This window comes from Mercenaria mercenaria, chromosome 1, assembly GCF_021730395.1.
Source record: "Mercenaria mercenaria strain notata chromosome 1, MADL_Memer_1, whole genome shotgun sequence".
Classification (NCBI taxonomy): Eukaryota; Metazoa; Mollusca; class Bivalvia; order Venerida; family Veneridae; genus Mercenaria; species Mercenaria mercenaria.
In genome coordinates this window covers 99,124,204-99,268,382 of record NC_069361.1, presented here as the reverse complement: position 1 = coordinate 99,268,382, position 144,179 = coordinate 99,124,204, and the positions used below count along the sequence as shown (strand labels likewise).

The 144,179-nt window shown below is 35.7% G+C and overlaps 14 protein-coding genes across 17 annotated transcripts in view; 11 read left to right on the top strand and 3 right to left on the bottom strand.

The window, feature by feature from the left end:
- The window catches only part of LOC123529048 (uncharacterized), a 13,253-nt gene extending 11,587 nt beyond the window's left edge, over positions 1–1,666 (top strand). For both annotated transcript variants that reach the window (XM_053518410.1, XM_053518411.1), the window contains one exon: positions 1–1,666. This exon is cut by the window's left edge and continues 635 nt beyond it. The gene's annotated coding sequence lies outside the window, so the exon portion shown is untranslated.
- A 1,743-nt stretch (positions 1,667–3,409) lies between these two features.
- On the top strand, positions 3,410–8,187 carry LOC123545369 (solute carrier family 46 member 3-like). The gene is made up of 4 exons (XM_045331693.2): positions 3,410–5,731; positions 5,953–6,036; positions 7,097–7,253; positions 7,669–8,187. The coding sequence occupies exons 1-4, from the start codon at positions 4,507–4,509 to the stop codon at positions 7,754–7,756; spliced, it is 1,554 nt and encodes a 517-aa protein (XP_045187628.2). The 5' UTR covers positions 3,410–4,506; the 3' UTR covers positions 7,757–8,187.
- Positions 8,188–15,222: 7,035 nt separating this feature from the next.
- On the top strand, positions 15,223–21,497 carry LOC123529061 (solute carrier family 46 member 3-like). 2 transcript variants are annotated; one of them, XR_006682075.2, is made up of 4 exons: positions 15,223–16,739; positions 17,594–17,702; positions 20,328–20,484; positions 20,751–21,497. XR_006682075.2 is itself a non-coding variant. In XM_045309260.2 (4 exons), exons 1-4 carry the CDS (start codon positions 15,521–15,523, stop codon positions 20,854–20,856), a joined length of 1,566 nt encoding a protein of 521 aa, XP_045165195.2. In that variant the 5' UTR covers positions 15,223–15,520; the 3' UTR covers positions 20,857–21,497. The 2 variants fall into 2 exon arrangements, 1 of the variants encoding a protein (XP_045165195.2); XM_045309260.2 differs by having other exon boundaries at positions 17,619–17,702.
- Positions 21,498–30,150: 8,653 nt separating this feature from the next.
- Positions 30,151–35,960, top strand: LOC123564065 (uncharacterized). The gene is made up of 3 exons (XM_045357341.2): positions 30,151–30,882; positions 32,769–32,925; positions 33,758–35,960. The coding sequence occupies exons 1-3, from the start codon at positions 30,707–30,709 to the stop codon at positions 33,920–33,922; spliced, it is 498 nt and encodes a 165-aa protein (XP_045213276.2). The 5' UTR covers positions 30,151–30,706; the 3' UTR covers positions 33,923–35,960.
- A 13,872-nt stretch (positions 35,961–49,832) lies between these two features.
- On the bottom strand, positions 49,833–51,829 carry LOC123545370 (cerebellin-2-like). Its single transcript, XM_045331694.2, has 3 exons — positions 51,483–51,829; positions 50,739–51,068; positions 49,833–50,019 (listed from the first exon to the last, which is right to left on the bottom strand). The coding sequence occupies exons 1-3, from the start codon at positions 51,757–51,759 to the stop codon at positions 49,901–49,903; spliced, it is 726 nt and encodes a 241-aa protein (XP_045187629.2). The 5' UTR covers positions 51,760–51,829; the 3' UTR covers positions 49,833–49,900.
- A 4,184-nt stretch (positions 51,830–56,013) lies between these two features.
- On the top strand, positions 56,014–59,376 carry LOC128546970 (cerebellin-4-like). Its single transcript, XM_053518400.1, has 3 exons — positions 56,014–56,391; positions 58,332–58,658; positions 59,224–59,376. The coding sequence occupies exons 1-3, from the start codon at positions 56,097–56,099 to the stop codon at positions 59,340–59,342; spliced, it is 741 nt and encodes a 246-aa protein (XP_053374375.1). The 5' UTR covers positions 56,014–56,096; the 3' UTR covers positions 59,343–59,376.
- A 2,131-nt stretch (positions 59,377–61,507) lies between these two features.
- Positions 61,508–65,202, top strand: LOC128549198 (uncharacterized). Its single transcript, XM_053525731.1, has 3 exons — positions 61,508–61,533; positions 62,773–62,848; positions 64,648–65,202. The coding sequence occupies exons 1-3, from the start codon at positions 61,508–61,510 to the stop codon at positions 65,200–65,202; spliced, it is 657 nt and encodes a 218-aa protein (XP_053381706.1).
- A 1,099-nt stretch (positions 65,203–66,301) lies between these two features.
- Positions 66,302–69,228, top strand: LOC123529081 (cerebellin-2-like). The gene is made up of 3 exons (XM_053525690.1): positions 66,302–66,578; positions 68,593–68,919; positions 69,110–69,228. The coding sequence occupies exons 1-3, from the start codon at positions 66,302–66,304 to the stop codon at positions 69,226–69,228; spliced, it is 723 nt and encodes a 240-aa protein (XP_053381665.1).
- Positions 67,676–73,279, bottom strand: LOC123529072 (uncharacterized). The gene is made up of 3 exons (XM_045309277.2): positions 72,439–73,279; positions 71,425–71,581; positions 67,676–70,244 (listed from the first exon to the last, which is right to left on the bottom strand). The coding sequence occupies exons 1-3, from the start codon at positions 72,603–72,605 to the stop codon at positions 70,080–70,082; spliced, it is 489 nt and encodes a 162-aa protein (XP_045165212.2). The 5' UTR covers positions 72,606–73,279; the 3' UTR covers positions 67,676–70,079.
- Positions 73,280–74,662: 1,383 nt separating this feature from the next.
- On the top strand, positions 74,663–77,715 carry LOC123529107 (uncharacterized). The gene is made up of 3 exons (XM_045309317.2): positions 74,663–75,484; positions 76,450–76,606; positions 77,137–77,715. The coding sequence occupies exons 1-3, from the start codon at positions 75,309–75,311 to the stop codon at positions 77,299–77,301; spliced, it is 498 nt and encodes a 165-aa protein (XP_045165252.1). The 5' UTR covers positions 74,663–75,308; the 3' UTR covers positions 77,302–77,715.
- Positions 77,716–78,210: 495 nt separating this feature from the next.
- On the bottom strand, positions 78,211–101,881 carry LOC123529090 (trichohyalin-like). 2 transcript variants are annotated; one of them, XM_053518387.1, is made up of 15 exons: positions 101,738–101,881; positions 98,941–99,047; positions 98,057–98,296; positions 97,522–97,620; positions 96,966–97,061; positions 95,372–95,467; positions 94,078–94,173; positions 93,687–93,779; positions 87,606–87,710; positions 87,130–87,192; positions 86,759–86,842; positions 86,516–86,584; positions 82,479–82,571; positions 78,596–79,630; positions 78,211–78,368 (listed from the first exon to the last, which is right to left on the bottom strand). In XM_053518387.1, the coding sequence occupies exons 2-15, from the start codon at positions 98,981–98,983 to the stop codon at positions 78,226–78,228; spliced, it is 2,355 nt and encodes a 784-aa protein (XP_053374362.1). In that variant the 5' UTR covers positions 98,984–99,047; positions 101,738–101,881; the 3' UTR covers positions 78,211–78,225. The 2 variants fall into 2 exon arrangements, with proteins under 2 accessions (XP_053374362.1, XP_053374367.1); XM_053518392.1 differs by having other exon boundaries at positions 93,735–93,779.
- Positions 101,882–107,640: 5,759 nt separating this feature from the next.
- LOC123544631 (uncharacterized) lies at positions 107,641–127,236 on the top strand. Its single transcript, XM_053525614.1, has 6 exons — positions 107,641–108,877; positions 110,429–110,609; positions 115,387–115,502; positions 115,989–116,285; positions 118,394–118,409; positions 126,407–127,236. Exons 1-6 carry the CDS (start codon positions 107,942–107,944, stop codon positions 127,234–127,236), a joined length of 2,376 nt encoding a protein of 791 aa, XP_053381589.1. The 5' UTR covers positions 107,641–107,941.
- On the top strand, positions 124,330–129,492 carry LOC123529128 (uncharacterized). Its single transcript, XM_045309348.2, has 2 exons — positions 124,330–124,789; positions 126,407–129,492. Exon 2 carries the CDS (start codon positions 127,312–127,314, stop codon positions 128,236–128,238), a length of 927 nt encoding a protein of 308 aa, XP_045165283.2. The 5' UTR covers positions 124,330–124,789; positions 126,407–127,311; the 3' UTR covers positions 128,239–129,492.
- A 10,288-nt stretch (positions 129,493–139,780) lies between these two features.
- Positions 139,781–143,947, top strand: LOC123529138 (elastase-like). Its single transcript, XM_053518372.1, has 3 exons — positions 139,781–139,947; positions 140,606–140,749; positions 141,636–143,947. Exons 1-3 carry the CDS (start codon positions 139,920–139,922, stop codon positions 143,519–143,521), a joined length of 2,058 nt encoding a protein of 685 aa, XP_053374347.1. The 5' UTR covers positions 139,781–139,919; the 3' UTR covers positions 143,522–143,947.
- The last annotated feature ends 232 nt before the right edge of the window (positions 143,948–144,179 follow it).

Below are 144,179 nucleotides of genomic sequence, written 5' to 3'. Positions count from 1 at the left end.
CAAAACACGAACGTTTTCCAAACGCTATTTCAGGGAGGTGTTAAACCAGGGAGAGTAATACTTGTTTTTTTCATATATTTTTCAACATGCAGAGGGTTTTACTGTTGGAATTCTATTTGTCGGTTTTCATTTTAGTCATGTCCGTTAAGCCAATTGTTACTGTTTCTATTTTAAAATTTATAAAGTACCACCAGTGTACTAATTTATCAGGGGCGTGGTTTGTGATTATAGATTTTGATCTTTATTTCAGTCTCTTCAATGTAGATCACATATCATATATACATCATTAAAATGAAATACATTGCCATTCAAATCAATGAATTATAAGAGACTATGCACAATTAGATTTATTTGTTAGCGTTCACGGTTATTGTATCAAAGGATTCAATAGGTTTTTTTTTTAGTAACAACGTATACATTCGCAGTAGGAATTAGGGACACGCATCTTTCAAGGGAAGAAAACGTTATAAGCCCAACTTTTGTGTTACCGTTGTATTTCATAGTTCATTAAAAGGCACCAGCATTGTTTCATATCTTGTGATACAGTATTGTTTTTGTTTTCGTATTTCTGTGTAAATATCTACTGATATATGAGCCGTGCCATGAGAAAACCAACATAGTGGGTATGCGACCAGCAAGGATCCAGACCAGCCTGCGCATCCGCGCAGTCTGGTCAGGATCCATGCTGTTCGCTAACGGGTTCTCTAATTGTAATAGGCTTTGAAAGCGAACAGCATGGATCCTGACCAGACTGCGCGGATGCGCAGGCTGGTCTGGATCCTTGCTGGTCGCATACCCACTATGTTGGTTTTCTCATGGCACGGCTCATATATGTTTTTTTTTGTTTTAAACAATTTCCACAACATCATGCTATTCAAGTTACATAATTATACACATTCATGTTTTTGTTTCACGATTATAAATGTCAGTCATAAAATGATGAACCATTCGTGCAAGTTCATTAAAGAAACGTGTTTATATACTGAAGTATACTGAAGCGCAGCAGATGAAGCAATAAGATAATATGAGCCGCACCATAAGAAAACCAACATAGTGCATTTGCGACCAGCATGGATCCAGACCAGCCTGCGCATGCGCGTAGTCTGGTCAGGATCCATGCTGTTCGCTTTCAAAGTCTGTTGCAATTAGAGAAACCGTTAGCGATCGGCATGGATCCTGACCAGACTGCGCGGATGCCCAGGCTGGTCTGGATCCGTGCTGGTCGCAAATGCACTATGTTGGTGTTCATCTGGCGCGGCTCATATTAATTTGGCGACACTCGACCGTGAATAATGCTGTCAGTTTAAGATGTGAATAATAATGACGTGAAGTTTTTGTTTACAACTGTTTGCAGCATAAACAGCGGAAATCACGTCATAACGAAATGTCAGAGGGTCCATATGCTAATTCTTTTTATGATTTATGTGTAATACATTTTCATTTCTTTGCACATTGAACCTTCATATCTTTTAAATGTTGGGGAAATATAGACTAGCTCCTAGACTGTGACATATTTTTAACCATATTTTCCCTATGGAATGAAGCCAGTCTATAACTCTGTATCATAACTACTTCCAGTATCCAGCATGGTAATTTAACAGTTATTTCTCTGAGAAAATTTCCAGAAATAACAGACCTATTACATTAAAATAAAAGTTCAAAATAATGTTTTTCGTAATATATTTTCATCCTCGATCGAGTGGCCAGTCTAGGAATTAGTTTGTACTTTTAACTGAAATAATAAAACTCAAATTTGATATGAGCCGCACCATGAGAAAACCAACATAGTGCGTTTGCGACCAGCATGGATCCAGACCTGCCTGCGCAGGATCCATGCTGTTCGCTTTCAAAGCCAATTGCAATTAGAGAAAGCATTAGCGAACAGCATCGATCCTGACCAGACTGCGCGGATGCGCAGGCTGGTCTGGATCCATGCTGGTCGCAAACGCACTGTGTTGGTTTTCTCATGGTGCGGCTCAATATTATATAGAGCGAGGCTCATTTACTTAAGAATGATGTCCTGATGATAACAGGGTTGGCTTGAAATAAAGCAGTATATAGGCCAGCTTTACATTTTTTGTTTATTTACTCTTGGTAATACATTATAATCCTATCGGGTTATTATACACCTATAGTGATGTGGGTCACATGAAGAAATTCTTGGCAACAGATATTTTAGCCAAGTATCATGGAGTTCAGGACGAAATGTGACGGATTTGGGAAGAATAATTTTGATTCCTGCAAAAAAAAACAATCTTACGGTTATAGGAAAATTGCATCCGCTTTGATTTATTTGGTTTTGAAACGTGAATTTCCATAAACACAGCTAGTGAGCTAATTTCATCTGTCAGCAGCATCTTTCAGTCAAACATTTTAGAAAGTATTAACAGTTAGACAAAAATGCCATGTTCTTCTTTGATTCAGATTTCACCTATTGTAATAAGAGAATATGTATAAAAGAACATAGTAATGTATAGTACTGACGTTACAGCTTTATGTTTCAGGGCAAAATGTCGACCATTATTTTAATGTAACAGATTTATGACCATATATGAGCCGCGCCATGGGAAAACCAATATAGTGGGTTTGCGACCAGCATGGATCCAGACCAGCCTGAGCATCCGCGCAGTCTGGTCAGGCTCGATGCTGTTCGCTTTTAAAACCTATTGGAATTGGAGAAACTGTTAGCGAACAGCATGGATCCTGACCAGACTGCACGGATGCGCAGGCTGGTCTGGATCCATGCTGGTCGCACACCCACTATGTTGGTTTTCCCATGGCACGGCTCATATGTACATATTAATTAAACATATGACGATATGCAAATATTGTCATTGCATCAAAATGGTCGATTTTAAGATAGCAGTTAATGTTTTTTGAGGTCAGTTTTGGGCTTAATTGATGTCAAATAAAAAAAAAATTCTAAGTCTTAAAAGGGACTACCCCACACATTAAGGCGAAAAATAAATTCTCTCAAAAATCCATAAAAAGTGAGTACTCTAATGTGACTAGTGGTACAAACGTACTGACATAATACACAAAAATTTGTATCTTGTACAGATAACAACAGTACGAGTCCTGATCAACGACAAAAAGCTACAGGAAAATTTTGTGTATTTAGTAATATTTGCAAGTTATTCTTATAAATGACCAAAAATATTGTGCAGGATGTTGTAAAGCATTGCAACACTTCTGAAATAATGCAGGAAATTTGCATTCTTCTTGCATTTTTACTAATATCTAACTTTTATTTTCACCCACTTTATCACTTTTCAGTGTCATATATTTTATGCTGAATTTGGCATAACATGTTTACGTATGTTACATTTTGTTTTCAGAAAAGCGGTAATAGGCTTTTTTGAAATGTGTTATATCGTAGTTGTGTACAATCTCTTGTTTATTAACCTTTAGTCTGCTGCCGGCAAGTGATTATGCCTTTGCGACCAGTGTAGACCAAGATGTGCACACAGCTTCGAATAATAAATGGCATTTCCCAAATTGAATGATGGACCAGTCCATTATAGAAATTTAGCAGGGTAAAGGTTAATAAACAAAAGATTTCACACGAAACACGAGTATGGCTATTTCTACCAATATTTGAGCCCGAAAAAAAAAAGAATAAGTACTAAATACACACAATTTTCAAAAGCTTTTTGTCGTCGATCAGGACTCGTACTGTTGTCATCTTTACTAGATACAAAAATTGAAGATATAATTATTTCCCCTTTCACAATTCTTATTATTTCAAATACAGATGTAAAATGATATCCTGACGACTTACAACGAAAAAAGATAAAGTTGTTTTACGATTCAATTTGTATTCTAATATGAACAATCATGTTTATTTCCATTTAAACACGGAACATGACGCAAACTGAACCTACTATTTGGCGTTATACTTGTGCCAAGATATTGTGCTACCGTATTTCCTCCTCATGTTTAATATTAAAGACGAAATCGGAAAAATATATAACAAAACCGTGTTTTGATACATTTAAACACTCAGAAGACGTTATGCGCCGCGTGGAATGATTCGCTCGATTTTCGTAGGCGTATAAACACTTAGTCAGGTTTAAATGTATCAAACTATGGTCCTGCTACATATTATTTCTTCAGTAAAACAACTTCACTGAACATAATTTAGTACACTTCCAATGGTTTAAGCATTTTGTCTAATGTCCTGTACATTATTGACATTTTCATTTGTAGTGTATATAGTGGTCAAATATCACCTGGTTGAGACGCTATCGGGTATAAGGTCACGTTCTAATTTTATGATAAAAGAAACAATGGAATATTTAAATGTTACGTATTAGAATAAAGGGGATTTACCTAAACACACATCAGATTTGGATTTTACGACATAAAATGTGCAGGCAGTGAAATATGGCTATCAGTTTGTTGAAGGAATATAATAGTTTCATTTTCTATTGTTTGAATATATATTTAATTCTCATTTAATAAGCTGGATACAAAAAATATCGTCAGAAAGTTTATGAATAAAAAATGGAAGGAAGTGATTCTCCGTTTTCGGGACCTACCCCGGCAAAAACAGTCGATGTAAGACATGAAAGCGATGCTAATGATGAAAATAAACCTTTACTTACAAATAACCATGAAAATGGTGATGACCTAGGTTACCGGAAATTCCGCGGACTGGAAATAGATACAACATGGCTGCATTGGCTAATAGGACCTATAATTTTTGCGTATATGTTCGCTATGTTATGCTCCTATTATGCGCTGGTCGAGTATACAAATCAGTATTTTATGAAGAGTGAATACACGAAAGCAAACTTGTCTTTGGACAATACGACTGATGCATTTTGCGAAGTGGACAAGAATAATATTGTGTATCAAACAGAAGTGAGGGCGACTTCCGAAGCTTCTACATGGAACGTTTATTATGCCGTAGCTGCCGGTGTTCCCGCCGTACTCTCCAACATGGTGCTTGGTTCATACACTGATGCGATTGGTCGAAAGTTCCTATTAGCGGTGGGGATAATTGGTACATGCCTTCGACTAAGTATAGCGGCGGTCACTATTTATCTAGAAGCAGATATCATATATTTGTTGATTGCATGTTTCGTAGAAGGATGCACGGGCCAGTATGCAACAACTTTACAAGTTGGCCTTGCCTACATTGCTGATATTACAAAACCCGGGAGAGCTAGAATCCTCGGCATTATATTCGTAGAGTTTGTAATAGGTGTAGGTTTGTCAGGAGCTAGTTTGGCGGAAGGATATATGGTAGAATGGAAAGGTTATATGTTTACATTTGCTTCGATGGCGGCAGTTCTTGTATTAACACTTCTCTTCATGATCTTCCTACTTCCGGAAACACTGACAAAAGAACACCGTCACAGAGACAAATCGTGTGTAGGTTTACTCAAAATCAGCCTATCCTTCTTTGTGGACAATGACTCAGAGAACAGACGCTGGAAATATCAGTTAGTCCTGTTGATCCACGCACTTTGTAATATTAGTTTTCTCTCACGATTACCTACTGAGACACTATACCAACTTGCCTCACCCTTCTGTTGGTCCCCAACTAAAATTGGCATATACGCTGCCATTAGAACTTTAGTTATTATGTTTGTGGGATTGGGGTCAGTGCATCTGTTCTCGAGATTCATTGATGAGATCTGGATTTGTATGATAGGGACAGTTTCCTACGGCGCTGCGTTTTTCTGGACGGCTTTCGTTGACAACGACTTGGAATACTATATAAGTAAGTTAAATATTTAAGTTTTTCTTTTAGCGGAAATAAAGTTTTCAAATTGTTCTACACCAAAATTACAGTCCAAATATAAAACACATTGTCTTATTAATAAGTATGTTTATTGTAAAAGATAGTATTCAGATTAATGTTTTAGGCACGTATAGCTTGATTTGAAAATCGTTTGTTGAAAAACTGTAAAATATGCTATAGATGTGATTTGCATTTTTCAGTTATAGCGGTAGGATGTTTCGGTCCATTGTCAACCACCATGCAGCGCAGCATTCTTTCTCATTTGACACCTCCAGAAAGACAAGGTATGATTGTCATATCTTTCTTCAGAACATTGTTATGGCATAGAGATACTTTAACTATTTCGAAGGAATATCTGAAACATCTGTATGTGATTTATTCGGATGTGACTTATGATTAATCATGTTAATAAATCATGATTATATCTATGAAGATATAGGACTACTGCGTCACTGGTATTATCATTACATAGTTACATTGTTTAACGGTGCAAGGTAGGTCAAACTATACGAATAAATAAATGACCACACTTAAATCGTATTTTGATGAATAAAATTATGGGAAGTTGAACCACAAATCACACTATTCGCAGTCCAAACTTGATAGATTACATCAGCTTAAACAGATCAATTCAATTACAAGACTGAACTTTAAGGCAAAGCCCTTTATAATAGCACATCGCTCGATTGCATGCGCCGGCAACGATAAGAGGTACTCTTATCCAACACACGAATACAATCTATGAGAAAATCCTTTGGACGCATAGAGCGCAACCAAGCAAAGTGATATCAGACTCGGTTTGAGTGAGTTTGTTGAAACGTTTAACCCCCGGCGTTACCTCACCTTGCTAGTTAGTAACAGCTTAAGCGGAACTCTGTTATATATCACATTGAATGAACTCCATGATCCCAAAGGCCCATAAAATACAACACCGAGTACAAGTCCAAAAACTCACAATTCAAAAGTATACGCAAGACTAAATACCTAGTACTTCATAGCACTGAATATGGAAACCTCACTGTAAATTTAATTACTGCAGGTTTGATTAATTTACAATAGCTTTGTTTGTAAATTGCGTAGACGCACTGGCATTTTGTACCCCAAAGAAAACTACGAGACCACAATTACTTTAAACATAATTTATTCCCAGTAATACATGTACACATTTAATACATACATCATAGTTTGAACAAGATAAGTAGGAATTTTCAAAGGATAAGAATGAAAAACACATAGTCTTATAGAATTCTTCTCCACGATTAGATAGATTCTAATTATCTAGTCATCCATCGTTCCGCCTTCTATGGTTTTTATTACTTACAAGAGGTACATTTTCTGTTGCAGGAGCAATATTCAGTGCTGTAGGCACGCTTGAAGTTGTGACATCACTGCTGGCAAATGTCATGACAAGTTGGATTTACGCAGCCACCGTTTCATACATGCGAGGCTTGGTTTTTCTTACAGTTGGTGGTTTTGATGCCATCTGCATTGTATTGTTGATGTAAGCACGTCCTTTTAATGTATAATATGAATAACGCAAAATTTTAAAGCAAAGTCAGTGAAAAATGATTATGAGTGTATATCAGGTTTAGACTTGTGAAGTCAAGCAGTGTTTCACACTGAAAATCTTAAGACTCTCTACATTCACTTATCGGGTTCAGCTGACCATTCTACCATAGGGTAGAATGTAAAGCTAATTTAGTTACTCCCACCTACAAGAATCTTTCAGTTTTGATAACAACAATACTATGAAGTGGCATTCTCGCCTACATTTTTATCTTTCCCTCTGCTTTGCTGTCCATCAGATCGTTAATCCAAAATCTTTAAGTGCAAATGCACACGTGATGTTTAAAATACATGTAAAACGAAACTGGGCAAAGAATGGAAATACAAATCTCCATACTTTTTTCTTTCAGTGTATTGAAGATAGGATGGCACGTTGAGAAGAGAAGAAATAAATATAAACAGCTACCACAGGCTGAGATAATTGTTCCAGAATCATAGCGGCTTAATGGATTTCCATGCTGAAAATAATTCAGTCCTACTTTATGCAGGAATTTCATTTGATTATGTTGTATTTTTAATGAATCGTTTCTAGTTTCTCTAGTACTGGGTAACACATTGAATAAAGAAAAAAATAGTTCTGATTAGTTTCAATTTGAAAAAGTAACTGCTCCGTCAACTTGGTGTTGCAGTGATCCACTTAGAAAATTACGATAACAGTGATCAACTTGCAAAAAATGACCCTTTTTTACAACTCAGAGAGTCTCGAAATTAGTTTTCAAATTACATATATCATCATGATATACAAAACAATTTGGTTCGTTTAATATTTGAACAGACATTGAATCGGCATCAAGTCTATATCAACATCGGCTTCAGCTGACAATATTACATGAGTAGTGAAACATTTGTATTTAGTACACTTGACCTTGCTATTGTGAAAGATTAGTGAAAGGTATACTCGTTCGGACAAGATGTCTTTGACAACCTAATGTGCAATAAAAATTTATGAATAAAATAACAAAATATAATAGCGTTGATATATATGTACTGTTTGCATCCCTTGTTAGTGTTACAAAATGATCAAAGGTGAACAAAAATTGCTTAGCTGTTCTTGAATGAAAGTCTTTAAATGTCTCTTGATATAGTTTTGATTCAACTTCTGTTAAGCTACCATGTAATAGAGCAACACTAAAACATAGTCAGTGTAGGAAGTAAGCTGACTGGCTGTTTAAGGCTTAAGGCAAGTGGCTCCTAAGTACAGACGGTCTCTTAGGAAGGTTCAACTGTATATCAAGAAGTAGTGCTTACCATTCGTAACAATGGGCAATCTAAATAACAACGTTTGTTACATGTAATTAAATTATTGTTTTTTTTCTGTTCTCTCATTTAACACAATTTGTTATAAAAATATTGCCCCCTTTTCTCCGACTCAGTTTAACAAAAAAAAAAATATGAATACTGGCCATTTTACTATGACGTGGCATCTCAAGTGCTAATTAGGCAAAATAAAAAATAACTTGTTTGACGGGGTCAGAATAATATAAATAAAAAATGTAACTTTGTACCATGGCTTTATTTTTATACATATAAAAAATGTGTACTTTCTTAACAGCTTTGGGACAGTTCCTTTCATGAAAATCGTCATAAAGGTCATTGTTTGAACTGGTTCACGTGGAGGTATCACAGCCTGGTCAGTAGCTCTAGGTGGACGTGCCACTCAATGGAGGTGCCACAGGGACTGGTCTTGCAGCTACATTTTGATCTTCAAGTTGCCGTCCAGCCTAGTCCACTGCCTGTGCTTGTCTAGGTTGTGCACGATTTACGAGTCTACGCTCCTGGGCACGAATTAGTCCCACTTCTTGCTTGAAATATATCAGTTTGAAAATTATTTATGATAAATGTTTTTGAACGTTCATTTATAATGTCCCAGTAGGGATATCACGATCACGTGGTGATAACCATGTATCGATCACCAATAGGCAGACCAGATCACGAGTCGAAGTTATATCCAGTGTGGTACCGTGGTACCGGGAAAAGGAACAACCAAATGGTTGCGTCCTTCCAAAGTAAAAAGAAAACTTTTAAAGTATTTATTGTAGAGATGAAAAATCTAAAAATGACGTTTATTTAAGCCTATAATTTTTTTAAAAACTTTTTTTATAGTATAATACAGTGAAATAATATTCATCAATGTCAGTATTCCAATAAACATGAAAAAGCAGAACAAAAGATTTGCATCATGTATTTGCTGCTGGAAAATGATAATATGAATAAAAGTATGGTTTTCTGTTAAAAGTCCATAATGCTTTAATTTTTAATCTTAAACAGAAAAAAACAGCTTTCCAAATAGATGTTATGCGTACTTAATGGTTAGAAAATCACTACTTATAATATCGCACACGAAGTGTTATAGTTCGAGCCATAAAATGACTTGTCATCATTATTTCGTCCTTTCTACTGGCGATGCATCGGGTTCAATATTAATAACACGATGGCACAGACAGTATCATAATAAAGTTAGTTGGAACAACGATTTTTGTACTCATTATATATGATATAATAATATGATTTTATCAAATATTTTTTATTTTTTAATATTTTTCCCGGTATCTTGGTCTTCTATGTTCTCTCATGCTGCAATCAATTGACATCCTGTCCCTGTGTTGTTTAATTGAACCCATCCTATATAATTCCGGAGCCGATCATTGTCAACAACATCTGTTCATCCCTATCAAGAGGTTTCCAATATAACAATGTAAGGCCTGACATCCAGATTCAACGACAACAAACAGAAATTCTTGCATAAAAACTACTTTTTTCACTGGATCCGCCCATGTATTAACGGGAGAAAAATCGTGTGCAAACAAGGCAATTCACGTGCTGTTAATACCCGATTTTTATTTTTGAAATGCTTTGCCAGGGATATATGTATGTATTTTTACGCACACTGATATTTGGCATCTGCGTCTTGTTTCTTCCTTAACAACCTCATCTTGTAGCATTATAAATACAATGTAATCCATAGTATGTTTAGCTGTATCTGTTTCCAACCCCAATCGTACTGCCCCCATCAATGTACGCCCTAGCTTCTCTTAGAGTTCACTCCCTTTACAAAGCGTCTGTTCAGTTATTGTAAATAACTGTGAATAAATAAGTATCGCGTGTAACTTGTGCTATTGTTCGTTTTTAGGTATTATATTTATGATTTTGGTAAGTATCAGTCGGTATGTTTTTATCTAATTTCTCTAAGAATTTATATAAACAGCTTGGAAACTTGACACTACGTTCGTACTTATCCGTACTCCAACTGCGTGTCCGTACTCAATATAACTCGAATGCAAAGTTATTATTCTTGAAATTGTGATCGAGTCCACCAAATTGTGAAATGATATGAACAATTATTGGTAATTTTATGTTTGTAATAATGAGAGATAAAAACTCGCTTAAAAACCTTCAGGAGGTGCTTTTGATAGCGTTGTTTATTTCCGGGCCCTGGATACGGATATTTAAAACATGTTTACCGTTTCCAAGAACAACTGGAATGGTAAATAAAAAATGTACCGGAATCGTCAAGTCATCACGTATGAAAACAATACATAAATCGCCGTGAAATATATTTTTATGCAAGAATAGCGACAATACACGTTTGTTTTGTGTATTAACATCTGCAGAAGCCCTTGGGATATGTTTGTGACCTCGACCTTCGGTCTCGGTCACAAACAATCCCGCGGGCTTCTGCAGACGTTAATACACAAAAAAACGTGTATTATCCCTACAAAAATTCTTTTCCAGATATTAGAAAATTATTGCTTTACTTCTTAAAACGGCTTTGAAACTTAGTTACTGACATTTTATATGTTACGGAAATACATAAGAATTAGTTGTTTTTACTAATTTTTCCATTCAAAATTGAAAAGAGTTTGTTGGTCAAGAACGCAGGGAAACTTTTATTGCCGCAGCGGCCCGGGTTCCATTCCGGACTCGTACATAATTTTTCTCTTGATTTAGAACTTTTAAGATAGTTTAGAAACAAAAAATCATGTTCTAATTTCATAATATGACCAAACTACAATTCTAAAAAAAATCATTTTTAGCCCAAATCTGGAGGTCAATGCCTCAAATAGTTACACAATTTTTCCCTTCAAGTATATTTGTACAATTTAGTTTATATATGAAATACCTTAACCGGTATGTCTGTGGTTTGTTGACAAGGTTAAGTTTGTGTACCTTAAACGGATACACTCACCATCGCGTGATGTTGCTGACCAGGTCAAGATGGTATGCTATCAAACTTTATACACAATATGTACTCAGACGGTCAAGTAAGGTGACGCTAATTATATCGATGTACCCATGTCTGGGCCGTTTCAAAGACACACATATCATATAAAATAAACCTTATCGCAGCGTTGTGACGCGCACTATTTTGTTAGATACCTGTACGTAATGTTAATACGTTAACTTGTGTCAGGGTGTGCTTTACTTTATCACTGTTCAATCGTTAACACTTTGTGCAACATAATATATACATATTTAGCGAAAGAGGCTCGTGCTTATTTTACTATAACATTTAATAAAGGAACTTGTTAGAATAAAATCTGACTGTGTTGTAATTTTCAACCCCTTCTTGAATCACCAATGGACCTTAGTTACCGTCAAGACACAAGGTGAAGAACTGTATTGATTAGAAGTTTAGAAGTTTAGAAGTTTATTTTGAAAAGTCAAGGTCATTTAGAGCATCTGACATAACAATGAAATGCAGCATTAATAACATAACATAATAATACAAAATAATAGATAATGATTGACAAATTTAATGGAGAATGAGATATTAATAAACATATTTTACTGTAGTTATTTAAATGTGGACATTATGTTTTTACAGAATATGGTTAATTTTAACAAGGTAGATTTATCATCAATGTAGGGATAATACACGTTTTTTTGTGTATTAACGTCTGCAGAAGCCCGCGGGATTGTTTGTGACCGAGACCGAAGGCCGAGGTCACAAACATATCCCAAGGGCTTCTGCAGGCGTTAATACACAAAACAAACGTGTATTGTCGCTATTCTTGCATAAAAAACATTACACGACGACTAAATGCATTGTTTTCATATGTGATGACTTGACGATTCCGGTACATTTTTTATTTACCATTCTTGTTGTTCTTGGAAACGGTAAACATGTTTTAAATATCCATAACCGGGGCACACATAACAACAACACTACTAAAAGCGTGATTTGAAGGTTTTTGAGCATCTTATTTTTATTTTTAGTTATTACAAACGTTACATTACACATAATTTTGCATATAACTAAAAAATTTGATAAACAGGAACACAATTATTTTGAGTACGAACAAACAGAGTACGGATGAGTACGAATTAAGCTAGTGACTAGCTTTCGAGGTTTATTATATGAATTCTGCGAACAATCAGGTAAAAACAAACCGACTGATACTAACAAAAATCATTAATATAATGCCTAAAAACGGGCAATAGCACAAGTTACACGCGATACTTATTTATTCACAGTTATTTTCAATAACTGAACAGACGCTTTGTAAAGGGAGTAAACTCTAAGAGAAGCTAGAGCGTACATTGATGGGGGCAGTACGTTTGGGGTTGGAAACTGATACAGCTAAACATACTATGGATTACATTGTATCTATAATGCTACAAGAAGAGGTTATTATGGAAGAAACAAGATGCAGATGCCAAATATCAGTCTGCGCAGAAATACATACATACGTCCCTGGCAAAGCATTTCAAAAATAAAAATCATGTATTAACAGCACGTGAATTGCCTTGTTTGCACACGATTTTCTCCCGTTTATACATGGGCGGATCCAGTGAAAAAAGTAGTTTTTATGCAAGAATGTTCATTAACTGACAATATTTAACAGTATTAGGATTTGTATAATAATACTGATCAACACATTTCTTTCTATCTAACTACATACATAATTACATTAGTGAAATTAGTCAGATATTTCGGTGAAAAAATCATCGTAATTTAATTGTTAGTAGATCTATTTGCTATTTGTATTTACATAAAGTCATGTACAGCATATTATGTTTTATATATTTGTATTTTTACCAGTATTCATTATTTTCATGAACCGGGAAAGCTATCTAGGGGCAAGTTATGTATTTCAATGCGCACTTTATAAATCAAAAATAGCTTACAGTGTCGTGGCCAATGATAACTATGTTATGAAGGGGGCTTTGAACATACAGAACATAATTATTAAAGATCTCAAAACTAATTTGATGATCAGTGTCATTTGCCGCCTTCTCCAAACACAAATTTGCGTTTTAGACAGTTTGCCGAAGATGACAATTTAAAAGAAGGAACGCGGGGACCAATTTTACCAGTTTATTCTCGATACACCAGAAACTCAAAGCCTGATTTTATTTCAGCCTGGTCGTGACCATTTACTCTCAATATCAGTAAGACACAGAATGCTTATGTTCATGATTTGGATGAGAACATATCCAACATACCTTTTGTTGGCTACCATGTTTGGTATTAGTGTGCTTACTGTGAGTGCTGAAATCAGAAATCTGATCCGCATTTTCTATGACAAGTTACTGCATTTTGTTGAAATGTCGACAGTGGCTGAATAGAGGTCTATGAAGGATGGTTAGGCTAAACTTCCTGTGGCTGTAGGTGCTGTAGATGGAAGATCCAGTCAATTATGTAGGCCAAAACTAGAACAACAGTAACAATTCTAATTAGGGCACAGTTGTGTTCACTCTATCCATACACAGGTAGTTGTTGACGTACACGACTCTATAAGCCATATCGAGAGTGGATATTCCGGACATTTGAACGGTGCTCAGCAATATGGGCTTACGCAGCAGATAGGTGACTCACGTACCATTTCCGGACAAGTTACTGCTCTCAAGGAAATTTACCCAAATAGGGACCAAATTTACATTTACAGCAAATATATAGCAATACTGCACTATAAAGATTTCAAGATTGTGTATGAGGTTTCCATTATGCAATGCAGTACCTTGTTATACAATCGACTTATATTTCTTTGACCTGACGAGTTTCCATGCACATATTTAAACAATTTAAAAGTTGCTGTTCAATAACATCCGACATATTGCACCCCTCATAGTGCCAGGCTGAATTAGTTCCTGCAGACACTAGACACAATCTGGCATTAACTGGATGAGATTAGAAGATTTGTTTGTTTGTTTGTTTTGGGTCTAACGCCGTTTTCAACAGTATTTCAGTCATGTAACGGCGGGCAGTTAACCTAACCAGTGTTCCTGGATTCTGTACCAGTACAAACCTGTTCTCCGCAAGTAACTGCCAACTTCCCCACATGAATCATCAGAGGTGGAGGACTAATGATTTCAGACACAATACTTTATATCAAGTCTATTATTACATGTTATAGAACATATAGTTTGAAGTTCCTTTATAATCAAATTTCAGTTAATATGAAATTTCAGTTACTGACTTTTCGACTTTCGAATGTACATTTGGAAAATGATATTTCATTGCACTTTTAACCTTTAGCCTGCTGACGAGAAATGATATTGTCTTTCGGCCAGTGCCTGCACATCTGTGCAGGCTGATCATGGTCTGCACTGTTCGCTATACAGTCTGTAAATTTTCAGTGCACATCCCTTCAAATATTAAATGGTACTTCCCAAAATGAATGACAGACCAGTCCATTTTAGAAATTTAGCAGGGTAATGGTTAAGTTCGAATGGAAGGCATTTACAGTATATGCCTCTTCAAAGTAGCTGCACCACTAAAGTCGTATAAAAAGTTTTTGATATTGATAATCGTTAAAACATTTTCTGTCACGTGTCTCATATCAGTTAACGGGTGGGATAAATGTAACTTCACTCTTAATCAAAATATTTCAGATATCTGTCGTTAAAGATTACCGTTGTTAGAGTAGATACCCTACACTTTAATGTCAACATGTAGTGCATCGAGTCCCAGATAAAATGCAATGTTAATATACTCATTATTACATTTAAATCATGTTCTAATATTCGACTTTTTTTCTATAGATGACGGAACTGGGACGATTCGAAAGGAGTATTGGTTTACTTTAAATGTTTTTACAGCCGGGTATGTAAAGATTAGGAAAAATGCGTCCTGCTTTATAACCACAATGGCACATAAGTAGTCACCCTTTACTATTCACATGGTAATAACAACAGGGTATGTAATGTTAGGACAAATTTATTTTAACAAACGGTTATGTTACGTTAACAAATCCAATTATGGATGGAAAAGAGAAATCTATTGTTCCAGATTCGGCAGGAAAACGACGAAAGGACAACTCAAGTAGTGATCTGGAAATATCTGAACGCGAACCATTGATAGCTACAGAAGACGATGATATAGGTTACCGTAAATATCATAGACTAGAGATTGACAGAACATGGCGGCATCTGCTTATTGGACCAGTACTATTTGTATACATATTTGCAATGATTTGTTCTTATTACGCGCTGGTAGAATACACGAAGGAATATTTCAGGGAAATTGAATATGAAGAAGCAAATTTGTCTCTTGGAAACGATTCTTATGATCGCTGTAATGCGGATGAAGATGACATCATTTATAAAACTGAGACAAAAGCAACTTCAACGGCGGCTAACTGGAATTTATATTATGCTGTGGCAGCCGGGGTCCCTTCTATAATCTCAAACATGATATTGGGTTCATATACCGACGCACTTGGACGGAAGTTTTTACTCGCGATAGGAATCGCCGGAAGTTGTTTGCGTTTAGGCATAGCTGCAATAACCATTCATTTCGATGCCAACATTGCATACTTACTGATAGCCTGTTTTGTAGAAGGATGTACCGGCCAATATGCAACAGCACTGCAAGCCTCGTTTGCATATGCAGCAGATATAACAAAGCCAGGGAGATCAAGAATCTTAGGGATAGTGGTCATAGAGTTTTGTCTCGGTGTTGGAATGTCGTCTGCTAGCTTTGTGGAAGGTTATCTAGTCGAGTGGAAGGGATATATGGTTACATTCAGTGCTATGGCAATTATTCTAGTCTTTACATTTTTGTTTATGGTCTTTCTTTTACCAGAAACGCTTACCAAAGCACATAGACGCAGGGACAAATCTTGTGTCGATTTACTTAAAATAAGTTCATCATTATTTATAAATAATGATTCAGAAAATAGACGATGGAAATATCAGATTGTCATACTAATGCATGCTTTAGTAAATATAAGTTTTCATGCCCGCTTACCAACAGAAACGCTGTACCAGCTTGCGCCGCCATTCTGCTGGAGTATAACCAAAGTAGGCGTGTATGCGGCAGTAAGGACATTGGCGTACATGTGTATTGGTCTTACATCTGTAAGGATATTTCAGTTATGTCTTGATGAGGTATGGATTTGTATGATTGGCACTGTCTCGTACACTGCCGCCTTCTTCTGGACGGCGTTTGTCACGGATGATATTGCGTATTACAGCAGTAAGTATTCTGATCTTTGTCATTTGTTTACTGGATATTAAACATTACACAATTACACTGTACAAAGTTAACAGCGTCAAAAAGCGTCTGAGTCCGGCACTGTAACCTAGGCCTTGGCAGTAAATATCTTTCCAACCATTTTGACCAATACACTACTGAGGAAAGTTCGTACTTAACGACCGTTTATTAAAACAGTTTACCTTCGGTACCCCGTGACAAACGCTTCTGAATTAAATGGGAAAATTAGTATACAGAACTTTGGGTAGTCTGTAAATGGTAATTTGGTATCAGCAGTTTATAGTTTCGGATATTCACATCTTATTCAGAATGGTTTCATTTTTAAGCCTATTTAACTTTTTGCAAAGGTTTGAAGATTCGCTCCGCATTTGGATTAAGCGTTGTTTTTATTCTGGTGCTTTGCGATCATTGAGTAATATCATTCAGTTTTAAAAAAGGTATGTGTATAAGATAGTTAAGCTTAAGCTGGTGCTGTAGGGTGGGGGTACACATTTTATTACCTCACTGATCAAACCAATTCGTGTGTCTTTTTCTTGCTCTTGGTTTCGTTCTATACGTCATAAGGATCTTCATATAGATTATAACTTACGAAATTGCTTCAGTCTTTAAAGTCTTTAACTTCAGTAAGATTTGAGAAGAATGCAAAATCAAGGGCTGACAAATTTCTGCAAAGAGACAGCACTCAAAACCCACAAACAGTTTCATTCTTTGATTTAACCTTTCAGGAATAAATTATTTTACTGCTAGAAGTAATATTTCAAGTAAAGGGTAAGAGTTTTAATGTTTTAAAATTTATATTTGCAATACAACCATTGTTTTATATATTTGCTACACAGCAATGTGGACATTCTGTCACTTCAGTTATAGCAGTTGGATGTTTTGGACCGCTGTCGGTTACAATGCACCGAAGTATCCTGTCTCATTTAACCCCTCCAGAAAAACAAGGTATGCATATTTTTTGTTTAAGAATTTTTCATTATCAACTTTCTACATGAATTTGTTTTTATTATATTATAGGACATGCATATCCAATAGGAGGTGCTATATTCAACGCTTTTGGTACACAGAATGTTTTTTTCACACCTCGTGTCTTTGACTGTATATTTTACTTCAAGTGATATATTCAGCTCTATTGGTTCACAAACGTTGTATCGCACGTTTACCCATGACTGACTGTATATCTTACTTCAGGTGTTATATTCAGCTCTGATGGTTCACAAACGTTGTATCGCAAGTTTTCCCATGACTGACTGTATATCTTACTTCAGGTGATATATTCAGCTCTGTTGGTTCACAAACGTTGTATCGCACGTTTTCCCATGACTGACTGTATATCTTACTTCAGGTGATATATTCAGCTCTGTTGGTTCACAAACGTTGTATCGCACGTTTTCCCATGACTGACTGTATATCTTACTTCAAGTGATATATTCAGCTCTATTGGTTCACAAACGTTGTATCGCACGTTTTCCCATGACTGACTGTATATCTTACTTCAGGTGATATATTCAGCTCTATTGGTTCACAAACGTTGTATCGCACGTTTTCCCATGACTGACTGTATATCTTACTTCATGTGTTATATTCAGCTCTATTGGTTCACAAACGTTGTATTGTCCGTTTTCCCATGACTGACTGTATATCTTACTTCAGGTGATATATTCAGTTCTATTGGTTCACAAACGTTGTATCGCACGTTTTCCAATGAATGACTGTATATCTTACTTCAGGTGATATATTCAGCTTTATTGGTTCACAAACGTTGTATCGCGCGTTTTCCCATGACTGACTGTATATCTAACTTTTCCCAGGACTGACTGTATATCTTACGTCTAGTGATATATTCAGCTCTATTGGTTCACAAACGTTGTATCGCACGTTTTCCCATGACTGACTGTATATCTTACTTCAAGTGATATATTCAGCTCTATTGGTTCACAAACGTTGTATTGTCCGTTTTCCCATGACTGACTGTATATCTTACTTCATGTGTTATATTCAGCTTTATTGGTTCACAAACGTGTGTTGTCCGTTTTCCCATGACTGACTGTATATCTTACTTCTAGTGATATATTCAGCTCTATTGGTTCACAAACGTTGTATCGCACGTTTTCCATGACTGACTGTATATCTTACTTCAAGTTTATTCAGCTCTATTGGTTCACAAACGTTGTATCGCCGTTTTTCCATGACTGACTGTATATCTTATTCAAGTGATATATTCAGCTATATTGGTTCACAACGTTGTATTGTCGTTTTCCCATGACTGACTGTATATCTTACTTCATGTGTTATATTCAGCTTTATTGGTTCACAAACGTTGTATTGTCCGTTTTCCCATGACTGACTGTATATCTTACTTCAGGTGTTATATCCAGCTCTATTGGTTCACAAATGTTGTATCGCACGTATCTTACTTCAAGTGATATATTCAGCTCTATTGGTTCACAAAACGTTGTATCGCACGTTTTCCCATGAATGACTGTATATCTTACTTCAAGTGATATACATGTATTCAGCTCTATTGGTTCACAAACGTTGTTTGCACGTTTTCCCATGACTGACTGTATATCTTACTCCAAGTGATATATTCAGCTCTATTGGTTCACAAACGTTGTATTGTCCGTTTTCCCATGACTAACTATATCTTACTTCAAGTGATATATTCAGCTCTATTGGTTCACAAACGTTGTATTGTCGTTCCATGACTGATGTATATCTTACTCAGTGTTTATTCAGCTCTATTGGTTCACAAACGTTGTATTGTCCGTTTTCCCATGACTGACTGTATATCTTACTTCAAGTGATATATTCAGCTCTATTGGTTCACAAACGCTGTATTGTCCGTTTTCCCATGACTGACTGTATATCTTATTCAAGTGATATATTCGGCTCTATTGGTTCACAAACGTTATATTGTCCGTTTTCCCATGACTGACTGTATATCTTACTTCATGTGTTATATTCAGCTTTATTGGTTCACAAACGTTGTATTGTCCGTTTTCCCATGACTGACTGTATATCTTACTTCAAGTGATATATTCAGCTCTATTGGTTCACAAAAGTTGTATCGCGCGTTTTCCCATGACTGACTATATCTTACTTCAAGTGATATATTCAGCTCTATTGGTTCACAAACGTTGTATTGTCCGTTTTCCCATGACTGACTGTATATCTTACTTCAGGTTTTTTATTCAGCTCTATTGGTTCACAAACGTTGTATCGCATGTTTTCCCATGACTGACTGTATATCTTACTTCAGGTGTTATATTCAGCTCTATTGGTTCACAAACGTTGTATTGCACGTTTTCCCATGACTAACTGTATATCTTACTTCAGGTGCTATATTCAGCGCTTTTGATACACATGAAGTTCTATAGCACCTTTACTAAGACTGGCAGTAAAGTTTTATTTTCAATGCTTTTTGGTACACAGGAAGTTGCATCGCACGTTTTTTCTAACACTGACTGCATATCTTACTTCAGGTGCTATATATTCAGCGCTTTTGGTACACATTAAGTTGTATCGCACCTGTTTTCTAAGATTGACTGACTTTATATCTTTCTTCAGGAGCTATATTCAGTGCTATAGGTACACAGGAAGTTGTATCACACCTCTTGTCTAATGTTATCACAAGTTCAGTCTATGCAGAGACAGTTTCCTATATGCGGGGCCTCGTGTTCCTTGTGCTGGGAGGATTTGATGCAGTGTCCATAATTCTCACACTGTAAGTATAACTTCCTTATATTTTTTTATGGATTGTGTAGATATATAAACATTATAACGCAGAGTTATACTCTAAACAAGTACTCAGATGTAAGTCAGAATCATAATATCCTTTTAATCGATTGTCAGTATTTACTTTGAAAAAGTAACAACGTCATGTGAACACAAAAATATAAAAGGAAGTGATAAATATGTCGATAGGTAGATCAGTTTAAATGGATTCTACATTTCTGTGAAACAGAGTACACAATAAATCCTACATTTCAGTTTCCTGAAGATCGGATGGTATAGGGAGAAAAAGGCAGATAAAGGTCAATCAACTTCACAGACGGAAATAATTGTTTCGGTACCGGCTTCAGAACAGGAAGTGTAGAAGAACAATTGATTGATCAAAAAACGTTTCTTCGGTTGTTTTATTAGCTAGTGTCTCGCTGTAATGAGACATATTTTGACCACCGTGAGAAGTTCGGTTTATGATAGCCCTTTCATGGGACTTGAACTTGCTCCCAATTTATCATTCTTAAACGAAAATGATATTCAAGTGTTTTGTTCTACATGACTTTTGTTTCATATCTTGTTAAACAATATAAATACCTATATTTCTTCTAGGAAAAAAACTCAAAAACTCATTTTATTATTTGTATTAAGAAAATTGTTGCTGCTGCTTAAACTTCGGTGTTGTAAAGTTGAGTTTTCAAAGTTATGACGAGTTTTTTTATCAGGCATTAAATTAAATAGAACTAAGTTTCTGTTCAGCGGAACAAACTAATGTACGGAAGCAATGTTACTGTTTATGACAGTATAAGCTACAAGAGCAAATGCGTTTGCGGCGTTACGGACATGACAGCCTTACATGACAGTTTGTTTTTGCTCTTAAAAGAAGACGACTTTTCTTTATTTAGCAGTTGTTGAAACAGAGAAAATTCAAATAGTCTTTCATTTTCTGTTGAATAACCATTATACATTTGTGTAAATCGTATGAGAAATTTGATAACTTTGTTGATATCAATAAAATGTAAAAGGTAAAATATTTCCATCTTCTTTTTTAGCAACGACCCTAAAAGAGTGTCATTGTTTAAATTTTGAATAATATGAAGGCTGCGTACGTGTGGAAGCATTTGTCCAAGTGGTTTGGCTAATCAGCAGTTAATATAAGAAATGGCCAGTCAGAAAAATGCTGTAAGACCTTTGTAACTGAGACTGCTGAATTGCAAGGCTAATGGAAACAATTCGGGAAGAGCATTCTCGGGCAAGCAATGGCCCTGTACCTAGAAACAAATGGTCACCGCGTTATTATAATACACAGCCACGATATCTCTGTGCGCCAAATTGTTATTACTACATGAAATATGTTACAATAAGCAAGCTTCTTCGCCGTTCGCCTGCTGTTAAAATGGCAAATATAAGAGATATGGTATAAGTTACATTTCACTGGTACTGTCAGTAAATTCATGTGCCTGTTTTAGTTTTGAAAACTTGTAAAGAGAACTGATGATAAAAAGTACAGTTTTAAATATGCAGAAATTGTAACAAAACGTGATCTATGATCCCAACCTATGCTTAGCACACAGAGGTGAACAGTTGGCTGGGGTGGAGGAGAGGTCCTGATCCTATGTGTCTGTGGAATGAGCACTTGACCAATTAAATGCCTGCTTCTTCTATACAATGTATGACGATTTTTGTAAATTAAAGAAACATAATCCCAATCTCTCTGAAATCAAAGCAACATAAGCTTCGAAAGACTTCCAAGATTTCAATGCGGTTGCGATTGACGTAATCCAACTTCCCTCTGAATATTAAACTGCCAGACAAAATGCACTGATCTGATCTCCTGAAAATAAATCCTTTCACAGTTATGCTGAATCATGTCGTTTTGCTATGGGGATAAATAAACTAACGTAATGGAATATGTCTCAACGTGTCCCTGGAGGGCTACTGTTAACAGACAAGTGGCATTTCTGTTTTAGAAAATGCGAATAGATAATTTTAATCTGCGTAGGATTTTAACAAGGGATATCTTTGTTATGCTTGTATCTATTTTGGAAGAATTCCCCAATGTATCTCCTATTAAATAGGACCAAACATTTAGAACTGCTAGATAATTTTAGAATCGGTCGGAGAGTCTTCAAAACGCTGTAAAATTAGTTGAATAAATAAGATAAACGAATTTGATGAACTATTAAAATTTTTATTATTATTATAGCAGATTTATATAGCGCCTTTTCATGATAAACACGTTCAAAGCGTTAATATAGCTAACGCAGCACACAGGGCGCGAAATTCAACCTTACTAGACAGACACAGAGCGATTGACAGAGGACAGAGTAGATAAGCCCCAGATAGTAGAGAGAATCTTTTTAGTACAGCTGTCGACTAACTTAGCCTAGCTCTTTGCGAATAGACAGTCTGCTTCTTTAATGTCCGGTGTATAGCACTGATACACACGAAGTCATCTTTCCTGGGAAGAACCAATACAGGTCTCTTAGTTAGGTGGGAGATACTCAATAGCATCTCGGAAATTTCCAGATGAAGTTGTCCATCAGGTGTTGACAAGATCATCAAATATTAGCATTTCGCTGCATGATAACTCTGTAATAACGAAAAACAAACAAAATATTTCCGTTAGTGAATTTTGTAGTGGCTACCAGTGTGAAAAATGGGACAAAGGTAGCTCAAAGGTTTTTTGGTGGCTACATTAATTAACTGATAGTACGGATTAACGTAGTTATCCGAGGCTGGCCGTACTTCAACGTAGTTCCCCGCAGACCCGTCTAAGCGCTGGGCAAGTTGCCAGGCGCAGTAAAACGTAATTCAACGTAGTAGCCCCTACCTATCCGTACTTATCCACGTCCTGTATGTTTGTTTGTTGCCCGTTTCTCACCATTTTTTCCGTATTAAGAGTTACTGCTCCGTAACTTATCCCCACGGACCAAATCCATCCGCACCGTACCTCAACGCACGGACATATCCGCATGTGTGACTGTAGCTTAAGGCAGACGGCATCCCTGGCTGCACGCGCACACATTCAATACGACAAATATAAGTTGCAGTCGCATACATGAACGTTTTAATCGAATAGCACTGATGAATATCAGAACAATTATGAATTAGGGAAAATATCAGTGAAATCAATGCGACCAATCACCAGACATTGTGTTCGTAATTGGACAGATCACACGCACCGTGTTACAAATTTATAAAACAGTTTTAAAAGTTTATACGTTAATCTATCCTAACTTTGGAATCAATTTTCCAAGATTATTTTTTCTTTACATATTTATTCGAAACCAACGAATCAGCTAGTCACCCGATCGCCGTACGATAAACTTTTTACTGTTGTTCAATGGCTTGCGGAACGTCCCATACTATCGCCTGATGTAGACATTACATGTGGATGGTCTTATATTTATGTTTGGTTTGGTATGTAAGAAACTTTTACATTAAGAGACAAATAAAAAACCAAATCAGTCCGTTTTCTGGGACAGTGTTTTGTATCGATGCAACCATCATGCAGTATTGATCAGTACCTAGATACTGTTCAATATTACGCTGTTATTTCAACTAGTGGTGTAGAATATATCGAAAACAGATTCCTGTAGTGCTTTGTTGTAATCTAATCAGAAATTATTAGGTTCAAGTGTTATAATGCATTAGCAGACGGACATCTTTATCAATGGAAGTTATGGAGGCATTATTGAGGAGGTCTAAATTTATAAAAGGGAAAGGAAATGATTTGCGAGCACGTAACGTTATTGATATTTCTCCCTGGAATATGCGCTTAAATGTGTCCGGCCACTTATCAAGCGTAGTAAAATATTCTATTTCTTTTCTATATTTTTGAAAGCTCGATGGGATGTATTTTATCATACGTCAGTTATTCAATGCAAAATAACCGAAAAAGATATGATGGCTGAACACCACGAAATCCGGCTGTTCTTGATTTATATAAAATCCTCTTACTTTATTACCTTTTTTTCCGACATTTTCTACCATATCATAATTTCAGAGATTTATATTCCCGTAAACAACTATATCACTGCCATTGAAAAAAGGGTGTTAACTGTTATACAAAATCTACAATTCGTTAAATAAAGCCCACTGATTTTACTCCTTTTCGCTTCTTTCAATTTCACGTGGAAAAGAAGAAAGATCAAGACTGTTTATATTTGGACTACTTGTGGCTAGATCTACGTAGGCTTACATTAGAGTAGGTAGTGATCAGCCTTGAAGCAGAAGCTCTAAGCCAACTCACTAAGAAATTACCGGTACTTTAACAGGATTCCATCATTTGTGATTTTGCGAGATGAGCATTATGTAAAAACCTCTTAAGTACATGACAAGTAGGTCAGCTGTATGTTTGAAAATAACATTCTCAATTTGAAAAGGCAAATATGAGCCGCGCCATGAGAAAACCAACATAGTGCGTTTGCGACCAGCATGGATCCTGACCAGACTGCGCATCCATGCTGTTCGCTAATAGTTTCTCTAATTGCAATAGGCTTTAAGGTGAACAGCATGGATTCTGACCAGGCTGCGCGGATTCTTGTCGCAAACGCCATATGTTGGTTTTCTCATGGCGCGGCTCATATGATGTCTCCATGAATACTTTCCCCTTATCTTTCAGTTTCTTATCCCAGTGTGAATAATCACTCTCGCAACAGTCAGTGAAAATTCAATGCACTTGTTTTCTTACAAATGTTATTTTCTCGCTTTATAAATACATCGCATTCTTGTATATTTTTTGTTTCTTTTAAAAAATTGGTATAGGTCGCAAAATGAATAAAAGGATATCAATGTATAACTAATTTTGTTGAAATTCTGATATGATATCAACGATGTTTTTTTCTAAACATGTAAGCAATTTCATAAATGAAAAATATCACAAAAATACCTAGGATTTACAGGGGTTTTTTTGTTGTTTTTTTTTGTATAGTGCATATTGTAAGTGTTATAAGTCCTAATGTGTAATTATTTTGTTAGACAATATGTTTCAGAAACGTTACTGTCAGCCTGGCGTGACATTCCTTTTTTTCAAATAACAACCAGTTATTTATATGAGACAGTTGAATCTTATGTCTATCTAACTAAAATGCTGATGGAAAGAAATTTACACTAACACATGCTTTTTCAGTGAACGGCGTTGTTTGAATTTGATATTGCATGAAAAGTACAAGAAATGAAACTCAATTTAAAGAACGGACGGTCATATCTTTCGTACTTCTTGTTTACAATCTCATTTGATGAAACATTACTTATCGTCAGTTGTTCCTGTTAATCGTTTATTCAAGTTTTCGCTATTTCATTTATGGGCACAATATTCTTTCAATACAGTATTAAATACCATATATTAATTTTGCCTAATTTTGGAATTCTTATCAAAATTACATCTTCTGATGATTCCTAAAATCAAAGTCAGTGCACGTTTGGTGATTTTATTTAAAACGTACTTAGACGTCTATATCATGAAATATTACCATCGGTTACTGCAATAATGCAAAAGCACGTCTGTTTACAAGTTATTTCCGTGGTGTCTTTCAGTCTAATCTAGATGAAAATAGTTCTCTGAAATTGTTAATGCTACCGACTCCTTATTAAGTCAGTTCAATACAAAATGTCTTAACAGATCACAAGTCTTTAGGATGTTCAGATAAATTACTGGATATAATATTACATTTTCCAGACACTCTGAGAAGATAAGAAAGCAGAAGCATTAAGCTGTGAGAAGAAATTTCTAACTTCAAATGAATTAAAAGAACACATAACCTTGATGTGGAGCGTCATCAAGCATCTATCACACCAAGGGATATACCACTTGTCACATTTACAAAATATCTCAGCAAACTACAATTATATCGTGGCCATAAATTCGCATGTGTGGTGAAGAGATCGATTTTGACAATACTCACAAATTACTCAAAATTTAAATTTAAAATCATTTTTCACTAAAAATGCATATTTATCGCTGCAAGATGTGTAAAGACATTTCCATTTAATCTTATTTTCTTGAAACAGGAAATTAAACACCTTTTAGTGTCGTGTTTACAAACTTAATTGTTTCTAGGCGCGCCTATCTTCTCAATAACTCAAAGAACACTCAGTGGAAAGTTATACCATCATATCAGTTTTCGATTTAGAATTAATTTTAAAAGTAATGAAAAAAGGAGCTTTGAATGTTTGGAAAATCGCCTCACTTGGTAGAGAGGTCCCAAACACTTATCTTCAGCATAAATGGACATCATTTCACACTGACTGTAAAATAACGTTATGAATGCGGATATCAATTGACGCCAATGGCTGTTCTGAACAGACACGTTTTGGAAAGTGCAGTCAGTCGTGTATTATCACCTGTGGGTGCAAAATAAAAATAAGGATCGCGTGATATTTAGCGCAATAATTGGCGTGTTTGAATCAAATTACAGCACACACTGAAATTATTTTATGTGACAAATACTATGTGGCATTTTTAGCAGAACATAGAACAGAACAGAACATATTTGTTTCTCACAAAAACTATTACGGTTTCTAGTGACAAGCAATAACATTTCAATATTCATTTGATAACGAAATTGTGACATTAAGAATACAGATGTGTCCAAATAAATGGATGGAAAATATTTTCGGATGGACATACATAATTAACAACGGTTTGATGTGTGTCGATATCTGCACAATAACATACGTATATATACAGTCTAAAGCTAATATTTCTACTAGTATCACCTTCATTATACAATATGTTTAATATCTACTCTTGGACAGAAATGAATATTATACATATGTAAATATCTGCACAAAACTCACAATATATCTTATGAGCTGGCATATTACACATTCACTCTAGTGTTTTGTAAACAGTAGCCTTATGGCATTTTAGCAATAGCATTTAGACATTTCAAAGAGACTTCTCCGATCTCCCTGGTGCATGCACGTCGCGGAGAGGGCACATATGGCGCTAACTGGGTCAGCGCCTTAACTAGGTCAACGTCTGATCTAGTTAGCGTCACATGACGAAAACCAGGGAGTGTGGCCGTAAAAAAGAGGACATCTATCGACTGGACTTCATCTTGCCGGCTTTCCTTGGTGTTGGACCTTTCTTCAGAAACCGGAGTGCCGGGTCTGCTTGATCCCGGCCAACTCGATGCCGGATTACCATCTCTGAGGGACGTCCTGGTTTTTGCTAATTTCCAAGGTAGCGTTTACTTCGGCTGTTTCATCGAGGAGGTTGATGTTGGTTCAGAACCCCCGACTCGATGCTGGATTGTCACCTCTGGGGATTTCCTAATGCCATGTTTACTCCAGCTGGTTCATCGTCAAGGAGGGACTTCAGGATCAGGCTTCAGGATGCGACATCCCGGGCAAGACATTTGACGGAAGCGACGTACAACGCCGGGGCAAGAGGGCGGGATGAAGAACAGACGACGAGACGTATTAAATGAAGTTCAACCAATTATAGTTCAACACGTAAGAAGACTTACAACGTAGACACAATGCAGCACAGCATAGCAACGCAGATAATCAACTACGTGGATACCTAACTGATATACTATTACGGGAGTAGAAGATAAAAGAAGTAGGCGAGGAGGAGGAGGATAATTGTAGTTCCAGTCGCCCATATGGTTTTAAACGGTGGCGACTATAAACAAACTCAACACACACAATTTCAATGAGACGGTTTCGATTAAAGAGATACAAAAACTAAATTGATATTTCTACTGTAAATTGATATTTCTACTGTAAACTCAATATCAAACTTTTTTATTTCATGATTTAAATTTTCAAGTCCCGTTAAATTTCATTCCTTATATATTGGGCCGCAGAGGAAAAATGACAAAATGGCTAAATATCCGAGATGGAAAAAGCGCTCCTACAAGTGATAGGAGTCAGAATGTTATCTCCAAATAAAAAGTTTGGTTCCTTGAAATTCGAGATACCGAGTATCGACTATATTTGTCAGAAATCCCTACCACTTAATAACGGCAAAAATTATTCAATCATGTTTCATTACTAAACTGCTGTAATATTATTTCATCTGGAGGTGTTTAATTAGTTGTCATATTCGGATTGACAAGAGAAATCAGAAATAACATCACGCATAGAATATGACATTTCTCTTTAATGAGAGCTTATGAAGCAAAATCTCTCCTCCTATGTAGACGTACGGTAATAACTATACTTGTGAGTACAAAATATCGTTGATGCTACATAATCAACTCGATGTCGCCGGCAATTTCCCACCCGTAGAGTTTTAACATGCGTTTTCTTAAGCAGCATAGTAACACAATTTCTTATATGTCCGTTTAAGTATATCACATGCTTGTCCGTTGAAATATTTCACATGCGTTCAAGTGATACAACTGAGTTATTGTCTCAGTTACCTGCAGGTGATTTAGATCTAACCACACATGCAGTCGTTCTGTTACAAACATTATTGAATTTATGAAATTGAATGATGAAAATAGAGTAACATAATAATATGACTACTGAAGTTATTGCTTTAAGAAACATTACATATCATCTAGAAACCAATGATGTGTTTATAACAGCAACAGTTGTTATTTATTAGAATGACAAATGATCAAACGTTTAAAGCAAATCGAGTTCGTATATAGAGCTACCAGAATAAATGTTTCCCTTGTATTTGATATAAAAAATAGTCCGCTTTTAGTATGAGTTTTGGGTTTTATAGGCATACAGGATATACCACATGTGTCAGTACAGGCTTGTAGATTTCGCATGATAAAAGCCACGAAAGAGCTTAAGACAGGGAGACTAGACCCATTAGAATGTTACTTTCAGCTAAAATGCACAGATGGTAGCGGTCAAGTATGGAATGTATAGGATAAGATAACAAATGATTCTGGATAATTGAGCCGCGCAATGAGAAAACCAACATAGTGGTTTTGCTAACAGGATGGATCCAGACCAGCCTGCGCATCCGAGCAGTCTGATCAGGATCCATGCTGTTCGCTAACGGTTTCTCTAATTGCAATAGGCTTTGAAACCGAACAGCATGGACCCTGACCATTCTGCGCGGATATGCGCAGGCTGGTCTGGATCCATGCAGGTCGCAAAGCCACTATGTTGGTTTTCTCATGGTACGGGTCATATACAATTAACATGTTGTAGTCTCTGTACAAAAAATAAACGACCAATGTGTATAAGAATGATATTCAAAGAAACATTATAATCTGATATTGTCTGTGTAACGGAAAGTGTAAAGTTACCTATGAACTTGAAAACTATTTACGATGCACAGGTTTATATATATATATATATATATATATATATATATATATATATATATATATATATATATATATATATATATATATATATATATATATATATATATATTAGTTTAATTTTATACGAAAATTCTCAGTTCTTCATATTACTAGGTATTCGATATGATAAAACAAATATTCTATTGCTTTTCGAGGGAAACATTAGGAAAATATTGTTCCCTAAAATCCGCCTCGGCTGACATTATTCTCATGTTGGTGATATTTACTGTCTCGTTTATATAATTAGATACAAGGGTTGTAGAATATCAATATGCTTGCCTTTTAAGTAGCAATAAAAGTCTTTACGTGCATGGTATAAAATGAGTTTACTGTGTATATAATATGGCTTTATTGTTGATGCTTACAGTTACGGTATAGCTTTTCTATATGAATATGACTATGAATATGACTTCCTAAGTAGTTCCTTTTCAGTATGCATAAAACTGAGACAGGATCATTGGAGATTATTGGGAATATTCTTTTCTGGAAACTGGGCGCAATATTTCCAATAAATGATTAAAAAGGCTTGCCTACATAAGGCAAGAGTATTGGAATTTCTTCTTGGCACCATTCGAATGCCACATAGCAAAAACAGAACAAATCTAACGTTGATCGGGTGATCAATTGATTAATTTGGAATACAGTTATATGAAGTGAGAGACTTAATTGTGCTAGGTTGATTTTATCCTGTAAAGAAAACAGTAAGGTGTGTATAGCTTGGGAGAGAATTACATAACATACCATACTTTAAATCAATAACGCAACGCGCGTGATCTATCCAATTAAAGGAAGTGTGGAATAAACAACGCCATGCCGACAATCCTGCTTCTGAATTCGTCTTCGTTTAAATAATTGTGTATTGGGATTTGAAAGTCAAAGGATAGTTAAGAACTGAAGTGAAGAGACAAAAACACTTAGTGTTATGCACTGCATTCTTGCATGCTTGTGATGGCAACTGAATTTAAATTGATATTTAGAATGACTGCACGTGCAGCTGGTGATGTCGTCTGCTTCAAACAAGATGGTCAGAGGTTTGATCAGACTCATACAGTAAAATTAAATACTGACACCGAGTACGATCTCAAGTTTACGCTGAAACCAGCTATATACGTAGAGTAAGTAATTTTAACAATTGATACTATGAACATGGAGTAAGAATCATTCAGTAAGTGACATGTAGTTAGAAACTTGAAAATAATCAACCGCAGATTGTGTTGAAGCCCTACAGCCGTTGTTAATTTTCATATTTGAACTGTCTGTTGTTTACAAAACATAATTAGTTACATCATGGTTATATTGTTCTTGTTGGGGTTAACGTCCCATCGACACACTTATAGGTCAAATGACGATTTTCCAGCTTTTGATGGTTTAGGAAGTCCCCCTGGTACCCCTCCGTGCATTATTTCAGCACTGACAGGCACTTGGGCTGAACCACCGACCTTCCGTAAGCCAGCTGGGCGGCTTCCTAATAATAAAGAAGTCAACGCCTCGAGCATGGCTCGAACCAACATAGGTGAGGGGCAAGTGATTCAGAGTCAGCAATCTTAACCACTCGGCCACGACAGCCCATCATGGTTATAGTAATCAAAGTGCTCCACTGTAACAATGATCATAGTAACTTTCGGACTTCTTTCTTACATTGTTTGATATCAGCACTGTAACGATACAAATTATTAACCATGCCCTTTCAAATTAGTTTCATTCGGTTAAGATGCTGTAATTATGTAACAAATTAATATACAGAGCAATGCTTTATTAACTTTCTTATTTTTCTTTTCATTCATCTCTATTTCAAACTTATATCACTTTTTTTGTATTATAACAAAATCTGTTAGAAGATCCTTTGGAAGTATAGAATGCAACCAAGAAAATAATAGCAAACTCGGTTTGATTGAGTCTGTTCATGAGAGGTAATGAAATATGCAACATCCATCCCCCCTGCCCCCTCCTCTAACCCACCCAGCACCGGCTTTTAAAGTGGAATTCTTTCACACTTTTTACATCCACCACACGGTACTTAAAGACTGCTGTTATGATAGTAATTGAAATCTGCAGGATCCTTTGGAAGCACAGACAACATCCAAGCAACTAAAAACATAAAAAATAGCAGACTTAGTTTGACTGAGTAAATTCATGACAGGTTATGAAATATGAAACACCCCTCATGCCTCTATTACTGAGTGTACTCCATGATCCCAAAGGACCAGAAAATATAGCATCACTGAGTCTAAGTAAATGTATCAGCAATAGTATTAATGAATTTACCAAGAAGCACAAACATACAGTTAGCATAATACAATCATTTATGATTGTTTCACATATTTCTGTCGAAACCGAGGTATTACAAACATAAATTGCCTATTCTGGAAATACTGGAGAACATCCAGTGCATAGAGAATTTCTCGAGTAATTTCATTTCTGATTTGTGCAACAGTTACTGATAAAGGTTCTTTCACGAGACTGTCACCGCACGTAAATTAGATTTGTAAGTGTCATGTTGGGGAATTTATATCGCTTGTCAAGGAACAAAACGTTTTGTGATCAGAGGCTTAACGGCTTTTCACGTCCAATCCTAAAATCAATAAATCCTGAAATCAATAAAGTAAACAGCCTCAATGATATATACGAATGGATATACGTTGGAAACATTTTCAGTTCAAACAGTCAGTATTGTACTGATTTTTGTTAGAACAAAGCTCTCCTACATGCAATCTATCTATTTGCGTTAAGGCAGTTCTGCACGTTCGGATCAAAACATTTTTACCATGTTTGTCTTTAGAAATATAGTAATGTTGTTGTTTTAATTTGTCATTAATTCATAAAATGTTTTTCATTTCCGTATCCTGGGTCCAGTTTCCGGATAATGACTTTACGCCATTACATCGGGTTTATCAAACGTACAGAACTACCTTAACATAGAAGGAACGAGGAGAGACAGAGATAGCATAGATACACATGTAAGCAGATATATCACCACCAAATAATGTTGATTTAATTTCAGTAAATTGATGATAAACGGGGAACTTCACAAGCTTGAGCTTTGTACTGATATCAAAGATGAGAGCGAGGATGTAAGGACTTATAGGACACAGTACGAAACTGTCGGACATGACGTCACCAAAAAAGGAAAGAGGAAGGAACTACTTTTTGTTTTAGAGGTATAATTGCATACATAACTTATAACACGGCGTAATTATCAACAAGCGTACATGTACTACAATACTGTGAATAGTGTGATTTTTTCTTAAAAACAAAACTGATCAAAAGGGACAAAAAGCTAAAGGTAACTAAACGGAATTTTATGTTTTGCCAATCATCAATTGTAGAAAAATGTATATAGCTATTAACCATTAGAGTATTCCTTGAGGGAAACCGTGTACCAGATTTAAATTTATTCTTATGCCCTGTGACTTTGAATTGGGGTTGACTTTCCGTAGCTGATACACTTGCTTTCCATAAAAGTATGGGAACTTTGGAAGTCCATCTAGCTGGAAAAATAGACAGATCGTGGGCTTAGAGCGAAACTGATCTATTTGCTTCTATTTCTATATACAGATAGACCAGTTTCGATCTAAGCTCCCGAGATATGAATTATATTATGACGGTGTCTTTGGGCATTGATTTATTGAGCGCAGATTTTCTGAGAGTGATGTCTTTTAGACATAATGGACCTAGAATCAAATAGGAGTACCAAAACATGGAGATGCAAGGAAAATTCTGTAAAAAGTTAACTTAACTTTTTACAGAATTTTCCTTGCATGTCCATGCGGCATTTCGTTGTTTTTAAGTCTTTTATGAATTAATACAATTTTCAAAGCCAGACTTTGTGCAGCGTAACATATTAGTGTTATGATATATAATAATTTAAATATTAGACAAAAATAATGTTTGTTTGACATAATCATTGTAACTTTATTTCATTCTGCAGTGCCTTGTCTTGCAGATACGCAAGAATTAAATGTAAGATCCGGTCTTCATTGTATATTTCAGCTTGAAAATGGTGTTTATATGAAGATCAGCTTACAGTGTAAGTTGTATAAAGTAGGTGAGACGGATCACTCCCACTGGGGTCAGAAACTAACAACTGTAGACATGGATTGTAAAATGGAGGAAGGACACAATTATGTTACTATAATGAGGGAAAAGTATTTATGATAAAACAGTGTTTGGTTTATGTTGATGCTAGTGTACTAAATTATGATTATTATGTAGTTATAAACAATATGAGATAGATCAAATTGACGCCGAAGACAACAAAGTTGAATATTAACCCAAGTATGTGAAAAAATAAGGGAGAAAAACTATGAAAATCCATTTAACCAGTTGGGTGTGTCAGATAATCGTGATACTGAAACTCAGTTTGCAAATATATTTTATTTATAAATACAAGACACATGACAATACACAGATACCAAACCCAATACGGATCCAAAAATATCTATTTTGCTCTATTGATATTTTCAAGACTATAAAAAAGGACTAAGAATTGGGTTCATAATGGCATAAAGGTATATGGCGCTAGTGTAATGGTTGGGCCTTGATCTGTCGAAAGCATGATGGTGTCAGCAACGAAAACAATATTAGCTACCATTAAAACCATAGGTTCTTGTTTCACGAATACACTAAGTAGCAGTAATCAGCGAACATGTCATTAATTTTTGTGCGGGCTTGTGGAAACACGAGTAAACAAATTAGCAACGTCTTTAATGTATGCAAGAGACATGTGTGAATCCAAAACAACACATTTTTCTTCTATAATATTTGAAATAAAATTTCACTTTATCTCGCGTTTTACAAAGGACAGTGACAACATGAATATGGACCAAATATTCATTCACTATTGATCGGGCATATATTATGTCTTCTTGGAAGTTCTATTCACCATCCTGACATATTTAAGAGCAAAAGCTTTTTTCCGAGTAAACATTAGATGCATGAATATTTGATGTTTCTTACTAAGTGGCACAGCTTTGCTTTTTATGAGTTCAATCGATTGATTAGCAGTGTTCAATGTAACAACACACTAAATAGCTGTTATTCTATATTATTTATAAAATTGACATATTTCTAATGGCCGCAGCACATATCAGGACCCGTTTTAAATGCCTGTAACTTACATTTTCTCAAAGAATATTGTCAGTGCTGAACAAAAATCAAAAGAAAAGTGAGTAATGTTTAATGCAAGAAAAATATTTTCAGCCGAACACACAAATTGCAAAATCAGCTAAAATGAGACCCCAAATTGTAGCGGTGGTGTATGATCAAAGTTTCCTTAATAAATTCTGTCATGTTATTATTTCATTATGAAAATGCTACATACATATCAAGCATATATCTGTCATGTGATTTCAGCAAAGAAAATAGCTCTACAGAGCAAAAATAAAAACAACAAACAACAAAACGAACTGAGGACTGTTTGAATCCGCCATTATTTTTCGCGCCATTTTCCTATTTAGTGTCTGTATGCATAAAAAACATGACATTGATTAACCTTAACATAACAGGCATTAAAACTTTAACGTTCATTCTAGCATAAGACTGCAGTTCTTGTCACTTTTCGGGGGTGCTTTAACAGGACAGTAAACTTGTGTTAACAGAGTTTTTCGCGCTCAAGTGCTGTTAAAACACCCTTTTATATATGCGCATTCCGCGGCTGAGCGTAAACATATAACGACCACAAAACGGATAATTCAAAAGGAAATGACGTCAGCGTGACAAAACGACGCAGACATCCCCGCGCATTTCATGTACATTTAATGACGTTCAGGGATAAAATATTTGTTTATTAGTGTTTACGTTTTTTATGCCAGAATAGCGTTGGCGCGTGTAACATCTTCAGAATCCCTCGGGATACGTTGGTACCTAATAACCCTACCGGGCTCGGGCACCAACCAATCCCTCGGAATACTGCAGATGTTATAACACAAAACAACATGCGTTATCTGTATATAACGTAGCGGAACTTTCCAGACAAATGACACGAGATTTTCGCAGGATTTTTTAAAGCTTTTATACATTGTTGCAAAAGTTTTTCTATTAAATTGTCTGTTTATATTTGTGTTTCATTCAATGCTTTACTGGAACTGTATGATATTTAGATAAAATGTTGAAAATAATCAGGTTATTTATTTCTCTATTTTCTATATCAATAATATAAAGACAACACAAGTGATATAGGACAAAGTGAAGGTTACTAGTTATATAATTTCTATGCATGTATTATCACCGTGTATAACCAGTAATGCCTCGGTCACAAATCCAATCCGACCGCCGCCCGATGATCGGCCGACGTATTTTTTCGCTCATCGGACCAGCGGCCGGCGGATGATCGCACGGACATCGGCGCATTTTGGAGCATCAGGCGGCGACCGGACAAATTTTAAGTCAGACTTAAAATTTTACCCGACGTCGGGTCCGGGAAGGAATCGAGTTGAGATCGGATGAAGATCAGACGATCATCGCACGGAGATCGCCCGGTGATCGCCCCACATTGGGGTCATTGTATGTACATGCGCCGGGAAAAATCAAAGTATGGCTAAGCGACATTTAAATCGGCCGGCGACCGTCCGATCGCCGGACGGCCTCCGCCCGATGACTGACGGACGCCGGACGGTGCCCGTCAGGTGTCCGCCGTGAGACCGAAGGACTCCGATCAGCGCTTTGCGGATCACATGGGTAGGTAGGTTCCGCCATGCATCTTCAGCTTTTCATTTCAAGTCAAGATGCCGAGAAGGAAAGTTGTTTCACGGCCAGACACCCCCCCCCCCCTCCAACAGCTAATCAGCCTGCGGAACAACACGATCAGGAGAAGGAACAAGCATCGCAGCCAGAGATGACCGTGGAGCATGCTGAAGCAATTGCCCAGTTTTTTGAAGAAAAAATCCGATCTTTTTCGGGCTTCAATTTCCTCTCCTGCTACCAAAGCAGCTACCGCAATGTTGAGGCGGTGTCTAGCTATTGCTAGCCTCTCCCTCAGCCTCGCTATTCTCTGCTGCCGGTTCATGAATCGATCACTGGTAATTTTCTGTAGATATACTTTTAATACTGATACATGTATCGAGAAACAGTATTGATATTTTGAGAACTTGCATTATAAATGAAATTACTAGATATATATCTAACATTAGATGACATTTATACATAGCTGTGTAAAAATTCAGCTATTGTTTTGTTTTACATGGTATCTGCAACAATCAGGACTTAAGTTAAACCACACTCCTCCCTGTTTAAGCTCATGAGTCAACACTTAGTTAGTCCTCGTTGAACATAGAGAGTATGAAACTTTTTAAGTTACAGAAAATTGTTTTTTCTTTTTTGAATTTTGTAGTGCAACAGTTAAACATTCAGCTCTCTACATCAATAAGCCGGCAGTTTGAATCTGTTAAAATAGTTCCTAATAATAGGGTTCTGGCGGATGGCCTCCCCTGTAATTTGAGGATAAAATCTTATCTTTCAAAATGTGTTAGCTTAAAGCTAAATGCTTCGCATATTCATAGAAAGGTTCTCATATGTTATGTTACCATGAAGTATGTAAAATGCATCATATCTTATTCACCCCAGGATATTTCAGACAAATTTCTCGATGTTTTAGATAACCATGACAAATAAAGTTTCTATAATTTCAATGAATGTTCAGGGTTTGGGTAACAGAGGTAAACGCAGAGATGTTATTAATTTTTTGAAAGGTAAAAATTACTCGATATGTATGTTACAAGACACACATTTTACAAATAAAGAAGAAAAGTATATACGCTCTATTTGGGGCTATGAGACATACTTTTCTAATTTTACTAGTCAGTCAAGAGGCGTAGCAATATTTATCAACAATAATTTTGATTGCAAAGTGAATAATGTTGAGCAAGATGAGGAAGGAAATTTACTTATTCTAAACTGCAAAATTGTGATAAAGATATCACTCTAGTAAATATCTATGGACCTAATAGAGATAATCCCAATTTTTATGATGTGGTGTCAGAGAAAATGTCAAAGTTTGAAAACTCTTTATATATTCTTGCTGGGGACTTTAACTTGATTCTTAATCCAGATATAGATTGCTTCAATTATTTACACTTAAACAATCCAAATGCACGTGATAAGCTACACAGTATAATGTCAGAGTTTAATTTAATGGATTGTTGGAGAGAAAATAATATTGAAAAAAGGGAATATACATGGTTTAGACAGAATCCAATCCAAAAAGCACGTCTTGACTTTTGTCTAATCTCAGATAATTTATATACTGACCTTGATGATACTTTGATTTTACCTGGATATCGTACTGATCACTCACTAATTTTTATGTCATTAGAATTTGGTAAATTTGAAAAAGGTTTGTCCTACTGGAAATTCAATAACTCCCTACTAAGGGATGAGACATATATAAATGAAGTTAAGAAAATCATTTTAGAAACAAAACTACAGTATGTAATTGACACCCCAGAAAATAATGAGGATATAGATAATATACCTCTTCAAGAAATAAGATTCAATATTAATGATCAGTTATTATTTGAGATAATGTTGTTGAATATCAGAGGAATGGCAATAAGCTATGCTTCGCATAAGAAAAAAACGGAAATTAATAAGGAAGAAAAAATTTTAAAAGAAATTGAGAAAACTGAAAAGGAAACAAATATAGATTATGAATTATTAGACAATAAAAGAAGAGAATTGGCAGAATTAAGAAAGAAAAAAATGGATGGGATTTTCATACGATCAAAAGCTAAATGGATACATGAAGGAGAGAAACCTACACGTTACTTTTGCAATCTTGAAAACAGAAACTATATTTCAAAACTTATGAACTCTTTAATCTCTGAAAAGGGTGATATTTTAAAAACACAAAATGAAATTCTTGCCGAAACAAAGCGTCACTATGAATTTTTATACAAAGTGGAAGAAACAGAAAATATTTCTTTAAATGTAACATTAGGAGATTTAGAAGTACCTAAACTTTCAGAAAATGATAAGCAATCCATTGAGGGGCCTCTCACATACAATGAAATGTTGAACTCTTTGAAGCGTATGTCAAACAATACAAGTCCTGGAAATGATGGCTTCACAGTGGAATTTTTTAAATTCTTTTGGAAAGATATTGGTACATTACTAGTTAGGTCAATGAATTATGCATATTCAATAGGTGAATTATCAGTTACCCAGAAACAAGGAGTTATAACATGTATACCAAAGGGGAACAAAGACAAACTTTACTTAAAAAATTGGAGACCAATTTCCCTACTAAATGTTGCTTACAAAATCGCCTCTGCTTCGATCGCTTTTCGTATCAAAAATATCCTAGCAAATATCATAAATGAAGACCTAACTGGATTTCTACCAGGTAGACTAATGGCATCAAACATCAGAATGTTATATGACTTGCTTTTTTATACAGAAATAAATAATATGCCTGGTTTACTACTTATGATTGACTTCGCGGCTGCGTTTGATACTGTCTCATGGAATTTTATGCACCAAGTTTTAGACTTTTTTAACTTTGGCCATTCCATAAAATCCTGGATCAAATTATTTTACACAAATATTGAATCCTGTGTCATTGTAAATGGACATATGTCTGAATGGTTCTCATTACAGAGAGGCTGTCGTCAAGGAGATGCCCTGTCACCCTACCTGTTCATTCTTTGTGCTGAAATACTTTCAATATTAATTAGAAATAATCAAAATATAAAAGGAATAATGATACATGGAATGGAGTATAAAGTTTCCCAGTATGCAGATGATACTAGTCTGTTTTTGGATGGTACAAACAAATCTCTAAAGAACACAATGTTAACATTAAAATTTTATGCTAGAATTTCAGGCCTTAATATCAACATGGAGAAAACAAAAGTAATTTGGTTTGGATCACAAAAAAATAGTAACACCATTCTTTGCCCAGAATATAACTTGTCATGGAACAATGAAGTTTTTACAGTCCTAGGTGTTAAATTTACCACAGAATTATCTGAAATTATAGATCTGAACTATGATTCAAAAATTGAAGAAATTAAGAAACTATTTGCAAGTTGGTCTGAAAGAGTCCTGTCTCCAATAGGCCAGCTAGTTGTTATAAAATCGCTTGCTCTTGCAAAATTAAATCATTTGTTTTTGAGTATACCAAATCCACCATTGGCCAAGATTAATACTATACAGAACCTTTTTTTCAACTTTATGTGGAATAACTCTAGAGACAAAGTAAAAAGAAATATTATAACACAAGACTATATGTTTGGGGGGCTAAAAATGATAGATTTAAAATGTTTTATGAATAGCTTAAAAGCAACATGGATAAGAAGACTCATTAATTCAAATAATAAATTTAGTCAGTTAGTAGATAGTATTTGTCCAGTTGTAAAGCAAATCTCTAAGTATGGGACAGACTATATTAAAACAAAACTACATTTAGATATTAACCCTTTTTGGAAAGATGTTCTTTATAGTTATTATGCTCTCTCTTTAAATGCAACACCGGAAAATAGTAAACAATGTTATTCTGTTCATTTATGGTTTAATCCTGGAATTAAGGTTGGAAATTCAAGTGTTTGTATAAATAGATGGATTTCAGGTGGAATTCTGTTTTTAGGTGATCTTTTAAATCATGATGGAGAATTCTATACATACAATGAATTTCTAGCCACTTACACTATTAGAAGTAACTTTTTAGAATATAGAGGTATGTTGACAGCAGTAAATGAATTTCTTGAAGTAAACAATATCCAACATCTGCCAAAGAAGATCAATTATCATATACATATTCCGCAAAGTCTTGCAGTAATAATTAAGGATAAAAAAGGATGTAGATCAATTTACAAAATAATGCAGAATATAGGACATTATCCAAATTCTTTACAAAAATGGCAGGATGAACTAAGAAATACCATAGAAGCAGAGTTTTTTCAAAAGAATTCGATATATGATATGGCTTATAAATTCACAAAAGATCCCAAAATAATATGGTTCCAATTCAGGATTAACCATAGAATCCTTGCCACAAATTATTTGCTGAAAAAAATGAAGATTATTAATGAAGACTCTTGCTCTTTTTGTCAGAATGAGCCAGAAACTTTGATTCATTTGTTTTATGACTGTGAAGTAATTAAACAATTTTGGCTACAGCTTCAGTCCTACATAAAAAATAAATGTAATCTGAATTTTGAAGATTGGACTATTTCAGATATTTTATTTGGTAATACAAAGATGGAAAATGTATTAAACAAACTCCTATTATATGCGAAACATTATATATATTATAGTAGGTTGAAAAGATTAAGGCCTAGTCTAGAAAATTTTAAGACTCAAATTGTTGCCACATATAACATTGAAAAATATGTTGCTAAACAAACTCTCAAACATGAAAAATTTGAAAAGTCATGGGAAAAGTTTAGAAACTTAGTTCTATAGAAATATCTCAATAGGTGAATAGCATACATACTATATGAAAAGTCTGTTATAATTTTATTTAAAGTTATGTACCTATACACACGTACATGTGTATCTAAATAAATACATTTTTAATAACACTATGAGAAAGAAAGAATTAGCAAAAAGTGAAGTTATTAACGCCTACATTATCATTACAATGAGGTCCTCCACCAGCATCTTCTCCCCCCCCCCCCCCCCCCCCAACTTTTTTTCCTTCTCTTGAATATCTTACAGTAAGAAGGAAACCTCAGTAGTTTGCACCGAAGACCTTTTAAAAGTTTTTTTTGTAGACTGATAGATACAAAAGCATACTGTCTTAGCTGTATCACTGGTTTTTGAAATTTGATACTGTATCTCTATTGTTTTTTTTTTTCAAATTTAACACAGACTGAAGAAACACATTTGTATACATATATGTCTTTTTTACAGCATGCTCAATGTTAGAAATGGAACTTATGTAAATTATAATAATATTACAAACGCTCCAAATATTCAGGTACATCTTCATTAGATAAGGATCCTATTGGCTGTAATGTAGTTTTACACAATAGTAAAAGAAAACCAAAACAGACACTACATCCATATCAAATTTGTTTCTGTACAAAAACTTGTTACGATGTACCTTTATTTTTTTTAGTATAAATTAGGCAAATCTGTGTTTTGAAACTAAGTTGTATATAATATAGAGTTTGTATCTTTGGTTAAAACGCTATACAATATAGGGCAGTTTGCTTGGCTAGAATAGCACAAACACATTGTAAATGGAAAAAAAAAATACGAAAACCCCATTTTTAAACGAAGTTTATCTACCAGTATATCTTTATTATTAGTTAAAAAAAAATTATATGAGAAGTTGCTATACATGATTCTGTAAGGGGAAGTGGTGGATGGTTCTCCGACCCCACTCTCCTCAATGACGGGGATAATAAATGTGCAACCTTTAGTTGCTGAAATTAAAAAAAAAAAAATTCTGTCTGCGAATGAAAGACTGTGGGATTTATATATTATTTATATACCATTTTCCAGACGGCGCGCAACAGTTACCTCGCGGAGTCAGGCCGGCGCCCGGCCGATGCCCGCCAGATTGCCGTCCGGACAACGTACGATTCATTTAAATTTTCCGGCATCCTTGCGGCGCTCGGACGAAACCCGGGCGATAGCCGGCCGATAATCGGCCGTCCGCCGTCCGATAATCGGCCGTCCGCCGTCCGATAATCGGCCGTCCGCCGTCCGATTAATAACCCGATGCTCCACCCAAAAGTTTTCCCGAACTGTCCGATTGCCGGTCGATCATCGGCAGATGCCCTGTCGGCGCCCTTTTGTGCAAACTACAGTGCCACTCATCGGACGGCGAACGGCTCCGACGTGTACAGTCCGTCCGATGCCTAGATATCGGACGCATCGGCCGGCGGCCGGGTGATTTGTGACCGAGGTATAACACCAGCAGGCGCAAATAACAGATCATTCGCGCAAAATATAACACTAAAATGTTTCTTATCAAATTTCACACAATTTTCATCTCTATTTTCAAGAAAGATGTAATACCAAACATATTGCCAAGTTTCATTGTGAAATTTCGAGACTTTAGAGAAATATAGGCATTTAATAGAAGCCTCCCTCTACCAATTTACTGGGCTAAATTTTGGCCCTATGGTCCTTTTATTGTATATTTTGGTAAAAGTTTCACTCGTTTTGGAGCCGGATTAAGTGTTTCGTTGGTATTCATTGATACAGTAATGCATATTTTACCTCATTTAATAGGTACTGGTGTGTCAAAGGGCTTGTGATATTTAATAATGAAAGGGAATAGATTAAATTCGTTTCATGCATTTTTTATGAAATAACACCGAGATATGTGCATGAAGGACCATCGTAACACCAAAAACGGGAATTTTGAGTATCAAACCATTGGATCTTCACGGAATATGTGCAGTGGTTTTAACTTGCGTTAACTTGCGTTAACGGCATCCTTCATTCGTATGAAATACGATTGCCATATTTTTTTTTCGATCACAAGGAAGTATATTTTGACCCAGTAACCGCTTTTCTCGCGAAAAGCAGCTGCAGCGTCGTATACGGTAATATTGTATGACAAGGATGCTTACTAGGACAGATGGCGAACCAGATTCACAATTTAGTATATTTAACAAGAGCTCCGCAATGCGGGGCTCTAAATGCCGAAAGAGTTCTAGATCAGAGGAGGAGGAAGTGAAGGATTTGGGTTCGGGCTAGGAATTTTTGTGTGGTGGCAGTGATGGAATACTTATAATAGATTAAAAGGGGGTGGGGGATAGTGTGTGTGTGTGCGTGTGTGCGTGCGTGCGTGCGTGCGTGTGTGTGTGCATGTGTGCGTGCGTGTGTGGTAGAGGAGAGGGGATTTAATATGTATTGTTGCAGTCCTCAAATTGTCTCGTCGCCACCCATCTATATTTCAAATTTATATTGTCAATACTTTGAATAGAGTTGATGTTGTGCTCCGGACACAAACTACAAGGATAGCTTTGATATTTGACCTAGTAAGCAAGAGCATGCGCTCAAATGCAATATCACAAGAATATAAAAGTAACTGTTTTGATGTAGATGGGGAAGTAATGTAGATTGTTGTACCCTCAAATCACCTCGTCATCAAACACTTCTATTCTAAGCTTGAATAGCTTTGAAGTTATGCTCTAGACACAAAATACAAAGGACACATTTGAACTCCTCCATTTGTGATCTTCTTTTCCTACCAACTAAGTCCATGCGCTCTGCACATCGTCGCATTATCACCTACCTATATGACAAGTTTGAAGTCATACTTGAATGGTTATTAAGTTAAGCTTTGGACACAGCATATGACAGACAGATTTGACCTTGCTGTGACCTACCGACCTGGTTTTAAAAAAAAGCCAACTCTGCTATGAAATCAATCTCTTACAACTGAACACTATGGCGACCTTTGATGTCTATCAAATATACAAGAAAATGGTCGAAGTATTCTGCAACCTATTCTTCAAGCTATTTTGATGACACAGGTCGTTTGAATTTCCAAGTACACACGGCTTATCAAGATTAGGATGGTCTAAAGCTTAAGCAGGAACGTAAGCCTGGGAAGCCGTTGATAATATTTGTGCTTTGTCAGAAGAAATCATACCTAATACCTATGCATTAAAGATCACTTAATTTGCGCTAATTAGTGTTAATTGGCATTCATCGAGTTTCTGATATTATCAATTTGCAGGTATTAAAAAAGTTAGAAATTGTCAGACTGGATTCCCTAGGCTAGCAGGAACGGTATGACAGATTGCTACAAAGAACGCAGCTCCGTTGTTATAGGTGTCTATATCTTAAACAAAATTATGTTGTTGTTGTTGTTTTTTTTCTGGGTTTTTTTTTTTTTTTGGATTTAACATCGCACCTGTAGATACAATATTAGGTCATATGGCGATTTTTCAGCTTTGATGGTGGAGGAAGTCCCTAGGTGCCCATCCATGGATTATTTCATCACGGGCGGGCACCTGGGTCCTGGGTAGAACCGCCGATCTTTCGTAAGCCAGCTGAGTGGTTTCCTCACACGAAGAATTCAACGCCCTGAGTGAGGCTCGAATTCCCATCGGTTAGGGGAAAAATTATGGCATCAGGTAAAGGTTCTGCTTAGGTAATCTATAGCCTTAAAATTCTATGTAAAATGGAAAGTCCGTTTTAGTATTTTTGAAAAGATTTACTGACAAAACACAAGATTAAATGACACATTTTAATGAATTAGCGGGGGAAATGTTTGCAACTCGTACTTGATGACAATATAATTATAGGATTTACGCAAGTTAAAGCCATTAATATACCGAATATTGATGCCAGTAAACCGTAAAAATCAATACTGATTTTAATACTTAAAAACCACATTTTGTTGTAAAAAGCTGCATAAAAGTAAACAACGAAAGGCGTTGGTAGTGTGTTTGTGGCCAGGAAATAATATATGTAGTTAATGTATTCGTCCACTGGCACCAGAACAGAAAGAAAATGCCCTTGTACATGTTATACCCTACCCCTAGGTATTCTATAAGAACCATGGTCATGAACGGGAAAGTGCACTAACCCATTTCAATCGTACATTTCTCACCTAAAACGCGCAGTTCGGTGAATGGGTACCCAGCATATTGAACAAGCGGTAATTTATCTTACATCGTGTACCAGTCACTTTGTCTCAATATTTTATATTGCAGAGATACTCCACATATTTTATGCTTTCGTACACGTTACAGAAAAAACTTGCGTGAACTTCCCTAATGAACATCCGGTCTAGAGGTCACAGCAGTGTGCACATGTTAGGCGAAATGTAAACAAACAAAAACAGAATGCAAAATATTCACAGTTTTACAATAAAACTCGAAATGATGAATGAAATTCATCTTATACATGATTTTGAATTTTAAGTCATACATTTGTATACATGTATTGTTTACTTAATTCATATTGCACATTTATGCTGCATCTACACATATTAGCCTACACGTGTAGTTAAACAACGACTGACATACATTTTCATATCAGCCAATCAGAATGGATGGGTAATCTAGACCGGAACTTCACTAGGGAAGTTCAACGAAGTTTTTTGTGTAACATTGAAAAAGTATAAACTACGCGTTGTTTCTCTCAAGTAAGAAATATTGAAAAAATGTGACCGGTACACAATGAAAGATAATTCACCTCTTGTTCAATATCCATAGTACACATTTACCGAACTGCGCGTTTTAGGTATGAAATGCGCAATTGAAAAGGGTAGGTATATTTTCCCGTTCATGACCATGGTTCTTATAGAATACCTAGGGGTAGGGTATAACATGTACAAGGGCATTTTCTTTATTTTCTTTGAAAACCAATGATTTTCTAGAGAATCTACTTATTTCCGATGGAAGCACAATGTCTTCGCATCCGTATGCATGTATTCAATTGTTTCCACTCTGTTTAGCACAAAAGATAGTGGCCAGTTTACTCACCGTATGGTCCTTCAGCGGCGATTTCCGCCATTTATATGTGCATTGTAGTGTTATATTTTGCGCGAATGATCTGTTATTTGCGCCTGCCGGTGTTACTAGACATACATGGTAATTATGCAAACGATCGCAGTTTTTCTGATGCGCATGATATAGTATCTGGTGTTTTGGTACCATATCTAAGGCATTTAGCTAATAAAGGAAGGTTTTGCTCCTGTAGAATTTGTTGGTATTTTTCACAAAGAAACTAACTGTATACCGAAGACTGAGGAGAAAATATAATATCTGACAGGGTGAACATAAATGACTCAGGCTGCTTTGTCTTAGTACATGATGACGTACTTTTGACATTCCGAGTTTCACCAACATCAATGTCAGTATGAGCCCTACAAAAATATCGAGGAAAAGTATTGTCTGTTGTAAATAGAGGATATTGTTGTACATGTATAGGCGATATTTCTATGTAGATAATAAATGGAATATGTCATACAGTTGACAGTTGATACGATTGTCAAAAGCGAAGCAATTTCAAGCCCCACTTATGACAACTGGTTCTGAATATGAAATCAATACGCTTATTCAATGACATTACTTTATTTATTTAATAGCTGCCGTACATATCGTTTGTAAACATTCGCTTCCAGAAAGCCAAAGGTAATCCTTGTATATTCATGAAAATGACAAACATTCATAAAACTATCTGCTTGAATTATAATAACTAACTATACGCCATATCTCAAACACCCTCACGCGTGAATATTGATATACGGAAATTATTGTTTGAATGAACATTCCCTAAAGTAAAATTGCCGTTGAATTTCCCAATGTATTGGTTAGACTGTATAGGATTCTTGGAGAATTGCTTTAAAACAGATATTTTGTATTTCCAGAGGTTCAGAATGGACAATATCGTAAGTTTTCTATAAATATGGCTTTCCGTTGGGACAACTGAGTTAATTCGTGTACAGACTTCCGCCTCCGAAGGAATTTATATAAATTTTATGAACCATGTGGTTGCTGCAAATATTCCCCGTACTTGGAGTCAGTATTGTAATAGTTTCTGATCCTTTGGCTGAAAACTTTCCGAGTACCTGAAATCAGTATTGTTATAACTGCTGGTGCTTCGTATCATAGAGTTCATTAATGTATGTATGCATTATAGATCTAGCCGGACCTGAGGATGTTTTCACATTTCATTTATTTCATGAACAGTCTCAATCGAACCGCATATGCTTTTGTTTTGCTTTGCGAGGGAAGCTGCTTCTAAATTATAATTTTTTACTACAAAATTCTTTACTATAGCTTGAAAAAATTAATTGTAGACATCAAAATACTAACCTCAATCCAGATCACCAAAACTATTTCTTTAAATATCTATTCATAGCTCATATTAGATATTTAATGATAAGCTTACAACCGAATTATGTAAATGATTTTATACTCCGATATAAGGCACGGAAAAAAAAACTATTTGAAAGTATTTTATACATGCCACTATGGCTTGGAATGTGCTCACATGTCTAAACAGCCATGTAAATCAATAAAGATTTCTGTTACTGTGATTTTTGTCTTTTTTGCATGTCCTCTATTAGATCTGTTATATTTGGGTTAACGTCACACTTACAGATTATATGCGAATTTCTATCTTATGATGGCAAAAGAAGACCCCGTGTGACACTTTATGCATTTTTTCGGGCACGGGCAGACACATTATTTGAGCCACTGACTTTCCGTGAGCCAGCTGGACATATTCCTCACACGTTAGCCAGCTAGACATATTCCTCACACGTAAGCCAGCTAGACATATTCCTCACACGAAAACGAAAACATTCTACTCCCAAAGCGAGGTTTTCAACCCCCCAGCGGTGAGGAACAAGTGATTTGAAGTCTGTGACATCAACCACTAAGCCAAGGAGGCCCCTTAACTACTGTTACACATTCAAATTCAATAGTTTCAAACTTTGACAAATGAAATGCAAGAAAAGTGCAAAACGATTTCATCTCAGAACATTATTGATAAATAGGGAACAGACGGTTTAATCAGGACTAAAACTCGGTGCGTAGTAATGCGTTTACAGTATTGTTTTACGTTGCAGCTGGAACGCTTTTAGAAGTTCTCCTCAAGTTGAAAAACACTCTCGTTTTAAAGTGTTGTATTTATAGGACATTTGGTTAGAACTGATACTTGAAACTGTCTCTCTGTTCCAGCTGGAATATGGATGAATGCATATAAAGATTCCAGAAAATATAAGTTGTGTAAAGCTGGGGGAACCAATCACTCTTTCTGGGGTCAGAAACTGGCCAGTATAGAACTTGATTGTGAGAAAGAAGAAGGATATAATCATGGTTAGGTTGTAAAAGTCTTAGTACTTAGTACAAGTCTCGCACAGGACTGGTAAAGTCTTCATTGAAAGCTGTAAATGTTTAATAACTTTGCCTTTAACCAAATATTGGTTTGTTTGTAGCAAAGCATGTGATAACTTCGCACTGTATCTTAGTGAGCAGTTACTTGAATTTACGATAAGACATGTGGAATGGTATTTTATATGTTTAAATAATTCTGATATTATGCATTTTATGTAATTAGCCCGAAGTCTAGGGCGCTTAAACATAGGTTTAAACATTTATGGGAAATACGCTTGTGGAGAAGAATTAAAAGGAAATTGTAAAATCTTCAAGAAAAACGGTCGACTCCTTCTCCATACTCAGACTGGCCAGGCTTACATTGGAACGGACCTGTTTTATAAAAATGTACACGATCAAGAGATGTATATGTCCACTGTTACCGCTAATGAAGAATAGAACGCAGTCGGGCAAAATAATAGAGAACTTTAACAGGAATTCTATGATATATACATTTCGCATGGATCTACAATGACCAAAAAAATATAACAAAACAAGTTTCAAACACTGGCCACCACATTGCACTGGCAGTCTGCTGATGTTATAGTAAATAAAACTCGCAGAATGATTGAACGTTTTGTCTAGTGTCCAATTTTCTGGACGTTTTAATAAATAAAAAAAAATAATCAAATGTATATAATTGGTTACACATGACATGAAAAGGGATCATAGCAGTAAAAATATCATTTCTTAAAGACACAGTACGAACCTTGAAACAAAGAAAATATTTGCTTATTGAGTTTTAGTTGCATCTTTCCACATGGACTAACTTTTCAAAATAGTACTGCCTCGAGTATTACAATTATGTATTTGTTTCCATTACTTAATCTGCATGTAGGCCTAATCTATAACAGCCTGTTTAACAAATGCACATTGGACCGATCACAAATAACATAATATTGTATATCTTTGACCCACACGAAAGGATAGATCGATATTACAGTAAACAGGTAAGGTAATGCTTGATTTTCCGCTGCCGAGGAAATGTTCTAATCAATGAATCGTCTTATCAACAACAAAAAAAGACTAAAAAAGAAAAAAGAAAGAAAGAAAAAATAACAACAGAAAACAACATATAAACAAAAAAAATATATAGACGAATATCTAACAGGGAATACTTCCTAAATCATGTGGATCATTTGCATATGAACCTATTATTTTGTTTTACCATGTTGAAGAAGTTGAAATAATCAGTCACCTTTACATCGTTTTAACTTGCAAATTCCATATTACAATTTCAGGATGTCGTTTAGGTAAGTAACAAAGAGGTATCGAATGTATAGCTTTAATTATGACTGAAAAATACTATTTATTACAGTTTATAAGAGACAAAATAAATTCAGCCAACTATTTGATTAGAAGTTTCAAGTTCTTGCAGGAGCACACCAGAGAAGCTCGAGTATCTGTCACCCCAGTAGGTGTGGTCTGGTACCAAACTCTGTACAGCAACGTCATCACCTGAAATATGTTGAGTTTTAATATTTATCACGTACATGTAGCCTATGTAAGAATAGAAATACACCTGATTTTAGTTTATAGTATATAAATGTATGTTCTTCCATTGTATGCTGTCTGATGTACGAGACATCCATGTCACATTCATGTCAGAATGCACTGCAACTGTCTTGTACACGGACAGGGTTCTACTTAGTTCTACTATTCGTCCAAGTTTCAAATTATGTCCAGTAAAGTCAAGGACGTAAAATATCTACGTCAATTTACGTCCTTGGTAAAAAACGACAATTAATAACTTGATAGTTTTCAATGCAACTCTGAACCAAAAATGTAGGACGGACACACATACCAGACAGTAAAACATTCATCAAACATCATCCTTCCTACCATATGTTAACAAAATGTAATTTCATAAAAAATATATATTCAAGAATTCTTCAAATGCCTGTCTTTGTACTGATACTATCTGGGCCCAGTTGTTCCAGACTTTAACATGCGATTAAGCTAACGGTCGATTAACTTTAAGAGTTATTTTTCGGCATTTCAGACGACTTAGAAAATCAAATGTAGTTACAAGGCAAGAATTAAGAACAATGAAATCTCTTTACAATAAAATCAAAACGTCATACTAGTGTTTCTCACCAAGTCTAGTATTTTGAATCAAAATTTAACAGGCGGTTATGTTAACAACCGGTTAAAGTTTCGAACAACCGGCCCCTGACCTTTTTTCAGCTGGACGACAACAGTTTGTGTTGCAGATCCATGACGATTGTCCGTGCCTCTCTCGAACATCTTGACCACATCAGATCCATTAATTTCAATTGCAGCCGAATATTCTACATTTGGTCCGGACAATAGTGTTGTCGAAAACATATACAATCCAGAAACAGGCGCGATGAAGAGACCATGGTGATTGTTGTAGCCATTGCCAATATTGGTGATGACGTCAGAGAATACGATATTCTGATGAACGCCAATATGTTCGATGTTCGCTCGATTAAGAGTCGCTGAGAACGCTACCACTGTACTGTCGTAAGATTGCCTCCGAAATGCTTTAAAATAAATACGTTTTTTATGATAAATATGCATGTGAATAATTAAGCCTTGCATATTTTTTAGAGGTCGAAACTGAATAAAATTTCAGTTTATCGTCGTGATTGAAATTACTGGCATCTGAAATGCTCTTTTTCTTATTAAAAATTCCGAAGTTCTATTAATAATACAGGCCAAATTTGGTAATAACGACCATGGCAATACTTGGTTGTATTATTGTCCAGTGGCATCCGGTATTTAATTTCGACCGACTCTGAATCACAATTATTAGATCTTCGTTTTCATCTTACACTAAGCCTGGGTAGAGGTCCAACTTCGGCCATTTACGTTATTTCATATTTTTACCTCTATACTCTTTGTCATTATTATTAGTGTCATTATCATTGTTTAAAAATATATAAGCATATCAATACCATTGCGTCTGTGATTTTTGAAGTCCGTTTTCGTGACGCACTGGTTGGTCAATTTGTTGAGCGTTTCTGCTTGGTCAGCATTGATGATTTTCAGATCCTGGATGGATGTTTTAAGTTCTACTATAGTTTCTTCGAATGTTTTCATTTGATTCATCAGTACTCTTAAATCGTCTTTGTTTATGCTTATATTTTCATTTACAAAATTAGCTTTTACGAATGACAGAACGCAAACACTCAAAATGATCCTTTTAAGCATGTTTAACATTAAGTATTCCATCAAATAAATGAACACTTTTAGTTGTTTTCTCTCGTTAGCAAGTACCAGTTTCGTGCAGTCTTATCTTTGTTAACCTACCATATATAGACTGACTGACATAAATAATTCTAGGTCAAAGAAATGACATATCGTAAATGGTCTACAAATCTAAATTGTACATGTTTTACATATTTTCGAAACAGTTTATCATATTGAATGATAAACCATTCATTTACATCTCCGAAAGAAATATATATTCTAGTAGTTATGGTCGATGTATTTTGGAGATCACTACATTCATGAGAACAGAAAACAAATCTGGGACACGACTACAAAAACGAAGAAATGACTTTGTTAGTGGTAGAAACACTTTCACATTTATTGTCTCTTTGTAAGAAAAATAAATTCAGACGAATGATAAAATTTAATGAGAATAATTTTATGATATTGTCATAAAATGAATAAGTCAACGCCTCAAAGCGAGCTCGAGGCACACTGAAAACTCCGAATGCATATCAGTTCCCGGCTTGTGAAGTAATATGATATTTACTATCGCGATGACGTCATTTTCCTTTGGACCATAATTGAAAACCAGTCTAAGCATGTTTAAGTGATAAATAACTTAATTAAATCTTATTGATCAATCGAATGACGCCATTGTATTCATTTCCCCAACGCTAGTTAGCGTTCATGCAGGGGTAAGTTTCCCAACCCTCCGCGCAGGAATCCCTGGCTCAAAGTGCATCACGTGACGATGGTAAACCCTTGTTATCCTAAAATGGCCACACGCTTGGTTATGCTTGGTGAATTATATGCTTGCCATACTCTATAGGAAAAATGACATTCATGTAACAGCCTTTCAGAACATAATGAAAGTATTCAATGTATTTTTTTTTGCAGTATGTGATTCGTCAAATTCTCTGACTGTACTCAAAATACTGTTGAATAATTTCATTGTTTATTTTTTTAGCAGGTGCGTGTCACAACACCAGAAAAAGATGTAATTTTAGTATAACTGCACAGTTTGTAGTTTTTTATGTTCGTTTAACAATATTTAACTATTGAGATATCAACTTTATACAACAAATTTAAATTGAAAAATATAACTCGATCGGCTAAAATTCAGCCCAGTTTATACGTGACGGCAGTGTCTTTACTGTAATGATAAGGGGAAGTAACAGTATGTTGGAGTTTGTAACTTTCCGGCAAAATCATGTGTGGAATTTAACTCGTGTTACCGGGAGGCTCGCTTTTAAAGCATTCTCTTCGAGCTCACTATTAGATAATGTAATATCTAGAGTCTAATGTATTCGTGTATTTATCTGATTCTGTATATTGTAATTCTTATATTGATTTAAGCTTCTAGTGATAAAGTGATATTCCAAAACAAAGCGAAAGCGATAAAAACGCTAAATATCCAATAGGAAATGCCTTGTTCCTAATACGAAAAAGATTAATCCTAAGAAGTAACAAAATGTTAAAGAATATCTTGGATGATACTATGTGCAAATTGCGTTTTAAGCTATGGGTTGTTGTTTGTTTGTTGTTTTTTTAGGCATAAATTCCAGAAAATTTCTAATCTTTATAATGCATACCAATAAAACTTTTGCTTGTAAAATCGGACCTGGTCGAGATATTTAGCATTTTTTATTCTATACCTATTTATTCTTCTAATCAGTGATTTGCATTATATCACGCCCTTGACAGTCTTCTATATTTCAGTATTGAATACATTACATTATTATAACTCTAGCTTTTTAAAAAAAATACTGCCATTTTAACTTTCAAATTTTGTTTGAAGTTCTTCTTGTGAGCAGATTTTTCTGGAAGTAATGGGGCTATTGCTCAAACTATACACACATTTTTGACATCATGAGTTGACTTTGCAGAACAAATTAAGCAATTCTAGCGTTTAAAACATTTTAATGATTCAACTTTTTTGTGGTTCGTTGTCGCCCACGATCTGTTTCTGATTTACTGATCAAAAATATATGACAAAAAGTATACAAGATATAACATGTTCGACAGTTAAAATGTGAACTTGACATATAGTCAGTTATAGAAAGAAGCCCGCCCGCTTAGCTCAGTAGGGAGAGCGCACATCTACGGGTCGCGGAGTCATGAGTTCGATCCACGGATGAGGTGTATGTTCTCCGTAGCAATCTGATAGCAGACATCGTGTCTGAAATCATTTGTCCTCCATCTCAGATTCATGTGGGGAAGTTTAAGTTATTTGCGGAGGACATGTTGGAACTGGTACAGAATCCAGTAACACTAGTTAGGTAACTGTCCGCTTATACATAACTGAAATACTGTTGAAATACGGCGTTAATCCCAAAACAAACAAACAAACAACTGAAAGTATAGAAAAGCACCATAAAGTAAGTACTTTGACCGTTACATACATACATGTATGTATTTGTTTGGTGATGCACGGCATTTGGTCGAAAGACATCTTGTCGAATACGACAGTTTGTCGATGTGTATTATTTGCAGTATCTAAAGAAAATAATGAAACTACGCTATAAAACTTATGATAACGTTAAATGATTTTTTTAAAGTTAAATCAAACATACTATGGTCTGTATCAACATTATAATAACCTATTTGGTATAAGTGCCCGTTTAATGCGTGTTAAATGGTCACATTTTGTTTGGTGAACGGTCGCTTTTTGCTTGCAAGATTTCTATTGTTCGCGAACGATTGGACACGACGTGTATATCAATTTGATCTATATTTGTGCAGTGACTTGTTCGTTTAAGGACAAAATAGTTCGCACATAAAAATGTCAGTTTAATAAGTGGGTACCGAATAAAGTAATTTAAATAGTAATATACTCTCAGTTTGCAGAATATCTTTATAACGATTTCCTGGCTTTTCGTCTGTATCGCAAGTGTCCAAACAAGTTGTCGTAGTCTCGGCATCGACGAACTGTCGTATTCGACCAGGTGTTTTATTCGACAAACTGTCGTATTCGACAAGATGTCTTTCGACCAAATGCCGTGCATCACCAAACAAATACATACATGTATGTATGTAACGATCAAAGTACTTACTTTATGGTGCTTTTCTATACTTTCAGTTGTTTGTTTGTTTGTTTTGGGATTAACGCCGTATTTCAACAGTATTTCAGTTATGTATAAGCGGACAGTTACCTAACTAGTGTTACTGGATTCTGTACCAGTTCCAACATGTCCTCCGCAAATAACTTAAACTTCCCCACATGAATCTGAGATGGAGGACGAGTATGCTGGATATAAACCTCTTTGGTAAGATAAAATCAATTTATTACGATTAAGTCGCTCACTTTATTCCAAATTAACAAATTAATCACCCGATCAACTTTTGTTTTCTTTTGCTATTTGGCATACGACTGGTGCCAAGACTCTGGCCTTATGTCATGTGAGGCAAACATTTTAATCATGTAATGGGAATATTCAATGATACTGAAGCGGAGACGTACCACAGGTTTGTTAGCTAATGTATATTTATATGACTTTTGACTTATGAGTAATGTATACAGTGCTCCCCCTCAACAGCGGCACTCTGAACAATAATTCCCTCCTTGCAACAACACTTGCTACTGACTCCAAAATATGCTTATTGTTCTTTGTTTTACCTCTCTACAACAACTCCCTCCGACCAACAACCAAATTTTCCGTCTCCCAAAGGGTGTTGTTTTAGAGAGGAAGCACTGTATTTACAAATGACTTTTGACTTTGACCTTTGATTCAAGTTTTGTTACTGATTGTTCGAAAATGGAAACATTCAAGATGGCCGAAAGTAACAATGTGAACTTATTATCTACGGCTTATCTTAGATCCTTACTAGCGTCCCAGCTCTAGTGTTGCGGGACACAAAGATCTGTGAGTTCGTCTGTCTGGTAGCTCCTACGTACAGAAAAAGGTTCAGAAGACTTTAGTGCATACTTGGGTTGTGTTGAGCTCGTTTTTAAAGAGCAACGGCACATTTTGGTCACAAATGTCTTTTACAAGGGATGAATACCTATAATATTTTCATTTCCAACGACCACGATTACATCTTGTGTATCAAATACATACATTTTGTGTAAAAAAATCTCTCAGCATGTCAGCATGCTCACTTTCAGACAACATTTGTCAATATATTTCATTATAAATAGACGTATGATTTACACCGGCAGATATACATACAGTTTTACGAAAGTATCTTAACCCATAAAACTCTTTGTTTCACGTAGATAAGCACATGTAACAGCATATTGTTTCTTTGACCCAGAATAACATATGAAAGTCAGTCTATATGGAGATAGAGTCAACAAAGATAAGACTTAACGCACTTGGTATTTTCTTTAAGTTTTCATATATAAAATAATTAGAATGTTAAACATGTTTCAAAAAATCATACTTAGCGTTTGCATTTTATCACTCGTAGATGCAAGTTCTGAAGACGAACAAATAAGCATTAAGAAAGAGGACTTAAAAGTATTGATGAATAAAATGAAAACGTTTGAAAGTGTCATCAAGGAACAGGCAGATTTGGTTCGAAATCAGCAGGATACAATAGAAGAGCTTAAAACATCCGTCCAAAATCAGAAAATCGTCAGTGCCGAACAAGAAGCAAAACTGAACCTGTGCGCCACGAAAGCGGACATCAAAAGACACACACACAATGGTATTATTTTCAATAACAATAATTATTAAATAATAACAATAATAATATTGACGACGATGATTATGATGATAAAGATGATGATAGATAAATATAATAACGATAAAGATAATAACAATGATATCAATAATAATAATAATAATAATAATAATAATAATAATAATGAATAAAGATGTTACGATGAAAATGAGGTTAAAGGTCAGTAATTCAAATCCTTCTTTGTTTCATATAAAAAACGACAACTCACAGTCAGGTCGTCTTTACGTATCTTTAGAGAACATCACTTTTTCCTACACCTATTTTTCATGGAAGTTCTATCACTAATTAACGAAAAAATGAAAAGAAAATAGGGGGTTATGTAGTTCCTAGTGAAATGCCAGTCAGTTGTGGTCTGCTACCCTAAAAATGGCGCATATTTGCTCTCGTCCGCGCAATAAACACCTACTTCCGGTTTCGATCTGCAAAACTTGCCATGTGGGGTGTATCAACATGAAAACCGTCTCATTTCATGCAGAATGTATTCTAGTAGTGAAAAATGGTGATTAAAGCACTCGTTCTACACGAATTTGCGCAAAAAATGGGAAAATTAGGATCTATTTATTATGGACTTCTTTCCACCACGGAAGCACATTTTCGACCGAATTACTGACCTTATTCCTATAAGAAATGTTTCTTATCAAATATCACACAATTTTCATTCCTATTTTCAAGAAAGATGTAATACCAAACATATTGCCAAGTTTCTTTGTGAAATTTCAAGATTTTAGAGAAATATAGACATTTAATAGAAGCCACCCCCTACCAATTTACTGGGCTAAATTTTGGCCCTATGGTCCTTTTATTGTATATTTTGGTAAAAGTTTCACTCGTTTGCATTATTTTTCACTTGGATTCTGAAATATCATTCATTCCGTCATGAATAAGACCCAGAAGGATGCATTTTGTGCATTTTCTGACATTCTGGAGACAAAATATTGGCTTTTTAATCCCAGAAATCGCTGCTGAATAGGCGCATCTACTCAAAATATGGTCAAAATTCAAAATTTTTCAAATTTCACTATTATTTTGCATTGGAAACACCCTTTTATATCATATACAACCGATCTATGACTATTAAGACTAATTGCGATGTGTTTCGAGAAAGTCTTATTTCAGCTCTTATAGGTTAAAGGTCAGTAATTCAAATCCTTCTTTGTTTCATATAAAAAACGACAATTTCAGGTCGTCTTTACGTATCTTTAGAGAACATCACTTTTTCCTACACCTATTTTTCATGGAAGTTCTATCACAAATTAACGAAAAAATGAAAAGAAAATAGGGGGTTATATAGTTCCTAGTGAATGGTCTGCTACCCTAAAAATGGCGCATATTTGCTCTCGTCCGCGCAATAAACATCTACTTCCGGTTTCGATCTGCAAAACTTTCATGCAGAACGTGTTCTAGTAGTGAAAAATGGTGATTAAAGCACTCTTTCTACACGAATTTGCGCAAAAAATGGGAAAATTAGGATCTATTTATTATGGACTTCTTCCGACTACACCACGGAAGCACATTTTCGACCGAATTATTGACCTTATTCCATGAACTATAAAAATTGCATAAGTTACGAAATATCAAAATGGCGGAATCTGATCTCTACCTAGAGCGAGAGCAACCAGGAAAGGATGACTTGTTATATACGTATGATTCAATGCCAGCCGAGGTCTTATAGCGCTAATTCTAGGACAAACTAGACTTTACGTTGATATGCACTGTATAAACATGTAACAGAATTTTCAGTTTAAAGTATTGTTAAAAGTCGAAGTAAGTTTTGGTCCGGAATGTGACTTTGGTGTAAGTTGAATGCCAAAGCACTTATTAGATAGGCCCTTAGTCTCAATTATATACCAGAGGTTTGTCCGGACGTTTATCATTAAAACTTACAACTTCATTTATCTACATAGGTCGAAGGCAATCTTATGACAACACGGTAGTAGCTTTCTCAGCTACCCTGAATCAACGAAATGTCGAACATATTGGCGTCCATCAGAACATCGTATTCTCTGACGTCATTACCAATATTGGCAATGGCTACAACAATCACCATGGTCTCTTCATCGCACCTGTCTCTGGATTGTACATGTTTTCGACTACAATATTATCCGGACAAAATGTAGAATATGTAGCTGCAATTGAAATTAATGGATCTGATGTAGTCAGGATGTTTGAGAGAGGCACGGACAATCGTCATGGATCTGCAACACAAACCGTTATCGTCCAGCTGAAGAAAGGTTAGTTACAATCCGTGCGAATTCTTCTGTATGCCGTTAACATGTTGAAAGATTATATTTAAGGTGTAAATCATTTTCGGGCATATGTGTTTTCTGGATTGTTTTGGAGTTACATCGAAAACTATGGTCATATATGATATGGCGGCTATCATGTTTATCAATGGTAGTCTTTACTCTGGTCATTAATCGGCCAAACACTTCCTAAGGAACACTAACAAACTGATAGTACTTTGTCCTGACATGTCTTCATGTGATGAAGTCATCCAGCCGGCTTACGGAAGGTCGGTGGTTCTACCCAGGTGCCCGCTCGTGATGAAATAATGCACGAAGGGGCACCTGGGGTCTGGAAAGTCGCCATATGACCTATAATTGTGTCAGTGCGACGTTACACCCAACAAAATAAATAAATAAATTTTCCTGACATGAATGTCTTGTATATCAAAAGGTTGCACTCTAATGAAGTACACGCGAACCATATGTTTTTGTTTTTTTTTAATGCGAAACGGTTACATAGGATTTATTTACATTAATTCATAATTTTGAAAAGATCTTTGACATATTTCAGGTGACGACGTTGCTGTACAAAGTTTGTCAGCAGACCACACCTACTGGGGTGACAGATACTCAAGTTTCTCTGGTGTGCTCCTGCAGGAACTCGAAACTCCTAGTCAAATAGTTGGCTGAAATTATTGTGTCTAATAGAAATGATTTTTAGCAAGTTTATTGTCTTATGTCATCATAATTTCAAGTACTCCCATAAAAGCGCAGATCTACGGGTCGCGGGGTCGTGAGTTTGATGTCCGGGTGAAACGTATTCTTTCTGTGACGACTGATAAAAACCTTCGTGTCGGAAATCATTCGTGCTCCGGCTCTGATTCATCTGGGGAAGTTTGCATTTACTTGTAACTGCCCGCTTTACATTGCTAAATATATAACCAAAATAATGATGAAAAACGACGCTTACATAAAAAAAATCACATTTTAAAAGCTCCCGACACGTAATTTATCACTTGTCAAACAATAAATTCGGAAGATGTAAAGACATTTCGAACTTCCAAAACATCAGGTCGTGAGTTCGAGTCCCACTGGGGTCGCGACCACAACTTATATGAAAAAAAGCATTGTATTTTCCAGAAAGCGGACTTGCGAGTGATTTAAATGAACTTCAAGCCGTTTCACCTTAATTGAGTGTAAACTTACACTAACATAATAAACTTAGAGGATTCAAATGAAAATCTGTACAATTTTACTCAACACGTATACTTGTTGTAACATGAATACATATAAGTTGTTTGCATCAGTTAAAAAATAATCCCTCTTTCGTGTGAATGCTTGTATACCATAAAACAAGTAGGCTGCTTTTGTTTTTAATATCGTATTATTCTGAAGACACACAAATGTGACCTTTTACAACATGCACTCTTGCCGGTTTATTGCGTAACCATTGTGAACAAAAACATGAACTACCACTTTCTCATTTATGGCCATGAAATACACGTGGCTTTCTGCATGCTTTTCACAGTCGCTGTACAGAAACAATCAGTCCATGTCTTCTAACAAAAAAAAACATTGTCAAACAATTAAGAAGGCAAGACTGTGTGTGCCAAAATTCGTAGTCCAAAAGAATAGTCTGAGCCAGTCCTGCTCTGAAACCCCACAGATACACACAAATCATGGAAATGATGGAACACATCTCACTACTAAGAGGGCAGCAATCGATGTGACTATTCAAAGGCTTAGTAAGGCAAGCTTAACCAAACATTGCTGTATTAAAAATGGTGCCTGAATTTGTAGCAAGAGGACCGTGATTGCCATAGATCGCTCACCTGACATTCACAGCTGGATTATATAATTTGAAACATGGAACAATGCTGTGAAATTATCTTAAAATTGGACCAGCGGTTTCAGTGGAGACGGAACAGAATAATTTGAAGGAATTTAGGAGAGAGTCACCTAAGAAACATTGCTGTGAAATTAATTTTAGCTCTAGTGACTCGTAAAAAGGCCAAGGACTCCTATTAGCATAAAATTGTGAGGTAACCTTATAATGGTGCTACAGACTATGTTTGATGAAGATCTATCTAGGAGTTTATGAAAATAAGTCGTTTAAAGGTATATCTAATGTTAGCTCTAGCGGTCCAAAAAAGGGGGCGGCTTCTCCCATCTGCATACAATTAGAGAGAACCTTACAAAGATGCTACAGATCAATGAAGGCGTTCATGAGAAGTCATTAAAAGGCATTTCCATTTTAAGCTCTAGCGGCCCCTGCAAGATGCCGGGCTTCTTCATTTCAACAAGCTTTATAGAGGACCTTATAATAATGCAGACCCAGTATTATAAAGATCCATCCAGCGGTTCCTGAGAAGAAGTCGTTCAAGGGTATTTCTACTTTACCTCTAGCGGCCCCTAAAATGGGTCAGGTGCCCCTGTTTGAAGACATTTAGAAGAGGACTTTATAATAATGCTACAGACCTCCATCCAACGGTTATTGCGAAGAAGTCATTTAAATGGTTCCTTCTATATTTAGTTCTCGCGCCCCCTGAAACATTTGTCAAAACTCGATAGAGGATATACCAGGACGCTACTGACCAAATCTGGTGCAATTCTGAGAAGTTCCAGAGGTGTCATTTGAAGAAAAATGTGGACGGACGCTCAACAGACGACGGATGATGAGTGATCACAATAGCTCACCTGAAGTTAAAAACGCAAGAAGAGTTACAGAGCCTGTGCTTTTTACACCGGATAATTACAGTGAACAAGTGGGTGAAATTTCAATTTAATCCTACTAAGATAAACCACACTGTATGCTGCCACGTGACCTGGCTGGTGTACGACAAGAAAAAGGCAAGATGGCGGACGTGGACATTGAGGAAAGGTAGGCTCCTTCTTTGTTATTTGATTTCTCTGTGAATATTTCTTTTATGGGAAACTTTTTGTCGTATAACTCGGCACTGACATTTGTCTTTTATCGACTGTATACCATTACCCCAGACGACGGCTCGATTTTCTGGACTTTGCCCTTGAATGCAACAAAAACAACCGTGAAAATGCCTATGTGAAGTACACATATATATAGACTATGTACATAGACAAAACGTATGTATCAGTCAGTGCCTAGAAAAACGCATATTTGTTTCTGTTTTTAGCTCATTTGAATCGTTTTGGATGTTAAATATATTTGAATAGAATCTGATAGATCTATTCTTTTATACGCTTGCTTTAGACGACCTTAATTTGTTGGGAAGGAAAGTACGGAGAGATTGCAGTGTTTTGTTTTGCCTAAACATGTGCTCTAACCTGAACAAATGAATATACAAGCTGTAATTTTTTTTTCGATCGACAACAGATGCCTGCATAGCAAATTTTTATCCATTTGATTGTGATTCCGTCATATTTTAAGTAAATTAGAGTCCAGTCATAAATCAGCCTTCAGAACACAAGCTGTGCTATGGTTCAATCACGGACTGGGATTTTTTTTACCAATTTTGTGAACAGTTCTTCCAGAAACATGGTCATAATTTAATAAAGACCGGATTTAGGGTAAATATTGGTCAAAATATTCACGGAAAACATCACTAAAATGATCTAAAATTGCCGAAACAGCTAAATTTTCCATTGATCCGCAGCCTGCTAAAGCAACAGATAATTAAAACTGTAACACAAAAGTGTTAAATATATTGCATGAATAAGGGTTCGGTTTTTGCGCTCATAGCGTACACCTACAGACCGCATAAAAGATATTTAGGAAAGAACAAGCAACGCTGTTCTCATTAGTCCAGTTAAAATTCCACTTACTTTATATATTTTTACTCGAACATGAATTAATCTAAAGTGGTTCTATTATTTATAATTATTGTACAGTACAATAATTAATAAAATGAATACAGTTTATGAACAGCAGTTGATTCAGAGGAGAAATGGATAATTTCAACGGGCTACAGTGTACGGACACTACAGGGAGCCCTACGGATAACGAATATTGACTCGTAACTTATAAACTACAACCATTTTTGTGAAAACGTTTTGAAATGTCATACCCCCTGTTAATATGAAACAGTAGATAGTAAACATGTGATTATGTTATGTTAGATGTGTAGTTATGCTGTTGTCACAGTATATCTTTTGTTATACTCCCGTCTTCAAAAGTCAGGGACACAGTCAGTTGCTCAATTAACCTACGACATGTTAAGGTTAATACATAAAATGATGATTACTACATGTAACAAGATTTAGCTGACCAAAAGGTTCCTTCTAGCGCATATGCAATGATTAGTCTTTTAAGAAAATCTGATTTTGGCATCATATTACAGATGCTTAATATGACAGTGATGAAAGTCTGTTGGTTTATTTTATGTTCAATATCAAAATCTTCGAAATTCTGTGCCCCGTATGTTTTCGTCACGTGATTAACACAAATACCGCCCATTGAGTGTGATGCGCAAAGGACATCTATTAAAGTTATTACCCGCGTTTATTCGAAAATACGGAACGGCGTGAGAGACATTAAACTTGATTAGTACATTTTGAGAGATAAGGACTTTGCATTAGGTCTTTTACATGAGGTAAAATAATAAAGCATAACACCTCCATGCGGCAGTATATGTTAGGACACCCACATATATTACCACATGAGCGAGGTTGGGACCATAGCGGGCTTAATGATGCAACAGTAATTCTTTTGTAATTCATAAGAAATGATGTATAACGGAAGTTAGCATGTATGTACTGAAAATGAATAAAGTCCATCCCAGAGACAACCGCCCTTTTTATGGGCGCATCTGCACTCCATTTGTCAAAATGTAATTGATTTGTATATATTATGCTTGTCACCAGAAACTATATACACTGACGAGATATGAAAATGCGGCAAACATATGCCTGAATATATTTTTACTATAAAAAGCATAACCTTGGAATGTTCAACACTACACAACTCGATAATCTATTCCCGTTGTGTTAATTTTATGGTCTGTTGTGCTGACTAAATTTGAAAACAATGGGTACAGAGTATCGAAATGTGTATGTGTTGAACATTTCAAGGTGATGCTTTTTTTGTAGAAAAAAATATATTCAGACATATGTTTGTTGCGTTTTGATAACTCGTCAGTATAGTTTACATGAAAACAAATTTGTTCGTTCGTTCGTTATACATAACAATGTATGTGAGATTTTTAATTAATGTTGGGCGTAGAGACATACTTAACTGAGAGTGCTGTCTCTCTCCCTCTCTTCCTTCTTTTGTCACAATTAATCCCCTTATTTCTCATCTTCCATGTTAAGGAATCTATATTGATTAAACTATTTAATTAAAAATAGACCCTGAAAGCCTTAAAACGAGTCACCTATTGAATTATTCAGAAACGAAAACAGTGAAAATGTAGTGATTTAGCCTACACTAAGGCACGAGAACTGATTTCAGAAATTTACTTTGTTGAGGAATGGCATATGATCGGTACTGATTATCGATAATGATTCATGAAATGCTTGAACAGTTTTAAAGTCATTAACAGTCCTTGACATGGCGTTTAAAAAGCTGTTTCCGGAAAGAACCTTTATCAGCTGCAAAATTCAGAAATGAAATTATCCGAGAAATTCTATTTGCTTTGAATATATTCTCCAGCTGCCATCAGAACTGGTCTTTTTGTTGTTAATGTGTCTCTATGGTCTCGGAAGGAATATCAGAAATAATGCTGAATGATTGAATTACGCTAACTGTGTGGTGTGTTTCTCGTTTTATGTAGTGTTGCACCATGTCTTGAAAATGCACTGTTAGTACATCTTTTTATGTTTCATATTATCATCGTGCCAAAATAATCTTCCTAGACATCGTTAGTTAAATAAAAGACAAACAAGTGGCTCATTACTACCTTGATATTGATTTGTTTCAGATATCACCTCATCTTATGAACCTCAGCATATAGAACTGCATATTACATGTTCCGAACCCTGAATATATACCACATAAACATACTGAACTTAAAAAATATAGCACCTCCACATACCTAAACTTATTGAACCTCAACATATAGTATCCACTCATACTGAAGCTGTATCTATAGCACCTCAGCAAACTGAACTTCAACATATAGCACCTCAACAATCTGAACCTCAACATATAGTATCTACTCATACTGAAGATGTATCTCTAGCACCTCAGCAAACTGAACCTCAACATATAGCACCTCAACAAACTGAACCTCAACATATAGTATCTACTCATACTGAAGCTGTATCTCTAGCACCTCAGCAAACTGAACCTCAACATATAGCACCTCAGCAAACTGAACCTCAACATATAGTATCTACTCATACTGAAGCTGTATCTCTAGCACCTCAGCAAACTGAACCTCAACATATAGCACCTCAGCAAACTGAACCTCAACATATAGCACCTCAGCAAACTGAACCTCAACATATAGCACCTCAGCAAACTGAACCTCAACATATAGCACCTCAGCAAACTGAACCTCAACATATAGCACCTCAGCAAACGGAACCTCAACATATAGCACCTACTCATACTGAAGCTATATTTATATACTGAATCCAATTTTCGGGGAATCACTAGAACATTTGCATTATCACAATGCTGCGATAACTAGGTTTTAGAACAAACCCAGACGATGTTTCGACAAACTAAGTCTAAAAGTATCTTAACACTTTTAATGTATGCTAAGAACGAAAAATTGTGGAAATTTATGGCCATTATTCAGTAAACAGTATATGAAAAGATTATTCGAAAATGCGGAACGGCGTGAGAGACATTAAACTTGATTAGTACATTTTGAGAGATAGGGACTTTGCATTAGGTATTTTACATGAGGTAAAATAATAAAGCATAACACCTCCATGCGGCAATATATGTTAGCACACCTATTATATTACCACATGAGCGAGGTTGGGACCATAGCGGGCTTAATGATACCACAGTAATTCTTTTGTAATTCATAAGAAATGATGTATAACGAAAGTTAGCATGTATGTACTGAAAATGAATAAAGTCCATCCCAGACCGCCCTTTTTATGGAAAGATTTAAGGTGGGTGAAAGTAACAATTTGAACTTATCTACGGCTTATCTTAGATCCTTACGTAACGTCCCAGCTGAAGTGATGCGGGGCATAAGATCTGTGTGTTCGTCTGTCTGGTAGCTCCTACATACAGAAGGTTCAGATTACTTTAGTGCATACTTGGGTTGTGTTGAGATCGTTTTTTAAAGATCAAACGGCACATTTTGGTCAAAAATGTCTTTTACAAGGGATGAATACCCATAATATTTTTATTTCCAACGACCATGATTACATCTTGTGTACCAAATACATATATTTTGTGTCAAAAAAATCTCTCAGAATGTCAGCATGCTCACTTTCAGACAGCCTTTGTCAATATATTTCATTACAAATAGACGTATGATTTACTCTGGCAGATATACATATACATACAGTTTTGCATAAAACTCTTTATTTCACATAGATAAGCACAATTAACAGCATATTGTCTGTTTGACCCAGAATAATATCAGTCAGTCAGTCAGTCTATATGAAGTTAGGGTAAACAAAGATAAGACTTAACACACTTGGTATTTGCTTTAAAGACCAAATATCACCAAAAGTATTCATATATAAAATGCATTAGAATTTTAATCATGTTTCAAAAAATCATACTTAGCGTTTGCATTCTATCACTCGTACAAGCGAGTTCTGAAGACGAACAGATAAGCCTTAAGAAAGAGGACTTAAGAATATTGATGAATAAAATGAAAACGTTTGAAAGTGTCATCAAAGAACAGGCAGATTTGGCTCGAAAACAACAGGAAACAATAGAAGAGCTTAAAACATCCATCCAAAATCAGAAGATCGAACAAGAAGCAAAACTGAACCTGTGCGCCACGAAAGCGGACATCAAAAGGCACACACACAATGGTATTGATATTCTTTTATTTTTATGCCCCCGAAGGGAGGCATATTAGTTTTCAACTGTCCATCCGTTTGTTTGTTCGTTCGTTCGTTAGTCACAACGTTAACGTTTTGCATGAAGCCACTTTACTCACGAACCACTGCACGTAGGACCTTCAAACTTCACATGCTAATAGTACTTATCGATTATATGACCCCTATTTACTTTGGAGTCACCAGGTCAAAGGTCAAGGTCACAGGGGCCAACGTTAACTTTTTGCATGAACGCACTTTACTCGCGAACCACTGCACCTAGGACCTTCAAACTTTACCTGCTGATAGTCATTGAGTACACAAGTTCTATTGACTTTGGGGTCACCAGGTCAAAGGTCAAGGTCACAGGGGCCAACGTTAACTTTTTGCATGAAAGCACTTTGCTCGCGAACCACTGCACCCAGGACCTTCAAACTTCATAGGCTAATAGTATTTATCGAGTACACGACCCCTACTGACTTTGGGGTTACCAGATTAAAGGCCAAGGTCACAGGGACCAACGTTAACTTTTTGCATGAACGCACTTTACTCGCGAACCACTGCACCCAGGACCTTCAAACTTCACATGCTGATAGTACCTATTAAGTACACGACCCCTACTGACTTTGGGGGTCACCAGGTTAAAAGTCAAGGTCACAGGGACCAACGTTAACTTTTTGCATGAAAGCACTTTACTCGCGAACCACTGCATCCAGGACCTTCAAACTTCACATGCTCATGATGCTGATAGTACTTACTGAGTATACGACCCCTACTGACTTTGGGGTCACCAGGTCAAAGGTCAAGGTCACAGGGGCCAACGTTAACTTTTTGCATGAAGGCACTTTACTCGCGAACCACTGCACCAAGGACCTTCAAACTTCACATGCTAATAGTACTTATTGAGTATACAACCCCTATTGTCTTTGGGGTCACCACGTCAAAGGTCAAGGTCACAAGATCAAAGGTCAAGGCGCTGCGGGGGCATTTGTCACCATTAGTGATAGCTCTTGTTTTCAATAATGATACTATAATGCCGCCGACGGCGACGATGATGATGATGATAAATGTTGATAACGCTAATTATAATAATAATAATAATAATAATAATAATAACAACATAATAATAATGAATAAAGATGTAAAGATAAAAATAAGATAAAAATGTTAACATAAAAGTTACAAAAAATAAAATGACCAGAGACAGATCTCTACCTATATCGAGGAGGAAAATACGGACTTTTTGACTATGTATGATTTAATGCTAGGTCGTATACCGCTAATTTTAGGACAAACTGGACATTGATAGATATCATATGCACAATATATACATTAATAGAAATTTCAATTTAAAGTATTGTTAAAAATCGAAGTAAGTTTTGGGCCGGAAACAGTATGGTGTCGATATCGAAATGGAGGCATGAATTGTACAAATAAGAAAGCTGCGAGTTCCTTCATGTATTGATAGAAACACATAAACCGTCACCAGAACATTTAACAAATACATGTATCGGCCATTTAATGGTTGTGTGAGAAGAACCGAATAACTCATTTTGCATACTCACGATAATCTCAATATGGTCTATAGATTATCAGTTTGTATCAAACACCTTTTTTGACTGAGGAGTCATGAATCAGTTGCATAATAAGTCTAAACCAGTTACGACCAGTCACAACCAGTCGCACTGCCAGCCGTCCTTGACAATCGTAGGTAGTCTTTGATGGTCACTCGGCAAATCCCTCAATATCTTGCGTACAGTAGTTCTGTCAATCTGTTGACTAGTCAAGGATAAGTCTTATTGTGTGGCTGCTAGGCTTATCCACTATCGGTCCAAGATCACCAATGTCGCACAACTGACATGTTCGCGGGTAATTGCAGCTTTAATGGGACTGAGGTGAAAACTGAATTGTTTGCGGTAATTTATTAGGCCAAGTCTTACACTATATCCTACAAATATGTCCAGAACGTCTATCATTAAAACTTACAAGAGTTCATTTATCTAAATAGGTCGGAGGCAATCTTATGACGGCACGGTAGTAGCTTTCTCAGCTACCCTTGATCAACTGAATGTCGAACATATTGGCGTCCATCAGAACATCGTATTCTCTGACGTCATCACCAATATTGGCAATGGCTACAATAACCATCATGGTCTTTTCGTCGCACCTGTCTCTGGGTTGTACATGTTTTCGACTACAATATTATCCGGACAAAATGCAGACTTTGCAGTTGCAATTGAAATCAATGGATCTGATGTAGTCAGGATGTTCGAGAGAGGCACGGACAATCGTCACGGATCTGCAACACAAACCGTTATCGTCCAACTGCAGAAAGGTGAGATACCATGTCCATTGACAAACTGTTAGCATTGTGTTCTGAAATGAATGTCTGATATATCGAATGGTTGTATCCTAAGGAGATACACATGTACTAGTACCATACACTGTTTCTTCGAAGTAAAACGGTTACATAGGATTCATGTACGTTCATTGATAATTTTGAAAATCTTTTTAACATATTTCAGGTGATGACGTTGCTGTACAGAGTTTGTCACCAGACCACACCTACTGGGGTGATAAATACTCAAGTTTCTCTGGTGTACTCCTACAAGAACTCGAAACTCCTAATCAAATAGTTGGCTGAAATTATTTGTCAAATGATATTGATTACGTAGCAGGTTAATTGACTTATGTCATCAAAAAGTCCCTGGCAACACCCTACCCTCAGTAGTTCATTACTTGTTAAAACGACAAAGTCGAAATATAATGCGGATTGTATAAGTTAGAACGTTGCAAGGGAAGGGTGTTCCGCATTTTGAAAGCATGATGTCGTAGGTGGCTCAACATGCTCACATTCTATATTTCCAAAGTATTTTCTTATATATTTTATTACCAGTTATAAGCATTCTTTAAATGTCAGGTGGTGGCCGTAAAAGGTATCCCCACACTTTGATTATGTGTTGAACCATGTGTGCTATTTTCCGTTCAGTTGCATTCTATGCTTTCAAAAAGTCTTCCCATAGATTTTATTAACCATTTCCAAACAAGTAACAATGTGTCCTTCAAATGAGGATGTTACAACCACATTTACCACAAACGTTTAACTCTATGGCTAAGAGCCTCAGTTAGGTAAAAATCAAGTAGAATGCACAATATCAAATTATTATAACATTATACATGTATAAAGTTACATTGCACATGACTTAAAGCTACGAAATCTCCCAGTTACGAAAATGCAACTGTTAATTAAGATGCACTCTAATATAAATAACTGTACATAATGCTTGCATTATCATGCATATGGAAAAGAGTAACCACGTTTTGCTACAAACAATCACTGCAAACTTTGTCTGCTTTCAAAACGCGTCTACGGAACAGAATGATTCGACGTTTAGCAATGTCGACATTTAGCGATCTAACTGTGTAAAGACTTTCAGAAATTCTGAACCAGACATACCAGTCTGTTCTTCACACGGCACTAAATCGCAGGATTTTTCAGTAGTATTTTTCCTTTAGGACCTGTACATAATTGTGGCCTTCTTCCATCTTACAACCAAGTTCTAGACCGGCCAGTTTCTGACCCCAGTGCGAATGGTTAGTCTCTCCAGCTTTATACAGCTTACACTGTATGGCTATCTTCATATACACTCCGTTTTCCAGCTGAAATATAAACACTCATTTAAGTTTAAATTCAGTGAAATTAGAATAAGCATATGTGTGATAACTGTGCGCATGTCTTTTGGAAGATGCCGACACGAAAACTCGTTCTGTCGTGATATCGCGTCTTTCAAGCTTGGCAGATTTTACACGAAACGACAGAAAAAGGGTCGGTATCTCGACAGGTGTTTTTGTCAAGCTTTCGTGTCTGCGGGTATGAAAATGTCGTTCTGATGCCCTTAATTTATCGAGCTGTCGTATTATCGTGTCTTCGTTCCGCCGACCTGACAGTACGATAGAACGATAATTTCTGTATTTTTTTGAGTTGTGCTGTAATTTTGGCGGACACATTTTGCGCGAAATAACGACAAATAACGGTCGCTAACCGGTCGCTCGACAGATGTTTTATCACGTTTTCATATTGCTGGATATAAAAATTTGGCCCTTTAAATGTCGAGCTGTCGTACTGTCATGTCTTCGCTCCGCCTAAACGACAAAACGGCACTTTCTTGTTTGTCTTTTTGTTGGACAGAAATTAGCCACCATACAGGCGAGCTTTTACTCTACATCACGCACACAGTAGCAATTTACCGATGACAAGGCAGAATATCACCGCGTTAAAATATCTATCGGACATAATATGATAAAATGCGCATATAAATAATAATGTGTGGCCATAATGACACAAGATGTCTGCATGATATGAAGACACATCTACATACCATAACATAACAAAAATATCATAAGGTAAGTACAAAACTTCAACATAAAAGTATGTAAATATGTTTGTACAACATGCAAAGAACTTGGTATTACACACAGTAATAAGTTTTCATGATTGCAACAGACAGTGCCGGCTTTCATATACATATAACTCCCTTTTATTCACAAATTCAAACTACAACGCAACTTTAATGCACTTTTGAATTGTGTACACTCCAAAACAAATGTTTTCGTCAGTATTACGCATATTAACATATGACAACTTTTACTAACACTGTTTAATCACATGATACTTTAATTTATAAAAAGTAGTATATAAAAGCAATTTACATCATAACTAAACCTAATACTTAAATTCAAATTTGCGTATTATAAAATTGTTTATTTCTTTGGCGTATCCTACCAATTAATAAACTGCAAAAATCGGTCTCGTATAAATTTGTATTTATTGCATTTTTACCTCCAGAACAAGAAGCAATTCCTTTCTTTTTCCTCTTTTACAGACATCATAGCCAACTGTTTCGTAATGCGTTTTATACGTTCTAATATCTTCGTACTCGTCCTTGTCGTCATGGCAAATCTCCACCTTATGATGTTCTCCGTCTATCAATAGTTTTCTGAAATAAAACCAGTTTCGTTTTGAAGTTTTGCAGTATTCTCTTTCAGTTGCACATATATGTCATTTTTTTCGGAATTTAGAATATCCTTTCATAGTTTGTAATTACAATACAAGGAAATTTAAAAGTACTTCCGTACATTTTAGTCAGTTTTTATCTATTAAAACACTCAAATTCGCCCTGTTCAAATACACGGATTTCAGCTGTGCTTTACATCAAAATTATTCTTAAACAATAGTGCTTTATCATTTTCAATCTGCAATACCTGAAACTGTCTGTTTTGAAAAATGATAAGATTTGAAGTTCATCTGGATGCCTGTCACCATAATGAGGCAAAAAAGACAAAACAGTAAAACATTTTTTCGTAATTTGTAATTTAATATATGGTGGCTGATTTGCAGCATATAATCTTATGGTTTTACGTGAAAATAATATTTTCTACATCATTATTTTTGAAATTCAAATTTACATGATGTGAGCTATAAATAGGGGCATGAACACAAGCATTTTCTACGGCGGCAATTACAAATAAAACATGGACAACATAATGGTACAATTGCATTATATAATATCATTCATACTGATATTCTAAAAATGCTACATGTTTATACAACTGATGATAACTTGCGGATGCAAGTTGAAATTCAGTCAATTAACCCTTATCATGCTGGACACGACTGATTCTGCCTCTGCGACCATCAGCCTGCAAATCCGTGCAGTCTGATCAAGATCTGCACTGTTCACCATTTTGGTAAGCACCCCTTTTAACAGTTAATAGTACTGTCCAAATTGAAAGATGGACAAGTTCATTATAGAAATTTAGCATGGTAAGGGTTAATAATAAATGTGATACGTACTCGATATATTGGGCCGGATGCAGCGTAAAAATGAGTTCATATTCGGTGTTGGCGTTCAGTTTGACTGTGTGCATCTGCTCGAACCTTTGTCCATCGTGTTTAAAGCAGACGGCATCCCCAGTTTCGCGCGCATTAATCCGAACAGTTAATTTAAAGTCTGTCTCCATTATCAATCAATACTATTTTCGTCACATAGAAATGGTCGTGTTTTAAGTACAGCACACATGGTAAAATCCGAAACCTTATATCAGTTAATTCCTTGATTAAATTACGCAAGATTGTAGTCATTTACATATTATCATTCAGCTGCATGGTTGCCCTGTAATCCACTGATCTGACACATGATCAAAAAAAGCACATGTATATATACGAGGATGCTTCTTAATTATCATTACAAAATCCGTTTATTTTAGTTCGTAAACAACATCTATTCCTTCTTATTTCCTCTTTTAAGTCTTTACTATCTATAAACGACGTTTGTATTGATTTATTAACTATGTAACTTGTAAATAATGTTTATTGTCACTTGATACTTGAAAGATAATTTACGAGTGTTGATATGTAGGTCAGTGTACTTACTGTGTTTATGTTATATTGCGACGGTCATTTAACTTCCTAAAAACATTATCATCGCACAAGCTAATCATTAAGCCAAAGTAGTCCGTATTAACTCCCGTGTAATCAGACTATAATCGTTATTATTTGATAAAGCGCATAAATACAGAAGTATTTTGTTATTGTCATCCAACTGTTTGAACAGACAAATGATATGAGAGATAAAGAATATTTTTCAATTATTTAATAAACTAACTGCATACTCAAATACCACATTACTAAATTGGCACGTCCGGAAAACAATAACAAGCGTACATCTGTCCCTATCCGTTAATGGTCGTGTATGCATGTATGTATACTTGTCATTTTGAAGTTTCATTAATAGAATTTCGTCCCGGCAGTTAAATGGCTATGTATATGTTTTACTGACTGCGATGTGACGTGGATAACTGCCCTGCAGATACATGTAAAAGCGGCAAAAGGCAAACATAGCAAAAAAAGTAATGTACTACTTATAGTCATATGGTATGACCATCAAAATTGTTGACAAATGATATATACAAAGACAGGGGCAATTATACAAAGACAGGGGCAATTAAATGCTGAAAACTGTCTTTTCGTTACCTCCCATGAACAAACTCAATCAAACCGAGTCTGCTTTTCGCTTGGTTTCATCCAGTGCTTCCAAATAATCACTTATCTTCTGAAAATTTATTTAGATAACAACTGCGTCACTCTTCTCTTTCTTTATTGAATCAAACATTAACGCACCATAGCATCCCGTACTTTTATTAGAACATTAAAGGGTAAACATATAGTAACTTTTAAATGGTAGGAAAATCAGTGGATACACAGATACTTTGGGTTTGGACTTATCTTCTCAGTGGATATTTCTATGATTTAAAAAAAAAGTGGATTGATTTTTATTAAATCGTTATTATGGGAGCCGTTACGATGTTGTTCAATGGTCTTTGTTGCATTCGGCCAAATTGTAGACCAGAGCAGGGTCATAGCTGGTCCAAACCCCAAGTATCTGAGAATGGATAAGCAATTGGCATCCACGGAAGATCACGTCTATGACAGCGGTCTTGAAAGAGAATTTCAACGTGTCTCCGCAGACGACCTGATATAAAAGTAGAATGTTTTGGAGATACTGTCACTATCGATTGTTACATTTACAAATGCATTAATTTTTATATACTCACACAAGATATTTTGTGGGATTCATGATTATTTTTAATTGTAACATGTGGATTATATTATTAATCCATTCAACGGCTCGTACAATATGTTTCTGCTCTGTAAACTCATCTAAATTTATTTTCATAACCGTGCTATATTGATCACAATAAAATATATAAGATTACATGATTGTCAGTAATTGGTATGTATTACCGAACTGGGACACTAACTCACTAACAGGGTCTGGTGCAAGACAAGAATAGACTATAGATCTGATGTAATATCAAAAAGAAATCGAAGTCAAATATTTAGTTTGTAGACATAAATATGTAATAATAAAGTCAAGGTTAATAATTGTATAAATTTTGAGAGCAAGGATTAGAACTAAACAGAGCGTAGAGTAATATAGTTAAAGTGTATGTATGTAGTATTTCTGTTTTCTATGCTATTTATAGTCTACCGTTGTATCATTGCAGTGTGTAAGATTTTTTTTCAGTGTAGATTTATTAATGCATGCAAGCGTATGTGTGCATGGGTCTGAATACATAGATATAAGTGACATGAATTTGCTTACACATGTATCACTGTATAAATTTGGAACCAAGTGAGAAGTGATAATTATTTAATGTAACATAAATATTATTTTATGGATATCACCTAGCTGAACTATATTGCCTAACTGAACTATATTGGAACTGTGAATTTCATTTAAAAAGGAAGTATTTTCTAATGAAAACTGGATAGATAAATGTATTCTTTGCAACGATTTACTTTCTGAGTATTTTAATATAGTGTTTGTAACACTTGCAATTTCAAAGGTTAAGGCATTTTGCAGTAGGCAGACATGCAGTTATTAAGTATATTTCATTCGCATCTCAGAATGATTCAGGAATTATATGCCTGAATCGATTTCTGCACGTGAGATAGCAGCATGTGACCTGCAGCGGACGACAAGCAGACTGTATGTGCTTTCAGTTGTATCTGATTCATTAATTCGAATTAATTAAAGGTTGTGTTAGTACAGATATACCATATAGATAGCGTACTGCTAAGTAACATATATGTGTATAATAATACATGGAATGGGTAAAATGTGAAAATAAAATATCTTGTGGTTGTTCAATAAATATTTAATGAATAATATAACGATGAATTTTAAAGTAACTTTTCGGCTGGTAGATAAGAAGAGTGGAGGAGTTGTAAGTTACAAGCAGGATGGACAAAGATTTGGTCAGTCTGTCACAGTGAAACTAAATACTGATACGGAATATGAGCTCACGGTCACAGTACGCCCTGCTGTGACGGTTAAGTAAGTATGCATGTACCACGTCAGGGTAAAGTTGCTGATGGTTATAAAGTTTCGTTGTATGGTGGCTCTTTCGCGTCATGCCGTGCTGTCGTGTTGACACCCTGCCAGAATGACAACACGACAGTACTATCGATTCGTTTTGTTGTGCTGTTGTGTATGTACCCCACCTTCAGGATGGTACAAGGACGCGACAAGACTAGGGCGACGACACGACACACACTTCTGTCATGTTGGCGCCTTGTTTAGTCGTGTCCTCGAGCTGGTGGGGTCGCATTCTGTCTTGTTGTTGTTCTATCGTGTTTGCGGGGACCCCGTCGTACAACATGATTTTGTCGTTGTTTCGCCTTCCGGTTGTACAGGTAAATTACACATTCGCAATATTTCATGACCGACAGAGACATTCTCTGGAATAATAACAAAGCGCGTTGCGGAATTTGTTTTTCTGCTCATTCAACCGGAAGGCGAAACAACGACAAAATCATGTGTTGTGTCAACGTTTTGACGCGCAGTGACCACACGAGCAGGACAACATGACAGAATGTTATTTTGTCGTGCTCTGCTATTTTTTCGTGTTTTCGCCCTACTTTTATTGTGTTCTCGTGCTGTCGTGGCCTATCGTATCCTTATGTCGTGTTGTCCTTTTAGCGGGTACGCCAACACGACAGCACGACATGACAGGAACGAGCCCATTAATTATCTCGAGACTATTTACACGTTCTTAATATAAAGTTTCAAGCTTTCAAGAGATGTGAGTTCTTATGAAATGTATGTATACTGTCAGGACACCTTATGGCATTTATATTTCATTATTGTTTAATATGGCGGTTGGTAAGATATTTAATTTGATATGCAGGGGTCGGTATCAAACTCTTTGAAGGGGGAAATGTCTACAGAACATATCTAGGTCAGCTTGTATAGTTCAGTTTTTCTGCTAACATTCACAATTCGTATATTTTCTATTTCAGAAAATTAATGATAAATGGTGGAGCCCAAACGCTTGAGCATGCTGCTGGAAGCAAGGCAGATGACAGCGATTCCAAAACATACATTACACAGTACTCGACTGTCGGATATGACGTCAGCAAAAGTGGGAACAGGAAAGAGATACTATTGATGCTGGAGGTAAAAATATTTAAACATTACTTTTTACGTTGATAGGGCAGTGATAGCTTAATATTTGTCAGGTAAAATACCGTGATTCAGAATGCTTGAGCATCGCATAATGACTGTCATGCTGTGGAGATATACGTGGCATGGGCAAAGCATATAAAAAGGCAACACCACTATGTTTGCCATATAGTGGCTGTGTTTTTATTACCATTATGTTATCGTTGCACAAATCGCCCAACATTTATTATCAAATTTAGTAGCAACACGAGAACATGAAGATACCGTAGAACCATTAGAGTTTTTTTTCGTTTTTTGATGGCTGACATGTTTAATCTTATAAATATTTTACTAATTAGTCAAGCTCTTGCCATTTTCCTGAAGAATATAATTTACATTTTTAAAGACAGATGCCATATTGAGTATTTTTTTCTCATCAGCAGGCCAGAAAGGCACAAACCTACTGGGACTGAAAAGTATTTTTCAACTTGTATTTATGCCGCATGTACATCCCAACTATATAGCATACAGACTTCGTATTTTAGTTTCAGAATGGTGCATATATGAAAACAAGCCTCCAGTGTAAGCTGTATAAAGCAGGGGAGACAAGTCATTCACATTGGGGCCAGAAATTGTCAGCAATAGATGTAGAATGTAAGATTGAGGAGGGACATAACTATATCACAGTCCTTAAAGAGAAATACCTATGAGACAACATACTGTATCGAAAGTTTGAAACGAACTTGCTGTTTCTGCTAAGCTTATCGAGTCATTTAATTTATTAAAATATATCAAGTAACATGGAAATTACTAACAACCATGTTACCGGATTGAGCAATTTTCCCCGCGTGTGCGGTACCGAAAATACTCGCGGGTTGGCCACCCCGAGTTATGTATTTAAAAATATGTTGAATCAGGTACAATTGTGGAAGATTGCTATTTTTGAATGCGTCAACCTATTTCGTATAAAAGTAAACAGAATTTCTAATTTGATTTCTGCTGAATGTATATGTAAATGTTTAATCATAAATTGAATATTGATGTTTCATGTTCAATATGATATACAAATATTATGTTATATCAATCAAAAGTTTTCTCGAAAATAAAAGATGTAAAAATAACAACATTATTAAAACATCCATAACCTTCTTGCTCTCAGCCTAACACGTCCATATGAAACCAGAATGCTGTACACCGTGCATAAGATGTCAAAATACGTGTTTGTGATGTCACTTCCGTCTATTTTGGCTGTTATTTATAACATGTATGGTACCCGACCACAATAGTTCATAACAATTTTTCTTTACCCATGTTTTATAAAAAATGTCATCATTCATTCTCGAGTGTAATACAAAACTATCAATGGATAGGTTATACCGTTGTGATTGGACCAAAAGCACTATTTTATATCTTTATGAGATTTATTACACTTTAGAAGAACAGAACATGTTTAGGTCATACATCAGAGAAAAAAACTGCTTTACCATAACAAAAACATAAATAGCAATCAACCTGTTTTCAATTTCAGTGAGCAAATCATTATATAGCTGTTGTATACGTCGTACAATAAAAAAGCAAGCAACAAATTCAAAGAAAATTAAATAATCATAAACAAAAATAACTGGGTTTAAGATTTACAAATGTTCGTAAAATACTGCAACAGAAGCACCAGCGAGGACGATGGCGACGGCGACGGACAAGATGGCTCCGATAAGTAGGAAACAAGAGGTTCTTGAAGTTCTTGTATCCGTCACAACATTATGTGCCATCCTCATTTCTGAAATGTTGTCATAAATTAAAAGTGAATGAGAACTTATAAATTATGTACATACACTACTTATAGGGATCTTACTCTATTTATTTCCGTAATATATCTGTATTCCCTTTTATTGGTTTTGTGTTTTTCAAAAGCAAAATTTATTTATGTTGCTTACTACTGATTTGATTAGGCTTTAAGCATGTTATATACATGGCATTATATATATACATATATTAAACAAATACCTGCAGTATGCACTGTCATTTCACCCTCCTTAGGATTGTCCTCTTTCGGATTTTCATCTTCCATAATACTGTCCTCTCCAAAACGTTCTTCGTCCTCTTTCGTTCCAGTTTCTTCTGCTATTTGAGGATTAAGGAATTCTCCTTTCAGTTCCATCGTCATCTGAGATTCATCACGTGTGTCATCCTGGTGTGTATGTTCTTGCAGCTTGTTCATTTCGCGGCCGGCGTCGTCCATCTTTTCCAGCTTCAGTGGTCCTTCCCGCCTGCTGTCTCCATCGAGTTCTTTATCTTTCAAGCTTCCTCTTTCGCGCGTTTCTTCTAGGTCTTTAAGATTTTGTTTCTCTCCTTCCTCCTCCTTTACCTGAATACTTACTTCTTTCAGATTCTCCTCTTTGTGAATGTCTTCATCACGTTTATTCTTTTCAGTCAACTTTCGGCCCTTCTCTTCCGATTCCTTCATCATTCGGATCTTTTCTTCACGCTTCTTTCGATCAGTGCTTCCTACATCTGTCTTTAGATTTCGTCTTTCTGTTTCGAAATGAAGGCGTTCTGCTCTCTGCCCGTCACTATCTAGCTTTCTCATTTGTCGACAGTTTTCATGTTGTAAAACACCGGCAGCCTTTTCCTCTTGCTTTATTATATCTATCCTTTCTTCTTCCAGATTTTCCTTCCTCATACTTTCCTTTTGTATGAGTTTCTGCTTTAGGACTTCTTCCACCATATTCATGTCTCGACTCTCTTCTTTTCCCTTCAGTTCCTTCAAGTTTAACAGTTTTGATTCAAGATTGCTCATCATGAATAATTCTCCTCTCCCTTTCTCCTTGTGAAAACTTTCGTCTTCTAGCTTCATCACTTTGCTTCTTCGACTAATCCATTCTTGCATCTTCTTGGTAATGTTTTCTTCTTCGATCATCTCGCGGTATTCTTCTTCCCGTTTCATATGCGCGAGACGTTCTTCTTCTTGCCTTTTTGCCCTACGACGATTTTCAACCTGTTTGCTTTGTCTGCGTATTTGGGAACGAATAATCTGTTCATCTATCATAAATAAAATGAAAACATTTATGTAAAAATATGCCGACTGAATGCACTGTGGACCTGCGCGGATAACGCTCCCTCCAAGCAACACCATGATGAGATTAATATACCAGTGACAGTAGCGTATTTATAATACTTTATACGGAGGGTCTGAATAAAACCCTCCAGCTTGAATAAGAACAAGGAGTCGATAATAATGACAGCCCAACAGAAATGATAAGCGATAAACGGAGGGGCTTACAATGCTTAATGATATAGATCTGTTGTGCCATATATCTAATGTGTAATTCCTTTTACCATTTTATTCAAATGTAAAACGCAGTTTTTTCCTCTGTTAGTTTGACTTCATCTATATCTTTTGGGGAAAAATGCATTTTTTTATTTATTGCTAATTTCAATATGAAACTAATTTCATCAATAACATTTATGACTTCAGATTGCATTCAGTCTGGCTGGCCATTTTTAGAATGCAAAGTTCTTTTTCAATAGTGAAGTAAAAACTGTTCAGCACCATGTCACATTGTACATTTTGCAGTAAGTTGTCCTTCTGACAATCAGAATGCAATTATTTATATCATAAATAAGAATTCTAGAAATTCCACGAAAACCAGGTTTTCATTGCATCACGCCATCAGTTTCTTTAAAAACAAAATGGTCATATTTTATTCTACATATCTGACTGCACCCAATCATTCCATTCAAAAGAACAGGTATAAAAAAGTGCATGTGTCATTTCCCTATGTAATTTATGATTCTTTGATAAAAAATACCTAAATACAAAGTTTGCTGACAATAGGTGCACCCAAACTAAAGATATCGAGCATAAACCATTTTTCTATCTTTAGTAACAGTGACCCAAACAGTTTTTATATCTAAAGTTATAAACTCGAAACCAGCTTTTTGGTGATCAAACTGAAAAAAAAAAATATTTTTATTATAACTATGACCATGTTTTTTTTTCTATTTTTGTTACCCAATGGTATTAAAATGACCTTTTTCTCACCACAAAATGAAAACGAAAAAAAGAAAAACAAATTTGGATCTCAGTGAGATTTGAACCGACACCCTTCCATTCCACAGCACAAATATCTATTTTTTATTTCAAATATGACCCCATTTTTCAGTTTTAGTTATATTGACATTGACCCTGATCCAAGTGTCCTAAAATAAATTCCAAACATTTTGTGTTTGATAAAATCTATCTACACACCAAGTATACTGACAATAAGTGTACCGAAGTGGAAGCCATATTTCTATTTTTAGTGACAGTAACCTCAAATATCATTCAAAGCTGATTTTTATGCCTCCGAAGGTGGGCATATTAAAATCGCACTGTCCGTGCGTCCGTGTAAATTCTTGTCCGGGTTGTAACTCTGCCATCCATAAAGGGATTTTGAAATAACTTTGCATGAATGTTCCACCATAAAGAGACGTGTCATGCGCAAGACTCAGACCCCTAGCTTCAAGGCCAAGGTCACACTTAGAGGTCAAAGGTTAACAGGGACTGTTTCGTGTCCGGTCAATAACTCTGCCATCCATGAAGGGATTTTGAATAACTTAGCATAAATGTATACCATAATGAGACGACGTGTCATGCGCAAGACCCAGAGCCCTGGCTCCAAGGTTAAGGTCACACTCAGAAGTCAAATGTTAACAGGGCTTGTTTTGTGTCCGGTCCATAACTCTGCCATTGATGAGGGGATTTTGAAATAACATGCATAAATGTTCCCCAAAATGGTGTGACGTGTCATGTACAAGATCCAGACCCTAGCTTTAAGGTCAAGGTCACACTTAGAGGTTAAAGGTTAACAGGGTCTATTTCTTGTCCGGTCCATAACTCTGCCATTGATGAAGGGATTTTAAAATTACTTGCGGCATAAATGTTCCCTATATTGAGATGACGTGTCTTGCGCAAGAACCAGACCCCTAGCTCCAAGATCAAGGTCACACTTAGAAGTCAAAGGTGTTTCTTGCCTGGTCTATAACTCTGCCATTTATCAAAGGATTTTATAATAATTTGACAAAAATGTTAACCATATCGAGAAGGTGTGTCACGCTTATGTCCCGGGTTTCTGGGATCAAGGTCAAGGTCACAAAATGATGTGTGATTTTTTTTTTGCGCAAACAACTGTAGCATTCTTGGGCAGGCTTCGGGGGCATATGTCACCAATAGTGACAACTCTTGTTCAAATATGCTTGCTGAACATAATTTTTGGTAATTTAAGTAAGTCCAAACTAAAATCATAAAGCAGAAACCACCTTTTTGAAAAAAAAAATCTGTTTAATTTTAGAGAAAAAAAATCATTTTTTAAGTAACTGTGACCTTGACATTGACTAAATTGCATTAGAATGACCTTCTTATCACAAAAAATATATTTTGGATCTCAGTAGAATCTGAACCGTCGCCCTTCCGTCCCACTGACTAAAAAGTAGCTTTGGCCCAACGCTCTAGACCACTGCGCCAAGTGTGAAGATTAACTAAGTTATCCTGACCTTGAACTTGACCCAATGACCCCATATACAATCCCAACCTTGGTTTTTCTATAAGCTACCTGCAGGTCAAGTTTAATTTCAATACATCAATGCAAATTAAAGTTATTGAGCGGAAACCATTTTTTTCTTATTTTTAGCCACAGCGACCTTGACCTTGATCCAAATGACCTCAAGTGCAATCCCATCATTTTCCTCCTTACCATCTACCTACAGGCCAAGTTTCGTGTCTATAGCTTGTTCCAAACTAAAGTTATTGTGCAGAAACCAAGGTTAACGCCCTCCCGCCCATCCAACGACATACCCCAATCTAATAACCGGTTTTCTACGAAAACTTGGTTAAAACAACATATGGTACCATATAAACTGGATCCAGAAGAAATGCGCTTTCCTTTGTATATCCCAGTATTTGCAGAGAAGAGAAACCTTGCAGGATCGACGACTTGCGAAGCTGTAATAATAATCGTGGCTATCATGTACTTGATATAAAACAGATGAAAATTCTAATATTATATTTAATATGAAATTATTTATATATTATTTATGTTATTGCCTTTTAAACTTTTAATGCTTTCTTAAGTGATAATACCAAACCTGTGTTCACGCCGGCCGATACATTAGACTATTATTTAATAGTGAACATACGATAAAATGTTAGGCCATATAGCACACTGGTTATTCGGGTACCTACTCGTGTGAGCGATACCGCTCCCGTGTGATTTATGTACATGTAGATTGTTTAGGGTATATAAAAACAATGCCAACGTATGACACATAGTTAAGAATGTTGAACATTTTAAAGACAGATTCGTCCGAGGTAATGCATTAATTTGCACTGGTGAAAATATCAGTCCTCAATAATATTGATATGACTATAAAATTTGAAGAAATGTAGCGAAATTCACGTATTTTGACGTTTTGAGACGTATTTTTCTTTGTTCAAAGTTGAGATAACTGAATTTGCCACTCACCTTGGTGGAACTATACATACTCAACTATAAAACGTTTGGATCATGTACCTGCAAATTCTTTTTGTTGATAAAATTTCAATTATATGCATCCTGTTTCTGTTTTTGATGGTACCTCTGACGATTGATGAAAATAAACAAAGATACCTACCCGTTTGCATATGGGTACCGTCCTCGTTATGTCAGTGAACATTTATAAAACTTCCCGCAGCGATTGCTTCCGCATACGGTACACTAAATAAACGCAGTTGAGGGTAATTGCTTTGAGGATCTGGAAATAAGAACTGGAAATGTGAAACCCGACCTTTAATAGATCTATTTGATTAGAATTTTAACTTTAAAGATGTAAAGAATGGGAGTGGACCGGGTTAGTAGTATTTCACCAATATTAAATATTCCCTCACACCCACCTTGAAGATTTTCTCATTCTCTTTCAGTCTCATTATGAAAACGACCAAAGTTGTCGCACACCGAGCAAAAGTGCTTCTGTTAAGACCTTTTTTTCTTCCTGAAAGGGAAAGTGGACCCTCTCTCTGGGTATGTATTCGTTTAGGGAGAGGCTTCATAAATCTGCCTTTTATCATATCTTGTAATATTCGTCTCTGTTCATAAGGCGCACCCTCCATTAAGGTAGTGCTTATTAGCCGACTTGTTTACAAGTGCATACAATATACACTACTGTATAAGTGTCTTACAGGTGACTAACTGAAGAAACAGAAGCAGATATGGAAGTCTGGGTATCAGATTCTATCTCTTTTTATTGTTTGTTCACACACTCCTCACAGCGGTTGTAAACGTTAAATGTACGTCTAGGAGGAAATCTGTGATATTCAAGATTTCAAGATTTTATTTATAACTAGGCCCATACGGCATCAGCATTATAATAACAACAAATTTAACAAAACAAACACTAATACATAAAATAAAACAGTAGTTTTACGGTCATAATAGATCTGATACAAATACATGTATGTTGTAAGCTAAACAACAGAAGATGGTGTACATTTAGAATTAACCAGGTTGAAAACATTGTTTTAACTGACCAGCAAATAACTGCCAGTGACAAAAACCTATCCCTACCTAAAAATTTGAAGTATTTTCTGTACAAACAATGCAAACTTAAAAAGAAGAGTACTATCATTACTTTGAAATAAACGCTGAAATGACATTACATTTAACGGTTAAAAGTCATTTGGTAAATATTTTACTCTGTCCAAATCAATGTAGGGACATTCTAAAATAAGAATATTGCGGAATACACTGGTGAAAGTACTGACTGATTCAACCAGAATGCAACAGATCCATGTTGTTCTAAAGATTCTTTTACATATAAAATCCAAGAACAATAATTTACATTTTGCTGATGGTGTCTATACATGAACCTGTAAAGTATACAGTTTATCTTTTCTTGTTTACCATTTGATAAATCTATTGGTAATACCCCAAGCTCACCAAAAAACATGACATAAGGTCTTTTTAACCTTCAGTAATTCTTTTAAAAATTTAAGCTGAAAACTTTTAACAATGCTAACATCACCACATCCCCATACCTCTGATCCATACAATATTATTGGCTGAACCACAGACTTAAGTAAATGTAACTGTGAATCAATACTAAGCTGCAACTTCCTATTTTTTTTTTCAACAGAGCATACATAGCATTTCTAGCCTGGTCAACCAAATATATTTTAGTTTTATTGAAGTTACCACTGTAGTTAAATTTAATTCCTAGATAACTGAAGTCATCTACTACTTCAAGTGCCGCATTATTATGATAAAAGGTAGACTTATTTTGCATTTGTCCACGTTAAAAAAAGGACAACCTTACTTTTTATAATCACCATTTGCAATACAAAATTAGCAACAGACTATAAGACAGGTAAGATGATATTTTGCTAAAGTTTAAGTATCAGATTTGCTTTAATAACTTTGAAATAATGTACAAATGGTTACCAAGAACAAGCAAAATTTCTCGTCGCTTTCTTTTTTTCTTTTCATTTCCCACCATTTTAGCTCTGCTTTCAACAGTTGGATGATAAGCAAATTGCTCGGGGCTTGAATTGTTCGACAAACCTACAAACCTACCTTCATAGAACATCACTTTTTCCAACACCTATTTTTCATGAAAGTTCTATCATAAGTTAAAGTAACGATAAAAATAATGAGGGAGCTGAATAGTTCCTAGTAAAATGCCGGTCAATTGTGGTCATTTACCCTAAAATGGCGCGTATATGCTCCTGTCCGCACAATGTAAACCCCCTACTTTTGATTTCGATCTGCAAAACTTGTATGTGAAGTGTATAAACATATCTCATCTCATTCCATGCATTATGTATTCCAGCAGTAAAAAGATGTGATTAATGCACTTTTTCTACACATTTTTTCGCACAAAAAAAATGGTGAAACAAGGATCTGTTTACTACTGACTTCTTTCGACTACTCAAACGAAGCACATTTTCGACCGAATTACTGGCTTTATTCCTCAAAACTAAGCTCAACATGGGTCGATCGCAATAACATATTTGACAAAATATCATATCATTTCTGAACAAATTTAATTTTGTTTTTGTTGCAAACATTTTGTACCCCATAACAACTTAAATAACAAGACAAAACGTACGGAAGTCGCAATATTCAATTGAAAATACACCTAAGAATGTGTCTATGTAGATGGATCTTGGAAGCGAACTTGAAGAAATTATGTGAAAAGTTTTTCTTCGGATAGGCTGCTTCCGGTAGTTGGAGGGTATAAAAGACCAAAGTTTTATCTTCATCCTAGCTGGTCAATGCATATTATCGCTGAATTTTAGAAAAGGGATCTGCGTCAATGTAATGTTCATTTCAATAACGAGGACGGTATCCGCTGGATTGACAAAAACAACGAGGATGGTACCATGGTACATCGTCAGAGGTATCTTATTTTCTAGACACTGTATTCGAAAAAATCGATCTTATTTTACTGTGCTTCCAAGTTTTTGTGAAATGAAAGCAATGCCTAATACACAGAATGTCTACTTTTCATTTTCCTAACAAAAAATTCCTAATATTATTCAAAATAATACCATTAATCGTGAAAATATATACCATCGCCTTAAAATAGATTCATTTCAACGACAAAAAACGTATTTTTGTCACAGTTATTCAGATCATATGAGATAGATATTTGACATGGATGTAGTTAAGGTATGATCATACACATTTAATATTAAAACTTTTCAAATCTTCAAAAAAATATGGAATAATTACCTGTTACAGGTGTGAATTTCCTGTTCACCAACATGTACATTAATCACACGAGGGCGGTATCGCTCAGACGAGTAGGTACCCGAATAACCGGTGTGTATAGGGCATACGGGGCTTATAAGAACCTTGTCCTTTTATCAAAATGTAAAAGTATATGCCAATATCAAAATACAAAATAGTATACCATTCAACGTAGATTTCAAAGAAGTCTTAGGTGTTTTCTTTGAAGTCGACTCATCTGATTCCTTCGGAACTGCAAGAAATAGAATTGTGATTTCCTTTTACCTTGTACATGAATAAATATGTGTATTCTTTTATTTATTGAACGTAGGTGTCAAAACTATGAACATTAATAAATTTCTAATACATTTTTGAGAACTACATTGTTACACAACGACTTTTCTTAACAAAAGCTATGAGGACATACCGTTAAAACCTGGTTCGGAGGAAAACGTAGTGTTTTCCTCTGGCGCACCAGCATCTTCTGACAAAATATCCCTTGGCTCAACATCTGTAAAAGAATCATGTTTAACTATTAGTGTGTGTTAGATAAAAGATTTCCAAGGATATTCTCAAGATTGCTGGATGGTCATGCTTTTAACAAGACAACACACAATTCAGTTAAGAGTATGACATGTAAAGTATAGATGAGAATCGACATTGCACATTTATCATTTGCAACAAATATCGACATAAATTTAAATAATAACCAATAACTGCCTTTAGGGATTCAAACATGTGTTAAGATCCACAAAATGAAATCCACAGCATTGATACATGAATTAGAAGGTACGTTACCTGTTCCTTTTGGTTTTCCAACATCTGAATCATTATTCTTCGGTTGGTCTCTTTCCGTTAGAACTATAAAAGATCATCATAGCTGACTGTATGTAAGTTATCGTATAGACGTTCTATGAGCTTTTCTATATAATATGCAATACAAGTATTGTCTGATTTATAGCAGCAGTGTATACGAGTAAGACGACATAATAAACAAGTCAATGTTTCTTTCAATATGTGTTAAAGCCGTTAAGCCACTAGAATTTTAAAGTAAGTTTTCCTATACATTTTATGACAAGTTTAACCATTCTAGTGAATATGAATTGCGTGTGAAATTTATTATATATTTGCTGACAGGTTTAAACATTCTAGTAAAGTAGATATATTGCGTGTGAATTTTATTATATATTTCATGACAAATTAAACCAATCTACATCTGCATGCCTCTCTTAAATATATATTTAAAATTTATTTAGACAGAATCTTGTAGCTACCTTGTTTAGGCTGAATCTTGTGTGTATCTTCTTTAGACTGATTAGACGGAACGTTGACAGTTTCTTTTAGTGTCAAATTATCTCCTGACCAGTTTTCCTTCGGCACTGTAATAAGACTTGATGGTCATTTATACGATTTAAACATACATGATATAGCTTTTGTTAAATAATAAAGTCATTATTGTGTTAACTAGTTACATTTCTTTTCTGGTATTTTTTATCATAGAGCTCCATCAATGTTGATTGATTACAAAGTTCCGTTTAAGCCGGTGCTAGTGTAGAGAGGGGGAGGGGGATGTGCGTGAGAGGTGTTGCACTTTTCATTACATCTCATGTACACACTCAATCAAACCGAGTCTGCTGTTATTTTCGCTTGGTTGCGATCTACGCTTTCAAAGGATCTGTCTAAATATTACACGTCAAAGGTGAAAAATACCATAATAATACCATCTAAAAAGGGTTTAACGGGAATCTTGGTTATCAAATGAGCCGCACCATGAGAAAACTAATATAGTGCATTTGCGACCAGCATGGATCCAGAGCAGCCTGCGCATCCGCGCAGTCTGGTCAGGATCCATACTGTTCGCTAACGGTTTCTCTAAATGCAATAGGCCTTGAAAGCGAACAGCGTGGATCCTGACCAGACTGCGCGGATGCGCAGGCTGCTCTGGATCCATGCTGGTCGCAAATGCACTATGTTGGTTTTCTCATGGTGCGGCTCAAATGTAATTGAATGAAAATTCTTGTTTCATTGAAATTCTGCGTTTTGATTCACACTGGCTATTTATCATTTATTTATTTTTACAATAGATAAGGCGTCTAGAACATAACATGGTCATTAAATACTGTACAAATTTATAATAAACTATGAAAATATATGCATGTGTTCTGTTTTATTAAAAAAAGTTGTTATGTAATAGTTATAGTATGTGTGAGAATGTGTTACCAGGATATATCAGAGCTAGGGGAACATCGAGGGTATTTTTCTCTGCACATATCGTCGAGGCTGGTATTTTTCTCTGCACATATCGTCGAGGCCGGTAGGCCGAGACAGATATGTGCAGAGAAAAATACCGAGATGTACCCCTAGCTCTGATATATCCTCGTAACACACGAGCATTACATATTATAACTGTTTTATCGCATAGTTTTATCATTAAAATTTATATATTATTTTCATTTAAATTTGTTTATTATTATTATTACTCTTTTGATTCCCTTTCTGCGCCTCGCTGACAGAAACACTAAAACCTCTGTTTTAGAAAATGTGTTCCCCAGATAAAAGTATCCAACAGATTTCTGCATTGGTTTTAAATTTTTGCATTTCATTGGCCAAACATACTGTAAAACTTGTTGTTTTGTTTGTAAAAAAAAATCAAATTGAGAAATCTCAGAATTCCATATATTTCATGTATTTCTGAGTTCGGCGATAACTATCGAGTTTTTGAAATATTCTAGTTTATTTATTCTTTTACTTTATAAATGTAGGTGTTTGTGATAATTCTTTCTCTGTGAACTGTAAATTGGAGCTAAAATCATCTTTTCTTTGAAAGGAAAAATTATACTCCCTTGATAAGACCTCAATAGAGAAAAAGTGTTGCGATATATATCGGAACAGTTTTACTGTGCTGATATATATCGCAACAGTTTTTTTCTAATGAAACTCTATAGAGATTTCTGTGTTGATATATATCGTACCAGTTTTGTGAAATATCAGCACAGATTTTGTAGTATTAATGTGTGTTACCATGTTTAACATACTGCAAAGATCGAAGGAAAACTGCCGCACTATGCGATAATATTCTATATATTAACAAGCAAATTCGATGAATTGGTATCCCCCGCCGAAATGGTTTGTGGTGAGGAATGGCAAAAAAATATATCCGGCAAAAAGTTAAGGATGTTAATAAGAAGCAAATAATTTCATTAGTCAAAATCAATTTAACAGAAAACAAATGTTTAATTAAAGAGTACTTAATAAATGTATGATACTTTGATCCTGACTAAAGAATTTATTTTGAATGGGATATGCTTACTGTAATAAGCTTAGCTTTTAAAATTAAATGCAGTTAACTGAAATATGAGCTTGAAGTTTAACTGGAACGAAATATTGTCTTTGAGTGGTTTGGCACCAGGTGTTGTTGTTTAACATGTACATTTGAACTTAAAAAAACAGATGTCCTTATGAGAACACTGGTAAGATATCTTGAACATGACTGAGGGCAAGGCTTGTGCAGTCACAACTTAACATGTTGAAGGTTTGAACATTTAAAAAAAAGAAAAAAGAAAGAAATGGAAATATATATATGTATATATATTTATTTTTTAAGGGTGTGGGGGTGCGGGGGAACTGGAGAGGAAACAAAATTTCACATGTTGATTATAAATATTGATGGAAAATTAAAAATGAAAAACAAGAGGGTCACGATGACCCTGGATCGCTCACCAGAGTAATATGAGCTACATGTTTCTAATGTCAAACTGATGATTTTTAGAAATTTTTTGGAAGATTTTCCGATGTACAATCAAGTAACCCCTGGGGCGGGGCCAATTTTACCCCAGGGGTCATGATTTGAACAAAGTTTGTAGAAGTCTACTAGGAAATGTTACATATCAAATATCTAAGATCTAGGCCTTCTGGTTTATTTTTAGCAAATTTATGAAGATTTCCCTATGTACAATCAAGTAACCCCTGGGGCTGGGTCAATTTGACCCTGGGGGGTCAAGATTTGAACCAGTTTTGTAGAGGTCCACTAGGCAATGCTACATGTCAAATATCTAAGCTCGAGGCCTTCTAGTTTATTTTTAGAAAAATTTTAAGATTTTCCAATGTACAATCAAGTAACCCCTGGGGCGGGGCCAATTTTACCCCGGGGGTCATGATTTGAACAAAGTTTGTAGAAGTCTACTAGGAAATGTTACATATCAAATATCTAAGATCTAGGCCTTCTGATTTATTTTTAGCAAATTTATGAAGATTTCCCTATGTACAATCAAGTAACCCCTGGGGCTGGGTCAATTTGACCCTGGGGGGTCAAAATTTGAAACAATTTTGTAGAGATCCACTAGGCAATGCTACATGTCAAATATCTAAGCTCTAGGCCTTCTGGTTTATTTTTAGAAAATTTTGAAGATTTTCCAATGTACAATCAAGTAACCCCTGGGGCGGGGCCAATTTTACCCCGGCGGTCATGATTTGAATAAAGTTTGTAGAAGTCTACTAGGAAATGTTACATATCAAATATCTAAGATCTAGGCCTTCTGGTTTATTTTTAGCAAATTTATGAAGATTTCCCTATGTACAATCAAGTAACCCCTGGGGCTGGGTCAATTTGACCCTGGGGGGTCAAAATTTGAAACAATTTTATAGAGGTCCACTAGGCAATGCTACATGTCAAATATCTAAGCTCTAGGCCTTCTGGTTTATTTTTAGAAAATTTTGAAGATTTTTCTATGTACAATCAAGTAACCCCATGGGGCGGGTTCAATTTGACCCCAGGGGTCATGATTTGAACAAATTTTGTAGAAGTCTACTAGGCAATACTACGAGTCAAATATCTAAGATCTAGGCCTTCTAGTTTATTTTTAGAAATTTTTTGAAGATTTTTCTATGTAAAATCAAGTGACCCCTAGAGCGAGGTCAATTTTGACTCAGGGGTCATGATTTAAACAAATTTGGTAGAGGTCCACTAGGCAATGCTACACGTGAAATATCTAAGCTCTAGGCCTTCTGGTTTATTTTAAGAAATTTTTTAATGATTTTCCTAAGTAAAATCAAGTGACCCCTGGGGCGGGGTCAATTTTGACCCCAGGGGTCATGATTTGAACAAATTTTGTAGAGGTCCACTAGGCAATGCTACATGTCAAATATCTAAGCTCTAGGCCTTCTGGTTTATTTTTAGAAAATTTTGAAGATTTTTCTATGTACAATGAAGTAACCCCATGGGGCGGTGTCATTTTGACCCTGGGGGTCATGATTTGAACAAATTTTGTAGAAGTCTATTAGGCAATGCTACATGTCAAATACCTAAGATCTAGGCCTTCTGGTTTATTTTTAGAAAATTTTTGAAGATTTTCCTATGTAAAATCAAGTGACCCCTGAAGCGGGGTCAATTTTGACCCCGGGGGTCATGATGTGAATAAATTTTGTAGAGGTCCACTAGGCAATGCTACATGTCAAATATCTAAGCTCTAGGCCTTCTGGTTTATTTTTAGAAAATTTTTGAAGATTTTCCTATGTAAAATCAAGTGACCCCTGGGGCAGGGTCAATTTTGACCCTGGGGTCATGATTTGAACAAATTTTGTAGAGGTCTACTTGGTCATGCTACATGTGAAATATCTAAGCTCTAGGCCTTCTGGTTTATTTTTAGAAAAATTTTGAAGATTTTCCTATGTAAAATCAAGTGACCCATGGGGCGGGGTCAATTTTGATCCCGGGTCACCCTGGGTGACCAAGGCAAGTGGGCGACCAGGTGTGGGTGCGCAACTTCACATGTTTATAATAAATGTTCACAGAAAAGAATGAAAGAAATTTAATGAAATTCTGCCAAATGGCAAGTTTGTTATGTACAAATATGTGGATTTTTAGACAATTAAAGGGCAATAACTCTGCAGTTACAAAAGAAATCCATATGAAATTGTGTGTGCACAACCACATTATAGTGCTCTAAATTCTGTTAAAGTTTCATAGTTCAAGGTCAAATATATCAAAAGTTATGATGCAGAAATTGCCATATTTATAGTACCCTATATAGTTAACACTAGAAACTTCTAAGGGCCATAACTCTGGTGTTACTTGGGCAATCTGACTGAAACTTGATGGGCCGCAAGAACTCATAGTGGTGAACAGGTATATGAAGTTTTAAATAAATATTCCCAACCATTTCCTAGATATGGCTCCGGACGGACGGACGGAAGGACGGACGGACGGACGGACGGAAAGACGGACGGACGGACGGACGGACAACGCCAAAACTATATCCCTCCGACTTTCGTCGGGGGATAATAAGTTTGATAAAATTTACCTTTTCGACAGAAATGCGTTATAGGAAGACAGAATGAAAACATGTCGTAATACATTTCAAGCTTAAGTTATTGGACCCCTAATAGTAATGTTTAAAATAATAGCATTTGCTTGGTATATTCTGAAAGTTGACGATGTTTCGTACTGTGTTGCAAATTTTAAACAACTTTTACCGTGCCGTTTTTTGTAAATTTTGTGTAGTTTATGGCATTTCCTCAAGCTCAAGTTGAGACCAATTTTAATGTGATGGCCACTATCTAAAACGTTTGCAGAGAATTCATTACAGCATTAATTTTGATAAAAGAAACATCAAACTATTGTTAAACAATTATAAAACACAAAATAAAACTGTAAACATCATTTATTTCTAGGGTGCCTCAAGTAAACAGATTTAATGAGACAGAATTCTAATTCCAACACTGAAAAATTAAAGTTGAATCTTGTGGGTCTGTTTTGAATTTTGCTCACTTCATTCAAAAATAACCTTGGGGCAGAAGTAAAACCTACCTGCATTTCTTCCGCAATATGTAATCTAAAGAATGAAGGCAAAATAGAGAACTTTTACCGCATGTAACTCAGTATTTTTAAAGATGTCTAACTCTACCCCTCCTGATTCAGAGGTAAATTAATTTTGAACAGCAAGAAATCGCTTATAAAATGAAAATTTTCCACTTTTGTACAATACATCCATAATAAGTCTTGAAAGAAGTAAAAACTTACTAGAAAAAAGGGAAATTATGGGGAGAAAAATTTTGGTCCCAGTGGGGCTTGAACCTACGCCCCCATGAAAATTGCAGTCAGAGTAGGTTTATGGTAGGAATTGAATACTCTTCAAAAAGGAGGTACTCTATTACGGGTCCAATACCTTAATGTCTGTTCCAAATCTAGATTAGTATAAGGGAGTTGCTAAGATTCTAGGCTTATACGATAATTTCAAATGTATTTCGAAAGGCTTCCATAATGTCGAGTTCAGAACTCGATATCATGGAAGCCTTTTGAAACATATTTGAAATATTGTATATTTCTAACGAATATGAAAAATAAAAAAAAAACATACTATTAGCAGTTGGTTCAGAACCAATGGTTGATTTTGATGTGACCACACCTTCTCCATGACTGCTTGCTTTTGACTGCTCTGTCTCATTCCGGCCTGTAACAATAATTGTAGTTAAATTTAGCCATGTTCACAAACGAGTAAACTTTTTGTGATTTTTAATCAGTTTATGTTTTACAATATGACGTTTTATAATATGTACAATATTTAAGAACTTTACTCCAGTATATTACAATGATTTCTGTCCCAACAGACAATGGTAACTGTTGGTAAAATTGCATGCATGCTAGGGTATCCACATGCATATTTCAAGAAAAGGTCCAAATATCTTTTAAGGCAAATTTCTTTTAAAAGTACGTGTAGAGAGGTAATTATGAGATGAAAAATTTCGTACTGTAAGTGTTTGGTTCAGCAGGAATCTCTGGATATTTCTGAGGTGTTCCAACAGCGTCTGTAGAATCATCCTGAAGTCGATCTTCTTTCTTCGGAACTGTAAGAAGAACGTCAATGAAGACTTTCACTAGGTAATATCCATCCTTATTTTATAAATTCATTTCTACTTAATGATAAAGTCCAACTACTTTATATTACATTCTATTATTATTTGAAATGAGTTATTTATCATGAATTGGAACAAACGCCATCTTGGACATGGCCTTCCAATGCAAATGGGTAAAAAATAGGAAGCAAGGGGAATAACTCTGTAAAGACAGACAACAATGTTGTGGCTTCAGTTAAGTGCACTTTCTGTTAATACCCTCTATGACTGTGTGAAAATGTCAACTTAAAACCCTTGAAAAAGATTTCAGTTATGACTAATATAATAAGCTAAAATAAGATAAAGAAGGATAAAAATGCCGTAGTGCAGATTTATCGTTTATTTTCAAGGCATGGCTATCGTTGTGCGAAGTATGAACAAACTCCAGCGAGTAGGTTCAGTAATATATGACCAGTATGATAAAAATGATAAAATGGATAATAAAACAAGAGTGCCAAACTGTCAAAATATAGGCCCGTTAAGGAAAATTACTTAAAATTGACGTTAAAAACATCAGTTGGTTATTTTTAAAATTTTATTGATTCAAGGACCATAACTCCACAGTGATCAAGATTATCTGGCTTGGCAAAGATAATATGCCTATGAACATTCTTGCTAAGAACTGTTTTACTTATTAAGCGAACACTGTCGTTTTTTACAAATGTTTGTTATTCAGGGACCATAATTGCGATTGGTTTTTGAACTTATCCGACATATTATGCCCACTAACTTAGTGTCAAAGTTTTGGGAATATTGGATATGAACTACTCAAGTTAGACAGCGGAAAACTTTTGTAGACTAATTATTTTATTATACAAATGACAAAATGTATGAGTTACGTTTCTTAGACACTGCACAATTGTAATAAATTAGATTTAATACACCAGTATATTAAAAGTAGAGCCCGAGTCAAGGAAGATAATGAATAATGTAAGCAAGGTAGAGTATTCAGTATCCTCTGTCACTGTACGAAGATTCAACAGAATCCCCGTTATAGTTTTATAGCTATTCCTCACAGAAAAATGGTACGGACTGATGGACACACAAACACACATACGTGTGAGCGCGCATGGGGTGCGAGCTCATTACTGTTCGAAATATTGTTCATCAGTAATGACCGCGGAAATCGTTACAGTTAACATAGACCTACCAGTTAATCTTGGTTTAGGAGAAATATTGGGTTTGACCTTTTCTGTCTTGTTGCATACTGGCAAAGCACTATTCGGTTGATCTGTGATCAGAGGCACTGTAAAAAAATGAGACTGGCATTTCTTTGACTAGTTGAATACTGCCTTTATATTCCCTCTAAACAATATATACAAAGTGCGGAATAGACTCAATTTAAAACGTCACAGCCGTCACGAAAAGTACGAAACCGAGACATTTATCGACATCATTCGGTATCTTATTCGGTATCCAACCATTTCGTGTGTTACCTTGTACATCCCCTGTGTGTACTATATGAGCGATCATTTCGAGCTATATTGACGTGTATTAGTAAATAAATAAACATATTTCCAAGTAACAATCTACAAGTATTTAGATAAAATAATTCTAAATTCTAAGAAAAGTAATTATTCCAAACATTTATAACACTTGTCTGGGGATGTGTAACAACGTGCACTTATTTCTTGGCTTGCCGGTCAGTAGTCAAAACTATTACCCGAGGTCCGAATTTACGAAAGTCAATAGTTTTGGCCTTTGGCCAGGAAGTCATTCAGTAAGTGTTTTATTATCTATCATCAGGAATTTAACAGTTTTATTTCCAATTTTTTTACTTATTTACCCATATATATGTGTTGAAAATAAACCTATCATAAAGCATAAATTCATGGACGATGACAACGACCTCGAATATTTGAAATCCATCGACAGAATGCTAGCTTATAAACAAAGGCTTTGCGACACTGGGGCATAATGTTGAAAGTCGTAGACATGCAACCTGGTTCCAGAATACTTATGAAGAGTTTGAAGGCATTCAGTACATTAGTTCCCGACCCGGAAACCTTCTTACATGTTAAATACTCGTCAAAATTTCTAAGCTAAAAAATGGGGCATTTTCCCCCCAAGTTAACCAGAGTACTGAAACCATGTGTGGTCATGGTCGCAAAGACGTGTGTATAGTTTTAGCACGTTTGGTCAAGTAATTTCTGAGAAACATACAAAAAAAATCCCAAAATCTCTACATCAAATAGGGCATACTTTTGAAAAAAGGAAGCTAGCTATATAACCTGTTCCTGATGCCAAAGACCAGCGATACCTTCGACAACATTCTGTCGGGTAGTTTCCGGGAAACCTATACTTACAAGCTGAACTTTTACAAAATTCTTTGTTAAAAGGAAACTTTAAAAGTTAGAGTTATATTACTTGTCCGGAGACGAGTCTAAAAACAATAGGCATAGCAGCATATATGCTAAATTAAAAAGATGCATAATTTTGACAAAATAAAAGCTAGAGTAACTTGTCCTGAAATGTCATCTCATGATGTAAAGGGCATGCGTAAAATATGAACGTATTTGGACAAACAGCTTTTGACAAGCATGCTTACATGCAAAACTTAAATCAAAATTCCTTAGTTAAAAAAAAGGGAATGTGTGAAGTTAAAAGCATTTGGCCTTGGAGTTTTTGAGAAACCTGCTTACATGCGAAGCATTTGTGATGCCGATGGAGGAGTGACAAGAAAAAGTCTTCCATTTGAAAAGATTCAAATAGTTCAGGTAAAAACAAAACATAAGTTGCATTACCATTTCTCCTTGGTTTAGGAAGCACCGAAGGTTTTTCCTTTGGTGAACCCCCATGTCGTGGTGATTTCTCTCTCTGTGAATCGGTTTCCTTCGGAACTGTAAAGCGAATCATGTTGTTTTTTTTAAAACTATAACACAATGTATCTTAATTTGGTGAAATTATTAATTTACTGAACCCGACTGCCGGAAGTCAGTTGTATTTTTTTACCTTCTGTGAACTTTTTCTCAAATTAATCATTAATATTGTACATTATTTGCGCATGCTGGTTTTTTTCGAGTTGCAACAGCAATATGTGTAAGCAAGATTATAACAATGTTTATGTATTTAATAAGTCAAAATAGTATAAGCAAGGCGAAATCGTTTGAGAAAACCCAAAAAAGCGTGTGCAATGTCAAACGCATAGGTTTAACGACAACAGATTGAGGTGATTTTGTAAGAGTAACAAGAGAGGTAATCGTGAATTGTAGATTGTGATAGTTATTTTAGCTGAGTTGCCCCCTTTCATATATAAATAACTGAACATTCTAATGTACGTAAACCAGAATATAAAATTACCATTCAAACTTGGTTTAGGAAGAATCTTCGGTTTATTGTTTGGTGTGCAAACATCTGCAGGAGAAGTGTCCTGCGTTGCTGGATCTATGACACGAGGAGCTGTAAAGGTAATTGTGGTTGTCTACCAAGTACGCGTACAAATATAAATATTTTGTTTTGTATTTCTTTTTCTTCAAAAAATCTGTTCAGTTATGTTTGATTTTTCAAACTGGTAAGTATTTAAACAAAGCAGTCCTAGACCGATGGTACTTTTTCAAAATGCTACGACTGTATTTGAGCCGCACCATGAGGAAACCAACATAGTGCGTTTGCGACCAGCATGGATCAAGACCAGCTTGCTCATTCGCGCAGTCTTGTCAGGATCCATGCTGTTCGCTTTCAAAGCATATTGCAATTAGATAAACCGTTAGCGAACAGCGAACGCGCGGATGCGCAGGCTGGTCTGGATCCGTGCTGGTTGCAAATGCACTATGTTGGTTTTCTCATGGTGAGGCTTATTTTATATTCTCAATTAAAATGAACATTTAAAATATACCTTTTAACTTTGGTTTGGGAAGAATCTTAGGTTTTTCCCTAACTTTCCCTTTGTTTTGTTTTAACGGATCCTCGGCTACTACATGCAGATCTCTTGTTCCCTCGGGGACTACATGCTGATGTCTTGTTCCCTCGGGGACTACAGGTAGATCTCCTGTTGGTTCGAGCTTGTCAAGAGATGGTTTTAAAACTATCTCAACCCTGGTGATGGCTGTAGATGTACCCATAACATCCTTACCAGCTAAAACACAGACAAACGCTGAACATTAACAGAAACAATATTTGCGTACAGTATATATAATAATTATATATCTTAAACACTTATTGAATGGCGTGCAGGTCAATCTTAAAAGAAAATGCTCGTGGTCTAATGTACACTAGGACAAAAGAGATGTACTTGTTCGTAACCGAAGTTTGAATCTACTATCGTACATAGACAGCACTTTCAGTTTTCAATAAATACATAGCGTTCAACTTATTAAATTACTAATTCTAAAAATCCAGGTCACTATACGATCAATTCAAACTATTGTTATTACAGAAATATAGGAGTGAAAGATAGTCTAGCTCAAAACACTTTTATTTCATAATCAAAATAGATTATATTAAAAACGTCTGCGCTACTTTCATTAATATTCATGACCAGGTAAATAAACGTATGGTTCTTTCAGATATAGGTACAAGGTAGAGGTGTGTAATAAATGGATCATTACAACTGGAGCTTGGTCCGGGATGTATTCGGCTCTCCGGTGTTTTACAAGTCCAGATCAAACTCTTGTGCACCTTGTGTGATTAAAGCCTGACAAAAATATCTAGAGCCGAATACAACTTCACATATCAAGCTACTGTTATAAAAAATAATGTTAGAGAACTACTGCAACTCGCCTGCATTCAGCAATGAGTTCTTGTTCAGTATATTTTCTGCCATGGCTGGCGTTTGACCAGCAATCCAGTTGACCTTACTGCATAAGTGCTGTGCTTACTGAGCAAACCTGAAAAAAAAACATTCCAGCAATTATATTACCAGAAGAAGCACAGAAATATGCTTTTCTCCCCTCCCGCTTATTTCTGGCGTTTCAATGGGCCAATGGACGCCATGTGAAAGCCATACTCGGCCACCAGATCTATACTGGGCTTTACAAGAGTTATTTTCATTGCCGCTGTTAGTGATTTTTACAGTGACTTTTTCAAAGCGTGCATGAAAAACAAATAATCATAATAAATTGAATTAGTTATAGTGTATGTACGACGGGTTCTACTGCCGGCACAATGAATTTCGGAAACAACTTTGCAGTTAATTTTTCTTCGCTGTTTTAACCATTGGATGGGAAATGATCTAATTTACTCAGAAGTATGTTGTCGCTATTTTATTGCTGTCTGACTCGGTCAAGACGCTAGGGTCAAATCTCGACTGAAGCAGTCAAATTACTATGAATTCCTACATAAAGGGCATAAAAAAATCTATGTTTAACCGTTTAGAAAAAAAATGTTCGTTACAAAGTGTGTCGTTTGTTTAATATGAAATGTGCACTGCCGTGGAATTGATTAGCAGCGTATATTCTGGAAGTGCATATTCCAACGTGATTAAGTATCTACAAAGTGTGTAACAAATAACACAATATGGCTAACTATTTTAATATCTGTGCGACATAAAATAAGCGTGTTCTATTGTCGTGAATTACTGTGTTTTACTATAGTGCCGCCCCGTGACCTATCCACTCCAGTAAAAGTAAGTGTACAAATCTAATTACACCACTGTCGACCACACTTACCATATCGCGAATCGTTAAAAATAAGCGACAGGCAAACTCATTTTAAACAATTTTTACATTCATAAATGAATAAATAAATAAATAAAACTTATTCGTTTTTCTCCTTCTGTAAACACAAACACTCAGGACCCCGCCCCCTCAACCACCGCCCTTTAATCCTTTATCCCTGTATACCTGTTAGCCGATATCTTTTAGCATTGACACTGATAAAACACGTTTAAAGCATGTTTTAAAATGCACTTTTACCATCAATGATCTTTTTACTAAAACAGTGGCAAGTATATGAGGAATCCTCGGATGCTCACTTTTCATTGCGCATTCCCCGGATGTCAAAATTATTACATAACTTTAATAGTCTATCCGGTGTGAGGAAGTGGAAAGCGTATCAATTTTGTACACGACTACGCCGGCCTAAATGGCAAAATGTTCCGTCGTTGGGTTCGGATTTCATGAGTGTTACGTCCTTCAAAATATTCCCCCTTTACCGAAAGATATTTTTGTAACCATTTTACCCAGTCGCGACAAGCAGGTAAATAGTCTTCTTTTGGTATCTGTTAGAGACACTGATGAATGGCGCTGCCAAGAGAATTTCTGGACTTATATTTCTTTCCAGGGAGCATTTTCTAAAGCCTTGGAATAAAAAAGTCACAGAGACTCAGGTCAGAGGAATAAGGCGAATGGTGTATGACTTGTAAGAGGAGTCGTGCGTTGTCGTGTATATGATGGACTCCTGCATATCCTTTGCTTGGACGTTTCTTATTGTAAAACTTCTTTACTTTCTTCAGTACAGAGTCCAGTGACTGTATAACCAGATGGATGTAGGATAGCCATTAATGCAAACGAAGCGATGGAAATCTGTTTAAGAGCACAGCCAATCTTTCTTTTCAGTTGATGCCAGATTCAAATATGGATATACAACCATAAGCATGCCCTACGGTTACAAAGGTGATTAAAAAGTCAAAGGTTATTAAGCAAAATACCTATACGTGGGCGACAATATGTTCATACATCTGTAGCCCTTCCTTGTCAGTATGTCTTTTGTAAAAATTTAGCACATTCTTTTTCACTTCCATTTCAAATGTAACTCAGTGGATTACCTGACTATGCCATGCTACGCATCCGCTTGTTAGAAATTTAAAAAAAAAAAAAAAAAAAAAAAAAAAAAAAAACGAATGATTTACCAGTACTGTATGTATATGAAATGTATTCAAGCAGGGAATAAGTTTTGATGCTATAACAGTTTGAAGACATTTTTTCCTGAAAATAAAGTACATGATAAATTTATAATATTATGTGTTCTGTCCATCAAAATCACAAACAGAACATCGGCTGTGTATTCAAACAGATGATTTTGTATTGTTGATACTGTATTTTTTTACTTCTTGCATTTTTTTTTCAACAGGCCTATAACAGATTCATTCATTTTTTTTTCTTTTTCTTTTTTTTTTTTCTTAAATTCTAATAGTAACTATCTATTAAGGAGTGAAATATTGCAATACTTATTAGCGTGTCATGATTTTTATTTCTTTTCTGAATTTAAAACTTATTTGTAAGCTTAAAGATAATAATGCCACGAAACGAAATGAAATGTGATCGTTTAAACTCGTTTACTAATAATTTCAAACTTTAAAACAAACTTTTCATCGTTATAATTTCGTGCTTATATCTTGTTAAAATTTTCTAAATCATTTTATTCTATCATTTAAGTATTATTGTGCGTAATATTTTAGTTTTATTGAATCATATATAAACAGTTTCTAGTTTCAGCCGTTTTTGCATGCATCTTCTTATGTCAGACTGAGTAACGATCACACAAAGTCTTAAAAAGTAAACAATCCGTGTATTTTTGCCCAATAAGTAAAACATGTATTAGCAACATAATGACAGAAGACGTTCATAATTAAACTTACCTTTTTACTAAGTCTGTAAGAAGAGACTTATTCGTTTTCCCCTTATTAAAATTCCTGATCCTCGTCTGTATTAGCTGTTGGCGTCAATTGATCCTAGGCAACGACGTTGCCTAAGTGACGTCACGTGATGTCTTGTATGACGTCTTATTATGTCAGTGACGCCGCTCCTTACAGATCGATGTCTCGTTTTACTCGGACGTGTCATATTCCTAATCTAGCTGGTGCTGGTTGGCCAATAACTGAAATATACGCGTATGAAGTAGGTCTCATGTCGCTTCATTATGTTTTGCAACAACTGACAAAGTATTCACTTCACATTCGAGTTAATAGTTTATTTTAAAACTAATATATACTTTGAGCATTTGACTTATAACAGAAATCGTCCTGTGAGTGTGAGTTTTTAGAATATCTCAGCAAAAGTCCATTTTTTTCTTATACCCGCTACTATTACGGTGTAATTTTCATGTTTATACCATGTTGCTCTACTTCATAAACTACGGCACAAGCATCTAACCATACTATAAAAAAAGAGAATGGTTTGGTCTGAAATATTTCCGTTTTATTTAAATATCCTATTGAAACACATTAAGAAGCTTTTCAAGTAAAAAAAAAGACACACTCATTGTGAAAATAATAAAACCAGTCAAAGATCCGTCTGCTCTATGTTTTCTGGAAATAACCTAAATGAGGGGCGAATGTTTTACTAGGTCAAATTACTTAATCATCATGGTTAGAGGTGGGCAGTCAGTACAGCACGTTCAACAAAATTAATTTATCTGAATTTCTCCCTTTTCAAAACCGAAAAAGAAAAAATGCAGTAAAGAAAGTATAAAAATATGTTAAAGGACCAAACACTTGTACATCGATATTAAAGTTCCATATTTAAATTTTGTGTTGAAACACCAAATAGATGTTATGCAGAATTATTAGGTTAGAAGAGCGCTAGTTTTAATACTGCACATGAACTGTTACAGTTTGAGCTAAAAAGGGAGGTAATAAAAAACAATAGAATCAATAAAACTTTCCACAATTTTCATCAGTATTCAAACCTTTGACAAATATTAGAGAAAATAATTATGAGGAAAATGATTTAACATGACATAAATATGTTTTATGTTCATATAGGAAAATATGGCAGCCACATTTTTAACAAAGGCATTTTGAGCCTTCAAACATTTCTTTTAGATTTATTTCATATAACATTGAAAACAGATTGAAATTTCATGAGGCTCACTTTTAGCTGATCATACAAATAATGCATATGCTTATATCATTTATAACAGAATGAAACTTACTGGAATGGCCTCGTGTTCTAGCACTGCATTGACGTTTTAAGATTAAAGAGCGGACCTTATCAATTTTAATGAGTAATGCAAGGTGGCTATCCCATGTAACTTTTTCTGGGAAAGACCCACGATTTTTACTTCTTTTAGCGTCAATTAACGTGTGCTTTAAATGATATTTTTATTACTCCGAAATAGATTTTAAAAACACATGGTGCTAAAAACTATAAATTGTGAGCGATTTCCGGACAAAGCAATAGTCATGCAAGCACATTTTAGGATTTTTTTTATATCAATAAATTTGCACTTTCTAATTTTACAAAACCTTTCCAGTAGATATTTGGTCGTAAATGTATAAGGCGTGCAAAACAAATATACTGCCTTTGCATTTTGTCTCAGAATCTATGCTGCTTTAAAGTAGAAATTGTGAACTTGCGATTTGACACTGTCCTCATAAAACTGGTATAGTAACGATGAAACAGTTGCAGCGACTTAACAGATTTCGATGAGAAATAATCTCTCATGTTAAACTGCAGAGAAATCGTCATTCAGTTATCTGTTAATATTATACTTAATATGTTGACTCCCACTAAATAATTTTAATAAAACTGGAAACAATTTATGGTATTAGGAATAAACATTGCCTAGAACAAAATTCATTCCGCTTGTTGTTTTTTTGGTTTTTTTCAAATACTGAATTTCATCAAGAGAATATCCAAAGAATTTGTTATTGTTAAATTTGTCTTCGTTACTTCTAATACGTCTTTTAAATAGAATCTTTGGTTTCAAATTTTAGTTAGATACACAGAATACTTTGAAAACCAAAACAAAGGCGTTTGCCTTTTTTTTTGTCTCATTTTATTAAAAAATGTGTGTTGCGTCCGAACATGCGTGTGTGCGTGTGTATTTATACTTCCCATCGTTTATAGGGGCAAGGGGCAGTAATTTTGAAAAGTCCACACATCTGTTTTGATACCAGTGCGAAAAAATCATAAACAATCAAATTTTGGGAAATGCGAGGGAAGTGTGGAGCAGATGTATTGCATATACTCAATGCTTCGTCATGTGCCGATTCCTTTATTTCTATGATGAAAACGAATAAAACTCCAGTTTCAGGACAGGACACTAAATTTTGAGGCAAAAACGACCCAAAATGCACACCTTGCGCATCCTGTTCCGTATTATGTGCAAATGACTGATCTAAAACATATGTATATTTTAAAAGCATGTGACCAGACGAAAATAATGGTGGGAAGAAAAATGTCTCATATTTGTTTACCCACTCCGTAAATATGAGCTGAATCTGGATGGATGGATGTTTCCATTTTGTCTGACTTCCGTTACCGAGGTAAGATTTTAAACCCGGCCGTCTACATGGAACTAGAAAAATCGGTGCAAGCATTTATTTATTTGTTCATTTTACACAATAATTACTCGTCCGTAGGAATCCTTAGTTATATAAATATCATAAATAGCCAGTTGAATACCAATGCCTTCAAAATACATGTACCTATTTTATTTTTTGCCCGCCCGCATAGCTCAATAGGTAAGAGCGTTGGTCTACGGATCTCGGGGTCGCGAGTTCGATCCTCGGACGGGGCGTATGTTCTCCGTGACTATTTGATAAACGACATTGTGTCTGATATCATTAGTCCCCGACCTCTGATTCATGTGGGGAAGTTGGCAGTTACTTGCGGAGAACAGGTTTGTACTGGTACAGAATCCAGGAACACTGGTTAGGTTAACTGCCCGCCGTTACATGACTGAAATACTGTTGAAAAACGGCGTTAAACCCAAAACAAACAAACAAAACCTATTTTATTTAGAAAACGTACCCGGGTCACAATACGAAATGCTACTTTACCTATATTGGCAACTCTTTCAGAGGAATGTTAGTATTTTTTAAAGTGGGGAAAACAGTAGAAGATACAGAAGGTGCGCAAATTCTTGAAGCTCCCATTGTTCTTCTGTGTACAAGCGCGGGACTTTAATCTGAAAGTTATTCATTTTTTACGTGGAGTAGCGGGGAACTGTGTTTTTATTCCCTGAGTGTCGAAGAACCATGAGCCACGCGTTATCTCCTCCACCACGAATAACTGTCTTTTTCAGCTGCTATGACAGCTCTCAATCAAATCAAATGAAACTTGATATAAATCTTCAACATAAGTGGGCATGCCCCTTTTCTCTAGACAACAACAGATGACATACCACTAGTTAATTTTAATACCAAGTCTCATAGTCATGGCACCACCCACTGAGAACATACTGATCGCTCTTTTTATTATGGACAGTATGTAAACTAGCTAAAATTATAGCTATTAAAATCGTGTCCAGTGTTCTGAGAAAACCCCTTAGAAATTGATTGAAATACATATAGATGTACGTAGTCGTGTACATTCCCATTTACGCCGAAAAGGTCTAATATGCGCAGTACTTGAGTTTAGACCAAACTTTGTTTCTACAGTGTAAGATAGTTATTATTCTATGTTTATAAAACTATATTGAAAAGAGAATGGCTGAATAAGCTTGCAGATGAAGTTGTGAAAACACGTTAATTCAAGGAGGGCCTAATTTGTCCACCTGTCATCTTGTAGAATAGCTGTATCTTATACCAGTATTATCAGAATGATTTGCACAAAGTTCATATGGGAGGAAAAGGTAGGTCACTATGTCGTTGATGGGTCTTTAAATATAGTGCAGCGTCAACAGTAAACGGTATGGGAAGTAACCCTATTACAGTAGATATATATTTCTGACACGGTTACTCCCCCGTTAAGCAAATAAGAGGGAATAAACATACGTATGATACATGCATAAAAGAGATATGAGTAAAACATATAAATAGATATAAATAAAATTAGTAGTTGACAGTCGTGTAATGTGACAAGTGTGTGACAAAACCTAGTTCCCTAAGTAATAGTACTTGTATCCCAGCCTACTGAAAGAAATGTGTAGAATGGGAAAAAAAGGCTTGAGAGGGTAATACACAGTACCACAACCCCATCTACCATATTATCACAAAAATTAAGAGCAATCGGTAAAATGAAAAACAAAATGTAAGAAAATAAATAGCTGTTGTAAAAAAAAAAAATAAGACATATTTTAATAATTAAATTATCTGTACTCAGTTAATTATAAAGACTTATTGTAATTAAAAAAGAAAAAGAAGAAAACACGTTTTAAAGGCTTCGCATGGTTTCGCCAGCTGTACGGCCAGTCCACACGCGCTGAAACTCAACCAGGCGAGTGAGAAAAAAAAAGAAAATAATATATCTATGAAAATGAATAAATACCAAACTAACAAGCAGTATAGTGGTGAGCGAAAAGGTTGATCATAACGAAAAACTAAGCACATTTACTGGATAAAAAACATAAAAGCACGAAAGCACAGAAAAACAAAATGATCACTGATAAAAACAAAGATATAGCTCAAATCTCAACTAAAAAGCACACAGAAAATAAAACAACATAAAAAGCCAAGCAGCGAAGAAAATAATAAAAGCAGATATGTGCACATGGCACATTTACATTTGGGATCTGTCCAGTTGCGGATCAGCCTGACAAATTCTTTCTATTCCTGTGCAGTCCTCATATCATTTGACATACCCGAACGGCCTCAAACCATAAAGAATTCTTGCCATACCTGACTGTCTTTACTATTGGTATTTCTAATGATATTTACTATACAGTCGAGATATAGTTTTTATGGAATGTATATATTTATGATCCTGTTAGTATTCCTATACATCCTTATAATTACTGAAGTATATTTTGCATGGAATTTTCTATTATTTATAGAGCTAATTCATATTCTTTCGCATTCAAGTGTAGTTCCGTAACAGTGAAAAATAAAAATGATAGATCTATTTTCACTGTTTGAAACAGTGAACTTGAATATCAATTTTATTTCACTGATAAATTTCAGTATTTCACTGAAGAGCATAATATAAAGGTTAAATATGTTTATTGAAACCAATTGATAAGGAATTAGATCTACATTAACCTTATATAGTTGAACTTACACTAGATTGAACTCAATGTAGTTTGTTTGTTTATAAGTTTATTTATAGTCGCCACCGGTAACCAATAGAGTAGACTCCTCCAGAAGACCGTTAGTAATGTTAGTGGGAGGATAGTGCGAGATACAGAAGACACTCCAATTAAAGAAGCTTCTCTGGTTCTTGAGCGTGTAAAGCACCCATACACGGGCCTCTTGCCCCAATGTTAGTCATTTTTAGTAGGAGAAGCGGGGGCTCGAACTCATGGCCCCAGGTTTCGTAATCAAACAGTGTTACTACTGGACTACTGCGTCCGCTCTAACTCAATGTATAGTAGCTCCAGCCGGATCGTGCAACTTGCTTGGCTGATTGCTTGATACAGGTTTGGTTGTATTCTGTTGCCTCGTGTTTAAAATATATAAATATTGTTGTAAACTGAGACTTGAAATTTTAGATAAAGTAAAAATGAGTATCAATCATTATTGGTTTCGTTATGCACGATTTTTCAAATTATGCGGAATAAATAACTAATCCAGTTCCATATCAGTGAGAATATGTTTAATGGTTATCACATGCATAAGAGTCCGGTTTTCGGACGTTTAGAACGGAGAACAGACGATCACTTACACGGAAGCAAAAATATAAACTTTGGACACTGCGACTTTTATACCAATATTTATGTAAATGAATTGAAAATGGTAACTAAAATACGTGTTATCTATTAACATAGCGTCTGCACTTAAAATCGATTGAAATCTAATTTCACTTTGAAAATGTTCAAGTTTTATTTTCTATTTTAGGAATTTATAAATCCACTTCATGTTATTGATTAGTTTTGTAATGTACTGAATTACTTAATCTTAACATACCGTTTATTTGCTGTTAGAACACGCAAAAATACTTCCTAGTTTAAACATAAGACAATGGAAGTTGACGGAAAGAGAGTTGAACCTACCTTTGAGTCGGGAGAAAATTGTGAACCGTGTCAGCGAGGAAATACTACAACAAAAGCAGTAGGATTATGTATAGAATGTGAGGAATATATGTGCCAAACATGTTTCGATCATCACTTGAAGGCAAAAATATGTATGAACCATAATCTTGTGGACGATCTTAAATCGTCGATGACGGGGAGGTCCGAAGATGTGGAAAGATGTAAAGAGCACGACAGTGAGATCGTAAAGTATTATTGTTGTACACATAAAACTGTAGGATGTGGTGACTGCATGTTGTCAGGGGGACATAATGCTTGCAAACCGGAGAACATAAAACATTTAGCCAAGAATTTCAAGAACGAGAAGGCATTTAAAGACATTGTAAAACAGGTAGAAGACATAGAGAAAGATAAGAATTTAATAGAAAAAATTAATCGGGATAATCAGAGGAAAATTAAAGAAGTTAATGAAAAGGCAGTAAGCGAAGTTCGCAAATTCAGAACAGATGTCAACAACTTCCTTGACGAGGCTGAAGCAAACATTCTGTCCAAAATAAAATCCGTAACTTCCGAGAATCATGAGCAAATGGCAATAATGGGAAGGGCTATTGAAAGTATCTCAATCGAACTGGATGATGTCAGACAGAAGTTGGACACAGAGCTTCACGATGGAAATGTACTATTTATCAATGCGGTTGCCTGTAAGCCTCAACTGAAAAATATAGCGTTGTCAGTGGCTAATGCAAAGTCAAAGAAAGTTCTGAAGAACTTCAAATTCTACCCAGATGAAGATCTAAGTAGAATTGCTGCATCAGGGAAATCGTTTGGGGACATACAAATTTCTTTAGAAGGAAGTGCAGAGATAATTCGACCTCAAATAGTGGAAGAACAGACCGATGGTATCCAGAACATTGAAACAGCCGAGGTAAATGCATAATTACAATAATTTGGCTTTTATTTTATACTAGTTTATTTTAGCTCGATTCTGATGATGGTTTTCATGCTTATTTGAATCACTCTCGAGTCTGCTTCCTGGAGAAACCAGTACTGGTGTCACATGAGAAGTTGTTCGTGTTCCCATTGGGGCTCGAACCAAAGACAACAAGGTTGAGCGGCCGACACTTTAACCACTAGACCACCGCTACGCTTTTAGCATTTGCGCCCGTGCAAGCGCACAAACATGAATCGGGCAGAAATCGGTCACCATAGTCAACCAGTAAATATAAAAGTTATTTTGTACATGTAATATACTAGTAGTCACTGAAGTCAGCCATGCATAATGCATTCTTACGTTCTATAATGCCTTAAAGCAAACGCCCATGACACATCCGTGTGTTATGGTGTACCTACCTTTGAAACTGCCCTATAGAAGTTTTATATTGGTTTTGGATCGACTTTAAATCATATATAATTTACGACGGCATGCATTGCAAGTCATTATTTTAGTAACAAAAATAAATTTCATCATACTATTGAGATGATACGAGTAATTCCTAATACATTTACAACATTATTTCTTTAACCTAACATCCTATCTTTCTTATTTCTAAGTTGCCATATAGAAGTACAGGATTACCTGTACAGTATAAATCCAATGCAGACGGATTTGAATACAAATGTTCCATGTTTAAAATACGGCATTTAGACTGTTCATTGAAAGCCACTGTAGTTTTGAATTTCAGACTGAGATTCGAATTGAGGTCTTGTTTTAGTGTGTATACATATTGTATACATATTAAGGATATCCTTATTTCTAAAGCACTGAAAAGGGACAAATAGTGCAATAGCTAGATAGCATGGCCTAACGTATCGTGTCTTTTTCTTTTTATAGGAAATCACGTACGGGCATGACTTGAAAAAGTATTGTCCCGATTCACACATACATGTAGACTTACAAAGTCTGTTGAGATCAAATAGTCTGTAATAATATTAATTTCTTCACACTGACACTAAATTATTTTCTCAGAAAAACATTTTCTCTCAATGCTCATCTCACGTTAGAGACAGAGGCAAGAGATATTGTAAATCATTTTAGAAAGTGGTATCAGAGAGGATTGATTTTATGGCCAGATGCTTTACATTCAATGACTCTAACGACTGATGCCAGTCTAACATACATGTTGCAAATTCAGTTACTTTAATTAGCCAATGTCAAAAGGATATGAAAAGGAGTCTAGTTATAATTGATATTACAATACATTGCAAAGAAGTATAAACTACGTGCATGAATATTTTCTAACACATTTTGCCTTCCAAATGCATCCACTGGTTGAATTTTCCGAAATATCCGCTTTTCTAATGAATACAAAATGACAAACTATTTCATTACTTAAACAGATTCTAGTTACATATGACAAATAATATCTCAGCGTACACAACAAGTTCTCTAAACACGTAAATACACCTAAAGTTACAGCTAATTCATACATCTTTCATTATTTGAAAGTAAATTGTTTATTTATTATATTTTCCACAGAATAGTGGTGCTGAATTTGAAAGTAACCATGAAGAAGAAGACTGTATGATATGCATGGATCAGATGAAAAATACAAAAACTCTTAAGTGTGGTCACACGTATTGTTCTGAATGCATTGACGCCCACTTCGAAATCAAAAAGACATGTCCTACGTGCGGAGCTGTATGTGGAGTAATAACAGGTTGTTTAATTTTCAAATTTACATAAGCATGACTTAGAATGTTTGTAAGCGAACTAGTGCTACATCGTAAAATAAGATAAGAGTTAGTATAGTCTGTTAAGGACTTGGTAGATAGTAACATCATTTTATGCACTTATTCAGTCATGTTCGTTGCAGCCATCGTCGGCATCAGCAGATCATTGGTATCAGCGTTCTTTTAAATCCGTAGTCATTGAAATCATGCTTGTCGCCTTCGGTACTGTCGTTTTGATATACGTCTAAGATTCGATTTTTAAACAATTGGATATCATCTGTGACCATTTTGTCGCTTTTATATCACCATCATGTGCAAAAGCCGTCGTTGAAGTCGTCGTCGTTTCGTTGGTGCACTTTTGTGTGTAAGGATCGGTACCTAACTATCAAATTTGATTATAATCCAAATAAAAACAAAACTGTTATCTTATAAACGAGTTATGGTTGACAGACGGACAGAAAATAAATCACGTACAAGCACTTTGTGCCCAGGTGAGCTAAAACGAGCAGTGTAAACCTGCCAATGGACAGGCAGACGGACTGTGGACTGACGGACGGACTGGGGATAGACACAATACTGACAGTAAGGTATCAAAATAACTCACGTACGAGAACTTCGTTTCCAGGTGAGCTAAAACGAGAAGTGTAAACCTGTGAATGGACTTTTGATGACCAAAACGTGAAACTAGTTGTGAATGGTCAATTGTTAATCTTAATTAGCAATTACTGTCTAAAAGTCTTTATTAGGAGATATTATGTCTGAGTTAGGAGAATTAGGAGATAAGTACTCCATTTTTATTTCTAGCATGTGACACTGGGATGTTTCACTTGAGTTACCCTGCAGATGTTGAAAATACAGTGTAGTATGAGATTCATTAAGGCTAAGATAAAGAATCCTAGAAGTTTCATGTTAAAATGCATTTTTTTTCTAAGTTGAGGTAGTTAAACAAATCTTCACAAGGGTTTTGACATTTTTAAGATTCAAGATATTTTATAGTCTGCCTATATATCCAGAAAAGTGGCCTAGAAATTGCCTTTGATGGCATTTTTTGTTAATGCCCGACAGCCATGTTCATTGTTATTTTTATAAAAAATGGAAAAGTTTCAGGGGGGCTGTCGCCTTCTAAGGGTCATAGTAAGGTCACAGCACAAGGTCAAAGGTCAATAGGTGCATTTTTGTTATTAACGTTAGAATTTCGCTATTTTTGCTACCTTTTAATATAAACTTGTAATTTTTCGGTGATTATTATGAATTTGAGAAGTAAATAAATTACTTTATGTAGATTTATTGCATTTGAGACTGGCAAAATTCAAAACGACTAAAGTTATTTCTATAGAATGAGCTTAATTTTTCGTACGCTCTGATATTTTTTTCACTTATAAAAGCTATCTTTTTCATGTTTGATCTTCTAATGCTTTCATTTTCAGGCTAACACTTTTTAAAAAGGCTAGTTAATTGCCTTTTATGATTTTTTGTACGAACAGTACAGGTAGAAAAAGTCTATGGCGCGTATTATAAGACTGGTACAGTTAAACTTCGTTTACTCGAATGAGGATTATTCGCTCACTACTCTTGGCTCGGACTCATCGTCAGGTCTATATAATGTGTAATTCACGTTGGTTTGTACTACTGATATCTCGATCATATTTTGCTTGTCTCGTCGAGCACTAGCGAACATAGTTTGACTGTAATAGCTATTGACAGATCTTAAGATTCTTTCGGAAGCATGGAACTCAAGGACGTAAAATAGCACACTCAGTTTGATTAAGTCTGTTTACATTGTTAGATAGTATGAAATGTGCAAATTCTCTCAAGCATTACTTAAAATGGTCATTTATATGCTGTCAATTAAAAATCTATTCCAGTGGTTTACGCATATGCTGTAGTAATTTCAGGAATGTGTGTGCGTTTAGAAATACCATCTATGTACAAAAATTAAGCAATATCAAAGTTTGAATATAGATATTAGATAACCCGCAAATGTTATGCTCTTTTTATTTTCAGTCCATTAGTATGGAAATGGTACTCTTCATATTTTTGAATCAGCTAAAAAAGAATTCTTTGCACATTAACGTTAGGCTATTATAAGGACTGGTAACCGCTCTTCAAGTGTTTTCAATATCTACAATTTTGTTACTGCCAGTGTTTGTTTATGTTGGTTCTATCAATAGTCAGTGAATTTGAAACTATATTGAAAGATATTAGTAATATCTTTATGACTGAATATAGGGGTAAGCATGTTTGTTTTCCAGTTACAATGCCTTTAGATTTCCGAATATTTGGTTGGTGATAGAACCGGGTAGAGCAAACGTACAAATGTATCACAAAGGAATCTGATGTTATAAAATAAAACAAATGTGAGCACAAGCTATAGACGTCTTAGCCTGACATATTCATTCGACAGTATTTGTTTATTATAAATCTATCGTTTTGAATTACAAATCTCTTCTTTATGCTCAGTCTTCTCACCATGAAGAAAGTTATTTTTACATTTTAATTTGTAAAACATATGAATGACTAATGTTTCAGTTCCAAGATACAAGCTTTCTTTTCACAATGTAATCAAGGACATCCTGTCTGAAACCAAGTATCAGATGTGTAAATTGTTATGATCTGATTCGTTTTCAACTTTTGTTTTGAACAGGAAGTGGGAGTGTGGAAGCAAAGCCAAAAAATATAAATATATTCGAAAAAGAAAACACCTGCTGAATTTTCAGAAATAAATAATTAAATTACATATACATAAAATGGTCCTTTTTAACAATCACCGCGTGGACAAATTAACATAAATATATATCATATAATGAATTATCACCAGTATTGAAATTATTCCTTTGGGAGCTGGAGAAGCATTTCATATATGTAAATGTTACTTTCAACAGTATTTCAGTCATGTAGCGGCGGTCATTTAACCTAATCAGTGTTTCTGAGTATAAGCCTTTAAGTATTAGCCTTTCCCCGTAAGTAACTGTCAACTTTTTCCATATGATTCAGAAGTGGAGGGCGAAATTACTCCTGACAATGTCTTTTATCAAATCTTCATGGAGAACCTACACCTCTTCTGGGGATCAAACTCACGACCCCGCGATCCTTAGATCTGCGCTCTCCTAATTGAGCTAAAATACTTGGTTGTATACATGACAGTAAAGTGATTTTAACTGTTTATGTGAGAATTTTTATATATATTTATATGTAATTCATTTTCGTTGTAGTCTGCCTCCTGAAAATCAGCCATATTTTCCCTATCGCACACATTTTTCTAAAGGTGTACACTATGTAAATAATCTTTTGATAGTCAGTTCAAAGCTTAAATTCAAATTTGATTGCTTCCTGACTTTTGTTTTTATCTCTGCCAAATTTTGACAGATTTGAATGAAAATAATAACCAGTTACAGTTCAGTTAAATAACATAACAGCGATATCAACTGTGCGTACATTGGTTGGGTCATGACAGTTCAAATAAGGTAACCTAAAAATAAAACGTCACAGAATGGATACAACTTGGTGCTGGTCTCTACGTGGCAAGTACTACCATCTGCAGTATTAAACAATTTTGTCATTAATTGGTGTCATTTATGACATCACAAACCGGATATAAAATAAATATGTTCATATTGAAAATATTGACGGATGTGCCATTTCAACTAAACATAATTGAACATTCAGAATATGATACTTTGAATTTTTGCAGTGATACTAATAATGTGGCTATTAATTTAAAGGTTACCTTATTGTTACTCTTACGGTTAAATGAATATAATTAAGGCTATGATAGTTATTATGTTTTATTATAACAAAATACTCATTAAACGTTGTGCAGAACATCATTCAAATCTGTCAAAATTTGGCGATAAAAGAAAAAAATCAGGTGTGGAGTTAGAAAAGTTGTTGTGTTTATTATTAATAAATGCACTATTTTGTTTCCTTTAGTACCTTAGAAGTCATTTTCAAAAGTTCATTTTGACCTTGACATGTCTGTGACCTTGAAATTACATTAAAATAACCCTTGGATACGACAGTACCAAAAATATATTTTGCAGTTGATCCTCATTTATAGATTGACAAACATACCAAGTATAACACACGTTGCCATCGTATGCCACTTTTCCTAGACATATATATTATTCTATATAATATATATATATATATATATATTATATTTCTAATATTATCATCAGTTTTATTTACAAAATACAAAAGGGCGTTGAAAAACAATATTTAAACCAATTAAGATGTTTATATGATAATAAAACGAGTAAACAGCGGTATAATTTATTTGTAAATGCACTCATTTGACCTTTGACCCCATTATACTGTAATGAGGAACCCTATAAGGCGACAGCCCCTTTTAAATGTCATGTTTGATCCTAAGGAACATTTTTATAATAATATCCGAGCATTAACAAAAAATGCCATCAGAAGTCACATTTTCCTCAGATATTGGCCGATTATTAGTCAAAAATATATAATATGTTCATTGTCGAACATTAAATAATACTAGCACTATGACTGTTACAAAAAATAAATTCATTAAAGGGTATGAATTACGTACTATGACAAAATACTGTGATGATAGTCGTATACAAAGACAAAATAGTGTGTGATGCCCAAATCCTGCTAGTATGTAAAAAGTTTCGGGGCACTAAGAAAATATCATTTTGTTCCTGTCTTTTTAAATAAACGATTAACTCCGATTTATAAACGTTACCGTAATTTACGGTATTTTACTCAGTTCTGTAGCACGTTGAAATATTTCTTATATAGGAGATCAACCTGATGGTAAAATGAGTGTGAGTCTTTCAAAACACGCTCACTGTGCTGGATATGATGGTTATGGTCAGATATCAATAACGTACAATTTTCCATCTGGAAAACAGGGAGTAAGTAAATTGAAAGTTAATGTAGAACGACTTTACAATTTGGATAAATGTCGTACAAACAAAAATGTTGAATATGTGTTCGGTCTAGTTACATATCACCGATCTATCAAAGAACCATTATGTTAACTCATACTTAATAATTTTTTAAGAATATAGAAGAAATGTGAATTCATACGCTGTTGGGTCTATCGAACACATATGAATATCTATTAATGATGAACTGATTTATGACACTCGTCAGATATCTGTATTTTTCTGTAACCCGCTATATTTTAAATGGAACTATAAATAACGCCATCTTCCTATCCTTTCAACTAATCTTGTTCCTGATAGTAAACCTTTGTATATACAATTAATAGTACTGTTCATCGCTTCAGACTTTAAGCACTTTGCATTCGAAATGTTCGCAGTTCAGGTATAATTATCCAAACCTTTTCAGTACCTTTTTACAGAGATATTGCTTAGGACTGTTTTCTACACTTCTAGCCAAATCACCCTGACCCGGGGAAATGGTACAAAGGCATTACAAGAGTAGCTTATCTACCGGATAACAAGGAGGGTCGAATAATACTTGAAATGCTGAAAGTTGCGTTTGAGAGAAAACTGGTGTTTACAATCGGACGTTCAAGAACTACAGGACAAGAAGGGGTTATAACGTGGAATGATATTCATCATAAGACGGACTGTAGACCCAATTCTCAGTACTTTTTATATTACATTATTTTAATTCAGTATTCCAATTTAATAATGGATAACACGGCTGACCTAATATGCAATATAATGGTAGTATCATATAAAATTACATAGATATTAAGTTTTTTGTTTTTTGTTGTTTTTTTTTCATTAATGGCAGATCATATAAGCATCTTTCCAAACCAAATTGCACCAGTCTAAACTTTCCCGGTAATCATTTATGTTGTTTTTAGTTTTTAGCTCACCTGTCACAAAGTGACAAGGTGAGCTTTTGTGATCGCGCAGCGTCCATCGTCCGTGCGTCCGTGCGTGCGTAAACTTTTGCTTGTGACCACACTAGAGGTCACATTTTTCATAGGATCTTTATGAAAGTTGGTCAGAATGTTTATCTTGATGATATCTAGGTCAAGTTCGAAACTGGGTCATGTGCGGTCAAAAACTAGGTCAGTAGGTCTAAAAATAGAAAAAAACTTTTCACCTCCCTAGAGGCCATATTTTTCATGCATCTTCATGACATTTGGTCAGAATGTTCATCTTGATGATATCTAGATCAAGTTCGAAACTGGGTCACATGCGGTCCAAAACTAGGTCAGTAGGTCTAAAAATAGAGAAACCTTGTGACCTCCCTAGAGGCCATATTTTTCAATGGATCTTCATGAAAATTGGTCAAAATGTTCATCTTGATGATATCTAGAACAAGTTCGAAACTGGGTAACATGCGGTCAAAAACTAGGTCAGTAGGTCTAAAAATAGAGAAACCTTGTGACCTCTCAGGAGGCCATACTTTTCAATGGATCTTCATGAAAAATGGTCAGAATGTTCACCTTGATGATATCTAGTTAAGTTTGAAACTGGGTCATGTGCCATCAAAAACTAGGTCAGTAGGTCAAATAATAGAAAAATCGTGTGACCTCTCTAGAGGCGATATTTGTCATGGGATCTGTATGAAAGTTGGTCTGAATATTCACCTTGATGATATCTAGGCCGAGTTTGAAACTGGGTTACATGCGATCAAAAACTAGGTCAGTAGGTCTAAAAACAGAAAAACCTTGTGACCTCCCTAGAGGCCACACTTTTCAATGGATCTTCATGAAAGTTGGCCAGAAAGTTTAACTTGATGATATCTAGGTCAAGTTTGAAACTGGATCAACTGCAGTGAAAAACTAGGTCAGTAGGTCTAAAAATAGAAAAACCTTGTGACCTCCCTAGAGGCCATATTTTTCAATGGATCTTCATGGAAATTGGTCGGAATGTTCACCTTGATGATATCTAGGTCAAATTTGAAACTGGGTCAAGTGTGGTCAAAAACTGGGTCAGTAGGTCTAAAAATAGAGAAACCTTGTGACCTCTCTAGAGGCCACACTTTTCAATGGATCTTCATGAAAATTGGTCAGAATGTTCATCTTGATGATATCTAGTTCAAGTTCGAAACTGGGTCACGTGCCTCAAAAACTAGGTCAGTAGGTCAAATAATAGAAAAAACCTTGTGACCTCTCTAAAGGCGATATTTTTCATGGGATCTGTATGAAAGTTGGTCTGAATATTCATCTTGATGATATCTAGGTCAAGTTTGAAACAGGGTCAACTGCGGTCAAAAACTAGGTCAGTAGGTCTACGTCGTCCGTGTGTCCGTGCGTAAACTTTTGCTTGTGACCACTCTAGTTTAAGATTCAGCCTTGAAATTTAGATGACACGTACAGTTTTGCACACCAATCTTTAAACTGTCTTTCAGTGACCATAAATGTGACCAACTGATCTACTTTCTAATATTTAAGCATAAGTTTGCCATTTGAAACATGTGGTTCAATATACACAGGTGAGCGATTCAGGGTCATCATGACCCTCTTGTTATTTACGTTCTCGGCAAACACTTTGAACAGTTGACAGTAATTTCCTCGACTTAACAATAAAAATATTGCATTGCTTAGAGAAGGACAACGACTCTTGTCAGCTGGAAGAGATTACTGTCAATCGAGGCGGAGTCAAGGCTGACAGTATTTCCCCGAAAGTTGACAAAAGTTACTGCCCCACTCAAAGCAACTTATGGCATTTGTTTTATCATACCGAAATTTAAATACGCACATTTGCTGAACTGTTTTCAGAAAGCAATCTAACTCCAGTCAGTAAATAGCATGTTGCACTGATGTTGGGTAGCTCTGATTACAAATACTTGCTTAAAAATGCTATGGTTATTTCAGACAGTAAAACATGAGAGTATATAGTATTAGCAACAGAAATAGATATAGTAGTGTCAGCTAACAGACCCTTGTGCATTTGATATCTACAAGTGATAATTCTACACTGACATAGATAATGGACTAAATGAAAACTTTTTCCACTGTAAAAAATAGAACCAATCAGTTCCCAAACTTAACAGGCATGCATTCATATCTAAGTCACGCTTAAGAAAAATGGAACAATCAACAGAGCTCATAGTCTTGCCATATTTCTATGTTGATGAAAAATAATGTATAAACCAATGAATAAATAGTTGCTGTTACATAATTAAGAAATATATCTAAATCCGGAAAGTACTTTCTTTTAAAGTATTTCAAATTAGATTAACTGTCTGAAAACATTTCGTAATTATTGCTTAATGTTAGCATGAAACGTTACCAAACCTTTACAAAGGGAACACAGAAAAAAGAGACATTTATTAGAATGAATTTTGACTTGCTAAGGTCATTATTTCAGGTTTGGATATCCAGACCCATCGTACTTCAGTCGAGTGAAAGACGAACTTGCAGTTAAGGGCGTCACGGAAACTGATATTCCAAAACCATAGTCAGTCGTATAGCATTAAATCGATATGCAGTTCTGAATCCTTATCCAAATGAACACTTTGATTTATGTGTGATTGTTTTATATGATAATTAGTGATAAATTTATTTCGAAGACTTTCTATGTTTGTAATTTTGGATTGGCTGTAGATTGGCAAGTACTTGTAAAGTCAGAAATACGTGATGGAACTATTTTTCAATTATATATAAATAATTATGTGATAACAATGATACTTATATGATGCACTTGTTACTATATCTTCATCCGCGGTTGTTGTGTTGTATCGTTTCAAATTATTTTGTTTGAAGCACTTGAAGAAATTTGCGTACGAACTCTCGTCGAACGCCCAATCGGTTCAAGGTAAAAAATGTTCAAATAGCAAGCAAAAATTTCATTTTGAAAGAATCTACCTGTTTAAATGAAGATTAGACAATACACTAAATAATGCACCAGAAGACACCATTTCATACATTTATTTCAATATTTTGAGTTGGGGGTACCCCTTTCCGTACGTACCCCACTCTATGCACCTTGCCGATGATTAGCTGGTGCCTCCATTCAAATATTTCTGGATACAGGCCTGGAAAGCATCCCTTAGAAAATGAGTCTTCATGCACGTTTCAATGTCTGTATTTGCTTTCCAGCACGTGTTGTACTATATCGCGTTCATTTTGTATCGATGCTTCTATGAGTGATACTTCTGTAATTGCAGATCGATAATCCATAAATATAGTCTTAATTTTCAATCAGTAAGAAGCAAATTTATTGTTGCTTTTAATGTTCCAACTACTCTTTACATAAATACAACAGTAGTCACATCTTCACATCAGTTGTATCTTAACATGTTATTTTACACTTTTTATCTTCTTCAAAGTTCTGCAAATTGACACATACATTTTTATTTCCAGAGTTGAGATGTTTTTTAAATCATTGACTCATAAAAATATTATTTATGTAACAATTTTCACTGAACGTGTATTAGTCCGTAGAAATCATTATATAGTTGATGCACCTGATCTAATTGTATTAGTGGGCTCCTTTGAACTTGCATTTGAATCACATTTTAAAATGTAAAAAATGGTTGTCATGAAACAAAGCGTTCGGAATCTTTACAATATAGGTTGGAGGTCAGTTGGTCAGTTCAACCAACTTTGAAAGTACAGTAACAGTAAGCAGTACAATGCTGCAGCTGAATTATTAAAACCATGTAAAACAAAAATATATAATTGTACCGGGTAATTTGCAGAACTAAAAATAAGTTTGAATTGTTATAATAACAGTGTCAACAACATAAATATAACAGATTTAAAAAAAAAATTGTATCCATTTTGCATATGTTACTACGGCAAGGATACGTTTTAAACTCAGTTTGAAGGACTTACAAAATCAAAAAATGTACCACTGATTCCAATTTATACCACTAAAAAGTATTAATAACGGCGTAGAGACCAAATACATGCCGCTTTGTTCTTCGTTTATATACGCTGGCAAATACAATTGGGATCATGTATATGTTTATTAGTCCCCTACTGGTTGAAAACCAGTTTCGGGGACTATAGGAATGCACTTTTCCGTCATTCTGTCATTCCGTCATTCCGTCCGTCCGCAATTTCGTGTCCGGTCCATAACTCTGTCATCCATGAAGGGATTTTAATATTACTTGGCACAAATGTTCCCCATGATGAGACGACGTGTCATGCGCAAAACCCGGACCCCTAGCTCAAAGGTCAAGGTCACAGTTGGAGGTCAAAGGTCAACAGGGCTTTTTTCCTGTCCGGTCCACAACTCTCCCATCCTTGAAGGGATTTTAGTATTACTTGGCACAAATGTTCCCCATGATGAGATGATGTGTCATGCGCAAATCCCGGACCCCTAGCTCAAACGTCAATGTCACAATTGGAGGTCAAAGGTCAACAGGGCTTTTTTCCTGTCCGGTCCATAACTCTCCCATCCATGAAGAGATTTTAATATTACTTGGCACAAATGTTCCCCATGAGGAGACGACGTGTCTTGCGCAAAACCTGGACCCCTAGCTTAAAGGTCAAGGTCACAATTGGAGGTCAAAGGTCAACAAGGCTTTTTTCCTGTCCGGTCCATAATTCTCCCATCTATGAAGGGATTTTAATATTACTTGGCACAAATGTACCTCATAATAAGACGATATGTCATGCACAACTTTCAGACCCCTAGCTCAAAGGTCAAGGTCACACTTAGCAGTCAAATGTTAACATAGCATGAACAGGGTCTGTTTCGTGTCCGGTCCATAACTCTGACATTCATTAAGGGATTTTAATATCACTTAGCACAAGTGTTCCCCATGATGAGACGACGTGTCATGCGCGAATCCCGGACCCCTAGCTCAAAGGTCAAGGTCACAATTGGGGGTCAAAGGTCAACAGAGTTTTTTTCCTGTCCCGTCCATAACTCTGCCATCCATGAAGGGATTTTAATATTACTTGGCACAAATGTTTCCCATGATGAGACGACACCCAGTACCCTAGCTTAAAGGTCAAGGTCACACTTTGAGATCAAAGGTCAAGAGGATTTTTTTCCTGTCCGGTCTATAACTTTGTCATGCAAAGCAGGATTTAGATATCAGTTGGCACAAATATTCCCCTGGATGAGACATGTCATGCGGAAGAACCAGGTCCCTAGGTCTAAGGTCAAGGTCATATTTAGAGGTCAAATGTCAAATTCAAGAATGACTTTGTATGGAACATTTCTTCTTCATGCATGGAGGGATTTTGATGTAACTTGGACCAAATGTTCACCACCATGAGGCACCCTTGTTTTTAGAATTACGTCCCTTTGTTGTTACTATAAATAGATTTAATTGTAACTTTTTTATTACTGGCAGTAGAGAAAAATCGAGACCACTTTTCTGTGGTACAGCATGCATGTTACATCCAATTTTTAGGTGTATTTTGACCTATCTCTACCTGGTAAAGAGTTTCTTGTGGACTTATTTTTTTTTTTTTTTTTAAAGATTAATTTCCCTTTGTTGTTACTATAAATAACTTACATGATAACATTTTTATAATCAGCCAAAAAAAATCAATATGAAAACAACTGTGGGTTTTTATATATGCACATTTTAATCCAAGTGTGTTGTTATAACATATTGTATATGTAGTACAATATTGTTTATACATCATTGACAGATATCAGTTCATTATGTTATACTGCAGTAGAGAAAATTAGGTGCCTTCCAGTAGGGGACTTTGTATTGCATGGCAATACTTCATTCACTTGTTTCACAGGAAACATACAAAACTATATTTAAATTTCCGTTTGACATGTCGTGCATAAAATGAGATAATATTTTCCTGAAATCGTCAACAAATGTAGAAATTATCCACATACCCCTATAGAAAATTTGTGTCTTTTAGCGTCAACGGTTTGTATCTTTTTGCGAGCCTAAAAATGTTGTATCATTTAGCGTTAGTTTTGTATCTTTTAGCGAGCCTCGATTTTGTATCATTTAGCGTTGGTTGTATCATTTAGCGTTCCCACACCCCTCCCTCAATTATGATTTTACTAAACACCGCGCATGTATACCGGAAGGCAAGGACACAAAAACATGAACTTGTTATGTCTCTGTGTATTCGGTATTTCGCCAAACGCCTGAATTATTTCATGTCTTCATCCCTCACACGAAGACACGAAGAAACGTCAAATAAGCATTGTTTCTTCGGTGCAAACTATGATATGGTGGAATCAGCTACCGTTGATTACCGCATATAGAACGATTTTGCATCCATTAGTCTATCCGGTAATCTTGTTCTGTTAAAGCAATACTGGACTTTTCTAAACTGAAAAGACAGGACCCCGCTAGATACTATATAACTGTATTGTACTTTTTTTGTTGCTGTCAGTAGACACGACCACAGACACCAGAACAGAAAGAAAATCCAGTTATTCAGTTCAGAAAAAGATAGATTTAGCTCTAATTTAATGTTCTTTTTTTAATTCATATGTCAAATTTGAAAAACATTTTTTGAACGACGCCATTGTTCATGTTTGTTATTTTTTTGTGTGTGTCTGTGTGACTAACTTCAGATTATGCCTGCAATTTCGCCGAAAGGGTCAACTTTAATACTATATAACTGAATATTTTTTTCCCGACAGCAATAGTACGAAATGCTTATAAATGGCTTTACAAAAAGATTTAATCTGACAAAACTATAAACATTTAAGCATCTCGCCTTAAATTCTGTACCTGTAGTGATATCTTTTCTGGAAGTCTTTTAATTTTCTCCGATGTAAATGAGATGTGGAACCAAAATTTGTAGTCCTGTTTGGCGCCGTATAACCTATACTGTGTTGGTGCGCCGTTAAACCCAAATAAATAAATTAATTGATTTAATTTTCTCGAAAACATTACAACTTCTTGCAAAAAACTACAGTACATGAAAAATTGTCCACTTGATAGTGAAACCGTAACGTAAGCGAATATTAATATTCTCGAAAAGTTTTACTTTTCACAAAAAAAGTATATTTTTTGCGAAAATAACCTTAATTCTGATAGAATTTATCTTGTTATCTTATGAAATATACCACCATATGATTCATGTGCTTTAACTGTAACATGATGTATGGACATTCTCTTAGGAATACTGGTCAAACATGGTCCTCCTCAAAGCATCTTTTTATAGACACCTATTTAATTCATATTGGTAGTCTTACGAAGAATAATATATTTAGCCATTATTCTGGTTTTGTCTTTCTACGAAAATAAATGTTAAACTCAAAATTAGTTCACTAAAGTCTACAACTCTTCGTTCTCATAGGAAAGGCACCACGGAACTAAATAATTACAGTCTATCATAGTTTATGGAATAATGATCTTGATCAAATAACTCTCCGGTAAAGGTCAACCAATTCGCGAATTATTATTTGTTTTATCGCAATGAATTATTGCAATTAACTATAAACAGCTTATTTAGAATTTGGTATAAAAAAGCCAACTCATGGGAAAGGTTCCATTTTCAGGAATAATGACTGTGAAAAGCATAATTTTAGCTTGTAAGTAATCATGTTTTTTGTTTTATGTTACCATTGTATACATGGTTATTTTCAAGCCTATTTGTAAACTAACTTTAGCATCTTTAAAAAATACTTCTAAGTGGGAAATTCTGAAGCCAAGGAGTCAAAATGTTACACATATGAGCCGCGCCATAAGAAAACCAACAAAGTGCATTTGCAACCAGCATGGATCCAGACCAGCCTGCGCATCCGGGCAGTCTGGTCAGGATCCATACTATTGGCTAACCGTTTCTCTAATTGCAATAAGCTACGGAAGCGAACAGCATGGATCCTGACCAGACCGCGCGGATGCACAGGCTGGTCTGGATCCATGCTGGTCGCAAATGCACTATGCTGGCTTTCTCATGGTGCGGCTCATATTTACAACAGCTGATACAAGAACATTTATTTTAGATAGCAAGTCCCATTATGTAGATTTATGTTGTTTTTTGACAAAGATTTTTTTTATCTTACCTTGATATGGAATTACTTCTGTCATTATACATACATTAAACAATTTTCTAACCATTAAAGTTCTCTATAAACTAATTAGTTTATTATTTTCCGAACGCAAATATTGTGTTATATGCCATGTTTTGTTACCAGTTTTATATGTATTTATATAGTTATAGCATGCCATCTGGTCGGTGTATGTTTGGCTGCTAGGAAGGTCGATGCCCACCTGAGAGCCAGAGAGACGATGAAGAGATGAAGCAGTCCACAAAGGCTGATTTAAAGACGTGATGAAACGCCTCTCGATACTACAGAGTTGTTCGAACTATCGAAAGGTACACTAGCAGTTTAATCTCAGTAGAAAATTGAGTGATTATCACAAAGTGGTCTTCAAGAGCTTAACAACGACCGTAAAACGTTGTCCCGTCTACGTTGTACAAATATTTTAAAACTAGTTTTGTATTTGAAAAATATCTAGATTTATTACCGTTTAAATACAGGAGTACTTTAACTAAGTTAAGACTATCCTCGCACAAATTAGAAATTGAAACAGGTCGTTACTCTAGAAATAGAACAGCTAGAAATCTGCGTTCCTGCATATTTTGTCAGAACAGGGATATAGAAGATGAATATTATTTTGTCATAGCGTGTCCATTGTACGAGAATATAAGAAACAACATATTTAGAATCATATTATTACAGAAGGCCAAAATTAATGAAATTTATTGAACTTCTCAGTAGTGATAAACGAGTTATTATTAGAAATGTATCTAAATTCATTTATCATGCATTTATACTGAGAACATCTTTATTGTAAATAATGGTATACTTTTAGCTCTAAGTATCCAAATGATACTTCCATGGATAGTTGTTAAATGTATAAGACTCATCCTCCATAACAATATATGTTTCATGTATGTGTATTGTATGCATGACAAAAAAATGTACAGTTTACGTCAATAAAATATTCTGTCTGTCTGTCTGTCTGAAATGTTTTCTGGCCCTTTGAGATGACTGGGTTAATTACATGTATCTGCTTAATAGATTTACCTAAGCCTTAAGTATTAATTTTAAAAGGCAATTCTTCTTTCTTTATAAAAAATTAAATATATGAACAAAAATGTTGACACATAGAAATAAGCAAAAACTTGTACAGTTTATTGAACCAAATATAAGAAGACATGAAACATATAAATATGTGACAAGTTAAAATATATATTGTAGAATATATATATACGAAAAATTGAAAAATAATCATCAAAATGGTGACTTTCCTATTATGAAAAATTGATTCGGATCCACATTTTTGAAATAAGTATAGCAAAAAAATCAAGTGAGGCGTGAGGGACGTCGCGCATTTTAATACGTGGCATGAAAGGACATAATCAAAGCGAGCCTGTTACGATTTTATTTATGTTATAATGTTATTAAACAAATAATTTCATATTGGCTTTGTTATTTGTCCAATAGTTGTCATAATGGCTAAAGGCTCCCAAGGCTGAGGGCCAATACAACTCTCAGAGGACAAATGATACTGCTAACATGAAATCACTTTATGATAGTTTTATCATCCAGCTCCGTATTGCCCACCTCATCTCCCCCACCCCTTCAATTTAACCAATCAAACGCTTGACTCCCTGTTGGTCTGCCCTGAGATTTTCATATTGTCCATGATTTTCTCATATTGGTTCAGCTGAGTTGGCGCTGATTCAGCCTGTTTCATATGATATGCACATTTTACCTAATATTTTGTCCAATACTGCATAACTGAATAAAGAATTAGATTTATTATACTTGGAATCTTCTTCTTGTATGTTTTAGATTTTATTGACTAGAGAACTCCAAAGATATAATATATAAACGATATGAACAGAGTTCGTTGACAGGTATTTGTATTTTTATGTTCTTATTGGGGATTTCATTAATTAATATATAAATCTTGTATTAAATAGGTGAAAAGCTCGAACCGGTAAGAACAACAGCTGACGCGGCTGGCACTGAGGTAGAGCGTCTTGAAGAAAAGTATAATGGCATACCAGTTTACGATGCAGTTGTCACTGTTCGTAAAACGAAGGATGGGAAGTTGACAGGGGACGCCTCAGGAACTCTTATACAAAATATAGACGAAGATTTACAAGATACAAAACCAAAACTCACTAACGAAGATACCCTTCGCATAGTTGTCAAAGCCGAAGGGGACGATATAGCAGATGTTACTGAAGCAAAATTTTGCAGGATGGTTTATATTGACAAGAACAACACTGCAAGACTGGTCAATATTATTAATTATCTGGTAGACGGTGTGAAGCGGCCTTTCTATATAATTGATGTACAAAACGGAGAGATTCTAAAGAGCTGGCAAGGTTTTAACAAATATCCTTGTTGTACAAGAAAATATAAAGCCTGGGGCGGGAATATGAAAATGGGACGTATCACATACGGTGATATGCCTCATTGTCTATCTCCTACCATTGTCGGCGGCATGTGTTACCTAGAAAACGAGTACGTTCGTGTTGTTGATATGAATAACACCTATGACGAGAACATCACATATACAGCAAGTTTTGAATGCGAAAAGGGATATGGGGACGAAGTCAATGGTGCTTTTTCACCGGCAATTGACGCTTTCTTCTACGGTACCGTCGTCGGCAAAATGTTTGAAGAATGGTTCGACAGTAAGCCTTTAAACAGTAAAGTTGTTATTAGAGTCCATTTTGGTAGTTTATACGAAAATGCTTTCTGGAACGGAGAAAATACAACATTTGGTGATGGTGGATATTAAATATATCCATTTACATCACTCGATGTTGTTGGCCACGAAGTTGGCCATGGGATAACAGAACAAGGATCTAATCTTATGTATTACGGTGAAAGTGGTGGAGTGAACGAGGCATTTTCTGACATAATGGGTGAGGCAGCGGAAGATTATCTTCTTCAGTCAGATTTCGTAACTGGTAATACTATCATGAAGTTTTTGCCGTATATGCGGGAATTCGAAAGGCCAGAAAATGATAACATCTCTATAAGCAAAGTAGAAGACATGTTAGAGCATACAGACCCCCATTTCAGCAGTGGGATATATCGGAGAGTGTGGTGGGTCGTGGTTAAAGACGGGAGTATGTCCATTCGTGACGCAGCAGCTGTATTTTTGTATGCGAACAGAATGTACTGGCACAGCACGGCATCATTTTACGACTGTTCATGTGGAACTCTGAAAGCGGCACTTGATCTTGGGCACGACATTGCTCCATTCAGGATGGCTTTCAAAGACGTTGGACTTGAAGACTGTGACGTAAACAGTCACGTGTTCGGTTTTAACAACAATGACACGCGGTTTGGACTTCCAGTGAGTGCATCAGTAAATCCTGTTTTTAAAATGGAGACGCCAGTATGGGCTGACAAACTTATTGTAGATGTATCAAGCAGCTCCGAAAAGCGCGAAGTTGAAAATGACTATGGGGCGGAAATTCTCATAACTATCATGATGGGTGGATGGGAATCCACGCACGACAAATGCACTAACGCGGTTGTGGTTGCTCAGGGTTTAAACCATTTAGAACTGGAAAACGTCGCCGATCAGGAATACTTCTTCAAACTGTCTGTATCAAATGACACTGTCATACTACCAGAGGTATACAATTTTACACGTATGTCAATCGAAAGTGGTGTTTCCAAAGTAGATCTTACGATTGGTTACACTTGTCAGAAGAATTTCGCCACCGAAGACTGGGAAACCAATTTTTTTTATAGTCGTGATTGTGGAACTGAATTTGATTACTACTGAGCTACTATTTCGATGCCGGTTGTAACTACTGTGGATTTGCTAAACTTTGCGAAATATTCTGTCTCTGAAATAAACTGATTTCTCACTTCAAATTACGCATCTTACTTCTTTACCTGAACTGCCGATTAAAAGTGTTGATCAATTGATTGGTTTCCAATGAAGCTATATGCGACAGAGTTTTAAAATACCAATGAAAAAGAATATATTTATCTTGATTTCTAAATCTTTGAGAAAGGCTAATTATTATATATATTGACTGGTTTTCAATGGTCTTGATTTCCGAAGTTGTTACTGCGCAACTTTTTGTACAGGTGCCTGTTCGCTAGTTATAGATTCTTCTTTGTATTGATAAAATAGTATAATATCGCGCTGTTTCGGACACTTTACTTCATATAATCAAAACAAACTAATTGTGAAAATGTTTTAGTCTGCAAAAAGGCGAAACGGTTGGCTGATATAGACATTAAGGTATAGGTCCATGTTTCGGAGAAAATTTCGAACGTCATCAAATCATAGAAAGAAAGCATTGTTTTACATGAAAATTTAACAGCATATAAAACATTTATATTATTCTACAAAACCATTGTCAATTTACTCATATATATACTGAATTCCGGAAAGGGACTGCATGAAGGGGCCACACTTCCGGACAGTCAAGCGCCTTTAAAAACTCACCATTTTTAAAAAGCTGTTACATCTCTTCGTTTTGATGCATTTGCAACAGCGTACGAGTGTTTTGCAACATCGTATGAGTGTTTAAACTTTACATAACTAGGTAAAACATCGTTTTTGACAATTGTTTACATTTATTTCTTTACAAATGGCATTCTATTTTAAAGGGGACAACTCAAGAATATTTTAAGTATCCGACTCTGCGGGACAGAACAGTAAAACATGTATCGGACAGATAAATTGTGTGTCAAGATGCTGTTCAATCACTAAAAAATCTGTTGTGATATACTGCTAAACCTTAAATACAACCCATATTGTTTATATCTAAGTTTGAACAACAGTCAGATCATTTCGTTCAAGATTTTGCTAGCTTATTTGTGATGGGAAAGTTAGTTTCTTGTCTAGTAATGAAGTAATGAGTCCAACAGACAAAAAAAAACACATTCAAAGAACACAGCCACCCATGTATGTCTCAACATTCGCATAGTATGTGCACACTTACACAACTAAAGGAATGGTATTATCAAACACAGATATAACATGCACTCAAGCATCCAGTCTAGACAAAAATGCTGACAACAGCACAAAGGGGGGGGGGGGGGGGGTCCCAGTTAGGTGTCTGCGCAAAATGTTTTTTGATTTTATTTATACTTTGTGGTAATATACCTACATGTATTAAGTTTCATTAACAAGTATTGTTGTTACTAGTTTTGACTTACTTTTATAGATATTCACATTTAAAGTGGGTGGGGTAATCTGACATGTGACCAGCCAGGAACACAATTTTTGTTATTTTTTTAAAAATAGTTCTAACTTTTTACCTGAAACTTTCATGATAAAATAACTATGCAATGGACATTCACACAACATGTTGCATTTTAAATTGTACTGAATACTTTTTTCATTACAGAGCCACAAAGTGGTCTAATCAAATTTACTGATTTTCAATGAACGAACTTTACCAAAAAGCTAAAACATTTTTTATTAGTTGAGATATTAAGGTGTTATTTTCAGCAGGTATTGTAAACTAAATAAACATTAAAATGACAGTATATCAGTATACTCTGATTAATATTGGAAGAGTGGTACACTCTCAAACTGGGGAAAAGTGGGTGGGGTAAATAAATATTCGAAGCAACACTACAAAAATTGTGCAGTTGTTAAGAAATGGCCTCAGATTGTCTATTACTATCTTAATGTTATTAAATACAGCATTGACTGATACATTTTAACAAAAAATTCCTATTTTATACATGTGTGTCATGGAAAAAGCATGGACCTTGAACATGACATGTAGGCAAACCAAATTAACCCTGAAAGCTCAAAGTATTTAACAAAATGTTTTGCCTGAGGCAGTATATTTTGAGGAAAGCTATTGTTCAAATTAACATTAAATTTTCTGCATTGATTTTTCCATGGCACACATGTATAAAGTCTTATTAAAGTGAAAAAAAATTGTTAAAATTTATCAACCAAGTCTGTATTTAATAAAACTAGAATGTGTCTGTAGGACACAGGGTGTGTCCCCCTCCCCACCCCACCCCCTCGCATGGTACATTTGTCACAAATAAGGGGAAATAATTCAAATATTTGCAGTCTTAATGGGGTATAGCCTCAAAAAACTATGAAAAGGATTCATTATTCTATACCATATACTTTATGAGCATCACAAACAAAAAGGTCCACTATTTTAGCTATTTCAAGGGCCATAACTCTGTAATAAACGCTAAAATTCTCAAGAAGTGCCATGTGTGCAAAGGTCACATTATGATAAAGACGCAAGCAAGGTTTTATGAATTTACATTTAAATACTTCTGAGTAAGGCACCGAGAATACTTCTGAGTAAGGCACATAATTAGGTTAAAATGTGCATTTATCAGTTACTATTTCAGGGGCCATAACTCTGGAAATAGGGGGCAAACCCAGATAAAAAATAGTATATGCGCAAGTTCATATCATGATAAACACTCATCAATTTATATCAAATACTTTTTGAGCTAAGCATGTCACAAGGTGAAAATGTACATTTTTGACTATTTCAGGGACCATAACTCTAGAAATAGGGCGCGGACTCAGATTAAAAATAGGAGATGCGCATGTTCATATCATGATTAAGACTAATGCAAGGTTTCATGAATCTATATCAAATAATTTTTGAGCTAGGCGTGTCACTAGGTGAAAATGTGCAATTTTTACTATTTCAGGGGCCATAACTCTAGAAATAGTGGCAGGGCCAGACGAAAAATAGAAAATGTGCAAGTTCATATCATTATAAAGACTCATGCAAGATTTCATCAATTTATATCAAATACTTTTGAAGCCAGGCGTGTCACAAGGTGAAAATGTGCATTTTTTACTATTCCAGGGGCAGTAACTCTAAAATTAGGGGGCGGAGCCAGACGAAAAATAGAAGATGTGCAAGTTCATATCATGATAAAGACTCTTGCAAGGTTTCATCAATTTATATCAAATACTTTTTGATCTAAGCGCGTCACGAACTTCGGACGGACGCACAGACGGATTGACGGACGGGCGCACGGACAAATGCAAATCTATATGCCCCCACCACTCATGGTGGCACAATTAAGATAGTAATAGACAATCTGAGGCCATTTCGTAACAACTGCACAATTTTTGTAGTGTTGCTTCGAATATTTATTTACCCCACCCACTTTTTCCCAGTTTGAGAGTGTACCACTCTACCAATATTAATCAGAATATACTGATATACTGTAATTTTAATGTTTATTTAGTTTACAATATCTGCTGAAAATAACACCTTAATATCTCAACTAATAAAAAATGTTTTAGCTTTTTGGTAAAGTTCGTCCATTGAAAATCAGTAAATTTGATAGACCACTTTGTGGCTCTGTGATTAAAAAAGTATTCAGTACAATTTAAAATGCAACATGTTGTGTGAATGTCCATTGCATAGTTATTTTATCATGAAAGTTTCAGTTAAAAAGTTAGAACTATTTTTAAAAGAATAACAGAAATTGTGTTCCTGGCTGGTCACATGTCAGATTACCCCACCCACTTTAAATGTGAATATCTATAGAAGTAAGTAAAAACTGGTAACAATAACACTTGTTAATGAAACTTAATACATGTAGGTATATTACCACAAAATATTAATAAATTCAAAAAACATTTTGCGCAGATACCTAACTGGGACCCCCCCCCCCCCCCCCCCCCCCCCCCCCCCTTTTAACTAACTGGTAGAGATTTCATCCGTAACTCAAAAATAAGTAAAAAATATGCTTTGTGATATTGCGTTGTATATCTGTCCTAAAACTAGTTCTCTTTAAGTCATAATAAATGTTTGTTTTACATAGCAACATGTCTGAAATATTTGTCACCTAGCAACGTAAGAAAATTGAAGAAATTAAAATTTGACATTTTTAAAATGGCTACAATGGTAAGGCACGAAAAAGGCGAAAACATGAATATTTTGGATAATATAATGATTGATTCATTCCAAGCTAAAACACAGCCTCCAACTGATAGTGTGCTAAAGCATATATGTTTCCCTCCTGTCCTCCACCACACCACCCCTCTTCCATACCACCGCACACTATCCTTTTAGCTTTCTTCTATTTTTACCGTTTTCCGTTTTGCTTTGATTTAAGCAACATTAAAACAAGAATGTATTGTTTTATTATTTTAAGCTGATAATAAATATTGAGCTGAAATATAGGACCTGATTTAATAACATATTTTTAACAAAACAATTAACTACATGTAAATACAATGTACATTATTTTGTATTTTTCTATGAGGTTATTTTTGAATACTATAATATTTTGTTTATATGTAACACCCTATCGGTTGATATTCGTTTTATTATACCTCAAGTAAACAATGTAAAATAGCTATGGAGATTACTTTTAATACTACATTTCAAACAATATTAATAATGGTATAATATTTTTGAATACCATCCTGCCAGATGATATTTATTTGAGTGACACTCTGCCTAGGTGATATTCGTTTGAATAACCGCTACCAAGTAGTATTCATTTGGATAACACCCTTGCCGAAAAGCGTTCCAATTATTTGGTCATTTGACTGATTGTGCAATAAAGTTTTTATTAAAGTCAGTTAATAATAAACAGAGAAAAGACGATGAAAGCACGACAGTACGATGGTGAAGTGCGACATTACGATGGTGAAGTGCGACACTACGATGGTGAAGTGCGACAGTACGATGGTGAAGTGCGAAAGTACGATGGTGAAGTTTGACAGTACGATGATGAAGCACGACAGTACGATGGTGAAGTGCGACAGCACGATGGTGAAGTGCGACAGTACGATGGTGACACTACGATGGTGAAGTGCGTCAGTACGATGGCGTAGTGCGACAGTACGATGGTGAAGTGCGACAGTACGATGGTGACACTACGATGGTGAAGTGCAACAGTACGATGGTGACACTACAATGGTGAAGCGCGACAATACGATGGTGCCACTACGATGGTTAAGCGCGACAATACGATGGTGACACTACGATGGTGAAGCGCGACAATACGATGGTGACACTACGATAGTAAAACGCGACAATACAATGGTGACACTACGATGGTAAAGTGCAATAACACGATGGTGACAATACGATGGTGAAGTGCGACAGTACGATGGTGACACTACGATTGTGAAGCGCGACAGTACCATTGTGACACTACGATTGTGAAGCTCGACAATACGATGGTGACACTACGATGGTGAAGAGCGACAATACGTTGGTGACACTACGATGGTGAAGCGACAAAATACGATGGTGACACCACGATGGTGAAGCGCGAAAATACGATGGTGACACTACGATGGTGAAGCGACAATACGATGGTGAAGTGCGACAGTACGATGGTGACACTACGATGGTTAAATGGGACAGAACGATGGTGACACTATGATAATGAAGTGAGACAGTACGACGGTGATACTACGATTGTGAAGCGCGACAATACGATGGAGACGATACGATGGTGAAGCGCGATAAAACGATGGTGACGATACGATGGTGAAGCGCGACAATACGATGGTTATACTACGATGTTGAAGCGAAACAATACGATGGTGACACTACGACGGTGAAGTGCGACAATACGACGGTGACACTACGAAGGTGAAGTGCAACAGCACGATAGTGATACTACGATGGTCAAGTGCGACAGTACGATGGTGACACTACGACTATAAAGCGCGACAATACCATTGTGACACTACGATTGTACAGCGCGACAATACGATGGTGAAGTGCGACAATATGATGGTGACACTACGATTGTGAAGCGGGACAATACGATGGTGCCACTACGATGGTTAAGCGCGACAATACGATGGTGACACTACGATGGTGAAGCGCAACAATACGATGGTGACACTACGATAGTAAAGCGCGACAATACAATGGTGACACTACGATGGTAAAGTGCAACAACACGATGGTGACAATACGATGGTGAAGTGCGACAGTACGATGGTGACACTAAGGTTGTGAAGCACGACAGTACCATTGTGACACTACGATTGTGAAGCAGACAATACGATGGTGACACTACGATGGTGAAGAGCGACAATACATTGGTGACACTACGATGGTGAAGCGCGAAAATACGATTGTGACACTACGATGTTGAAGTGAGACAATACGATGGTGAAGCGCGACAGTACGATGGTGACACTACGATGGTTAAATGGGACAGAACGATGGTGACACTACGATAGTGAAGTGAGACAGTACGAAGGTGATACTACGATTGTGAAGCGCGAAAATACGATGGTGACGATACGATGGTGAAGCGCGATCAAACGATGGTGACGATACGATGGTGAAGCGCGACAATACGATGGTTACACTACGATGGTGAAGCGCAACAATACGATGGTGACACTACGACGGTGAAGTGCGACAATACGACGGTGACACTACGAAGGTGAAGTGCAACAGCACGATAGTGACAATACGATGGTCAAGTGCGACAGTACGATGGTGGCACTACGACTATGAAGCGCAACAATACCATTGTGACACTACGATTGTACAGCGCGACAATACGATGATGAAGTGCGACAATATGATGGTGACACTACGATTGTGAAGCGCGACAATACGACGGTGTCACTACGAAGGTGAAGTGCGACACTACGATGGTGAAGCGCGACAATACGATGGCGACACTATGATGGTGAAGTGTGACAATACGATAGTGACACTACGATGATGAAGCGCGACAGTACGATGTTGACACTATGATGGTAAAGTGTGACAGTACAATGGCTTAGCGCGACAGTACGATGTTGAAGTCAGAAAGTACGATGGCGAAGCGCAACAGTACGATGGACTGTCACCATCGCACTGGCACGCTTCACCACCGTACTGTCGTGTTATCGCCATCGTACTCTCGCCCTTCGCCATCGTACTGTCGCATTCATAGGAAGCAGGCGCCGACCCTAACGGAACACAGCAGTTTTTACTTAAGAGTTTTGATGCCAAACGTAGAAGTATATGTTAAAGATAGGTAAATATGAACGACAGGTTTATATTATTAACATAAACAAGGATAATGGACATATTTGAAAAATTCCAAAATGTGTGAGAAATATATGAAAAGCTGACACGCTTCACTCTCCTTGATGCAATTTCAAGTTATTACATTAGAATAAACGACACTCTGATTATGTGATTAAACATTTGCGAAAATACCATTGGGCTCATTTTGTAATTAGTCTTACAAATGACGGGCATAGAACAAATATTTCCCAAACGTGCAACCGTAAGTATAGGCAGAAGTGTTTATACATATGACCAAAAAATCGAAGCTTCAGCATTGTTGAATATGAATCAAGCAAACGCTTGTTTTCATTATTACAATGCGCTTCTTAACCTTTTACTAGAACCAAAGAGAAAATGTCGCACACCATAACAAAATATAAAAGTACTTCAAAAGTAAATACCCGGTATCCTGCGACTGCTGTTGCTTCTCCCTCATCATCTTTGTCTTCTTGCAATTCTGTACAGGGATCGCCCAGTAAAAATATCTTACTGTAGTTTATGTACAAGGTTAGATGTGCATATAAAATGATTAAAATGTACATGTATCTTATTTCATCTGCGAAACATTCCCTTTGTCCATCCAACTGGCTTACGGATGGTTGTGGTTCTACCCAGGTGTACGCTCGTGATGAAATAATGCACTGAGGGGCACCTAGGGTCTTCCTCTACCATCAAAGCTGGAAAGTCGCCACATGACCTATAATTGTGTCGGTGGGACGTTAATTCAAACTAAACAAAACAAAAACCATACCCTTTGAAGTCTTCCAGCGTCTTTGTTTGCATCGGATAGAAAGGGAGATGAGTCGGAAACGACTGCTGGAGGCGAAGAAGGATCGGCGGCAGCCATCCGTCCTGCATAAAGGCACTTTATTGCAAAGACAATTCACTCATGTGTCTAAATGGGACAGGTTTTGGTACCTGTTGTGGGAGGGTATTATCCGCCTGAGTGTTTTATATACAAATAAATTTCGTGATTTTCTCACTTACTGTACTTTCAAACGTGTAATACTGTTATCAAGTTAATATTGTATCATTGATCAGTCAAAAACTTTAAAGACTTTGGCTGGTTCACCAGATCATATTTACTAATAACAGATCTCACGTATCATTGAAAGCACGATTTATATAGTGTTTCCTCATCGGTACTGATGTTTGGCCGTAGTAACAAGTATCACCGACAGTAAAGATTTCTTAAAGCGTCACGATTAAAACGTTTTAAAGAAAACTGGGATTTTTGCGAAATAGTAATGTCTGCAGTTTTGCTTTCATTTCACGAAATGTATTTCATTTCGCATGTTTTTGTCAATTAATGTAATATCGCTTATTGATTTTTAAATCGAAAATTAGAAATATCGTTTCTATATAATATAGCGCGTCGAATCATTTTTATGAAGCAAGTAGTACAAGTTAAAGACTAATAATATCTGTCATGTGTTTACGAATCGGATAGAAATATCCGTCCCGAGGGCACCTGCGCATTGGGCGGTAATGAGGCTTGTCAGGATCCATGCTGTTCGCTTTCAAAGCTTATTGCAGTTAGAGAAACCGTTAGCGGACAGCATGGATCCTGACCAGACTGCACGGATGCGCAGGCTGGTCTGGATCCATGCTGGTCGCAAACGCGTTGTGTTGGTTTTGTCATGGCGCGGCTCAAATACTTTGGTACGGTTCTCTTGACATAGTGGAGAAGACTGATTATTTACTGAAAATTACCCGCTAAACTTTGTGTTTAGGAATGTGGCATTAATCTGTAGATCACTGTGTATGAGGTCCTAATTCTTCTATTCCTACCGCGTTTATTTATGATGAATGTATAAAGCTTCCTCAGAGACTATGTCCCTTACATGCCTGTCTCTCAAACTGCGAGTCTTTCTGTATTTGAGCCGCGCCATTAGAAAACCAACATAGTGCGTTTGCGACCAGCATGGATCCAGACCAGCCTGCGCATCCGTGCAGTCTGGTCAAGATCCATGCTAGTCGCTTTCAGAGCCTATTGTAACTACAGAAACTGTTAGCGAACAGCATGGATCCTGACCAGACTGCGCGGATGCACAGGCTAGGCTGGATCCATGCTGGTCGCAAACGCACTATGTTGGTTTTCTCATTTTACTTTGTCGACTATAGTCTTCATTGCGACCCGAACGTTTTATCCAACGGCATGATTGTTCCATTTGGGTTTCCGTCAGAATCTCATTTGTTTAGTTTTCCAACAAGTTCTTGATTGGTTTTACTAAATATTGCTAGATTTGTACAAGCAGTTAGTTAGATTATGTTCTAAAAAAAACAAAAAAAACAAAAAAAAAAGAAAAAGAAAAACACTGGAAGCCAAAAAGAAACATTATCAAAATGATCCTACTTCAGAAAGTGCAAAACCATTCGACTATTTAGAGAGATGAGATAAGTTACTCTTAACAAATATGTTGGCTATCCGATACGCTGTATGAAAACCATCTGATTTACTATAATGATAATTAACATGGAATCTCTTTTAAATGCAACAGAAACAGTGTGACAACTTTGAAAATTTACTACAAACCACACTGAATTTTGTTTTTGTTATGTTAAGTATTGAAAAGGTGGTAGTTTATGTCTTTTTATGTGTTTTCTTTGTTTTGACAAAAAATACGCTGACGAAAAAATAGTTAAAACTACATGTTTCGACTTAATTTACAGAAATAAAACAGATTCAATCTAAGAATAACGTTGGGAAAATAATACTTATAGCAATATTGTTTGTTAGATGTATCAATCTATCCCGCTTTAGTAATGCTACTGGAAAAAAAACTTGTACAGGAAGACACAGGTCTTAACTGAGAATAACGCATAGAGATAAATGCGTGTCGCCATAAGAAATTGTGTATCAGAAAAAGCTATTTAAGCATCAATGTGGAATTAATATAAAACTGACGTTATATGTTTTTGCCGTTTTAAGAACAGAAATTTAATTCTTAGTGCATCTTCATTGTCATCTGCTTTGTTGCAATTGCTGCAATCTTTTTATTAAAAGAAAACCTCCTTGTATCAGTTACCCACTTTATTTAACCAAAACCAAGGATGTTCTTTGGAGGAAACATGCAGATTATTTTTTTCCAAAACTTTTTGCAAGTATAGAACTGCCACGCAAGACCTAAAAAATTAACACTGTATCTAATATATCCATAAATATCGTGATTAGAAGTGTTACAATTTAAAAAGGCTGCATACTGATGATCTTTAAACGAGTGTTATGATAAGCAGTTTTTAAATCCCACAAAGACTGAACTGTTTTGATATCTGTCTTCTGGCCTGTTATGTCGAGCCCTTAAGGGTGTTTCTCTTGTTGCTCTGTCTTCTACAAAGACGAGTACATTCTTTTTTTGGTTCTTAAGGTTTGTTTTTATATATTTATACAGGAGCATTTTTGTGTTTTACATGCTATGCCGTTTTGTTTCCATTACGTGTGTTAGAAATTCACCTGGCGGGGTTTACTTTTATTTACACTGTCTCGTGTCTTAGAAACATGGTAGGAGTAAGTGAGGTTGAGTGCGCATCATAAACTGGTTTAAGCTCCCCAGTGGTGTTTTTGCTACTGACCGTTCTAAGGCGGAGCCCCACTGTGTTCCTTTATTTGTCCGTTTTGTCCTCGTGTTTGCTTTGTATGCGTGCGTGCGTGCGTGCGTGTGTGTATATGTGTGCACGTCTGCGTGCTGTGGGTTTCGTTTTTGGGAGGCTGCGTTTTCGGAACATGGCATTCCCTGTTTGATATTTGTCCTTGTGTGTGTTTGGGGGTTTTTTTTGTTGTTTTTTTGGGGGGGGGGGGGGGGTTGTAAATGTGAACGTATTTGTCCATGTCGCATATTTCAAGACTGTCCCAAACATTTGTACATTTTTGTTTGTTTTTCATAAAATTTTAAGTAACATCGACCCTGCGTAGGTCATATTGCTACTTCCCAGTTCATCTTTTTACTGGTAGATTAGTCTAGCTATCGACTAGATAATCTATTAAATTTTTTAATCATCATTTCTCTTATATATTTTGACCGATCTTTCTTGGCTCTGATTATTTGAGAAGAAAATGGACAAAATTATACAAAATTTGAATAGCCTCAGGAGTTATCTCCTGCGAACAAAACAAAGACCTCTGGTGTATCAAACTTATGTGTAACATAATATGCACTGACGAGTGAAACAGGCGGAAATTCCTGTTACATTCTGGCTTACCTATAGGCAGCCCTAAATTAGGATAAACAATGAACTAATTGTTCAGTAATTTTACAAGATTATGTTGACCTTTCCCAGTATTTTTGTTATTATTTTCTAGTGCTTTATTATATTGATAAGCCCTAATACTAAACAACACTTGAATATCCATGTTGTAAAATGGATTAAAATTGCTTCTAATCATACATAGCGAAGTAATGTTACGGTGTCGATTGGTTGTGAGAAATTTCCTTACAGAAGTCGGTTTGGAATCATGTATGCAAAAACAGCTATAATCTGTAGTAAGCATCTATTTTATCTTTATATATTTTGTTAGTTCATTAATATGTATCTAAGATTTAAAATAGTCAGTAGTTTGGCAGTAACTTTGTTGTTGTTTTGTTTTGTTTTTAGCAGTTTATATTTTTTTTCTCTTTTATTTATTTTATTTTTTTGTTGCAAAATGACCATGTCGTTCGTGTCAATTTATTTCCTAACACAAAAATGAACGGTAAAACAAGAATTCACATGGGTTTCCTACAAATCTGTCAATAATGCTTTTCCGTACTTCAGTATTTACTGTGAATTTTTATTCTAACGAAAAAATGCACATGACTTTGGTACTTTCGCGATTTATTGAAAATATATGACATTGCAGACTTGGTCATTTCTTTTTTGTTTTCTATTTGCAAAAAGGAAAGAAAGATAATACAAAACGACTTTGTTTGTTTCGCGATTTTTTTTTATTTTGCGAAAAAAAAAAATTTACACTTATGCGACCGTACAAATAAAATTATTGCTTAAAACATCACAAAAATTCATAAGTGATTTACCATTACTGATTAGCTGTAGTAAAATAAAAAATATCAATGTCTGCTACGGTTTACTTTCAATGAAAGAATATGATTTATTGTGTAGCAGTACAGCCTATGGATTCAGATATTTTTTCGTCTTTTACAGTACTGATCTGCATGCTAGTTGAGAAAACATGGGGTGCTAAACGAGTTGATGCGCATTTAAGAGCACGGGATACATTGAGACTGAGACGCCAACAACGAGATGAAATGCCGCTAGATTTACCAAACTTACTACAGCTTACTAAAGGTTCGTATACTACATTTACAGACATTTATCCATCACTTTTTTGTTTTTGTTGGGATTTGAGTCACATTAACACAGTTAAGGTCGCATAAAGATATTTCGAGCTTTTGATGGGAAAGGAAAACCCAAGGTGCCGCTTAATGAAGAAACATAGGGCCTGTATCGTTGTCCCCCTACTGTTTTCTTGCGCTTAGTCTTTTGCAGGACATTGAGTGACCGCCTGTGAAGTTCAATAAATGTTCTTTTCATACGGCCGTTTTCGAAATACGGACGTATTATGTGATGTTACTTGCATCTGTCCGTCTGTCTACCCGTCCGTACGTCTGCCTGTATCTGGAGCATAACTTCTAAAACTGTTCGAGGTATTCACTTGAAACTTATAGTTGTGTGACAATGAGACAATGTGCAGAGTGCAAAAAACGGATCGGCAGGTCAAAGGTCAAGGACCAGAGCAGTTGGTTACTTTTTTCACTTCAAGTTTCTTGTGTCTAAGTATCAAACTCTTTGTCAAATTGACCCCGAACTCATGATTTAACATAGCTTGTACACATGACTAAACTCTCGTAGTGGTCTCGGTCTCCTTTGACCTAAAACTTTGGGTGTACATTGCCCTTCTTTGTGGAGCTCTTGTTCGTATATTCTCACGATCATTTTCACGATCATTTCTGTGTTTAAGGGCGCGGACAAAACCAACACAATGCGTTTGCGACCAGCACTATCACCACGAACAGGCTCATCATACCAAGTCTGTACATTCTGGGTTTTTTTTTCAGGCTTAGACCCTGTGAGTTGCTTATATTTCTGGCATAATATATCGTGCAGCATTAATGTATACAAGAAAAATCTGTAAAATTATAAAACAAGCCCTATATCTTATACTTATTTTCAGGCGAATCTCTTGGAAACGTACGTGAGACAAACGCTGTTTTTGGAATGAAAGTTGAGCGTCTGCAGGAAATGTATCAGGGCATTAAAGTGTATGACACAGCCGTCACTGTTCACAAAACCGAAGATGGACAGTTAACAGGGGAAGCAATTGGAACGTTTGTACAAGATATTGCGAAAGACCTTCCAGATACAGAAGTCAGTATATCAAATAAGGATGCGCTCAAAATTGCCATTGCTAACGAAGGTGATAACATTGATGGTGTCAGTAACGTGAAATATTCGATTCAAATATTTCTTGACGAGAATAGTGAAGCTCGTTTAGTCAACGTATTGTCATACATAGTTAAAGGGGATAAACGTCCATACTATATCATAGATGTAAAAAGCGGAGATATTCTGAAGAAGTGGCAGGGACTTAGCAATTATCCTTGCTGTGAGAGGAAGTATAATGCTTCTGGTGGCAATGAAAACACGGGGAAAATCACATATGGCAATATGCCTTACTGTCTTACACCCACCATCACAAACGGTACGTGTTACCTTGAAAACGAATATGTTAAGGTTTTCGATAAGGATATTAATTCGTATGAAACAGCTTACTTTGCCTGCTCGGAGGGATATGGTGATGAAGTAAATGGCGCATATTCTCCGGCAACTGATGCTTTCTTTCATGGAACCGTCGTAGGTAAGATGTTCGAAGAATGGTTTGGATCAACTCCGCTCGGTGAACATTCCGTTATATTAAAAGTTCATGCAGGCTATCATATGGAAAACGCCTACTGGGATGGTACATGTTGTTATTTCGGAGACGGTTATAAAAAAATGTATCCTTTCACATCACTTGACATTGTTGCGCATGAAATAGGGCATGGAGTCACTGAATTTAATTCTGATCTAGAATACTGGGGAGAAAGCGGTGGTATTAACGAAGCTTTCTCTGACATAATGGGGGAAGCTGCAGAACATTACCTGTTGAAATCTGATTTTATAACAGGTGGCACCGTTATGAAAACTGATCCATATCTTCGTGAGTTTGAGAGACCTGAAAATGATGGAATTTCTATCAGTCATGTAGATGACATGGGATCGACAACAGATGTTCATTTCAGCAGCGGTATCTACAGGCGTATATGGTACGTCGTGGTAAAGGAAGAAGGCATGCCGGTACGTGATGCATTTTCAGTTTTTCTTCATGCAAATAAAATGTACTGGCATCAAAGCTCATCTTTCTATGATGCCTCTTGTGGTTTGTTAGAAGCGGCCTTGGACCTTGGATTTGAGATTGCGCCATTCCGGAAGGCATTCAGTGATGTCGGAATCAGCTTTTGTTCGTCCATCTCAGACATACCAGTTCTGCAAAACAACGAAACTCAATTCGGAGTTCTTGTAAGCGACAAGATTAACCCTCGGTTTATGATGGATACGCCGAAATTAGCCGAAGCATTTATAGCATATGTTAAATCCAACAATAGTTACGACATTGTTATCAGTGTCATGGCCGGTGGATGGAATGAAAGTGATGGGGCTAAAATGGTTGTGGAAGATGTTAACAAAGTCATGATACCAGATGCTGGAGGCAAAATCTTCTTCATTAGGTTATCGCTTTCGCATAAACCATCCGAAGATGAGTGTGATGAGGAAGACGGTGTTTCGGCAGTTGCATTTACAGCAGGATTCTCTTGCAAGGCAGACCGCCACGATGAGGACTCCTTTTCTGGCAGTGGTGATGATGATGATGATTATGGCTCCTATTCTGGTAGCGGTGATGATGATGAAAGTGGACAGTACGATGAGCACGATTACGATTCTTACGATCATTACGACTATTACTATATCAACCATAACAGAAGGAACACACGTAGCAGCATTGCAATGGCTTCATGCTAAATTCGAAATGGTCCTTTGATTGTTTTTTTTTGTTGTTGTTTTTTTTTGTTGTTGTTTTGTTGTGTTTTTTTTTTCGCTGCCTTTTTTATTTTCTATCATATTATTTTAATTTTATATTCCCGTGATTATTCCAGACGGAAGTGTAAAAGTAATACCATGGTAAATAGATATCAAACGTTTGTTTCTAATAATTTTCAGAGAAGAACATTTGATAGCATATAGTTAAACATAACAACAACAGTTAGTTTTAAGTAATAGTAACAAACATAAATATGAAGTGTGAACTTCATCAACATAAGTTATTTAATTTGTTATTCAAGTATCCTTAGTATGGTTATACATGTAGTTAGTTTCAATGTTTTTCACTTACATGAAGTTCTTAGATATGTTCTAACAAAACTACAAATAATAAATTTCAAAGCATTATATCAAAGAGTTATTATGTTTCTTCATAATTCAAATTATTACTATATTAAGTTGTTGTAGGAAACAATAAACTGGCAAAGTTTTTAATTGAAATCATGAATTAATAACTTCAACTTCATTAATAAAATGAATTTGCTTCATGACATTCGCCAGTTAATGCTCACGACATGTTTAAAGGCATTGTTTATTTGTTTGCTTGTCCTGTTGGTGATACATTACAGGTTACATAGTT

Coding starts and splice junctions, on each gene's coding strand:
- LOC123545369 (XM_045331693.2), top strand. CDS start 4,507: ATGGAAGGAAGTGATTCTCCGTTTTCGGGACCTACCCCGGCAAAAACA. Junction 6,037..7,096: donor GACACCTCCAGAAAGACAAG/GTATGATTGTCA, acceptor TTTCTGTTGCAG/GAGCAATATTCAGTGCTGTA. Junction 7,254..7,668: donor ATCTGCATTGTATTGTTGAT/GTAAGCACGTCC, acceptor TTTTTCTTTCAG/TGTATTGAAGATAGGATGGC.
- LOC123529061 (XM_045309260.2), top strand. CDS start 15,521: ATGGATGGAAAAGAGAAATCTATTGTTCCAGATTCGGCAGGAAAACGA. Junction 17,703..20,327: donor AACCCCTCCAGAAAAACAAG/GTATGCATATTT, acceptor ATCTTTCTTCAG/GAGCTATATTCAGTGCTATA. Junction 20,485..20,750: donor GTGTCCATAATTCTCACACT/GTAAGTATAACT, acceptor CCTACATTTCAG/TTTCCTGAAGATCGGATGGT.
- LOC123564065 (XM_045357341.2), top strand. CDS start 30,707: ATGCTTGTGATGGCAACTGAATTTAAATTGATATTTAGAATGACTGCA. Junction 30,883..32,768: donor AAACCAGCTATATACGTAGA/GTAAGTAATTTT, acceptor ATTTAATTTCAG/TAAATTGATGATAAACGGGG. Junction 32,926..33,757: donor AACTACTTTTTGTTTTAGAG/GTATAATTGCAT, acceptor TGTATATTTCAG/CTTGAAAATGGTGTTTATAT.
- LOC123545370 (XM_045331694.2), bottom strand. CDS start 51,759: ATGGAATACTTAATGTTAAACATGCTTAAAAGGATCATTTTGAGTGTT. Junction 51,069..51,482: donor CAAAAATCACAGACGCAATG/GTATTGATATGC, acceptor TTTATTTTAAAG/CATTTCGGAGGCAATCTTAC. Junction 50,020..50,738: donor TGTCGTCCAGCTGAAAAAAG/GTCAGGGGCCGG, acceptor AACATATTTCAG/GTGATGACGTTGCTGTACAG.
- LOC128546970 (XM_053518400.1), top strand. CDS start 56,097: ATGTTAAACATGTTTCAAAAAATCATACTTAGCGTTTGCATTTTATCA. Junction 56,392..58,331: donor CAAAAGACACACACACAATG/GTATTATTTTCA, acceptor TTATCTACATAG/GTCGAAGGCAATCTTATGAC. Junction 58,659..59,223: donor TATCGTCCAGCTGAAGAAAG/GTTAGTTACAAT, acceptor GACATATTTCAG/GTGACGACGTTGCTGTACAA.
- LOC128549198 (XM_053525731.1), top strand. CDS start 61,508: ATGGCGGACGTGGACATTGAGGAAAG. Junction 61,534..62,772: donor GACGTGGACATTGAGGAAAG/GTAGGCTCCTTC, acceptor CTGTTGTCACAG/TATATCTTTTGTTATACTCC. Junction 62,849..64,647: donor TTAACCTACGACATGTTAAG/GTTAATACATAA, acceptor TAAAAAATATAG/CACCTCCACATACCTAAACT.
- LOC123529081 (XM_053525690.1), top strand. CDS start 66,302: ATGTTTCAAAAAATCATACTTAGCGTTTGCATTCTATCACTCGTACAA. Junction 66,579..68,592: donor CAAAAGGCACACACACAATG/GTATTGATATTC, acceptor TTATCTAAATAG/GTCGGAGGCAATCTTATGAC. Junction 68,920..69,109: donor TATCGTCCAACTGCAGAAAG/GTGAGATACCAT, acceptor AACATATTTCAG/GTGATGACGTTGCTGTACAG.
- LOC123529072 (XM_045309277.2), bottom strand. CDS start 72,605: ATGGAGACAGACTTTAAATTAACTGTTCGGATTAATGCGCGCGAAACT. Junction 71,582..72,438: donor CATCCGGCCCAATATATCGA/GTACGTATCACA, acceptor GTTTTATTTCAG/AAAACTATTGATAGACGGAG. Junction 70,245..71,424: donor AATTGCTTCTTGTTCTGGAG/GTAAAAATGCAA, acceptor TTTATATTTCAG/CTGGAAAACGGAGTGTATAT.
- LOC123529107 (XM_045309317.2), top strand. CDS start 75,309: ATGAATAATATAACGATGAATTTTAAAGTAACTTTTCGGCTGGTAGAT. Junction 75,485..76,449: donor CGCCCTGCTGTGACGGTTAA/GTAAGTATGCAT, acceptor TTTCTATTTCAG/AAAATTAATGATAAATGGTG. Junction 76,607..77,136: donor AGATACTATTGATGCTGGAG/GTAAAAATATTT, acceptor TTCGTATTTTAG/TTTCAGAATGGTGCATATAT.
- LOC123529090 (XM_053518387.1), bottom strand. CDS start 98,983: ATGGCAGAAAATATACTGAACAAGAACTCATTGCTGAATGCAG. Junction 97,621..98,056: donor TCCCAAACCAAAGTTAAAAG/GTATATTTTAAA, acceptor TTACCTTTACAG/CTCCTCGTGTCATAGATCCA. Junction 94,174..95,371: donor TCCTAAACCAAGATTAACTG/GTAGGTCTATGT, acceptor TTCTTCTTACAG/TTCCGAAGAAAGAAGATCGA.
- LOC123544631 (XM_053525614.1), top strand. CDS start 107,942: ATGGAAGTTGACGGAAAGAGAGTTGAACCTACCTTTGAGTCGGGAGAA. Junction 110,610..115,386: donor TGTATGTGGAGTAATAACAG/GTTGTTTAATTT, acceptor TTTCTTATATAG/GAGATCAACCTGATGGTAAA. Junction 115,503..115,988: donor TTCCATCTGGAAAACAGGGA/GTAAGTAAATTG, acceptor CTACACTTCTAG/CCAAATCACCCTGACCCGGG.
- LOC123529128 (XM_045309348.2), top strand. CDS start 127,312: ATGTATTACGGTGAAAGTGGTGGAGTGAACGAGGCATTTTCTGACATA.
- LOC123529138 (XM_053518372.1), top strand. CDS start 139,920: ATGTATGCAAAAACAGCTATAATCTGTA. Junction 139,948..140,605: donor AAAAACAGCTATAATCTGTA/GTAAGCATCTAT, acceptor CGTCTTTTACAG/TACTGATCTGCATGCTAGTT. Junction 140,750..141,635: donor CTTACTACAGCTTACTAAAG/GTTCGTATACTA, acceptor ACTTATTTTCAG/GCGAATCTCTTGGAAACGTA.